The 123,412-nt window shown below is 41.2% G+C and overlaps 4 protein-coding genes and 1 long non-coding RNA gene across 13 annotated transcripts; 1 reads left to right on the top strand and 4 right to left on the bottom strand.

Moving 5' to 3' along the window:
• The first annotated feature begins 2,061 nt into the window (after window positions 1-2,061).
• Window positions 2,062-68,758, top strand: fbn2b (fibrillin 2b). 5 transcript variants are annotated; one of them, XM_046048641.1, is made up of 65 exons: window positions 2,062-2,144; window positions 5,735-6,054; window positions 13,551-13,633; window positions 13,813-13,914; window positions 20,672-20,767; window positions 21,468-21,563; window positions 30,172-30,369; window positions 34,508-34,633; window positions 40,085-40,210; window positions 43,940-44,092; window positions 45,263-45,532; window positions 45,665-45,808; window positions 46,074-46,193; window positions 46,408-46,533; window positions 46,624-46,746; window positions 47,550-47,825; window positions 47,975-48,028; window positions 48,118-48,243; window positions 48,763-48,888; window positions 49,156-49,275; window positions 50,364-50,501; window positions 50,653-50,703; window positions 50,914-51,039; window positions 51,172-51,399; window positions 51,495-51,620; window positions 51,724-51,852; window positions 52,058-52,183; window positions 52,448-52,573; window positions 52,779-52,901; window positions 52,987-53,112; window positions 53,368-53,493; window positions 53,801-53,923; window positions 54,073-54,195; window positions 54,306-54,431; window positions 54,526-54,648; window positions 55,024-55,146; window positions 55,561-55,722; window positions 55,903-55,971; window positions 56,152-56,277; window positions 56,406-56,531; window positions 56,702-56,851; window positions 56,951-57,022; window positions 57,120-57,245; window positions 57,894-58,019; window positions 58,830-58,955; window positions 59,121-59,237; window positions 59,610-59,738; window positions 59,870-59,989; window positions 60,176-60,301; window positions 60,511-60,663; window positions 60,808-60,873; window positions 60,966-61,091; window positions 61,504-61,623; window positions 61,734-61,856; window positions 61,987-62,118; window positions 62,248-62,373; window positions 62,480-62,686; window positions 62,970-63,095; window positions 63,294-63,416; window positions 63,706-63,822; window positions 63,912-64,040; window positions 64,271-64,390; window positions 65,041-65,272; window positions 65,459-65,612; window positions 65,799-68,758. In XM_046048641.1, the coding sequence occupies exons 2-65, from the start codon at window positions 5,876-5,878 to the stop codon at window positions 66,174-66,176; spliced, it is 8,694 nt and encodes a 2,897-aa protein (XP_045904597.1). In that variant the 5' UTR covers window positions 2,062-2,144; window positions 5,735-5,875; the 3' UTR covers window positions 66,177-68,758. The 5 variants fall into 5 exon arrangements, with proteins under 5 accessions (XP_045904597.1, XP_045904598.1, XP_045904599.1 ...); XM_046048642.1 differs by lacking the exons at window positions 2,062-2,144; window positions 5,735-6,054 and adding an exon at window positions 7,996-8,179; XM_046048644.1 differs by lacking the exons at window positions 2,062-2,144; window positions 5,735-6,054 and adding an exon at window positions 13,431-13,447.
• LOC123970562 lies at window positions 50,889-52,143 on the bottom strand. Its single transcript, XR_006825008.1, has 3 exons — window positions 51,957-52,143; window positions 51,770-51,826; window positions 50,889-51,617 (listed from the first exon to the last, which is right to left on the bottom strand). It is a non-coding gene; the product is annotated as an uncharacterized LOC123970562 (long non-coding RNA).
• A 76-nt stretch (window positions 68,759-68,834) lies between the features above and the next one.
• Window positions 68,835-83,194, bottom strand: LOC123970561 (cortexin-1-like). The gene is made up of 2 exons (XM_046048646.1): window positions 83,063-83,194; window positions 68,835-71,671 (listed from the first exon to the last, which is right to left on the bottom strand). The coding sequence occupies exon 2, from the start codon at window positions 70,432-70,434 to the stop codon at window positions 70,054-70,056; it is 381 nt and encodes a 126-aa protein (XP_045904602.1). The 5' UTR covers window positions 70,435-71,671; window positions 83,063-83,194; the 3' UTR covers window positions 68,835-70,053.
• A 19,635-nt stretch (window positions 83,195-102,829) lies between these two features.
• On the bottom strand, window positions 102,830-112,844 carry timm44 (translocase of inner mitochondrial membrane 44 homolog (yeast)). Of its 2 annotated transcripts, none has more exons than XM_046050373.1 (13): window positions 112,757-112,844; window positions 112,194-112,298; window positions 111,219-111,422; window positions 111,030-111,110; window positions 110,760-110,909; window positions 110,297-110,433; window positions 109,912-109,997; window positions 108,474-108,566; window positions 107,745-107,869; window positions 107,232-107,282; window positions 106,971-107,060; window positions 105,539-105,649; window positions 102,830-104,689 (listed from the first exon to the last, which is right to left on the bottom strand). In XM_046050373.1, exons 1-13 carry the CDS (start codon window positions 112,802-112,804, stop codon window positions 104,570-104,572), a joined length of 1,401 nt encoding a protein of 466 aa, XP_045906329.1. In that variant the 5' UTR covers window positions 112,805-112,844; the 3' UTR covers window positions 102,830-104,569. The 2 variants fall into 2 exon arrangements, with proteins under 2 accessions (XP_045906329.1, XP_045906330.1); XM_046050374.1 differs by lacking the exon at window positions 112,757-112,844 and adding an exon at window positions 112,603-112,728.
• A 230-nt stretch (window positions 112,845-113,074) lies between these two features.
• Window positions 113,075-120,760, bottom strand: hnrnpm (heterogeneous nuclear ribonucleoprotein M). Of its 4 annotated transcripts, none has more exons than XM_046049797.1 (16): window positions 120,489-120,760; window positions 119,467-119,648; window positions 117,784-117,836; window positions 117,071-117,078; window positions 116,857-116,950; window positions 116,510-116,755; window positions 116,103-116,256; window positions 115,940-115,989; window positions 115,804-115,861; window positions 115,238-115,348; window positions 115,080-115,151; window positions 114,673-114,741; window positions 114,484-114,585; window positions 113,787-114,370; window positions 113,643-113,694; window positions 113,075-113,539 (listed from the first exon to the last, which is right to left on the bottom strand). In XM_046049797.1, the coding sequence occupies exons 1-16, from the start codon at window positions 120,578-120,580 to the stop codon at window positions 113,376-113,378; spliced, it is 2,091 nt and encodes a 696-aa protein (XP_045905753.1). In that variant the 5' UTR covers window positions 120,581-120,760; the 3' UTR covers window positions 113,075-113,375. The 4 variants fall into 4 exon arrangements, with proteins under 4 accessions (XP_045905753.1, XP_045905754.1, XP_045905755.1 ...); XM_046049798.1 differs by having other exon boundaries at window positions 115,083-115,151; XM_046049799.1 differs by lacking the exon at window positions 115,080-115,151.
• Window positions 120,761-123,412: the final 2,652 nt, after the last annotated feature.

Raw genomic sequence — 123,412 nt, 5'->3', positions numbered from 1 at the left:
ACACACACACACACACACACACACACACACACACACACAAAAATGAGCTTGAAACTCCTTAAGGGTCTAATTCTTTGTTCCCATCTATCCCAGTCTTTGTTGGTGTCAGTATGAGACTGTAAGACTCCCTAAGAACTTCTGTAGCAAATCACCCTGCACGACTCTGCTGCATGCTGAAGGCTGCATGTTCCCCATTAGAATGAATCGCTGTGTTCAATCGGATTAAGTGAGAGGGGGTACAAACGTGCAGCCGTTTGTGTACTGATGTGTGTGTTTGTGTATGGAAGTGTGCATGTCCATCTGTGACCATGGTCAAGAGGAGAATGTAGCAATGGTAAAAATCTGATTGAATGGGAATTTCCCTGGTTAGTTTCACTGTTGTTTCTATCATGTGGTAGTAGCAAAGCTGAACAGTCATTTATAAATGAACAAAATAAGGAAATGCTCATGTTTTCAAGTAAAATTTAAATACATCCCATGATAATTAAAAGTGGTTTTACATCATCTCTCATTCAGTTTGCAGAAATAAAAAGCATATGCACATGGTTGTAATTACCCAACTTTGTTAATCTTGAAAACTGGCCCAAGACGATACAACCAAACATGTCAGCCCTTTCAGGCTCACCAGAGGATATTGGAGAAAATAAATAAGATCATAGCCAGGTAGCCTTCAGGTCTGAATAATACCCTATTGTGTAAAAAAGTATTTACGACCCTTACAAAGCCTGTGTGTGGGTGAACAGACAGAGGAGACGATTCGAGTGACGCTGTCCCAGGCAAACACTGACGCTGCTTCGAAAGAGGTTTCCAGTGATAAACAAGGTCTCTCCACTCTGATAACCAGTGGTTCTTTAGAGGTCCTTTGAGAGCTTAACGGTGTCCATGACTGTGAAGAACTACTTGAACTTTCAAATGCTTTGCTTCAGTTTGCAGATTCATAAGTTTTTCCCATCAAATTGTGATATTTGGAGGGTTTAACTGTTAGTTGATCAAAGTAACTGTGACATGTAAGCTTGAAACCACATTATCCTTTGTGGTAATATCAGTGATGGACAACAGGAATACAAATTCCCTCATCTTGTGGAAAGCACAACAGGGATTAAAGGTTGTTTCACATGAGATATGTGCAGATGTTTATGCTTTTGATAGGAACACTGTAGGGTAAAAAAAAACAGCATCAAAACAGCTCTGGTAATTAAGTGATACTTGGATCAAAATTTCACATGTTCCGTAACAAAGTCAAGCCAAAAGAGTCTCCTTTGAAGAACTACGTTGAACTGTTTTTATTGAGAGTGGAGGAATCAGCGCAGTAGGTAGAAACATTTGAGATGTGCTCAGCTGTCCTTGCCAATACCACCCAGATGGCCACTCTCAATGTTAACTTCCTATCAGCACTTATGGCAACAAAGCACAAGGATGTGTCAATCACAAGCACCAGTGGGCTGAGGCAGTAAATAGCAGGATTATTTGAATAGCAGGCGTACATTTGACACACTGCAACAGAGTAACGTGCCCTTCATGCTTTGCTGTGAACTTCATTTTTAAATTGACTATGATCTGTAATAGAACACTGTCGAGCTAGAGGCTGTGAAAATAGACATTTTGCTAAATAACCATAAAATATATAAACTAATAACAGTCTATATAATACGTTTACTTATTTCCTGCAACTACAATCACAAACCACCTCCTTGCCTCTCAATGAGAGTCATCATATTGATCTGTCATTGCTGGATCATTTTCCACAGGCTGATGTCAATGCGAATGCTGCTTAGCAATCATCAAAGATCATTTTCTTAGGTGAGACTCTTATCTCTTCACTGAGGTAGTCTAAAGGAGTGGGTTTTTTGCAAAGTGATGATAGTGAAGCCATGATGGCAGTGTGAAGTTATAGCTGCTTGGCCCCTGTTATAACAACTCTAGGAGTCTTGAGGAATGTGGGTTTGTCCTGCAGTCCGTTACTACCCCCTCTCTCTCTCTGTTTCTGCCTCACCCTGTGTCCCCTCCCCTCTCCCAAACAGGGCATTTCCCTAACTTTTTTCTCTTTCTCACAAGACTATAGTTCAATATTCCATTCTGGGGCACATATCCTGTCTGAAATTCTGACTCTGGACTCCTCGACGCCAAGGCACTTCGGTTGCAAGGTATTGTGTGCATTAGTGATCTGTTGACTGTAGCACAATCCAGTTATCAATGGCTTTGATTGTGACTATTGTTTAAGAAGCCCGTTGTTTCACGGGGGATTATCTCCTTATGCATAGATGGTGTTAAATCACAAGATTAAGATGCAGAAATGTGGATAAAAAGTTTAACGTGTTCCTAAGAGGGGGATAGTCGTAAGTTTCACTGTTTTACCGGCTTTTTGAGAAACTACATGGGGAAAAAAACCCGACACGGCTTGTCACGTTTTACAATTTGATTGCTCGCGCTGTTTGAGTTTTCATACTTTGGGATAAGTTTTCCTGGCAAGTGAAGTGGAATAAAAAAGCGTTCTAATATATTTCCCCCCTCTGGGATTAACTTGTGTTTCACCGAGGAGGAGCTGATGTTGCGTTTTTCTCCATTCATAAAGTCCCAGTGACATGCAGAGCTCGCTTCAGTGCTGCAGTATTGTGAAAAAACGTATTAGCTTTTAAATAAACTTGCAACAGTGGCTGTTTCATACTTTTCAAGTATAGCAAATGGAATCTTTTGTAGCTATAGCCTATCTTTTGTGGACTTTTGTGTCGCAATAGTGCATTTTCAGTAAACCTGTCTAATTGTATTGTTTTGCATCTCTCAGTATTCACTTATGAATGTGTAATTATGCTGTGATGTTTTACTTCTCAAATCACAGTGCGATTCCCATAAAATATTTTGTCATAGAGTCAGACTTAAAAATTATTCTTAGATGATTAATTGATAGGCTAATGCAGGTTGGATGCTTCACCTGCGTTATTTTGACAGCACTGCAGGAGAAGTGCTTAGCAGAGATCCCACTCGTTGGGACCAATTGATCAGGCATTTCTTTTGTTCGACATTGATCCCGCCTCCATTCACTTCTCATAGGGAAGCAGCTAAAGCGAACTTTTTTTGCCCCGCTTGAATGGAAAAATCATTAATTTTTTAAGTAGGCCTACTCAGGTCTTGAGAAGCTTAATAAGCCTACCTATGGAGTATCTACTAATGGTTTGCCATTGGAGTTATAATAGGCCACCATAAAGTGTGTGCCTGGCATAAAGGCTATGCCGGCACACACATTTTAATAGCCTACTTTTGTGTGCTCCTCAAAAATGAAAAATATGAAATATGGAATAATTCTATGCTATTAGGCTATGTTAACATTAGTATCTCTTACTTCCATCTCTTCCTGTCTAGTCCCTGTCTTGGCAACCGCTTCTCTCTCTCTCTCTCTCTCTCTCTCTCTCTCTCTCTCTCTCTCTCTCAATCTGTTTTTTCTCTGCATACTTGAGTGAGTTCACTGCTCATCTATCTCTTATCTTCCATTAAAATTAATTTCAGTCAGCGGGATGTGCGGGACCATATTTATTTTCTTCTCCTTGTCCAGCCCAGATATAGGCCTAAAATGTGGTTGAGGGCTGGGTCTGCTGAGGTTATGTACCAGGGACCCCCAGTTCACTCTTAAACCTATATAATGTCTATAATGAGGTGGAGACGAGAAAATAAACCTTATCGCTGTCCAATTCAGTTGGACGTTTTTCAATTTAATGTACCCTAATACAGTTAGGACAGGCTTGTAAGACTATATAGGCAGTGTATGGGGTTAGCGAATCCAAAATAATTTGATTAAGAAATCCAGACTCCATAACTCACATAATGATCAATAAGGGGAGTAATTTAATTTTGTGTCTTTATATTGATAAGTAGGATAATTGGTCTTTGTTAAAAATTACATACTCCATTCTTCTCTCTGATTGTGATATGTTTGATGGAGACAGAACATTTGAAGTTGATGGATCCTCTTTACCTCACCATTTAACTTAAACCTACCCCCAGTCTGTCTCTCTGGCTCCCTCTAGGCACAAGGCTATGATTTAAGGTAGGGATTTCCAACCTTTTTCGCCTGTGACCCTTTAAATCGAAGCAATGCAAATTTATGATCTCTTGTCATAGTCTGAATATATGAGGTGAGAGTGATATTTCCCTCTTACACTTTTTTATGTAAATAGTCCAAAGGACCTAAAGAGGAATACATACGCAGTTTTTCACAATAGAAAGCAAAGTTAAGAGAAAAATTTATTTTTTTTGGCATCTCATTGTTTGGGAACCACAGATTTAGGAAAAAACTGGATGGATGGAGGCTTGAAAATAAGAAACCTGATGCACAGCCATTATGCTTGAGACATTGCAGTTGTGTTGCAGTACAGAAATGTGGAGGCTTCTTCTGCTGTGGTTCACAGGGCAATAAAAATCTCACTCTTTATACGTGTTTCAATGTATAAAGGCTTCTTTGATTTTTTATTTTATAATAACAAGAATAAGTATTATGCAAGAATCCTTTTTAACAGCCCCTTTCATTAATATTCAACAGGGCTGGATCTTTGACACTCAGCATGTCTCTCTAATCAGTTTATGACTTTTCTCTCTGTAGTCTGTAGTCGTACATACAGTATTTGGTGTCTGTGGAGTGATAAACCACTTATGAGGCTGCTTTGAAGTTCAGTATATCGAAACCAGATTGCTGGAAGTCAGGGTTTAAGTGTCTTTTCTATTTCCTTACACGTTTTTGTCTATTCACTCTTCAACTCATATGTTTTCTATTTTCTCAATATAACCACCAAGCATGTCAAAAACAAAAAAAAATCAAATCAATGGATAATTCCATTGCAAACCATTTTACCGGGGAATGGTACAGTGTCCTGTTTGCAATGTTTTTATGATTGGGTAATTGGTGATTTGAGATGTGGGCAAGGGTAAAACTGATTCTAGTTTGTTTTATCAGTAGCCTACCTCCTGAGGAGTTACTTCTGCAGTTACCAGGATGTGTGCAAAGCTCAACTAAGTAACTAGTTAGGCTAAGTTACACTAACCAGTAAGCTGCCCATCAACCTCAGTCATTTGTAACACACTAACATCAGGTGTTGCATATTGAGAGTGCATGAAAACTATGTACCAAATAAGCAGAGAAGTTTAAATAGTTAGCTAAAAGTAAGTTAGTGCATGAATAGTTAAAATAATGGATAAGCATTCGAAATATTGTAGTTAGTTGTAAATAATGAATAATGCAATGTATAGCTAAAAGTAATGAATAAATAGTTGAAATGGTTAGCTAAAACTAATGGAATAACAGCTGCAGTACTTAACTAGCATTAGCAAAAAGTAATGGATAAATGGTTGAAGAATTATTTGCTAAATGGTTAAAATGTCCAACCTCTACCACTGCAATTAGTAACTTACAAACACAAACTTGACCAAAACAACTTAAAACTGGTGATTCAACTGTAGGCTATGCAAAAACTTTTGTAACAAGGTCCACATATCGTTAGAGTTAATAACTCTGCTTTATAATCAATTTAAATGCATACATTTAAAACATGGTGGGTGGTGCTTATGAAGGCTACATGAGCTCAACTGACAGGGCTGTGGGGGTCAGTCAAGCAAAAAAGATTGGAAACCACTATGCTAGATGAGCTTATCTACTGTCACCCCTAGTGTAAGTTTGAGAAGCCTCTGTTTTTTTCAAGTGTTTCTTATCTTTCTTTTTCTCTGTTGTCTTCTTTCTTCCTCCGTCCAGCCCTACTCTGGAGCGAACACCAGCACCTGGTTTGGATCCAGATTTAGATCCCTCTGCTCATCCTGGGTCCATACAGTGAACAGTCAGAGAGTGAGTTGTAAAACGAAAGTGCTACGGTTGGAGGGATAGCCAGACCTATCAATGGGATCAGGGAAGCTGGCTCAGGTGCTGCTGGGATGGGCAGCGGTGTGTCTTTCGGCGGTCCATGTGGTTTGTGGTCAAACTGGGGATGGATCGTACCAAGCTAGCCGATTCACCAGCACTGTGGACCAGAAAGAGGTGCAGCGGGTTCGACGCCGTGGCCAGGAGACACTGAGAGGGTAGGGATGAGAATCTGTGTGTGTCACTGTCTTTGGCAAATCCCAAATGAGCAGCAGTATTGATTTTATTCATGTTATACTGTAGAAGCATTCATAACAAGATAAATGAAGAAAATTGCATCAAGTTTGTTTTTGCATTCACAACTCAGAACATTTGTAGCTGTATTTGGAGAAGGTTTAAAATATAAATGGTTTTCTCCTCTCTGCTTTCCTGGCAGCGCTCTTTCAACTGCTGTGCTTTCTGGGCCAAGGCCAAGCTCGTCTTATACCAAATTATGCTGCTGAATACTACCACATTGTTTTCTCAAAAACAGCACATGTTCGACCTTAACAGCATGCTTGCCACACTGAAATCTCTTAAGTGTATTTACAGCAAATTGATGTTTTCATGGGAAAAGGAGGGAAAAGCAGCTTTCTATACATCTCATGAGGGGATGATGAGTGAAAAACATGACCCAAATTCCCCAGAGTGCATTAGTTAAACTGGAGAAAGTAGTTTAGGACTGCTGTGGGGAGATTGTTGGCCCCAGTGTTTTAAGTTGAGGCAGCCAACAGGGGAAATTGTGTGTGGGGGTACATATGAACATACATTTATGCATGTGTATGTTTTTTAAAGGTGTTGTTCATTTAAGTGTCTGTATGTGGGGAGTATTCAGTGAAATGAAGTACAGGGATCACATCACCTCTCACCAGCTGCAACCCCCCCACCTCTTCCCTGTCCCTTCTCTCTCTTGCATTCCAACTCTTTCACTTTGTTACCTAAACACCATGAATATGTGTGTTTGATGTGTGTCTATTTTCACTCCATATTTCGCCACTTCTTGAAAAACAAAGGATGTTTTGTTGGGGCCCATTTTCAGTGTCTGCATCAGTTATTCCAATCAGACTCCCATCTGTCCCAGCTTATGGTTCCCCCAGTGCCAAGCCACAGGAAATGAGGTATTCGTATCACCCGAGGGGGGTATGAAAAGGGGCATTTGTTTCACTGCTGTAGGTGACAAAGCAGAAGAAGGAATAACAAAGGGCAGGAAAAGTCTAAGAGAAAGAGAGTTTACGAGGAAATGGAAGAGAAGGTGAAGAAGAAATTGGGAGCGATGGTGAGAGAGATAACAAACAAATAACTAAAATGTGAATTTTATTCAGGTGTGGCTTATTAATATGACAGGCTAAAGCTCAAATAATGTCATACAACTAGTGTTTTCACTAAAAACATATCCAATGACGGCTCCTGCTGCGTAATAAAAGTAGATTTGTCTGCCTTGTTGCTCTTTTGGCTAACATGGAAGGCATTTGTCCATGTTTAATAAGAAAATGGGCCTCCCTTTGCATGTAGACATAATTTTAAAGGAGACGTTTTATACCAAAGTTTGAGCGAGCATGGTAGTCCTTCAACATTTCTACTCTTACGTCCAGTGTACTGTTTACAGCCCCCAGGACATCAATTGTCATTGGCATTGAACTCAAAACATTAAATGTATGATCTAGCTGGACAATAATTTGTCTAAGAGACAGTAAGCAGCCAAAGGAGAGAGTCAACAAACCAGGAGGCCTTGCACAATAGCATATTATTCCTGTTGAATAGTGTGCCATTTCATGAGAACATGTAACAAAATCCTGCTGACTTTTTCCATTACACTGTTAAGTTCTGGAAAGACTACTGTGTTAGGAATGAAATGCTCATGTATTGATAGTTTTATGTACCATAGTAAATAGGTAATGAGATTACACAGCATCTTTGAAACTTAGGGTATGTTAGGGCTAAAAAGCTCTGTTTGCACGGTGGGCTTCAGGCCAGTATGAGTACAACAAACCAGAGTTATTTGACAAAATGTTCGACATCTATTTGATTTTTTGTATGTATGGATTTCTGGGTGTTGCCTGGTAACTGTAACTTGAATTATTCCAAAACATTAAAGCACCTTCCAGTTGCAGTGGCAGGCTGGCCAACGCAAATATGCCTAATGTGTTAGATTTATTTTCAGTTACTGTTTGAGCGTCATTGGCTGAAAACGATCACAGTTCATCTGAAATCGGGTAAAATTAGTCGCCTACATGTGTGCATGTTTCATCTGACCACCTCTGGACAGAAGCCGTCGGGTGACGAAATCACATTTGTGATGAATGAGTAAGTGATTGACCCTGTGCAGTGGTGGCCAAATGTTTCTTACACAGGAGTTGTTGAATTTTTACTACAACTCATTCACCCCAACAAAACTATGGGCTTGTGTCGTACCGTGATGCTTTTGTCAAAGATTTGCAGCAGTTGAAGTGGACTGTAACTCTGTATGGGTTTCACAGATTCTCTGTGTGGGAGGTAGTTTAATGATAGTCATTATGCTGGCCTTGGGCTGGAGTGCAGTGTTTATTTGCTGGCTAAAACTCCATATCCCCTGGTCTGTCTCTGGTAGCGCTGGGTCTGATGCTGACTGACTCTGATTTATTGGCTCCCACTGCAACCTGGCATCAGTCCACTCAAGGGCGGTATCTGATCAGACCTTAGGCTGGCTGGCCTGCTTTACTCAATGGGTGATTGACCGTCTGGTTGGTAGAATGAGAAGAGGAAAGTGTGAGGCAGAGACTGAGAGTTTTTGCTTGTGATTTCAAACATACTACCAACTAAAACAATTGAATATTTATAGTTTAATAAGATCTCTTGTATGTTCAAGTTGAAGAATCCAGCCAATTGTCTTATTTGTTTTTTTTTTTTTGCAGCCACTCACTTTATTAACTTAGCCGAGATTGGCCCAGCTATACCCAGCTCTGCTGAAGATAGATGCCTGGCTAACTTGGCTAATTTGTCAGCCCCAAAGCAGAGAGTTACGTTCAGCCATTCAAGTCCCTTTCAGGATAATGTCACTACCACCCTGATGGCCTGGATGGGGTCCTCGATTTACTGCCTTGGCTTATGCCTAACTTTAAGGAGAATAAAATAATTTCCCTTTCCCCGTTTACCTCAAAGTCTTCTGAGGAGTGAGGAAGGAAAACAGCTCGAGAAAAGAATTTATATTTGGGATGAGTGAACAATTGCCAGTTTCCATTTCTGTTTTATGTGCATTAGGTTCCATTTCAGGTTTTTATGTGTCTGCACTTTATGCTTACTATATGTGAAGTCTAAGACTCAGCTGTAAAGGAAGGATTATCTGGGACAGCTGATTGGCATGGGGTTGGTTAATAATGTGGTTTCTACTTAATGTCAGACTGTATAAAAAGATACAGCCATCACTTTATGTCCCACATTTGACATCTCTGCACACAATAAAAAAAATACATACACACATTTTGCATTCACACACATAAAAGCATTGAATGAACGTATTTATGTGCATAGCTGTATTTGATTTACAACTACCTCTGCTAAACGACACGTGATTAAAGCTGATCACAAACAATATTAACTTTGCCACAAATCACTTGAGTAAAGAAAGATCATGAGTAATGGCATTTATTTTTATTCAAACAGAACAATAAACAAATATCCCCTCTGGGGTTTGTGTGGTAGACCACAGTTTCAGTTATTGTGCTATACAACTGTATCGCCTCATCACAACACACACCACAATAGTATTAAGTGATTTACTGTAGGTTTTCTAAGTTTCTCTGTTACGCTTACACAGTCATTCCCACTTTATAATTTAATTCTGCTAAACAATGACTACACTTACCTTTGATACTTTTGTACATTTTACCACTAATGTTTACTTTGACTTAAATAAAACTGAAAAACAAAACTTTTAAGTATCTCTAATTGTTCTGAGTAACTCGTCCACCACTGATTAATATCCATCTGCATTATCACCATCTATAGTTGGATCATTTTCTAGTCTTTTAACATCCCAACACCTAAATCTGATAGGTGAGCAACAAGCCCAGGTGTTACTAGAGGCAGCAATATGTGAGAGTTTTGCCGAGGGGGGTCAGATACCAGGCAGATGACCTTTGGCCTATGACCAGAACACTGACACACACATACACATACATGGACCCCTGACCTGGGGCCCTAGCAACTGTGAACTTCTGGTCTGGGTCTTTATGGCAACAGACTTTCTGTAGTCACTTTCCGTGCCTGCCCGGTGCTGCCTTTCCCTGTAGGTCAGCGGAGGCTGGATGCTCTGAACTACCCTAACCTTTGACCCTGTGGATTCCTGCATGAGAAGAGGACCCTCAGGCTACAGCCTCATAACTTTTCTGCAGATTCTGCCTAATTTTATAGCTCTTTGCTAACCACAAAAACGGAAATACTTTAAAACAGAAGAAAATCAACAAGAGCTCCAACCAATTAATCAACTAATTGCTTCAACTCTAAAATTGATTAATTGAGTTTCTTGATATGGTAATATAAGCAGATTGTGATACCATAAGTAAAATGTAGTTTTATATGTTTGTGGTTATTATAGTTATTCAATGTCCGCAAATCTCCGTGAAACTGCCTTCCCCTTCAACTTTGAACTCTGACTGCAGTATCCTTTTTCCCTTCATTCTTCATATTTCCCCTTGGATGAGGTGGCAGCCATTTTCCTTTTATTCCTATTAGTGGCAGTTAATGAGCGATTCACGGCCCGGGAGGCAACTTCAAAGGCAGCAACATGGCCGCAGAAGAGTTAATCTCCTTTAGATTGAGCCCTGAGAACAGTAGGACATTTCAATATTGAGGAAAACCCCCGCGGCGTAATCTCCTTTTTTTATGGCTGTCTTTCATTCTGTTTTACTTCAGTTCATCCTCTAAAGCCTCCTGTATGTGATAGTAGACCAGGCATTGACCTGGAGGAAAGACTGAGAGAGAGACAGAGAGAGATAGAGATAGAGAGAGAGAGAGAGAAAGGGAGAGAGAGGAAGAATAACAAACCAGAGCACCACAGGGTCAGACCATAATCCTTCAAATATTGACATCCCCAAGGTCTGTAACAGTACAAAATATTTAACACTTTGTGGAGAAATAGATCGGGGAAGAAGTTCACTGCTCACTAAGTGTTGGAATGCTGATTGCTCTATGCATTTCTGAAGTTTTTTCGAAGCTCTCTTTGGTTAGTGTGTTTGCCCCAGAAATTCAACCCCCGCCAAGAGTCTGACCTCTTCTTGCTTGTGCTGCTTTCTCCTTTGTTTCCATATCTCTGTTTTCCGCTCCCACTCCCCCACTTCCTCATCTTCTCAACATAAACTTGTTTTGCTTTCCCTCCCACTGATCCCCTGTTCCTTTCCCACCGTCCTGTCTTCTCTCCTCCTAACTCTTTCTTCACACTTTCTCTCTAAAAACCAACCTTACGTTTTAGTTTCTGTGAATCCCCTAAAGAATCCGCAGCCCTAGTCTTTTTCCCCCCATTCCTTTTTTATTTACATCTTCCTTCTTTGTCTGACTACTAATTCTACCTACAGAAATATCTCTCATCTGCCTGCCCACCTGTTTGTCTGTCTCTCTATCTCCCTGTGCCATCTGGTAATGTGTTTGGAGGTGTGCTCTGCTCTCCATCAATCAGAGATTCAAACCCCAGCTGTCATTTCCCTGGTGACAGCCTGGGGTTACAGATACTGTCTGGTGAGGAGGAGAAGAAGGTCATCTGTTTCACGCAGGAGGAATCAGAGCTAACACTTAATTTCCCACTTAAATTCTGGTCTTCTAATCTAATCTAAAAGCTGTACATTCCTGTTCTCTTGGCTAACAAAACTACTTTTAGTGTCATGTGTCATGTTGATTTTTTAAGTTTTAGCTGTCTGCCTGTATGTCCTTTGGATTCACTGCAGCAGTTAAACGATTAATCAATTAGCCAATCCACAGAAAATGTATTGACAAAAATGTGATAGGAAGTTAATTTTTTAAAGGATTAGTTGGACTAGTAGGATTAGTATTTGGGAAATACACTACGGGACTAGTAACTTCTTTCTGCCCGACACATAAATCCCTGTGAAACACTAAATGTAGCAATTATTGAGTTTCGGAGGTGCTGCTAGGTGGATTGTAGAAAGAGCCAGGCTATCTATTTCTCCATTTCCAGTCTTTATGCTAAGTGAAGCTAACTGACTTATACATATTTATTGTGCAGACAGAGATTGGTATTAATCTTCAATATCAAGTTTTCCCTTCTGCGGCTCTGGAGGGAGGTCTGCAAAGTTTAAAAAAAAATAGCCTTGATGATGTTATGATGTCATCAAAGGGCCTTCAGTTAGGCTTGAGATAGAAAAAAATTAAGTTATGAATTGAGTTTGAGAAATGAGGGCATTTAACAGGCATGAATGGAAGATGCTAATGAGTTGCGTCATGGGTAATGTCACACTCAAGACTAACAGTCAGTATATCTCAGCCTCCGCAGTACCAGTTTTGACCTGTCTTCTTTAAATCTGTCTCTTGCAAGTCTCCCAACTTTATCGCAGTAAAATACTAAACACAAGTCCTTGGTCACTGTCAAAAAACACTGGGTACTCTAGCGTTGCTTTAAACAGTCGTAAATTATGTCCTAGAGGCAAAAACTGTCTTGACTGAAGAGATTTGATCCAAATGACTTTACCATGAGCATCTGGATCAGGCTATATCCCAATTTACCAAACTGTGGTCTCTTAATTCTTAGTCATGCCATCAGCAAATGCAAGCAACTAACCACCAACACAGATGACCACAGATATACCCGTCATTATACGCGTTGAAAGGTCAATAAGGATATCATTAGTACCACCACATTGTTGGAATCCCTCCAGCTTGTTAGCTTTATGGGTGTTTCACTTAAGTGCACCCACTGACTCACGCACACTTCCTTATAGAACAGCGATTTGGGTTTTGGGATTGATGCGTGTTGGTTTTTTTACTCCATTTCTAAATAAACTGAGTTATAAGTAGGCGTGTAATTATTCACGGAAGATAAAAACTCTTCGCATTAGCTTATAGGGAAACTGCAGACCTCAGTCCCACTGCATGTTTGTGTGTGTGCTTGTGTGCTTGTGCGCGTGTGAGCAGAGGCCGGTTGACTCTAGATGTGGTTTAGCCATCTCCTCGGAAGAAAACGTTGTGGCTAACCTGTCAGTCCAATCAATGGCTCCGTAAGCTGTAATGACTCTTACATCTGTCAGACAGGGTCAAAGTTCACTGCAGGCACTCCGCCGGTAAGAATCAGAGCTGAGTGAGCGGCAGTTATGCAGAGCAGCAGTGGATATTTGCCAGAGAGCAGGACAGCCAGGCATGGAATTTGGGAGAAAGGACGATTTTATACATCCTGTCCTTGCAAGTTTAATTTTAGCCTAGAATGAAAACAAAATGCTTCTCCTCGTGTTGTAGATCCCTCGCATTTCCTTCTCCACCTACCCTGATTGAAAGTACCTCCATCTATCACTCAAGGAGGCTTTGTATCAAAGTTTGCTTTGTTTAGTCTGAAAGGAGAGGTCAGGTCAGCTCATAAAATAACTCATAACTGTGTGTATTTGTTTAGTGGTTTTATTATAATATATATTAACATGTTTGGGAGGTCTGCGTGAGTAGTGAGTTTGTTTGATTTTCCTTTTTTTGTCTCTGTCAGGCCCAATGTGTGTGGCTCTCGCTTCCATTCATACTGCTGTCCGGGCTGGAAGACTCTGCCGGGAGGGAACCAGTGTATTGTTCGTAAGTTCCTCCATCCTTGAATCCTCTTTAATACGGTACTACAAATCCCAGTGGATAGCATAACAGAAAGGCATAGGATAATTCTGTTTATGTCTCATGCACAGTGTGGCTGAAGACATACAAAATGAATGAACCAATTAAATTCACTCTCCTCCTCCTCTTCCTCTTCCTCTCCCCAGCAATTTGCAGGAATTCATGTGGCGATGGCTTCTGTTCCAGACCCAACATTTGTACCTGTTCAAGTGGTCAGCTCTCTCCCAGCTGTGGAGCAGGAGTAGGAGGTCAGTAACAATGTCACTCATCACACCCATACGGTAACTGCAGCATCATCAAACATCAAGCGCCATCATAAGGTGGTAACAGAGGAGCAGGAGAACAGCTATTTAGCTGCATTCGAGCCATTAAAGAGGTGGTATTATGCTTTTTGGCTTTTCCCCTCTCCTTTATTGAGTTATATTACTTTTTGTACATGTAATAGGTTTGCAAAGTGAAAAAGCCCAAAGTCTAGCCCAAAGGGAGTTCCCATCTCCCACAAAAAACCCTGCTCTCAACCACTTGAAAACAGCTCGTTTGTAGTCCAGCTGCTTTCTTTTCATCCCTGTGATGTCACAGGGATGAAAGCTAAATGCGCCTCATATAACAGTAACAAAAAATTGTTACTGTGATGTAGAGACAGAACTCAGTTATAACTTTATTGATGAAAGATACTTTTTTTTACGGATTAATAAGTCACCACTCTGAAACTCTTGCTCCAGTCCATGTTGCCAAGCTGGTCGGCAACATGTAGCCTACAGCTAAAATTGAAGCTGTTTACGGGCTTCTCGCTGACCCGCCCTTCTCTGCTTCTGATTGGCTATTACCAGCTTTTCGCTGACCTGCCCTTCTCTGCTTCTGATTGGCTAGTAGACCTTAACTAGGAACTGCGCATGTGCAATTCCCAACAAAGATCATTTAGAGACAAGATGTATCACTCAGGGTAAAAAGAGGAGCTGCAGCAATGTGCAGTATTAAAAAAAAAAAAAGGTGTTTTTTGAAAATTAAACCATGTAAACCTGTTCTGGTACAACCTCTAAATAAGATTTTGAACATGAAAATGAGCATAACACCTCTTTACATTCCATTCATCTGACAGTTTAATCCAAACATCATCAGAAGCAACTTGGGGTTCAGTGTCTTACTCAAGAACACTTTGGGGATCAAACCACCAACCCTTATTCGATTAGTTGATCAAAGTAACGATTTAGGGAACTCATTTATCGTTGAATGTAATTTTTCACAGTCCCCAGTTCCAGCTTCTACAATTGTATTTGCAGATTTTATACATCTTATTTGATTGTAAACTTTATATTTTTTAAATTCTACTATCAGGGATGCTTGCAGAACAAACTTATTTGGAGAGTTAGATTAGAAGATCAATACCGCTCTCGTATATACCAACTGATTCCAGCCAAGAAATAGTCCAGCACATATCCCTTCGTACTGTTAAAATGGTGAACTGTAGTTTTTAAGCTTTGGTTTTCTAAGGATTAATGGACAAATGGGATTTAAACTACTGATAAAAGGATATTGCCTGTTACACTGAGCAGTGTCAGTTCCCACTCATCCAATTGCTCAGCTATTTTCCAAATGTAATGGTTCCACTTTTCTCTCATGGGAGCCAGAATAGTACCGTATCAGTGTAATAGTGGTGTATTGAGTCCCAGGCCTGCGCTGAAGCTTGCAGGTCACAGGGTTTGTCAGGATTAAAGTTGAGAGTCTGGCTGCCCCAGCTCAGTCTGCTGGGCTTAGACACAGACCACTCAGGATGTGTGTGTGTTTGGAATGGAGCGAGGTGTTTTACTGCACACGCAGAGTGTGTGAAATCAAGTTTGTCTTACTGAGATTAGTGCAGTTTGTGCAGGGTTTAAATATGAAGTTAATATGTGCCGGACATGCAGAAAACATTGTCGTTAAGCAGCACTTTGGGAGCATGCAAAGTATGTGTCGATGTGTGTATTAAGTAGCGTGCAGTGTTTTCAGCTTCACTGCTTTAGTCGGCCAAAGTCAGCTCGTCAGTTACGCCTGGCCCCTGCCAGGCCCTTTTGCACATGCTCACATTCCATTAGGCCTGCGAACACACACATTTTTCTCTTGCACAACTGCACACACTGACAGACACGTATATATACAGTCATGCTCTTATACAGTAAAACGTACTCACACACATCACACAACTACACACAGTGAGCATCAGTTGGCTGTGACCCAGAGGTGTAAAACAGGATCTGTTTCAGCCATAAGTAAGAATGACCCTTAGAGGAAGGGCATGGAGGGTGCGGTAGAGAAAAACAGCCTCTGACCTGTATGGCAGGATACGCATAGATCTCCCGCAAAGTCACTGCTTTGGCAAGAGCTATGAAGTCATGTTCCTGAGGGGCAGGAATAGCCAGAGAAAGTGAAGTGATAAATTAGAGGGAGCGCTTAGCAGAGCTGGACCGAACTAGGTGTCAAACTCTGCGATTCTCAGCTTTCCTCAGCAAGGATTTATGGTGGCTTTTTTACAGGTTTACAGGCAGTGGAGAGGCAAGAAAGGAAGCTATGGATATATTGTATGGTCTGAATAATCAGAGACAGCTTTATTGTTCATGATAAGTAAACGTGAAATATATTTCAGTGTACTGTTTAGAGTCTATCACTGCAAAAGACCTCCATTTGGCAGCCTTTGTGAAGGTCAGAGATCAAACAGCTTTATGACCTGAGAAAAACATACACCCATCAGTGAATGCTGTATGCTGTAACCATGTAGAGGCCATACTTGGTAAAAGTTTGCCGTCTCTTCCATCAATGATTGGTCCCAAACATGAAGCTATATCTCTGTTAATTTCCTCACTGTAGCTGCTCCCGAACTCTACTGTGTCTAAATTACTGTTATATTTGGGTAAGATTCCAATTGTCTTTGCTCCATTTTTAGGCTATATTTTATTATAAAGCTTTGTTTTGATTTAAATTCCAAGAGAGCCATACTCCCTGTTTTAGGTGTGTTTAGCATATTATTAACTTGGAAAACTGTTTTCGCAGCATTATCTGTCTCAGAGGCTTTAGGGCACGCCAAGGGAAGGCAAACAATCCACATCGTGGTTCTTGTCTCCCCAAATGTGCTAACTCCCAAATTCAGCTTTTGGAGAGAGTCCACCATTTAACAGGATAATTCAGTGCAGTTGCAAATTGCAGCTCTATGTAGATTCATTTGGAAACGCCAATTTCCTTTGCCTTAATTATACAGCCTAATTGTAGCACCCTGGTTTGTAGGTTATAGATAGCATCTTTATGTCTCACATCTTGCCTGTGGAATGCAGATGTTTAAATAAAACAGCAACACATTTGAGACCTTCTACATGTAATCCACATGCCTGTGTTGTTGTTATGTCCACACGGAAGGTTGTCTATGACTCTCCCTGGAATTTCTGCTGTTTGAACAATACAAGCATGTGTTTCTGTGGATAGCCTAGCAGACCTTTAGAAAAGACACATGTCCAGGATTGGTTAAGTAAAATCTTTGTGAAGCTGAGGTGGCGCAGTCACTGCAACGAGTCCCAGTCACAGATAACCTGGAGTTACATGTCAGTTCCCAGACACCAAGGGTTCATGCTGTAAGTCAGCCTTGTAATAAACCCACGGACGTTTTAGGGCAGAACAGCTGTACTGAGGATCGTATAAGGTAATCTTTATAACCTTGTCTTCCCATAACCATAATTACGAAATCATTACAACAGACGTTCTTGCTCTAATGCTGAGAGCCAGCTGTGTTTAGACTGACAGGCTTCCATTGGCTATTGACTAGGTGCACTTTTCAGACCTGGGGAAGCTGAGAGAGTCCTTTTAATTAGAAGCCATGCTCTGTCATTTTAGGTATGAGGTATGTAAGCAAATAAATTGGTCTAATTTACCAAGTACAATGACGATATGTGTGAGGGACAGAGTTTACTATGTGAGTTTCCTTAAATGTTAAGATATTCTATTTGACTCAGCCTGCTATGACAGCATCTCATGCAGCTTTCTGTTTCACTACGGTGCCTATCCATGCTGAAACTAGGGCTAACTTGTCACTGGTCACTCGGGTGTGTGTAAATCAGGACAAAACACAGCTATAAAGCTCCTCAGTTTTACATCAGACACAGATGTCCGCACACACACACACACACACACACACACACACACACTCAACACACAAACACACTCAACACACAAGCCTGGACTTCCTGTGTTTCGCAGCCTCTCGTAAAAAACACCCAGATGTGAGCAGCTCACCGACGACACTACCAGAATACAGAGGTGCATTGTCGTGCCGCAAAGCTACACCCAACTCCTTATGCTCAACGTCTGGAAGACACACACACACACACACACACACACACACACACACACACACAAACACACGCACACACACGCACATCCCCCCACCCTGTTGCACTACACGTGTAGCTTTCCAGGCACGGGTCATTGGGCAGACCATCTCTCTCCACCTGCGGGGGATGATGTGCCATGTGGAGGGGGGAGGAGGAGGGAAAAAGTTAACCAGTGAGATCATCTCCTTCTGTCTCCAAATGTGCTTGTTTGCCTCCCTCTCCCCTCCTCCTCCTTCTCCCATCTAGTTTATGTCACAGAAACAACACATGACTCTAACAGATTTTCTGTGACTACATCTCTCGAGCACCTGTCCCATCATCCTCTGATCCTGAGGGCAGGGAGTTCAGTGACTATAAGTGGAGAGAGAGACTCTTGCTGCAACGTCTCCTGTCCTACCAGCCAAACATCTTTCCCCATATGTTCTTGACCTAACACTTTGCGTGGGGTGGGGGTACTTTTTGTAAAATGGAAGCGTTACCCAAGTTGCCCTCAGCTTTGTGGGAGTTTGCGTTGCTGCACGCTGGAACAGTTATTTCCATGGTTTGTTCCATGGTAGGGAAAAGTAAAATCACTCACTGCAGTCATTATTCATGTTAAACATCACATCTCCAGTTGTTGGCCTTGAATGAAGAAAGAGAGTCAATAGAGTGTACAGTGTTAACCTCATGTCTTGAATGGGGCTGAGGATGAAACCTGAAAGGAAGACCTCACCCGTCTCCCATGAGAGTGAATGAGAAGAAGGGAGAGAAAGAGAGACAACACATTAGTACACTGACCTATAAACCCGGCCTGCCCGAGAGTCCCAAACTATTTGCTTTAATTTATCACCACATGTTGCCATGTGACACAATCCAGACAAAAAGCAGTTTCTGCCAAATCTGTACATAGTCTGCCAAGTGTAACACATGAGAAAGTTCACTGGAATTCCTTCTAAACTTTAGATGCATTAAGTATATGGAACGAATGAACACTTTGTTGACAGTTTCAGCGAATTAGACCTCTGCCTTGCCTTTACTGAAACTACACACAGGCCCACATCCAAGATTCGTGCTATTGTGCTTTGACTCATGTAACTGAAGTCTGTCCTGTGTAAATTGCCAGTAAGGCAGGCGTGGGTGATTACAATGAAAAGCTACCTAGAGTATATTCACTCATCATGACTCACACAAGTCGTATTTAGTGTGTTTGGTTACAGTCAGAAGAAGTGGGTGGATTATAGTGGCTGAAATGCCTCCTGTTGGCAAGTGTGCAAACTCAGAAAGTCTCATTAGACAAACTCAGCAACGGGGAAGCGCAGTCATTTCCCCTCTGCTCCACAGCTCTGCATGCCAGAAATTTTAAAGAAAGAAAGAGACATAAACAGACACATGGAGAGAGAGAGAAAGAAAGAGGGGGGGGGAGGAAATTAATGTTCAACTTGCGATTTAGATATAGATGGAGGAGCATGAAAGGCACTGAGGGAATAGACAAAAGTGAAGGAAGGAAGAAAAATAAAGGCACAGGCAGGACAATAAAATATCCTCTTGAGCCAGGATGAAAGAAAGAAGAGGATGCAAGGAAATATTTAGAGGATACAGTTTTCTAACATCCAGCACTGTAGGTGTTCGGTAAAGGCTGGCTCAGCAGAAAGCTGCCTGTCTGCCAGGAAGACCAATTAGTTTCCCTTATGAAAGCTGCTGCTACGTGTTTGGGCTGTCAGATTGACCCTCTCACAGTCTGGTATAGCAGTCTGCCAGCCATAATACTTATACCACAACAGCACTTCTAGTTTGTTACTCCCACACATTCTCTTACTTCGCTCCTCTGTGCATCCTGTTTGGATTTTATTTTGCCATTGTACCTTACTTCTCCGCCCCTCTCGCTCTTAGCCCCCTTACCCAGTTTCCCTCTCCTCTCAGCAAATTCCTGACTTACTGACTGACTGACTGACTGTAGTATACAGCTGGCTCGACTTATTGCCTATCCCCAGTCTGCTTGATTAGCTTTGGTTTTGTGGCCTAGGGGCCTTTGAGCCTTGTCTCTTCATCTAAAGCTGCCAAAGAAACACCAGCATTGTGCAAACCCAACTGAAGTGGAAAAATCCTCTTAATGTGTTAAAGTGGCCATGTTTTTTTCAGGTGTTTGAAAACAACTCTTCAGATCAGATTAGATTCAACTTTATAGTTGAGTACAATTAATGAAATGCAGTTGCGCTCATATGTACATAGACATGTACATAAATACACACATAAATATACTACAGGTCAGATACAGGTCAGAGAATATGTGTTGGTATGTGAGAACATAAATAATGCAGTGAGAACATAAATGGTGCAGATAAAAGTGTCTTTTTGATTGGGTAACAATATAATGAAGCAATCTAATCAGTCGATCCATTAATGCTAATTTCTTAAAAGTTTAGGTTTGGTTGATAATACCAGTAAAAAAAATTTGAATGAAACCTTATTAATAAAGTAGTAATTGACTCAAAACATATGTTCAAAGTTCCTGGTCTTATTTATTTTGTGGTAACGCTTATGATATTTTATGAAACGAGGGATGTGAAGATCATTTTTGAAGTTTATCTGTTCACACATGCCTTTCCATCTTTTTTCATGCCCTCCCCACTCATCATCCCACCCTATCACCCCTTCTCTTTCCTCTATCTTACAGTTCAGTCCTGCAACGTCAGGTGTATGAATGGAGGCAGCTGCACAGAGGACTCGTGCTCATGCCCGAAGGGCTACACAGGCAGCCACTGTGGACAGCGTGAGTGAAAACTGTACAGCCAGCACACCGGGGTATTAATAGGGGGTAGTTCCACTGTGTCACCTGCTAGAGTATACTGTATAGTTATAAGGACCAAATGTCTTCAGAAAGAGACAAAGTAGATGAAAATTCTGCAAATTGACCTCATTTTGATAGACTTGCACCATAGTTCTGCCTTTAAATTTGCTCAAATGTATGCAGCAGGTGTAGAAAGTTTTAGGATTAGGACTTATTAAGACTATTCTAACTTTTGAACTTGGCTAATTAGTCATTAATGGTCCAGCCTTTACTTGCTGCATGGCCAATCAGAAAACCAGTACACTGTATACTTTGAGTTATATTGCCAAATATATGGTCGAACAATTCTGTTGTTAAAAACAAAAACAAGTTGTACTGTTGATGATTTTTAAGGCTTGCAATCGGGTTTATTTTTGGGTTAGAGTTTAAAGTGAGGCATGAAGTGGATAGAGTTGGAGTTATTGGCAAAAGAATTTATGTCATCAATGGAAATCCTCAGAGATGTTTGTAGTTTCAAACACATAATACATTATGTGTTTATGTGTTGGTTATACAAGTGATTAAAATGTGAAGTCATCTGAAACTTTATGAAAGATCTGCGTTTGTATATCTGTGAGAGAGAAAGAATGTGCTAAATGTGTAATTCTCTATGAATCACTCTCTTTTCCTCTGTCTCCTCTAGCTGTGTGTGAGAATGGCTGCCAGAACGGTGGGCGCTGCATCGGGCCCAACAGATGTGCCTGTGTCTACGGTTTCACTGGCCCGCAGTGCGAAAGAGGTGAGAGCTCATCCTCCTTTCTATGTTGATACAGTACTTTATGATTCTCCACTGTCCTCCTTTCAGCTTAGTTTGTATAGAAATGATAGAGGCCTGCTGGTACTAGTCCTTACTTGGTATTATAGTAGGAAAACCAAATGATTCTGATACTTTCCCACTTTTTCTAACTATTCATTTTCACAACCTGAGTCTTATTTGGTATTAATTCATCACATAAGTTGGAACGATGTTATACTCACTAACTTCATTGCTGAGATTTGAGAATATGGTAACATCCAAAAGGGCAAAGAAATTATGACAGGTCAGATGATCAGCAAATTTGTTAACAAAACCCACAGTTAAGAAACCCATTAAACTGTTTTTTTGATTTCGCAGACCAACTTACTAGTACCTTTCACCTACGATATGTAACATAGTTGGGCGCACACACATTTTGTTCCTTTGTAATGAAAACTCACTGTTTTCACCTCCAAATATGTGGCTCATGTGGCTAAAGTGAGCATTTGTGTACAGTTATCATAACTGATGAATAATAATGACCAAACTCCATTGTGTGCCTTGACTAAAATAGCTTGGGAGTCAACTGAGCCAGAGCCTGATTGGCTAGGACATGGAAGCCCAGTACCCAGATTGGAGGGGTGGACCATGGTGCCTTTTATCAATAGGTTCCCTACCCACACACATACTCTTGTTTTAAGGAATATATCAAATCAGGAAGGCTTTGATGTGGCCGTGCAGTCTTCAGTGTTGTTCCTATCAGACCAGACATCCTCTGTTAGTTCATTTCTTCAGTGATTGGTGAGAATTCAGGGCCTTCTAACGTGGATGACTTCATACAGTTTGCTCAGACAGATAGTGGGTGTTTGTCTGCTGAGCTTTGAACAGAAGCCTGAGGTCTGTGTGTGTGTGGTGGGAAGTGATGGCAGGGTGTTGAAAGTAGGTGGTACTGTCCCATAGCACATGAAAAAAAACCTGAATTAATGGCTGTACTTAATTTCACCTCAGTTAATTTCACCTCAATTTCACCTCAGTTCACCTTTCAGAGAAGAAGAGGTACCTTAACACCTTCAGATAATCTCTTTCACCAAACTCACTTTTCTGTGACCCTCACCTGCCACCTCCATCCTCTTCCCCTGCTGTTCCCTACACAAATAACAAGTTCATGGCCTGTAATTTCACTCACCTCATTCATCTCAGCCTTAATTCTGCATATTCCTGCTTCTCTCTCTCTCTCTCTCTCTCTTCTCTCTCTCTCTCTCTCTCTATCTATCACCAGTATTCTTTTGTGTGTTCGCTTGTATTCTTCCCGCTGTTTTTCACTGAAGCTACCACTTTCTATTATTTTTATGATCTTCCTCTCATTCTCCCTACCTCATCTTATTTATCCATGAAACTCTTGTTTTCATGGAAAATACAACATTTTGGGGGATGAGTTTGTCTGAGGGAGCCTTAAAGACATCTGGCAATAAATACCCACCACCCCACCCCACCCAACACCCCACCAGGAGTGACAGAATAGACTTTCTTTGTGGAGTGATCATAGACATTTCCTGATGAGGAGTGGAGCAAGATAGGGAGAGGAGCGAGAGAGAAAAAGATAGAGGGGAGGAGGGAGGAAGAAAGGAGGGACTAGCTGAAAATAAAAATGGTCTCCCCAGCTGTGTACACAAAGCCTGGTGGAGGGGAGTACAAACACTCCATGTTGGGGGAGACTGCTGGACCGGCAGGTATTCACAGGGGAAACACTTATAAATCTTTGTTTGTGTGTGTTTTTGGTGCCAAATATCCTTCAGAGAGAGAGAGAGACAGAGACAGAGACAGAGGGAAATGGAAACATTTGTCTTTCAGCTTGTCCAAAAACAGCTTAGAAGAATTGTTAGAGCACTGTCCAAAAAAAATCTAAATTCTGAGACTACATATCCTCTGAGATATTCAATAATTTTGACGATAAATGACCAGTAAATTTATTTAATAAAGTGTTTGGACCATCCATGGTGTAATCTCTCGAGCTCCTACGGCTCTATCGTATAGTGTGGTTTGAGTCCATGAGTCAGTAGATTTACAGTGTGATTCAGGGAGGAGACAGCTGATTAATTCTAACTAAGTAGGCAGTGAAAGTCAACCAGTTTGGGTGAACTGGGTGTGCACGATGGAGTCATGGGAAACCCCTGCATGTTTGTGTGTCTGGGGTGTGTGTGTACATGAGGCTGCGCATTTTCAGTGTGTGTGTGTTTATGTGTGTGACTGAGGATCGCTGACTTAAGGTTAGCATGAGGGAGGATTAGAGTTAGTCATTCCTCTTTATTCAAAAAAGATTCCCACCATGCGCAACAGCTATGTGTGTGTCACCATTATATTTGTACTATATGTGTGCATGCATGGATACCTATGTCCATACCTACGGGAGTTTGTTTTAGCCATGCTAGTGATGTGCCTGTCTTTCGGATGATCCACCACTTTGGTTCAGACGGAAATAGCTCAAAAACTATTGGATAGATTGTCATGATATTTGGTATAGATGTTCATGTTCCTCAGAGGGTGAATTCTAAGGATTTTAGTGATCCTCTCACTTTTCCTCCAGGGCCACCAGAAGGTTAAGATTTTCCCTTATCCAGGGAACTATCTCAACATCTACAAAATGGATTGGCACAGAAGTTTGTACACATTTATATGGTTCTTAGATGAGGAGTTCTACTGACTTTGGTGAACCGCTGACTTTTCCTCTAGTGCCACCATGAGATTGCCACTTTAAGTGGTTTAAAGTGAATTGTCTCAACTTTCATTTCCCCTTCAGCAAATGGTTGCAAAACTAATGACATTCCCATCAGCCTCAGCTGTGCTTTGTGTTCAGTACTTGGCTAATCTTACCATGCTAACCCGCCAAACTAAGATGATGACCATGGTAAACATAAGTATGTAACCGTTGATGTTAGCATTTAGCTCACAGCACTGCAGTGCCTATGTACAGCCTCACAGAGCTGCTAGCATGGCTGTAGACTCGTAGTCTATATGCAACATTATGTGTGTGCATCGCTCGCCCCCAAAGAGTGCCCCAACGCACTTGTTAATGCACTTGTGTTAATGTATGTTTTCATATCAGTTCACCTGCATGTACACTAACAGGGAGTAGTGTCGGTGTGTCTGCAGAGCTTTGGCCCATTTAAGCTGACTCTTTTCCAGCACTGCTCAGTCCAGTCTATCTCAATATACCTATACAGCGTCTGTGGTCAGTCCCAGTCCCAGCCTGTGGCCCAGTACAGAGCAAATAAACCAATAATCGCAGAGGAGCAATTTTGCCCCCCAGCAGGTGGTAAAGTCAAGGGCATTTTGAGGTGCTGGAAGCATAAGCAAAGTTGTGCTATTTCTGCTCTATTGACTCTGGATAAGAGTGGACAGAACATGGCTGGACAGGATGGCTGTGCTGTTGAATGGGTGGGACTCAGGGGCAGGCACAGGTCACTCTGTGGAAAAATTCCCAATGACAATTTATTTTGAGTCAGCCAGTTCGGAGCCATGCTAAATTTGATTTAAAGCTAGTCTGTAAATTATATACTAATGCATGACGTTGCCTCATAATGGAGACCCCATATGTGTGTTTTCCATATGCAGAAATTTCTGTTGCAAGACACAAAATGAACCCTATCAATCTGCAAAGGAGCAAATATTAACTTAGAGTCAAAAGAACTGGCAAAGAGTGTTTTAAAATTCTAAAAAACACTATATTTTTGCTTCATCCAGATAAGATGTATGATTATATGCTCTGAATTACATCGTCATGTTATGTATTTAGTGTAATTAGGAACGTCACATTTCACTAGCTGTTTTTAGTGTCTGCTTTTCAAGGAGGCACTAAATTTTGACGATGCATCTCATAAACAAAAAGTTGAGGAAATTATTCACCAGGGACCCAGGCCAACTTTAGAGACTCTGGTTTGTTCAAATCAATATTTGAGTGGCCTCACAGGATGACGATGAAGTTTGTCTTTGATCTTTGATCCAGGCTGATGAAAAATGGGTCGATTTACTCTTTCTGCAGTACAAAGACTTCCCCCTCACTGAATAAGTAACATGTCCCATGAGTGGGAGTTGTTGATGGAGTCTGGAGCCCACTTGCCCGACAGTGTTTTTGCCTGGCGGTGTCTGCATTCAATAGAGTCTGCATTATTGTTCCACTGCTGGACAGTATTGTGACGGGAAGTTTCCCAAAGAGACGAAAATAACTGTACAAGTCACGATCGTTTTAACAGTACAATAGGTGAAATATAAAAAAACAATGATGGAGGAATGAATTGGTGCCACAAGATATGAAGTCACTGTTCCAACAAGTGTAGATGTGCATCGTTATTATGTTAAAAATGCCTTATAAAAACCATTTGTAATGTGTGTAGATTTTTCCAAGTAGTCATGTGTGTTCTGTACAGTACAGTAAACCCCACACACAGCAGTTAACTTGAGACTTCAAACTTTCAGATCTTGGTAGATTGCTGAGGGCTTATCTTTCCAACTGCCATTCTCCCATAGTTGTTATCCCCTGTTTGTGTGTGTGTGTGTGTGTGTGTGTGTGTGTGTGTGTGTGTGTGTGTGTGTGTGTGTGTGTGTGTGTGTTTGTGCTGTGTGAAACAGTTAGTCACGTTTGGGTGGCTGTTTTTGGTGTGGAAGAATTGAAAGGCGCAGAGTCCCTGAGGAATGATTAGGGATAAAGGAAAAGAGTGATTTTAAGCACTTGTTGATAAGGGCACAGATAAGACTAACAGAGACTGCTATGGTTGGCTATAATGACGATAAACCTCCACACGGACAGGCACACACACACACACACACACACATATGCACACACAAACAAACAAGCCCGCACATTTGAATCATTTATTTATATCCAGATCAGCAGAAGGACACATGGACACAAACAATGCAATGCAATCAGAAATTCCACAAGACGCGCCAGACATGTGCTCAGTCTGCACACACCAACCAAACATGAACACACACACATGCACATGCACAGAGGATAATTAGAACATTGCTCCAGTTTTTCAACAGGTGAGTAACAGCATGACGTTTAGGCTCAGAGTAAATCTTCCAGCTGTATAAAGTCTAGAGAGGACATCCGGTTTGAAAACACGCACACACACACCCATACCCAGAGGCGAGTGTGTATGTATATATGTGTTCTCTTTATTCATTTGACTTGTTGACCTCCTGTCAGAGGAATGTATGTATAAATGATGATAGCTTTATTTTCATGTGATCAACTCATATTTCAAGTGTCTTATCTTCCCAGAGCTCCCCTCCTGGGAGTTTTATAAATACTTCAGCCATTATTAATGAATCTGAAATGAGATTTTTCCTCTTCTTGTGTGCCATTTCTCTTTGCCTGTCTTCTCTGTCTAGGTCAATGTCCCTGTCCCATCTCCCCAATCCCACAGCTGGACAGGGTTGATGGGAAAATGTTTTCAAGAAGGCTTTGAGTTCTAGACAGGATTAAACATTTTCTCACCTCAGCCTTTACAGTATTTTCTCTTCCTCTAATCCAACTTCCATCAGAGCAAAGACTAATAGACTTTGATGACTGATCACGTTTTTCTGCAATACCAGATTCTTATGTGATTTGGTTCATTACAAAAACATCATGACATGTGAACGGTCAGAACCTGTTAACATTGCCTGATACGACTGTCTGGCTAATTTATGTGGACTGATCTAGGTGAAAGGTTACAAGTGCATCCTTGACGGATCCGTGGCTTTAAGCTAATTCTTGGCTGGGTTACAACTGGCAGCGATTTCTGGAAACTTTTATTAGTGCTGATGTTTATGAAATGAAAGTCTTATAAACTTGTAAAAATGAGAAGACAACATTATGTCTAACACAAAGTTAACACATTCTCATTATCGGAGGAAAAGGACTTATTCATTGTGATGTAAGCTGGTTTTGAGCACAGAGATTATGAATGAAACTGGAGACGTCTGGATAAGAGACAGAGGTTGCTAACAGTGGATTTAGGAGTGGATAGAGGATAGAGAGGAGGATCTGGTGAATGTTTTTGATTTACTGAGCAATTTGAACACTAATTAGACAAAATTACTTCAGAATGTTGTCAGCAGGACTGAGTCAGGATGTTGGATTGCTTTGTTGTACTAACCTGCGCCCATGCTTGAATGTATGTGCCCACTGAATTTACGTGCTTAATATACAGATGTGTATACCACAGAAACAAAAGCCTGACCACATGGAGGACACACATTGATTGGGACACTGTGAGACACAGCCTTTCTTCACTGTTTGTTATTTGGTGCTTTAAAGAAAGCTGTGATTGCTGCTCCAGTCTTTTGTTTGGCTCAACGCTGCAGCTTGGGCAGATGCTGTTTTCCTTCAGGCATGTGTATTTACACAGACAAGTATATGCATTCTTGTGTGTACATGCGTATGTATGAGAGAGAGAAGTGTTTGAGAAAGCATGTGTATGCATTTATATTTAACATGCATCCACTGTTGAACTTGGCTGCTGTGTGCAACTGTCTAGTGCTGCTGGATGATCCGAGCGTGGGAGAGGCCAGTCTCCTTTAGGATGGGATGCTGTAGATTTTTTTTTTTAATCAAAGGATGGAGGGTTGAACCATTCATTATTTTTTTGTCCTTTGGTTTTCCTTCTTACTTTTTTCATCTTTACTGTCCTTTTGAGCTTTTTTCAGTTTCATTTGTTAATCAAGTAGTCCCAAAACAAGACTAACTGTCCTGACTAACAGCCCTGGTTTGGGTATGTTAATGGGCTTTGCTGACAATAGGAAAAATATAAAAATAATGGCAGTCTTATTTTTTAAGCTTAGTCAAGTATTAAATGTAAATTTGTAGCAGAGTAAGCAGGGAGTGTTTTACTTCTTTCTGCATTTGTGTACAGGTGTGTATACAGATAATTTTTTGCATCAGAGCTGTGCCATCCAGGCATCCCAAACCCTAACTCTCATGGAGATCAAAGATCATGGCAGGCAAGGAGAGAGTAGAAGGCAAACAGACAGGAAGAGAAATGAAGACAGATGGACGAAAGGGAGAACTGGCGCGAGCCCCAACCTGCATGCTCAGTTTGACCTACTTTACTTTCCTCTCTCTTTCTTTTTTTCTTTCTTTCTGGTGTCTCCTACTCTTTGCCCCATTCTCTGTGATCTCCTTTCATAGCACAAGGAACCAATAAGTCTAAAGAGGGACTCCCACCAGACACCATGGCTGATTCCTATCTTTCCATCTCATTTTGTCCTTTTAGAGCTGAGCAGGCCTCTCTCTTTCTCCGAATGGCTAGCCATGCAGTTTGTCTTTCATCTCCACTGTGACAATCTAACAGTTGACTTTTTTAATGAAGGCTATATTAAGATGGGCGCCACTGCAGAGAACTTAATAAGTGTTTCTCCCACAAGGGAAGCCATCGTTAGGCTGTGATTGAAAAGACGAACACGGTATTGCTGAAATGGCTTCAGCATGAGGTCATTGTGCCTGATTTGTGAAGTGCATTTAACAAGATTATGCCACAGTTTCACTGGCAAACAGCAGCACAGCAAGGAGACAAGGTGATCAGATAGGGACATTTTGTTGTCATATTGTGTTTGCTGGGTGTGTATTTACTTCCCTTAATCTTCACTGTTACCATCCTTTCCCGAACGATAGAAGGTGGTATTTGAACACATCTGTCTGACTTCCATGAGACATTTGTGTTACTTGTTTTGTGTTATTGGCAACATGTGTTGTGTTACTGCGTATGTGTTTTTTCAAAGTCACACAAAAGCGCATTGTCCCAAAGATGACATAGATACGCATTAAAATGTCACATCCATGGGGTAATTCACGGGGTGATTGTTATTGACGACCATGCTGCCATTAGCTGGTTGTACTGTCATGTTGATAGAAACAGAAACCACCACTGTTCACCCCACCACCAACTCCTTGTTAAGGTACAGGAATGTGTTTCAGTATGTCAATCCAAAGGGTAAACTTATTATATCACAGAGACACAATACATCGCGGTCAATCCAATCCTATTGCAAAGTTCCTGCTGAAAGAAACAGTGGCTGTGTATTTCAATCTGAGCAGGTTTAATGCTGCCCAAGATGCCCAGAATCACGTGCTCTAATGTGATCCCTTATGTTGCTACCAACTCTCATATTTTTCATCTTAAGTCCTGGTAAAGCCTGCTACTTTTAAATGCTACACTTTGTTAGCCGATTGATGATCCAGAAACACTTGAAACAATTAAACTGTGAGACTTGTGTTTATAGATACAGTGAGTCATGTCCCTAAAATCATCCTCTAATGCTGTTTCCACATCCATTCGTCCATTTGTTGTTTGAGAGAAATTAAGAAAGAAAGATAGAAAGATAGATAGAAATAAAGCAAAGAAAGAGAAAAAGAAGAAGAAAAAGAAAGATAGAAAGAAAGTCACTGACTCAGTTAGTGAGATATTACAGGAAATATGCCTTCTCCATAAAGAAGAAATTTCTCAGCTATTAGCACATAATCTGGTTTCATTCAATGCTGCACCAGATGTTTTCGAGTTTTATAATTTAATCAATCAAATGTTCAGTCACTAACTATGAATGATTCTTCTTCTCTGTCCCTCCACAGACTACAGGACTGGGCCGTGTTTCACTCAGGTGAACAACCAGATGTGTCAAGGCCAACTCAGTGGAATTGTCTGCACTAAAACCCTCTGCTGCGCTACCATTGGTCGAGCGTGGGGCCACCCTTGTGAGCAGTGCCCTGCCCAGCCACACCCCTGCAGGCGAGGCTTCATCCCCAACATCCGCACTGGGGCCTGCCAAGGTCAGATTGGAGTACATACGAAAATCTCTCTCTCTCTCTCTCTCTCTCTCTCTCTCTTTCTTGTGCACACACCTGGCAGGTTTTCTTTTTGACGGTGATGACCAGTCTGAACAAACACGATCACCGCACTAAACAGTGTAGCCTTTACTTTATCCTTCATCATCTCAGCTGCAATTCCTACTCACAACATCCTTGAGATAGTGCTAACAACACAGAGGGTGTTTACATGTACACAGTAAGCCGCAGGGTTTGGAGGGTTACTTTAAAATTGTAATCTGGTACAATTACTTGTTTAAAAATGTAATCAGTAATGTAATCCAAATACCACAAAATAAAAGTAATGTAATCTGATAACTTTTAGTTACCTTAAAACTTAATAATAGCCCGGGCTTTTCTTTGCTAAAATCACTGAATTGACCCTGCCTTTATATGGGACAGGCCTTTAATTCTTTTTTGCACAAAACTGAAACTACTATGAAACAGTTTATTTATTTCAAACAGAATAATACTTATGTAAAAATTATCAAATAATATCAAATATAGTAACCTCACGAAAACAACATCATGGTGCAGGATGAGAGAAGTTAGCAGACAGAGAGCGATGGACTTCACATGACAGGATTCACAACTTGGATACATTTTTCTGAAAAGCTGTTTGTTTTTTTTTGATGGGTGGACCCTTACAGACTAAAGGAATATAAATAATCAAGGAAGGGACACATTCGGACTTAACGAGCGCTTCAAAGTTAACGTGAGTCAGCACTTTTTCCCCTTTTCCTCTCTTATAGCCATGCAGGTTACACCAGTAAATCTAGAAGAATTAGATTTTGGGTATTGTTGTTTCCGTTAAATGAACTTAACAGTGGTATTGTGGAGAATCTAACCGATCTAATGATGTTCAGCATGTCCATGTTGACATATTGTTCATACGTTTAAACATTAATATTTGTATTAATGATCTAAGCAGCTTAGAAGCAGCTAAAGCGGGCGACCCCACGGGGTTTAAGAGGTTTTATACATCCAAAGAACTTAAAACCAGACCAGGCGTTTAATTAAGGTAGGCGTTTATTCGTCAAAATGTGTTCCCACACCAGGCCAGTACAGGAGGTAGGCGGCTATTTGGGACTCGGTTATTACTTGAAGTTTTACGGTACTTTTGGATTTCTTCAATGCCAAATAGGCAAATGAAGACAAGGGAAGTATCAATGATGTGTTTTCTGCTCAGTGTATTTTTTGAGAAACATAAATCTCCTATTCCCAAAATCCATATTTAAATGTTTTTTTATATATGCTTTACACTGTCACCACTATGGCAGTATCTCGCCCATCAATGACAAAAACATTGTTTTGTAGGTATTCTTGATGATATTTAAGTTTGTCATTTGGAAAACCATTTTACAATTACATTCTGCACTTGTATGTATTAATTTAGCATTCAATGAAAAAAATATGAAGCTGCTGAAGCATATTGGGACCGGGCCCCACTGATTACAAAAATAACTTTCTTCACATATTCTGGTGAAAACTGGATCATTTTTGATGAAGAAATATTAGAAATATGGAGAAAATATTTTTCTAGTTGTCTCTCTGATGTCCCCCGGCTGCTCTGCCTCAACTATGTGAGTTTCCTGATGAACAGATAGCTTTACTTGTTGCTGAAATTAGTTAACAAGCTAACTAGCTGCTGTTTTTAGCTCAGTTGGCTGTGCAACCACTGGTCAAATTCGTTTACTCTGCCCGTACTGGGTGCAAAAACTGTAAACAGTGAACAGCTTCAGATGTATTAATTTGTCTCACAATCTCAGTGATTATCAGCATGTTCCAACTGCCACATCAGTCTTTCTTAAGTCAAAATGTCCTGCCGCTGAATGATGTCAGATTAATGTGCACATATTTGGAAATTACATTACATATTTAGCTGACACTTTTATCCAAAGCGACTTGCAATTGCTATTTTATGTCAAAGGTCGCACACCTCTGGAGCAAATAGGGGTTATGTGTTTTGCTCAGGGACACATGGTGGGTGTCACAGTGGGGAGTTGAACCCTGGTCTCTCACACCAAAGGTATGTACCTTATCCACTGCTCCATCACCACCCCAAATGCAAAGATACTTACAGCATTCATGATTTTATACACAGTATTTACTCACAAAAATCACCCTTTAACCATTCTTTAACAGATATAGTACAGGTATAACAGAATCAAACAGCTCTGGCTCGGCGTGTCTAAAAGAGAGAGATATGGACATTATAAGAGAGAAATTGAGGGTAAATATGAACTGAGATTGACCTTCTTTCATCAACATTCCTGCTGCTGGTGTCCCAGACCCCCTCAGTCCAAGCCAAGACTCTATTGGCATGCCTCTCTAATAACCTATGGCCCTGACCAGACTAAGCAATAAGACTGCATCAATATACGACACATGTGGAGGTCGTGTCCCTTGTTAAATGAGTCCAGCCAGGATCTTTGTTACCTCAATCCAGCTATTCTCACATGGACACATCCCGCACCACCCTGGGCAGATTGTGATGGTTGATGTCTAGCTGAATCCGTCACAGAGGGAGGCTGTGTTTTTGTCTGAAGTATTTTTGTGCTGGTGCTCATAGCACCTGGCATCACTTCAACAGTATCAGAGCTAAGGACATTAACTTCATGTAGTAATGCTGGAAAGGTGAGGTTGCATGTAAAAATCAGTCCAGCGAGTTAAATAATAAACAAATGAAGTTTAAAAAAAAATGGCTATTCAGTCTGTTTATCCAGCTAGTATGTCAAGGTTTCTGGCTCTGTTTTTGTGCAGACACAAAGCTACCAGTGGTGTATAAACAGTCACTTTGATATTTATTTTTGTCAGAAGTTTATTAAGCAGTTTATTTTTAACATTTGTTCAGGGAAACATTTTACAAACTACATTCATTCATAACTGTTATGTGTTTGTTACTTGACTATAACACATGCAGGGCCATGAAGAAAGTAGTTAGGTACAATAGATAGTGGCTAGAAAATATACTGTATGTACCAACAGTTATTGATGTACATGCGCCTGACAAAGTCTTCCGTAAGCTGTAGTAATACCACAATCTGTCCAGCAAGAGGGTTATTTGAAAAGGTAATACATCTGGGATCAATGATTGGGTTGTATTAACTCCACAACTTCCTTTCTTTTGGAAGAGGTTGCCAGGTTGCTCATATGTTAGAGGTTTGTCAATGTGAGACCATCATTCATCTCTCTGTGACTCACAGACGCTATGCTCTTGCTCTCTTTTTCACTGTCTGTTTGTGCTTCTACCTCTCTCTGAATCTGTTTCTGTCTTTTTTCTCTCTCTCTCTCTCTCTCTCTCTCTCTCTCACACACACACACACACACACACACACACCAAAGATGCATAATTACCAGAGAGCCTAGAGAGATGTCTTGCTGGCAGCAGAATAAAGCACACTTGACCATGAATCCAAATGCAAAGATTGCACTCCAGGCTCCACATCAGGCTGTTGGCTGCTAGATTCTTTCTTTCTTTCTCATTTAACGCAGGCTGTTTTTGTTTGTATAGCTCCACATTCACAGTGCCGGGACTGTGCTTATTGACTGTCACTGAGGTGAATATGAACCCACTGTGTGTGTGTCTCTGCGAGTATTCAATGTTTCTTACAAGGACCCGCTCACTGACAAATCCCCAATAATGGTAAAAGTGACTCACTGAATTCTGGGAAACATGTACATTTAAAAAGCTATTTCCTGTTCAAATAAGAGCTGGAGTAGGTCTTTCTGGAAGTGGGCTTAGACATCACGGCCAGCGCCAAGTTACTACTCATTTCTACCTCATTCTCTTTGCAAACAATTAAATAGAAGAACGAAGAACAGTGTTTTAACAACAGAAGATGTGCCAGAATCTTGCTCTTAAACATGCTTTGAACCATAGTTAACTGATTTAAACTTTGTATTTTTATATTATGCACATTGATTGAATTTAGTCTGGGTGCTTTTTTGCAGTTTTTGGTGCACACCACAAAATTGTTGGGGAAACAAACATGGGACGCGCCATCTCTTAAGCCATTGCTCTGCAGATGCCAGTAATTATTACCTGTGTTCTTATCTGCCTCTTCTCACCAAATTCTGTCTTTATTTCTCCTCCTCTCAGATGTGGATGAGTGCCAGGCAGTGCCGGGTCTTTGTGCCGGTGGTAACTGCATCAACACTGTGGGATCCTACGAGTGTAAATGTCCCGCCGGCCACCGTCAGAGTGAAACCAGTCACAAATGTGAAGGTGAGTCTGAGTAATGGATTTAACACATAGAAAGACAACAAAACAGTATCATGGTCATCACATTAAAAATATAATGCCATCAGATCTGTATATCCCTGGTCAGTAAACAGACAGTGAGGATTAGCGGCCATCTTTGATGTGCTGCCATTGTAGTTTAAATTGCCAGATGATGAGTGACTGGGGAAATATTAATAAGGTAGATAAAGTAGCCCAGCTTGAGTTGGGTTTCAAACACACTTCTTACAAGAAAGAGGTAGGAGGCGGAGAAGCACGCAGGGAGACAAGTTCCCTTTGTGCTAAACATCTGTCCTGCTGAAGTATCCTTGAATAAGACATTGATTTCCTGCTGGCTTCACGGTTGCTGATCGGTAGCTGATACCCTGCGTCTGTATAGAGAAAAAGAGGAATGAGAACTACACTCTGTATGAATTAGTTTTACATTACTATAGGTTGTAGCAGTGAATGGAACCGTCACACAAATTCCTTAGCTGAAACTATCATTTGGTCACTAATGATTGTACAAACTATTTCAGTCTGTAAAACATAATAAGAATGCCTATGTTTTTTTTCAAAGTAAAATTTTGTATGTAAAGATTTTGTAGTCTGACCCTAAAAAAAGCACTGAATTCATCAACATGAAGCAAAGAAAACCACACTACAAACTTTATTATAAACTGAGATAACTGAGCTAACTACATAACTACAAGCTGATTTTAAAAAAAATGTAATAATCGACAAAGCATCGCAAAATATATCAACTTTATTTAAATGCAGAGTATTTGAGATTGTTAACTTATCGCCAATCCAAAATAATTCAGTGGTACTTGAGACTGAATGAGATTTTGTTGAGTTAATGGTGAGACCGTCATGGGCTGTGCACTGTGATCTTACTACTTAATACTTATGATCACTGTGGGTTTACTGGGATCAGTTCACAAATCTCTACAGGCGTTTTAAAAAGTGACAACATGTTCAGAGTTAAAGATGTCTGGACATGTGCACATGAACACACACACACACACACACACACACACACACACACATGCACGAGTGGATTCATGTTACAATGTGTTGATTGGGTGGAATTTAAACAATGCCCAGGCTAAACGATCTGATAGTTAGCCAGACAGGGGCTGTCTCTGTTGGACTGAAGCCGGTGTGTTTTTAGTCTTTAGGGAGGATTACAGAAAGCTCTTGAACCTTCCAGCCAGATGACATCTATTCTACTGAGCAAGACCAAAGCTGAGCTGGCTATCCTATCATATATCAGTGCATGCATTGTTGTGTAAATTCTCCTTTTATTAACTTGTAGAATGGCTAAGACCTGCACCAGGCACAGGAAGAATAAAACTGTTCACATGTACTGAAAACTAGCGTCTCCACCTTTAGATTCATGAGAAGCAATTACCATGACTCACAAAAAAAGTGATTGATGTTGCAGTAAATGAAGGAGGAAACAGAGGAGGATGACTTCACTAAATCCACCAGAGTCCCAATTTCAATTGCGGTTTTAACGCCGCCAGCGGTTCAGGACTAACAGTAAGGAGGGAATGAGCGTGTCCAGAGAGATGCAAAGCACTGCTCAAAGACATTTGGGTGTGGATGTTACATTCCAGCTGGTACCAAAGAGCACAGGGTACCGGGGCGATGGTACTCTGGGCGATATTACTGATTGAAAGATATTTTCAGTCAGTAATTTAACTCCGAAACCCGCCGATGTTGTTGCTCCGAGTCTAAGCGGGCGCCATCTTGATTATTACGCAATACCTGCAAGCTGCCTGCCTGCTGTGGTCTTTTTCTGCAGACAGGAAACATGCCGCTTGAGGACATAAGGTGTTCTTTGCCATTTTGTGGCCGATATATAGACATGCAAGGTATCAAATGAAAGGTCTGCTCAAGCCGGATCGATTGATACCCCCCTTCTCAATCTACAGGCCTGTAAAGCATGGGTGTGCTTTTGGTGACAAGAATGTTGATGAATACTCCTGTTTTTATCAATATTTCAATGTTTTGTCATTTGGAAATTGGTTGTATGGACTGAAAAAGTATTTTAAAGATATCTATCAATAAAAGTCAGCATTTTAACAATAAATATTGACAAAATATGGAAATTCGCCTGGTATATTTGAAAATGTTGTATGATAACTGTTGTATTTTAGTTTATTTTCATCAGATTTACAGTTACAATTGCATTTTAGGTGTATTAGAAGATATTCAGTTGCATTAAAAGCTTCCTTAGGATGGTTTTGATGGTTTATTGCATTAAAATATAGCTTTTTGTACTAGGCTAGAATAAAAATATTAGATTTTTTCTTTATTGCATCTCCATGTAGTCTGTAGTAAAATAAATATTTTAATACACAATGGATTTATATTCCTTAGTTTCTGAGTTTTCAAAGGAGACCAGAATTATGCATCTAGGCCAAATGGTTGAGGAGTTATTCCTGATTCATTTTGGGTATGTAATTTTAGGCATTTTTTCTGGAAAAAGGGGCCTGTTTAAACTACACAGGACTCAAGGACACTGTGACAAGGAAGTAGCTCAGGTTTATAAAGTCCTGTAACCTTTCTACAACCTCTCCGGTCACCAAATGTTTCTAGTTACATTCCTTCACTATGGTAAAGAATACCGGCTATTAATGATTATGTGGTGACTGATGAGATAAAGGGAGAGAGGGGTAAAAACAGCTGGTTCCTAGAGAACCTGCGGGTTACTCAGGGGCAAGAACTCTGCCTGTTTTAACCACTTTATATCTAGGGTTAGCTTTATTTTCTAAAGCAAAGGTGATCACAGCAGGACCAAAGCTGCAACTAATGATTCTTTTCATCATTGATTAATCTCTCAGTTACTTTAAATAGTAAATTAATTTAAGTGAATTAGTTAAATTAACACGTTAAATCTATTAAATGTCAGAAAAGTAAAAAAGGTCCCATAATCAATGATGGGATAAGACATTTTTATTTTATCTGAGATATAAACTAGTCAAAAGCAGCAAATCGTCATATTTTTAATGCTGGAACAAACAAAAGGTCAAAGTTTTTGCTTGAAAAAATACTTGATTATCTAGTTATTGTTGATTGACTAGCATAGTGATCTAGTGAGCATTACACAGGACAATAAGACTTTTTAGCTGAAACAGCAAGCTCTTCATTATAATGTCTCCAGGTCAAAAGTTACATTTGTAAATAAGTTACTCAATTCAACAAATTGATCTTTAAAAATTAAAACAGATCTTTTGAATTTAATATGTTTGTTATTTGTCGTTCTGTTTTTCCGTTGAAAAATGAACTGATCTCAGCTCTGGTGTTGTTAACATTAATCATGCATTTCCTTCATTTGACCCATGCAAAATGAGACGAGAAAGAGCTCAGTGTTTATAAAGATTGTAAAACAAAAGAACACTTGTGACATGTATCTGAAGTCATGGATCGGCAGGAAACACGTGTTTAGTGAAATCTCACAATCAGACCAGGTCCTTTGGGGAAGGTTTTTATTGAAATGCCGTTCTAGTGAATGCACAAACAGCCTCACTTAGAGCTTTCACAGGGAAATTAGTGAGGTTTTGGAGCAGTTAAGATGAGCTGCACTTAAGATGGTTGTCTGATTGTTTTGGGCACAACAAGGCACCTGGTTTTATGGTGTACTTTTAGTTTAGACTGTGTTTAAAAGTCTCTCCCTTTCCCCCTCCTCCTCCTGTTTCTGTCTTTTCTGCTTCTCCTTCCATTTTCCTTCCATAAATACAGTAATTTGGCTTAAAACCAGCTGTTAGTCCTGAACAAAGAGACACTTACGGCATCTGGGAGACTTTCTCATTACACACACGGACCTCCCCGTTGTGTCGATTCTCATGCACTCATGTTGTACAAATACAGACAGTTTCACGCATAAGTGTTTAGATTAGATGAAATAATGGAAACTGGCTAAATTACACAGATACTTCTAAAATGTCCACGCATCGATGATGTTATAGATATGCACACACAGCTACACACGGCAGATTTGATGGCTCAGTTGTAGATATTTATCCAGGTGACACACATTTCCTTCCAAACACACAGTCAGTCCCACAGCGCTACGTCTGTGTGGAGCGTAATGTCTGGCATGCTGTTGCTGCTGCTGACACAAGGTTTATTTGGCTGGGTTTTTACAGCCTCACCTAGGCTTTCTGCCGCTGCTGTCAGACAGGAGTCAGCAGGGGAAGAACAGTCTCTTAGCTTTCCACGGCAGGCGTTGCTACGCACATCCACACTTAGACGCAGACACATACACACAGAAAGACTCTTTACTCCTAGATAGACATTCACTAACACACCCTACACCTTTCCATCTAAACATGTAGGGCACACACATTACCACACTCACCTCTTCTGTATTTATGCTGTAATTATGCCCCGCAGTGGTGTTGTAATTACGTATGCGTAGAAATAAGCGTGACACATCATTAAAACCCAATACCTTCTGGAACTTCACTTTGGGTTCCCCTTGTCATAGAGCAGTGAGGCCCCGTCTCAACAAATAATACAACTTAATGCCATCATAAAGCGAACCACACCAAGGTGGGCCCTGCCAAGTACCATGCCCAGGTACTCTCAGACATCGTACACATTTCTGAGTCAAACTGTGGCACGTTTGAATATGGTCAGCTTATTCCCTCTAACCTGTGGAGTTTAGTTTCTTTTAGTACGGCCATTTCTTTCAATTAAGTTGCCATTTGTAGACTGGGAACAATTGTAGATACCACATTTGCACATATAATCAAGCCAAATGCTGAGCTATATACATTTATACTGCATGGGTTTCTTATGACTGGAATAAGTTCCCTGCTCATATATTTGATTTCTGTCCACATTTTGGGTTCTCATAAGATTTCTTTGTTGTCTACTGTTATTGTAAAACCAGTTGTGTGTGTTTTCAGGAATGCTGTCACGGATTATTGTCTCTTCATAGCCTGTCATAGTTGTAATTGTCTCTTTCGTATTTGTAGCTGTAAGTGAGTCTTTTGTTTGATTTATGTGTAATTTGATTGGTCATTGTGTTGTGAGAGAGGTTAACCTGATACAAAATACATCTTTTATTCTATTTTATATACTATAAAATACATATTTTAGGATTGGTTGGCGTTGAACTTCACAGTTAATACTGTTGGATTGTCATTTACACATCATAGCTCACAAGTGAGTTTTTGACTGAACAGAACACACCAGAAGTGAAGCAATTCCACTTTGGTAGACTGCGGATCCAGTTGGTTTGCTTAATTTTTCCTCTGGGAGAAACTGTTGCTCCAGTGCAATAAACTTTTATTGCAGCGTGCTACTGCATCTTTCCAAAACAAAACAAAACAGAACTAAAATGTTCTGAGCTGGCGTGAGGCGTACTTGACAAATATGTCCCGTGATGTGATGAACAGAGTTATATGTGAATGCAACTGTATGTTTGTGTGTGTGATTTAGATATTGACGAATGCAGCACCATCCCTGGTGTGTGCGATGGAGGCGAATGCACCAACACTGCTGGAAGCTACGTCTGCACCTGCCCACGGGGCTACGCCTCCAGCACAGATGGCTCCAGATGTGTGGGTGAGTCTCACACACATACACATTTCCAACATTTTTCTCTCTCATTTGTGCATTTCCTAGCCCCCTGGCTAGCTAAAAGCTTTACATCTGGCCGGTTACTTCGCTCTCTCCCTCACTGCTTCAAGTGTGTGGAGTTCTGATGAGTCAAGCTGGCCTACAAACCTGTGGTCACCATGTGCAGACAAACACACTTGCACGCACTATTTGGCCTTGACAACATTAATCTTCTCAAATGTTAGTGCCCCTCTGACTCATTTACACACACACTGACACCCATTCAGTGCATACTTCACTGACATGTCCCATGAAACACTACCAGGTGTTAATGTATTCCTGCAATTCTCACCCCTCGTGGCAGCCACACTGAAACACAACCATGTGTTACTATATTATTTCAAGATTTAGCCCCAAAATGGACCGTAACTGATGCAATTGTCTGTTTCCCACTATCAGCGTCCAGCCCAACCAGCCCAACCTTCCTCCAATAAAAGCTCCTGTAACAAAGTAAAACCTCTGGATTGCTGTAATTGAAAATACTTGTTTCCACCCAGGTATTTTCTAGCTTTTTATTTTGGAATAAGTCTGAGATGAAATGGGAAATGGAGATGGGTCAAAAACACCAAGAAGATCAATTCTCAGAGTTACACCACATTCCGCACCAATCTGGGAAAATCTTTTGACGGGAAAGGGCCTACAAAATTGGAAGCACACTATTATTCTACGTTGAAACATTAAATGTTACCTTTACTGGAACTCAGGTACCTAGCACAAACCATGAAAGATTGCCCCAGAAATGAGGAGGAAGAGGTGACGGAATGGGTTGTTTTTTCGAAAACAAACAGATGAAGCTGTGTGTGTGTGTGTGTGTGTGTGTGTGTGTGTGTGTGCGCGCGTGTGTGTGAGTGCTTGTGTGTGTGTGTGTGTGGGAGAAAGTGGATTGCACATTGACACATTGCTCCAATTACCCTAACCCATCTGTCTGCCTTTATGTGAATCCATATTTTTCTTTTCCCCCGTTTCTTCTCCTTTGCCCCTGAAGAGATATGTTATTCTCTCTACGCATTTTTCTGTCTTTCTTTTAAGTGTGGATCACACCAAAGCTCATTCTCTCAGCTAACACTTCATTGAGTTACAGGGGAAAGTCTCTCTGTTTAGTCTGAAACTATTCACGTTTCCTTCTCAGTTTGGATCTTCTCTCTTGTTCCGTCTCCTCTGGCTGTTATGTTTTCTTCTTTTGAACCATTCTCGCACTTTTATACTCTTTATCTATCTTAACGTTTCCTCCTTGGACCTTTTTTCCTGCCATCCTCTGACATCTGGACACTGTACCTCGACTCCTTTAGTTGTGGTTGTCAGTTGCTCTTCTGCAACCTGCTGAAGGGAAAGAGAAAAAAGAGACAGCAAATAAAACAGGTGCCAGACACAACTCTCATATATCCGTCCTCTGTCTCTGTCTCACTTCCAAAAAACACTAGAATGGGAAGACACAGATAGGTAAACCCACACAAAACCAGACTCTTTATCTATATAAAGAGAGATATTCCAAACCAGTGATCCAAAGTCACACTTAGACACAAACTTGGGCTTAGAAAGACAGATATCATAAACTCTGCTTGTTTAATCTTCACGACACACACACTTTGATTAAATTTCCCGTACTGTCTGATCTCTTTGCCTTTTTTGTGGTGACTACAAGAGAGTAAATTGCTTTTATAAGGCTGATTTCTCGCTTGCTCGCCTTCATGTTTAGGAAGCAGGATATATAGTTCTGGTCTGGAGGCAATACTATGTAGGTACTAGGTGTAGTGTTTTTTGGGATGTACTGTACCGTTGTGAAGTAAGCCACTGGGAGCTGTTGGGGGGCCTGACAGTAATCATAGCCTAATGCCCTGTCACATAGTGGATGCTTGGGGAAAAAAAAGACCTGTCCAGTCAGCCAGTCTGAAAAAAAAATCACCAAATGAAAGCATATGCTTGTGTAGTGGAGAAACACTAGCGAGCAAACCACGGTCTGGATCCAATTTAAGTCATCATCATCCTCATCAGCAAACCCCGATCCCCTGACCCTCCCCCCTTCGCTCCCCCTCTCCTCCTCCCGGCCTCCAGCTCGGGCATTCCTGTGGGATGTTTTTTAGTTTGCGTGCATTTGTGTACATTTATGCGCACATGTACCTATGTGTGCAAGCATATGTATGTGTGTTTATGCATGTTTGGTGTGGATGTGTATGGGAATGCATATCTGTTTGTGTAACTGCATGAAAATGTGTGTGCGTACTGTACAGTATGTGCTCCCAGACACAGCGCAGCCCCTCATGTTCTATCTAATTGGCAAGAATTGCTCCACATGGAACTGATTAATTCCAGACTGCTGGCTCATTAGTGAGTTAATCGACTTGTGCTGCCCCCCCCCCCCATTCTGCTTTTCATTTTTCTCCCCCTTTTTTCTGTAGAAGCTGTAGATTCCCTCTTGTGTAGTTGTTCTCTTTAAAAAATAATACACTGGCATTATCTTCCTCTCACTCTAGCCTTTTCTCTTCTCTTGGTATTTTCCTTTAATACCTAGAAACCCTGTGTCTTCTTCTCCATTTACTCCTTGCACACACTCTTTTAACCCCAGCCCTCTCTCCTGCCCTATTGACCCTGACCTGGAAAACTTTAACAAATAAGGGGGTCTTATTTCATATCTTATCATATTTTTGGAGGCCCGCAGTTACTCGAGACCCCAGGCAACCTTTTCCATTGCCAGCCCATAAAGAAGCTTCCTCCCTAGCCACGAGGCCAGCCTTCTGGCTCACAGCACTGCTGTTTTGAAAGCGGCGATTACCTGTAACCTTTTCCCACATATAATGCAGCGTCAGTGGTGGAAAAAGTACTTAATTTGTTACCTGAAGTCCTGCATTTAAAGAGTAACTTAACACAGCCATCTGTAGTTGAAAGATTGTTGTACCTCTGTCTATCTTTCTGATGGGAGTTGTTTGGTGTACTCTGTTGCACATGTAACATCACCTAATAGTGATGTGTACTGACACACCCTACACTACAGCAAGATGAGAAGTTAAACCACTGGAGGTCAGCAAAAACAAGAAATCTAAACTTCTCTTAAGATGAGATTTCATTTGGATAGTGTAGCAAAATATTTCATTTTAAATGACTCATTTTGTGAAAGTCTTTGTTCAGTTATTATACATTACCTGTCAGATTTTTTTTTAGGGTTTAACACTTACATACATATTTTGTCTATGTACTACCTTATCATACAAAATCAGTAATAACATTTGCCATATTGATGTAGTGACATAAAGTGTACAAACATTATCTGTAAAATGTAGTGACAGAAAAGTTGAAATGGTCACAAATACCTCAAACATCATATTCAAGATCTTATGAGAAAGTACTGTGTCATATTCCAGCTCTGCATATTAATGTGTGCCTTTATATGTCCATACAGTAGTAGGAAGTTACAAGTTTTAGTGAATTACACAGTTTCACTTCAACTTTAACTTTGTCATCCCTGAAGGGAGGTATTTCTCTCACATCCAGGAGAAACATAGAACTCAAGAAAACTTGAACATAAGAAAAAAACCCATAACAAAATACATGAAATATTCATTAATCACATGTCCCTTTAAAAAAAAATTGATTTCAGTTTTGGTGACCTTTTGAGCTTAGACTTATGTTGCTGCCATGCGCGATTGTCTAATTGTGTTAATGGGTCTCCTCTTCCTTCAGATCAGCGTATGGGCACCTGTTTCTCTGCTCTGGCTAATGGCCGCTGTGCTGCAGAACTGAATGGTCAGTACACCAAGATGCAGTGTTGCTGCGACACAGGACGCTGCTGGGCTTTGGGACAGATCCCTGAGATGTGCCCTGTCAGGGGGTCTGGTGAGTACACACAAAAACAAGATACACATAACAGAGGATACATGCAATTCCCACGTATCAGTTGTTGACAACCACATATGGTCCTAACAACATCTACGCCAGCTGATGGATATGAGCTTAAAATGGACCATCCGTCAGCTTCTTCCTCTGCTGACAAAAAAATGGCAATCTCCAAAATAGATTGTCTATGATTTGGCATGAGCACAGACAGCAATTAAAGTCATGACAGCACAAATGTTTCACAAGGCAAATGAGTTAAACACAGTAATATTAAACTAGACAAGACTGATGCCGTTAGAGAGAGACTGAGTTTGTGTGTGTGACACACAAGAGGAAAGAACTTTCACTCAAACTGATGAGCATGATGTCATGAGCACAAACACAGAGAAAGATGGAAAAGATTTGTTTGAAGATAATGACCCATCATCTCCTCAGTCAAGCTGGAATTCAAAAAACTCCTCTGCGTGAGACTGTGTGATCCGTAACTGATCTGTTACTGATCTGCTTTCACTGGCACCGCCAAAATAAGACGTACGTGTGTCTGATTTATTGCGACTGACAAACTAAGTGAAAAACATGCTTACATACAAGCGTACAGTACAATGCTGTACATGTATATTGTACACACATAGACAAATACATACACAAATACATACATACAGTACCTGCATACATTCATTCATACACAAACATACAATTAAATGATACACTAGTCTTACTGTAACTACATGCCAAAGCAAAGCAGAATAGGTCAAGTGGCATGCAAATTTCTCACTTTAGTTCTTGGTCAGGCTTTGCTCCAGTCAAAGCATATCTGAAACCAGTAAAATTGCACAGTTAGACTGTCAATTTTATAACAAATGTATACAAAAGAACATCAAAATGTATTGCATTATTATTAAGTACAGTGGCTTTTGTGAATTATCCAATTCCAGGAAAACAGTGAGAAATTTCACATGTAAATACTGTAGGAATTCAAGTGAGGGTGATCCAGAGTGCTTTTGAGTCAGAATTACTGTCCACCTAAACTGTTTAAACACAAAACCTTTGTTGGTACAACTTGAGAGCTGATTAATATATTCTTTCTCAATTCCATCTGGATGGTAACGAAGGAAGCACGACCTTTAGTAGACTGCATCCACTGACTTGTGATCTCTGTCTCTCTTATAGACGAGTTCAGGCGTCTGTGTATTGTGGGTGTTCCCCAAGGACACGGTTTCCCTCATGGTTACCCCAATGGACACTTCCCAAACAACAATGGCAACGGGTACGGCTATGGACACAAGTTCCCAAGTGTGCCTAATGGTAATGGTAATGGGGGCATCGGTGGTAACGGAGGAGGTGGAGGAGGAAGCTTTGGAGGGAATGGTGGGAGCTTTGGAGGAAACGGAGGAAGCTTTGGAGGCAACGGAGGAGGACTTCAGACCCACAAACATATAGGTGAGTCGCTCTGCGGATCTGAATAAGTCTGTTAAATAGCACCAGATAAAAGGGCAAATTTTTAGACTTGGAAAATGATCTGGATAAGATGCGTTACTGTGTTTTGTTAATGTGTCTGTTGTGTATTCTCAGGCACAGTTTCTGTAAACGACACCATTGACGTGTGCAAACATTTCACCAACCTGTGTCTGAATGGACGCTGCACTCCCACACCCACAAGCTACCGCTGCGAGTGCAACATGGGCTACAAACAGGATGTTCGTGGGGAGTGTATTGGTAAGAAACGTACTCACACACTGAATACTGTACAAGTGTTCTGTCAGTTCTCAATAACCTCCCTGTGCCATACATGCAGACACAGTGACTAGGTGACACTGCACTGCCATCTTCTGCTGATTTAAGGAACTTAATACAAGTGTAGGTTGATGCTTGCAGGAGAAATCTGCTTAAATGTGAATTGTGTTCTTTGTGTTCAATATTGCAGTCCATTCAGTAGTGATAGGTCATGTTTTTGTTGTTTGCTTAATTTTCCATTCTCCAGATGTGGATGAATGTGTGAGTAATCCATGTATCAATGGAGATTGTGTCAACACACAAGGATCGTACCACTGCAAGTGCCATGAGGGCTACCAGGGAACCCCTACCAAACAAGCCTGCATTGGTATGTCTGACTGTGCTGTCAAACTATATTACTGTAACAATTCCCCACGCTGTTTCTTTGATATAAATTTTGTATAAATGCATCACTAAAGCAATTTAAACCAATTTCCCCAACGCTTTGGTGCTTTAGTTTATTATGACTGGTGGTTAAAATACAATAAACTAAGCCACATCCATTTTCCCTCATCCTCCTCTGCTTGCGCTCCTCTCTTTAGATATTGATGAGTGTATTGTGAATGGAGTGATGTGTCGCAACGGCCGTTGTGTCAACACGGAGGGAAGCTTTCAGTGTATCTGCAATGCTGGCTTTGAGCTCACTCCTGATGGGAAGAACTGCATTGGTGAGGAGCCAACACAATAACAGCTCAACTTGACATAAACGTTCACCATTATAAACTTGACCTGAATTCTCCTCTTGTCCCCCCCTCCAGATCACGACGAGTGTGCCACCACCAACATGTGTCTGAATGGCATGTGCATCAATGAGGACGGCAGTTTTAAGTGTATCTGCAAGCCCGGCTTTGCTTTAGCACCTAATGGACGCTACTGCACCGGTATGAATGATTTATTAAGTACAAACAGAAACCTCAAACCTTCTGCCAAACAGGCGGCTTTATAACAGTGTTGACAGATTTGGTGTTCTTTGAAATGCTGCAGATCCCTTTCTTTGAATCCAACAGTTTTGTCTTAGAAGTAGGACTTTTTGAAACATCCCCAATGTGCAGAGTCTAGAAATAGATAGAGGGATAGATGAATTTGTGAGTCTCTGCCTGGAAGCTTCATGAGTAGCTGCCGTCAAAATTGCAGTCAAACCATAACACAGACACAGCACATGTAATAATAATAATTGCCTTTATTGTCATTGCATATAACAACGAAAGGCAATTGTTATTATTATTACATGATAATAATAATTTCCTTTCACATGTACATGTGTATATCCCGAACACAACACATATCAACCTGGATAATGTTAACTCCCCATGACCAGATTCTTCATCAAGATCTTTGTGTTTTCTGTGGTGTCTATTCAAAATTGTATGTCGTGTAAAACATCAACAATCCCAAGGAACTCATTTTATTTATGGCTGTTATTGTTTTTCATGACTTACTGTAGCAGTGAGATCAGTAAAAATGTAATTCTATGAAAACACTGACTTGCATTATCCAAGATGGTTCAAATGTGGTTTTATAGACAATTTCTTGTAGCTACTGTATGTGTATGTGAAATAATACCATTAGATTGTTTTTTTATAGGAATCTCATATAATTTACGTATTTACTGTATTTACTAATTAATTTAGCTCATAAATAAACTGACATATGATGTATACACCGTGTGCCCTCTCTTCATCAGATATTGATGAGTGTCAGACACCTGGCATTTGTATGAACGGACGCTGTATCAACTCTGAGGGCTCCTTCCGCTGTGAGTGCCCTCCAGGCCTGGCTATTGATGTAGATGGGAGAGTGTGTGTGGACACACACATGAGGACCACCTGTTACGGTTCCATAAAGATGGGGACATGCTCGAGGCCATTCCCTGGTGCAGTGACCAAGTCTGAGTGCTGCTGTGCCAATCCTGAACATGGCTTCGGAGAGCCTTGCCATCCCTGTCCCTCCCGAAACTCAGGTAAAATCTTTGACTTGCTTTGTACTGTTTATTTGAATTCTTAGAAATCTTGGTTCATTTTGTTAAAATTGCAGAAAAAAAGAAAGCAAAGAAACATGAATATCAGTCTCATCTAATGTGTTTTCCCCTCCTAATCATATATCTTTCAGCTGAGTTCCAGGCTGTATGTAGCAGTGGTATTGGCATTACAGCTGATGGCAGAGGTGAGCATGTTGTTCATGAATGTGAATGTTTCCCCTGCACTGTTTAGAAACACACGTATCGTTGTTTATATACATAATTCCTCTTCTAGACATCAATGAGTGTGCCCTGGACCCGGACATTTGTCAGAACGGCATGTGTGAGAACCTGAGAGGAAGCTACCGCTGCATCTGTAACATTGGATACGAGTCTGACTCTAGCGGCAAAATCTGTGTTGGTGAGTCAGAGTGGAGTGGATTATTTTCATGTTTTTAATGTCAGATTTAAAAGAAACAGTACATCCGTAGCTAGTTACAAAGTTGGCTATGTTTCTGTCTTAAAGTGAATCCACCTTTGTGTTAATAGCGGCCACCATGGCCACAAGTTAAAAATGACAGGACAAAGGTAAATGTTAAGACATGGTGTAACAGTAGTAAACTCAGAGTTGAGTCATCAAATGGTACAGCAAAGTCTCTCTAAAGTTTGCCCACATTAGCCACTACAAGCTGCTGGTCAAACCAGACCAAGGCTGTGGCATCAACAATGTACTGAATTTAGGAAGTGTGTTTTTATTTCTTAGTAATTCAACTTTTCTTACATGAGAGAATGTGATATTTCCTCTGTCTAACATAGTCTCACTTTAAAAGACAATTCTGACAGTTTGCATCCGTCTAATTAGAAATGTCAGAAACGTCAAATTACTGATTTCTATTTTCTGAATATTTGCTCACCATTGCCTTCTCTCGCCGCCCTGCAGACATCAATGAGTGTCTGGTGAACCGCCTGCTTTGTGACAACGGTCTGTGCAGAAACACTCCCGGCTCCTACACCTGCTCCTGTCCTAAAGGATTTGTCTTCAAACCCGACTCAGAGACCTGCGAGGGTGAGCACTCAGACACACACACATTCTTTCTGACTCACAAGTTTGTGCTGCCTCACATCCACATGTGTTGTGTCGTTTTTACCAACAATCAAGGTCATTATGAGGCGGCATTATTACCAGATGTGTTGCATTTAGTTTCCAGTAAACATGTGGCTCATGGAAAGAAAACACACACATTGTGTTTGAAACTGCCAAGTGGTGATGACGAACCATTTGAATCTGCCTCTCAGCCCTGACCTCAGGTGTGTGTGTTTGCACATGTTTCAGATATCAACGAATGCGAGTCCAACCCGTGCATCAATGGAGCGTGTCGCAACGTGGCCGGGTCCTTCAGCTGCGAGTGCACACATGGCAGCAAGCTAGACTCCACCAACACCATCTGCGTGGGTAAGACATCTGTCCTCCCCAAATGCCTGACGCAAGTTAGAGCAGCACCACAGGGTCCTAGAAACAGCTTGTGTGAGACAACGATTACACACTGAGGCATGAGTGTCAATGGGAGATGTTTAGTGCAAGAGTCTTTTTGTCTAATCATTGTAATCTAGGTTTATTCCACTTTTATAAACAAAGGCTGAGGTGGTTCAGGTTTCCAGGAGCTATCCAGAGACATTAGCATCCTCAGATGTTGAGTAAAATGGCACACACAGATCATTTATTGGATAAATACTTGCATGCATGGCCTTGGTTCACATGGAGATTTCTTTACTTCATAGAGATCTGCCGCAGATTCAAAATGACATGTGGTATGTAAGACTCTCTGCTGAGGTTAAATATTCCACTTGTTTGGAGGTTTGTTACTTTTGGGAAATCATTCTGAGAAAGCAACATGCTAATACAGAATACAGATGTTATTGTAACTGGATGGGAAAATGAGTCATTAAATAAATACTCATACAAACTGCATGAGCTGGCTCTGTCAGAGGTCTACAAATTCCCCTGGTTCATTTCTGTTTTCTGTTTTAGAGCCCATCACTCAGCAGGGGAAGAAAGGGAAAGTAAATTGTGGTTTTGTGTTTGGATGGCCTTGTGGTTTTTGGTGAAAAGGTGTCGCTGTTAGACTGTACACTCTTTCAGTTTATTAGCATGCAAACACATTATATGTAATGATGCATGGGCTTAACCCATCTCAGCTTGTAGCCAAGACACATGTTTTAAGGCATTAAGGAGATTTGAGGTGACATGTTGATTGTTTTTGTGGCATATTTTGTTAGCATGGTTAAAGGTACCCTGTGGAGGTACTAGTGGTGCTGTGGAGTAATGTTTTGAAGAGAAGATAACTGTTTTGTTTGTATCTTGTGCTCGACTAGCACACACACAAGGAAAATTCAATATTGATGTTTTATGAAGAAGGAGCTTAATTCAACACATTTGTTAGGCCTGAAGGATACACACCAATGAATGTTAACTGTGTTTACAAGACAACCCCACAGATTATCTATAATCAAGTCTTCCGTGTTGTTACTTTGGCTCCACAGACAGTATGAAGAGTACGTGCTGGCTGACGATACAAGACAGCCGCTGCGAGGTCAACATCAATGGAGCCACACTGAAGTCTGAGTGCTGCTCCACACTGGGAGCCGCCTGGGGCAGCCCCTGTGATCCCTGCGAGATCGGTCAGTTCACACTCACAGACGCTGCAAATATTTTGAGCCAGTGTTTAATGTTTCTAATTCTGAGCTTTTAAATGCTAAAAAAAGGTTTCAGTAGTCCTCCACACTTGAGGTCTAGGAATGTATGCATCTCAATCTTGTCATGTCTCCTCAGACACTGCCTGCTCTCGAGGGTTTGCTCGTATGAAGGGTCTTGTCTGTGAAGGTAAGAACATATGATTGAAGTTAATGAACGGTGACAAACCTGCAGCGCTCCCTTCATCCAACATCAAAGCCCATGAAATCATTTGATCTTTCTGTCCTTGTAATGTGCCTTAATGTTCTCCCTGTAGATCTCCTTTGATAAAAAAAATGTGTGCATGTTTGTGTGTTTCACCTTGTAATCACGGTTCTTGTAATCTCCTGCTCCCTGTAGACATTAATGAGTGCGAGGTGTTCCCTGGGGTGTGTACAAATGGACGGTGTGTGAACACCCAGGGCTCTTTCCGTTGTGAGTGTGCTGAGGGTCTCACCCTGGACAGTACTGAACGCACATGTGTGGGTAAGAGGACTGCACAATAAAGAAATGAGACGTCACATCCAATGAAACTGTTATTTCCAGCAGCTATCAGGTTACTGCACTATTAGGTCAAAATTCAGAAAAAGAGGTGACTTTGTTTTTGAACTTTTCTAGATATGCGTAGTGAGCAGTGCTACATGAAGTGGCACGAGGATGAGTGTGGCCAGCCACTGCCAGGCAGATACCGTGTGGACATGTGCTGCTGTTCAGTGGGTGCTGCCTGGGGTATCGACTGTGAGGAGTGCCCTAAAACAGGCACACCTGAGTACAGAGCCATTTGTCCCAGAGGGCCCGGCTTCGCCAACAGAGGAGATATACTGACTGGCAGGCCGTTCTACAAAGGTACCAAGATCTAGCAACTGACTGAATGTGGACGTTTTTAACCAAAAATGTATATCTTTGTGATATAGATTTAAATGGTCTGTCTTTCTCCCCAGATGTAAATGAGTGTAAAGTGTTCCAGGGTCTTTGTACTCATGGAAATTGCCGAAACACCATCGGCAGTTTCAAGTGTCGCTGCAACAACGGCTTCGCTCTGACCGCAGAAGAGAGGAACTGCACTGGTATGAGAGAGAGAGAGTCTGATTTATTTAACATGAATGAAACATTTCTATCACAATTAGTAAGCAGTTATTGAGTGTCCTTTTTGATGTCTCTGTGTTTCAGACATTGATGAGTGCCGCATCTCCCCGGACTTGTGTGGTCACGGTACCTGTGTCAACACACCTGGTAGCTTTGAGTGTGAATGTTTCGAGGGCTACGAGAGTGGCTTCATGATGATGAAGAATTGCATGGGTATGTTGGAAACAAATTCGCACACACAATTACACAATTTTCAAATGATACACTGTTTGAATTCATTTTCACAATGAAACAGTCCAGATTGGCAGATCACCTACTCTTTCCATTACTTCCATGTTGTTTTTAATAAATCCATTACTGCTGTTTCTCCTTTCTTCCCTCTTCATTCCTCCTTCCCTTGCTTCCTCTCTGCTGACAGACATTGACGAGTGTGAGAGAAACCCCCTGTTGTGTCGTGGAGGAACCTGCCTGAACACAGAAGGGAGTTATGAATGTGAATGTCCCACCGGACACTCGCTCAGCAACGATGGATCTGCCTGTGAAGGTGGATCATACATCATACAGCACACACACATAATGCATTCACATTCACTCACTTGGTGTTATATATCATACTTAACACATTCAGATGTATTTTAAAAGCTAGTGCACCTCAGTCAAGTCCTGAATAACTAGCTTCACACGTTTAATCTTTCTGTTTCTGTAAACTAATGTTATGATTGTTATACATTATTACCTTTACGTACAAAAAACTACATTGTATAATTATAATTCCGAATTCTCTATACTTGTTTGCCTGTCCTGTCAGATGTGAATGAGTGCCAGCTGAGTGACAACTTGTGCAAGCATGGCCAGTGTGTCAACATGCCGGGAACCTACCAGTGCTCCTGTGACACCGGTTACCAGGCCACACCGGACCGACAGGGCTGTGTTGGTGAGTGGAACAAACTTTATCCAAAACATTTGCACCAGCATTGTATAGTTAGGACATTAAATTAATTGATCTTTTTGCATTTTTACCTGTAATTACCTGTAATTTTTCCTACATTACCTGTAATTCTACAGGACTTGTCTGTGCATGTAATTCTACTTGCATGAGACCTAGATGCCTAATCTGTAATTGTGACCTTTCTTTGCAGATATTGATGAATGTACCATTATGAACGGAGGCTGTGAAACTCACTGTACCAACTCAGAGGGCAGCTATGAGTGCAGCTGTAGTGAGGGCTATGCTCTGATGCCTGACCTCAGGACCTGTGCAGGTAATAAAACACAGCACATGTTCAGTATGTCTGTGTTTCACACTACCTATACCACCCTGAAATGGATTTCTGCTTTTTCCGTTAGATATTGACGAGTGTGAGGAGACTCCAGACATCTGTGATGGAGGCCAGTGTACCAACATTCCTGGGGAATACCGCTGTCTGTGTTACGATGGCTTCATGGCTTCTATGGACATGAGGACGTGTATCGGTGAGAGGAAAAACAATGCTTAGAATTTGAACGTAACTTGGCAAACACATGCTGCATGCTGTAAATGTTATATCAGCTCTTACTCTCCCGTGTATTTGTTAACTACTTTTCCTGTCTGCCACATGAATACATTCATTCAGCCTCTCTGACCTGATCTGTGGCACTTTCTCTGTCAGTCTCATTTGCTGTCACTCTAATCTCACAAGACCCAAACATTCACATATTATCGGTGTCTGCACATCCCTGTCTGCCCAGATGTGAACGAGTGTGACTTGAACCCAAACATCTGTCTCCACGGCGACTGCGAGAACACCAAAGGCTCCTTCATATGCCACTGTCAGCTAGGATACTTTGTCAAGAAGGGATCCACGGGCTGCACAGGTACACAAGCATTCACACACACGAGGGGCTGGGCTGTCACTGAATGGCATCTGGGCATCTGTGTGTCCATATCTGAGTTGAGCGCCGAGACAGTTCACTCATGCATAAAGAAGTTACAAGTCTCTGATTTTTAAAATGATGATTTATTCATGACTCACTAATTAAAGAATTAAAAAGTATCTGCCAAGCAAAAAACAAAAATTTTGCAAGCCATTAATATGGGCACATTTTACTAACACTGCAGTACAAAAATGTATGTTTCTGACTGTAGAGAGAAAGTGGCTAATTGATCTCCGTATCTCTCCAGATGTTGATGAGTGTGAGATTGGGGCTCATAACTGCGACATGCACGCTGCCTGCATCAACGTGCCTGGAAGCTTTAAATGTCGTTGTCGAGATGGCTGGGTGGGAGACGGCATCAAGTGTGTGGGTGAGTACATATTCAGAATATAATGGCTGTAATGTGGTTTGGAGTAACTTGCCATGCCTTGGAGACCAGCTGTACCCAAGAATTTTATATTTTTTGACTGTTTTGATTGAGTTTCACCATCATCACACTTTTTTTCTCTCTTCGTGCAGATCAGGATGAGTGCTCTGCAGAGGACCATAACTGCAACCCCAATGCAGACTGCGTCAACACGCCAGGATCCTACAGGTGTACTTGCAAGGAGGGCTTCAATGGAGACGGATTTTCATGCTCAGGTAAGACTGCTCAAACTTTCAAAATAAATCCTTATTGAATACTAGCTACTGTGTGCACAATGAGCTTCATGCACAGTAAGTTTAAAATGAGCTTGTCCCTTCTGTTTCAGACATGGATGAGTGTGCAGACAACGTGAACCTGTGTGAGAACGGCCAGTGTCTAAATGCTCCTGGTGGCTACCGCTGCGAGTGTGAGATGGGCTTCACTCCTACAGAAGACAGCAAGGCCTGTCAAGGTGCTGCACTCTGTCACATTTTATTCTCTTCTTTTCACTGTTCTTGGTTCACTCAGGCCTAACATTTTCTCTCTCTCTGTCGCCTTTGCCACAGACATCGATGAGTGTAATTTCCAGAACATCTGTGTGTTTGGAACGTGCCAAAACCTTCCAGGGATGTTCCGCTGTGTGTGCGATGATGGTTACGAACTGGATCGCAGCGGAGGAAACTGCACTGGTCAGTACAGCACTTCTGTAGCTCTAAGTTCAGACACAGATCAGACTCAAATAGTTTGGCTGAGTTTTCTTAACAATAACTGTAGCCTTCATTCATGCATTGTATTACCATTCATAATTCTTTGACCAAAGACATCCCAGATATGCAAAGCCATCCATTTTCTTCCTTTATTTCTCAGTCTTTGTACAGTTTCCCTACAAATCACCCTCAGTTAGTTTGTGACAGAAACAAGATTTTTCAATGTTCAATTCAATGTTGGTTTCTGTACTTAACAGCAGCATATAACCTAATATAAAATAACATAAAAATTCCTACATGTCAAAAAGGTGTTCTGATGTGTGCTGCTGAGCTTGTGTGTGCCACTGTGTACTGCAGACATCAACGAGTGTGCGGACCCTGTGAACTGCATCAATGGGCTATGTGTGAACACTCCAGGGAGCTACCTGTGTAACTGCCCCACTGACTTTGAGCTCAACCCCACTGGAGTGGGCTGTGTGGGTGAGTGTGCTGCCAGGTCTATATATCTATGACAAGGCTGAAATAAGGCAAACCAGGTTTTAATGAAAACATGTTGTTTTCCATTAGGCAAGCAGGAAAAAACAAACAAAAGAATATTAATAAATACACAAAATGCACAAAGATAATTAGAAATTAAGTGTAACAATCTTCCTTCTCACATGTGTTTAAAATCAGGTCAGTGGTGTGGCAGTTAAGGCCTTATGAAGCGAATGTATTTTTTAAAATATGAGAACATAGTGACAAGATGCAGCATCCCTCAGCAGCGATGACAGATCACTTAAAAAGATTGAATTGCATATTAGCCTAACCACACTTTATTTCATTCACACACTCACACTGTTGCGTGAAAGTGAAGATTCCACGTTTTTATGAGTGAATATGTGTCTTTCTTAGATACCCGTGTTGGCAACTGCTTCCTTGACATCCTTGCACGTGGTGATGGAGGAATCTCCTGCAGTGCGGAGATTGGAGTGGGCGTGACTCGAGCTTCATGTTGCTGCTCTCTGGGAGGAGCCTGGGGAAACCCCTGTGAACTCTGCCCCGCCGCCAACTCCAGTATGCAACCAATCAATTACTTTGAATATTTACTGGAAAAATGCGCATCCACGTGTCATAGATAAAACATAAAGACTTGTTGGTAAATGTATGTCATAGCAAAAGTTATTTATTACTGACTGTTTTTTCCGATTAGGAAATGAAAACTCACACTAACTTGCTGTATGTCTGTGTCTGTAGCGGAATATAAGACTCTTTGTCCAGGAGGAGAGGGATTCAGACCCAACCCCATCACTGTCATCCTGGAAGGTAATGCATCCAGCTTTCTCTGTTTTTCAGTGCCGTACATAAATAACAACAGCAACTGCACCAGCCGCGACAGGTGTAGCAGCAAAACATTAAACTACGCCAGAATTCTTTAATGCAATTTAACATAAAATCAACACATTAGTGAAATCTATGGATGTAACTATTTGAATTATTCTCTAGATATTGATGAGTGCCAGGAGCTGCCAGGTCTCTGCCAGGGTGGAAACTGCATTAACACCTTTGGTAGTTTCCAGTGTGAGTGTCCAGCAGGCTACTATCTCAATGAGGAGACTCGCATCTGTGAGGGTAAGAGAAAGAGAAATTACAGTGAATTAGTTTATGTAATAAAACTGTATTGACAGAAAAAAATGTGGCAACAACATAACAATCTGCTTTCACGTCATATTTTTTTGTCATTATATCTTTACATGCAGATATCGACGAGTGCACAACTCACATTGGGATCTGTGGACCTGGTACCTGCTACAACACTCTCGGCAACTACACCTGTGTGTGTCCCCCTGAATACATGCAGGTCAATGGAGGAAACAATTGTATGGGTGAGTGGGAGAGACCTCTCTCGGACTGACAAGAAAATATTTACTCTCAACATATTGTCTAAAAATAAACTTTAAAAAAAAGTAAATCATGGTTTGAAATGGAAAATTATAAGTGCTAGCTGTCAGCTTTGGGATTTAAAGGATCAACTTTCTTCCTCTTTGTAATGCAGACATGAGGAAGAGTGTGTGTTATCGTAACTTCAATGATACATGTGAGAACGAGCTGTCCTTCAACATGACCAAGAAGATGTGTTGCTGTGCCTACAATGTGGGGAAAGCCTGGAACAAGCCGTGTGAGGCCTGTCCAACTCCTGCTACCAGTGAGTGTCAATAAATACACTGAAGCATACTATTACAACATCACTGTATGAGTAGATTTTATTACTGTAACTAAATGGCTCCTTTCCTGTCTGCTTCAGCTGAGTACCAGTTACTGTGTGGTAACCAGGCTCCTGGCTTCATCATTGACATCCACACCGGCAAGCCAATTGGTAAGGTCATTACAAGGTCAACAATGGTGCAGAATAGTAAAAAACTGGTACAAGGTGCAGTTTACATTATAACATTATGCGTTGTTGTTTTGTGGAGATATTGATGAGTGCAGGGAGATCCCTGGCATCTGTGCCAATGGGGTGTGTATCAACCAGATCGGGAGCTTCCGCTGTGAATGTCCAATGGGCTTCAGCTACAACAACATACTGCTCATCTGTGAAGGTACAACTCAGGCCTCACATAACGTTTTCTTCATTCTTCTTAATGTGTCTTTTGCAACGAGGGAAGATAACGGCAACGACCCGTGATTTGAAAACCACATTCACCTGTTATAAGACAATGTGCACTTGGTGGTGTTTTTGTTTCCTGTCTTTCTCTCTCTCTCTACACACACAAATAAGCACACACACACACACACACACACACACACACACACACACACACATAAATACACTCACTCACTGGCTTTCACCTCCCCACACTGTCTCCTATTTTGACCCTGCTGCTGAATCATTGCTTGCTTATGCGTTCTTAATACATTATAGAGTATATACTTAACTACACTTACCTCCATTTCTGCACACCCATACAGTCACACACACACACGCACACACACAAACACATAAATACACTCACTCACTGGCCAAGAGGCACTTTTATAAGCAGTTCAGTCAGTGGAGTTAATGCTGCCTTTCCCCACTTAAGTTATGCCCTTGTAAAGACAAGTATAATGGCTCTGAATGGTTGCACCTGCCTAGACCTTCAATCATCCAGAACCTGGCAGCGACCGTCTGTACCAGAGCCAAAATGGAGCTGTTATGGAGCTAGCGATTGATGTCTACTGTTTCTCTCTTTCCTCCTCCTGTGTAGATATTGATGAGTGCAACAGTGGGGACAACCTGTGCCAACGTAACGCCAACTGTATCAACATTCCAGGCAGCTACCGCTGCGAGTGCTCGCCAGGCTTCAAACTGTCCCCTAGCGGGGCCTGTGTGGGTGAGTCCAGCCTTAGCAGGGATTCTCATCTTAAAATTCCAGGGAAGTGGACAGAAAGACTGATTGTTGTGGTGAATGAGGAAAATGTAAAACATGGACATCCATTGTTGTTGGGGGAAATATATTGTAATGTGCATTTACGGGACTGTGGAAAATCTGCTGAGGTATGTTTAGGCCTACCAGACCTAAACACTAGTTTAAACAGTAGTTTAGGCCTGGTTTGGTTTCGGTTTTATCATTAAAAATCTACACATAACACATATGTCCAAATACCACACAAAACAAAAGCAAAGACACAAGTTCAGTCTAACGTGGGACTTGGACATGTAAGAACAAATTAAATAAAACAGAACATTATAAATAGCATACAACACACACAAAGTGTTCTGCATTAGATCGAAGCATGACTCATGGTATGTACTGTATATAAGGGGGGATTCCTGCAAATAATGGGCAATAAATAAATAAGTAAATAAATTGTAAATAAGTTAGTCTTTCGACAGAAAATGTATCAATAGTAGTAGTAGTAATAGTAATAGTAGTTTTGATAATCAAATTATTGTTTAATTCATTAATAAAAGAAAATTTGATGGTCCCAGTTTCGAAAATGTGTGGGCAAAACAAGCCATTTGAAGATTTAATTTGGGCTCTGGGAAATCATGATGGGCATTTATAAGATTTAATGACATTTTGAAGGCTAAGAGTTCTAAGAGTTCATCTAAAAATAATCAACAGATTGTTGTTGTAATGTACAATTGTTAGCTGCAGCCCTTAACATATAAATATTTTTCATTCCTTTTTCTTTTTCAGACCGTAATGAGTGCCAGGAGATTCCTAATGTGTGCAGCCACGGAGAGTGTATTGACACGCAGGGAAGCTATCGCTGTCTCTGCCACAACGGCTTCAAGGCTACTGCTGACCAGACCATGTGCATGGGTGAGAAGCACAATCTAAAACTGTACTAATACACACAACACTGTGTTGCACGTAATCCTGCAGAGCAAGTCAATAGTAAGTAGCCACATAATGCACACTTATTGTAGGTGAATTATTTTCCTGTCTCACGCACTCTAAATCTTGTTCTTTCTGCGTGCATTTTAGACATCGATGAATGTGACAGACAGCCGTGTGGTAATGGTACTTGTAAAAACACAGTGGGATCCTACAACTGCCTCTGCTTCCCCGGCTTCGAGCTCACACACAACAATGACTGCATGGGTAAGGCTCATTTACTGCTCTGTTCTGCAAAGGTCTCCAGCAGTTAGTGTTTTCTGTTAAAGGTCAAAGTCTTGACACAGGTTTAGATGTTATTTTATTAAAGATTACACCTTTGAATTCCAATAAAAGCAGGCTGCCCTTTTCTGTAGCATTACATTTGGCAAGATATGAAATAAAATCAAGACATAAAAGTTGACTGTGCTTTCTTTGGCTTTATGAGGAAATATATCAGACTAGTATTTTCAATCTTTGAACTTTGGCGGTGTAACAAAGACAATTAAACACAAGCCAGCTTTTTCAGAAACTCTTGAAGCCAGGAAATACATGACTTAATTCAAAAGAGTCCTAATCCTTTCCATGTTTACCTTACAGACATAGATGAGTGCAGTGCCCTCCAGGGCCAAGTGTGTAGGAATGGACAGTGCATCAATGGACTTGGTTCCTTCCAGTGTCTCTGCCATGAGGGTTATGAGAATACTCCGGATGGGAAGAACTGTGTCGGTAAGTCAGTGATGAAATATACAAGAAAAAGTAAGAGCGTATTTACAGACCTTCATACAGTACAGTTTGTCTAACATACACAGATATAAACATTCATTTTCTGATTTATACATTGTCCCATTTTTTCACAGATATCAATGAGTGTGTGAGTCTGCCTGGCACCTGCTCTCCGGGAACTTGTCAGAATCTGGATGGATCTTTCAGATGTATCTGCCCTATTGGCTATGAGGTGAAAAATGACCAGTGTATAGGTAAGGCACAAACACACACCCCCACAGACACACATACAGGAAACACTTAAGTAAAGACAAGTACAATGTTTCACACGCACTCGAACCAGCAACCAAGCCATCTGCTCTGACACACACTCACAAATATACCAACTGTCTTCTCACCTTTATTCCTCCTGCCTGCCTTCTTTTACACTCAATTCTCAGATATCAACGAGTGTGAAGTGGAGCCCAACATCTGCCAGTTTGGCAGCTGCACCAACACCCCTGGCAGCTTCCAATGCACATGCCAGCCGGGCTTTGTGCTGTCTGACAACAAACGGCGCTGCTACGGTGAGAGAGGCTGTTAGTTAACAGTAGGCCACCTCCGACAGTGTTGATGATCTTGAATGAATAGGGTAGCAATCTAAAATATTTTATCTCCCATACTAAGGTGTTGGAGGAGGGTTTTTTATGTGTGTGTCCCGTGAATGACAGTGCGGTTACTTACCATCTGCAGTAAAAAAGAAGATTTAGTGGATCTTTATTTTTTCTTATGGCAGATACCAGAGAGAGCTTCTGTTTCACCAAATTTGAGGCAGGAAAATGCTCCGTCCCCAAATATTCCAACACCACCAAGGCTAAGTGCTGCTGCAGCAAGATGCCAGGCGAGGGCTGGGGACTTCCCTGTGAGCTGTGCCCACGAGAGAGCGAGGGTGTGTGACACGCACACACACACACACACACACACAACACACACACACACACACACACACACATTTACGTTAATTAAGACATACACATGCACAAAAATATCTGTAAGATAATGAAGCTTACCTTTTTTTTTGGTGTGTCTCCAGCTGCTTTTGACACTCTGTGTCCCTATGGCCACGGAGTTCTGCATGGACCAGGTGATGCTCGTGAAGGTGAGTGTTAAGACGTAGGTATAACCCTTAAATTTAGAGGCCTTGGTCTTGTATATATTAAAAAACTACTAATTTTCTCTTGCTTTCTCTAGATATGAATGAATGTCTGGATAACCCAGGCATATGCCAGAATGGTATATGCATCAACACAGATGGTTCTTTCCGCTGTGAATGCCCCTTTGGATACAACTTGGATTACACTGGTGTCAACTGTGTTGGTGAGATGGCTTCTGAAATTAAAGATAACAATCTGCAAGATTATCTTATAATTAATGCTTTATTTCAAAGAGGATGTAATCTATCACTCATACTAGCCCTGTAATCACAGAGAAAAACTGAGGATTTATCATGAAACAGTTGAGCAGACCAAGAAAAATCAATGGCAGCAGGATTTATTTTAGGAACTTTGACCTGTGGGATCTTTATAGCCATGTCTCAGAATATATAACTAGTCAACCAGGTTGGATGTTATTTCATCAGAGTTCAGCTTTTCCCTGCATTACAGCCTGATCTATTTCTGGACTAACATTTAAGCTGCTAATGAGCGCTTTTAAAATCTCAGGAGTGGTATAAATGTTTCATTGGTTTTAATTGTCTCCTCCATCTATCGCCACTCTCTGTCTCCTTCAGACACTGACGAGTGCTCCATAGGAAACCCATGTGGAAATGGAACCTGCACCAATGTGGTGGGAGGTTTCGAGTGTTCATGCCAGGAGGGCTTCGAACCTGGACCCATGATGACCTGTGAAGGTCAGTCATTTACACAGTGACACTACTATGCATTTTCACAGGTACTCTTATTTTCTGCATCATTTAAAATAAAGTAAATTAAACTAACTTGTCTCTATTCTTAACTCCAGACATCAATGAGTGCTCTCAGAATCCTCTGCTGTGTGCCTTCCGGTGTGTTAACACCTTTGGTTCCTATGAGTGTATGTGTCCTGCTGGCTATGTGCTACGAGATGACCAACGCATGTGTAGAGGTGAGAGGACACAACAGGTTTACTGTCACTTTTTTCTGTCATCTCTGATTTATCAGTACTTTTCTATAACACCACTGAAACAGGATTTAATAGTTTTACCTGTTGGCCATCTCTTATTGTCCCTCACCAGACCAGGACGAGTGTTCCGAGGGTCTCGACGACTGTGACTCCAAGGGTATGACCTGCAAGAACCTGATCGGTACCTTCATGTGTATCTGTCCTCCTGGCATGCAGCGCAGGCCAGATGGAGATGGCTGCATGGGTGAGTGAAAATGTTTCAGCATATGTGAGAGATTCGCCTCAGTCTTAACCCAATTTCTGTAGATGTTACTGGAATTATCTGGCTCTTCATTCTCTTCACCCTCCCATCCTTTGCTCTATACACTGGCAGACCTGAACGAGTGCCGTGCCAAGCCTGGCATCTGTAAGAACGGCCGCTGTGTCAACACAGTGGGAAGCTACCGCTGCGAGTGCAATGACGGTTTCGATCCGAGCTCCACTGGAACAGAATGTATTGGTAAGATCTTGTTTTAAATTCAGTTGAAGAACCAAAAGTCCTCTAGTTTTTCTTCCATCTCTAACCACGAACACTCGTCATGTCTACCCGTCATCTTTTCCTTCAGACAACCGAAAGGGCTACTGTTACACAGAGGTTTTGCAGACGATGTGCCAGCAGTCATCCACTAGCAGGAGCAGTGTGACTAAGTCTGAGTGCTGCTGCAACATGGGCCGAGGCTGGGGGTCACAGTGTGAGCTCTGCCCACTGCCCGGCACCGTACAGTACAAGAAGATGTGCCCACTTGGACCTGGCTACACCACAGACGGTAGAGGTGAGTAGCACAATATTAAGTATGATAGCAAACACATTAACAAAACCACCAATTTATTTCTCTTTTTTAAATTTAATTAAATTGAAATATTTAAAAGTAAAACACAAAAACTAAATAAATAGAATTCAAATTTTGGGAAAGACACCAAGCAAGATGAGGTACATCAAGTTCTCACACATAAAAAGTGCTGTCCATAAAGAAGCTTAATAAGACTGGGAGCTCTCTGTGTGTTTGAGTATATGTCTAATCCACATCCCTTTCTGAAATGTCTCTGTACTTCCAGACATCAACGAGTGCCAGGTGATGCCAGATCTGTGCCGGAACGGTCAGTGCATCAACACCATCGGATCCTTCCGCTGTCACTGTAATGTGGGTTACAAAACTGACTTCACCGCAACGTCCTGTGTTGGTATGGCTGATCTCTCCTGCTAATGCTCTCTCTTGTTATCTGTCAGTTTGGTTGCAAATATGTATTGGTTTTATAGATGCTGACTGTTGTTGCACGATTTTAGCATGTTATTGAGAACGCTGGTATCAGCCTGCAAACATTTCCCACAGCATCCCTGCTGCCCCATATTCCTTATTTTCCCCCGTCTGTACTTTTCAGACATGGATGAGTGCGCTCTGTCTCCGAAGCCCTGTAACTTCCTGTGTAAAAACACAGAGGGCAGCTACCTCTGCTCCTGCCCCAGAGGATACAACCTACAGCCAGACGGAAAGACTTGCAAAGGTAGATGGACTCTTGATTTGTTTGTTTGTGGGTTATTTTACAGCTTCATAAAAACCATTAGATTATATTTAATGACCTTTTTGATCGTTAACCATATCAGTGGTATTGTTACCCTCAACACGCCAGCAGTTTGGGTTCTGTTTATTATTATTATTTTCACTATTATATGTTACAGATGAAATATTGCCCTCATCTAATTTTTATGCACAAGCTTAATGGCTTTGAGGCGTCATCGCTCTTTGTAATTTGGTTTTGATGAGCGTTAAGTGCTTTCTTATTTCTCTCTTAGATCTGGATGAATGTTCGACTAAGCAGCATAACTGCCAGTTCCTCTGTGTCAACACCATTGGAGGCTTCACCTGCAAGTGTCCTCCGGGCTTCACACAACACCAGACTGCCTGTATCGGTGAGTACAACACATGAGTATCAAGGAAGAACAAAAAATAGGCATTTTTCTTAAATAACATCTCAATAATGTGTTTCCTCTCTTTGCAGACAACAATGAGTGTGCCGCTCAGAACAGTGTGTGTGGTTCCCGGGCCTCTTGCGTCAACACGCCTGGTAGCTTCAACTGTGAATGCTCTAAAGGTTTCTCGTTGGACACCACAGGCGTGGAGTGTGAGGGTGAGCCGACACAGAAACATTTGCATTTAGTTAAATATAGTTTAGAGGGCCAGGTCTCTCACACAGGGTCCTTTTTAAATTCCCAAATCATGTAAGCATGGAAAGAGTTCCGCTTGGGTGTTTGTGATCAAGGTTGTTGAAATGGGGAAGAAAATACTGGTTGCAGTGATCTGCACTAGTGTCACTACTGAAAATGAGAAATAAAAAGCCTTTATTTTCATTTTCCTCAGATGTGGATGAGTGTGGCAGTAACCACCGCTGTCAGCATGGCTGTCAGAACATGCTGGGAGGTTACCGCTGCGGCTGTCCTCAGGGCTACGTGCAGCACTACCAGTGGAACCAGTGCGTGGGTGAGTGACACCGACTGTCTGTGACAGTAATGAACATCAAAGGCACCAGTACACAGTTGTAAAGAGAACCTGGGGAATTATATTATAAGACTGCAACAATATGTTAAGCTAATCTTTGTGTAAAAAATCGCTGATTCATGTAAGCAGAAATGTAGTATTACTTCAAACAATTTTGCAATCACATTTCTCCTTTAATTACTAGTTTTTAGGAAAATTCCATGCTATTGTGGGATCAGTGTCAAAATCATTCTTCATCAGATTTTATTTGACACTAAAATAACCATTTAGATTTACTGTTTTACAGAAAGATATTTTTGTTATTGAGTTTGTCACTGAGTGATATGAAAAATAGATATCAGGATGATCATATCATGTTAGTATAAAACAATTTGAAATTATTCTTAAAAATATAACGATAACTGAAACTCCTCTGAGGTGCTGTGCATAAGAATATGAAACTTGTTTTAGAAGTAATTTACTCCTTGAATTTTGATGAAAAAATCTCATAAGTCATAATAATGATCATATGATGATATTGGCAGTAATGCTGAGTTATTATCTATCCCCATTAAAATAAGTTGCTACTAGGCGTGTACTGTATCATCTCCTAACACACTCATCTTCTCATTTTCTGTCTCTTACCTCGGCAGATGAAAACGAGTGTCAGTCAGCGACAGTGTGTGGCTCCGCCTCCTGCTACAACACGCTGGGCAGCTTCAAGTGTGTGTGTCCCTCTGGCTTTGACTTTGAGCAGGCCGCTGGTGGCTGCCAAGATGTGAATGAGTGTAGCACCGGCAGCAACCCCTGTATCTACGGCTGCTCCAACACAGATGGAGGCTACCTTTGTGGCTGTCCTGGAGGTTTCTACAGAGCCGGACAAGGGTGAGGGAACACAAATTAAAGATTAGTTTTAGCAACTGGTGTTTCTCAAGTGGAAAGTGGTGTCTGTAGATATTTTTTGCATAAAACATTTGAGCAGTTTTCAATGGCTGGGAGCGTTACCTATGAATTTGAAACTAGTTTTCATTCTTACTTAACATATTAAACTCACTTCTTGTTTCCATCCAGTCACTGTATAACAGGCTCAGGTTTGCCAAGCCAGTTTGCTGAGGGTGAGGAGGATGACAGCCTGTCTCCTGAGGCCTGCTACGAGTGTAAGATCAATGGTGGCGGAAAGAAGGGACGACAGAAACGCAATGCTGATGAAAATGAGCTCAACCAGGTTCGTGCGTTGACAAACAGCTTCACAATGCTTGTTTTAGTTCCTGCCAGTTTGAGGGTCAGGGCTCGGTGACTTTTTTAAATTATTCAGAATCAGTATGCTCTGAAATTAGTCTGTTGAGGTCTATATTTGAGTGTGTGAAGTTTCTGATTCCCCTCCCTCCCTCTGTCCTTGTCCTCACTGTAGGACACAAACATGAGTATGGCCAGCATGGACACCCAGGACTCCATCTTCATGAATCTATCTCGGCCCTTGCTGCTCAACAAGGAGCCTCTTCTAGAGCTTCTGCCTGCCCTGCAGCCCCTGGAGAATCATGTACGCTATGTCATCACCCATGGCAACACTAATGAACACTTCCGTCTGCTTGAACGCCGTGATGGAAAGAGTGTGCTCCGGTTTGGCAAGAGGCCGCCTCCACCGGGATCCTACCGACTAGAGATCGCCAGCCTGCGGCTGTTTGGGCCCCGAAGACTACACCAGCTGGAGGAGCAGCACGACAGTGACTACCTACAAGGGGAAATAGGAGACGCCCTGCGCATCAAGCTCCACATCCTCCTGCACTGAGCACAGAGTGCGCTCACAATTCTGTCCTGGACTGATTCTAAAGCCTTTGAGTTTTAACCTGCCCTTTTATCAATAACTTCTCCCCTCCAGCTCCCTCGTGCAGGACCATCCCCACCAACAGGGGGTAATTAAGGGCTGTGAAAGACTGAGTCAATCAGCCCAACTCTACCACCACTTTGTTACTGTTTATGTTATTATGTGTTCATGTTTTGTGTTTAAAAAAGAAAAATCCTGGCTACACTTCCTCTTGCGCCCCTCCACTTGTACCTGACCCAGCACTCATTCTCCACTGAGAGAGCCAGTGGAGGAGATGGCAGAGAGGTACCCTAGTGCTTGGACCAAAGCCCCCTAAAAAAGACAAAAATGGCAGACAGATGGTTCACAAGTCCATGAAGCGCTTTTGACAAGCAATCAAGAAATTACCACAAAAGTTTTTTATTAGAAATTAAGTGCTGAGAGTGGCCAAAACTGTCTTTATGCAAAATGTATGGGAGTATTTAAATCACAGTGTAGGATCTAAAGTGATGTCATTTTTTTTAGTGTTATAAAGAAGTAATAGGAAGGCTGAAGATAAGGGGGTTAGGTGCCATCATGGTGGTCCAAGGGCTTTCTCACCTCTCTGTGATCTTGGTAAAAACACAACACTGGGGAACAAGGTTTGTCACATCCGCCCCTCTCAGTATTGTAGTGTGTCATTTAATGTATTTGTGCTGTTTGAATAATGTTAACACAAAGGACTGCAACATTTACACAGCATTTCAGGTTCTTTAGTCCACATGTCTGTTTTATGGCTGGACACCAACCAATTTTCAGACAAGAAAACAGCAAGCTGTGTTCTGGTCTGATATGACTGACTTTTGTCCTGCCTGCAGGCAGCGGCAAGCGGGAATTAGCGTGTTTGCGTGTGTGTGCTGTCATGTTTGGTTACCTCAGTACTTCTCAGCGAGTATGGACACCATGCTGTGATGCTGACTTTAAAACAAAAGAGGGTGCTAGTGTTGCTCAGCATCCATCATGAGCAGGGAACACACCAGTTACTAGCTCGTAGACTTAAAAGAAGATAGATCAAGTCACTTTTGTATGTATCCTTGTAGGGATTAAGGCTTCAGGTGCACTGATTCCCTTGTCAGCTGTCAGAGGCTTGTAGCGTCTCGTGGTTCTGCATTTTTTCAAACTCCTTAACATAAATGCTTCAGCAGAATAGAGCTGCGTCTGACAGTCGGTGTTGAGGGGGCTGAACTTGACAATAGGCGGACGTTATCTGACTTCTTTGACTTTACTGTGAGCTTGATGTCTGAGGTCTGAGCCTCGTTTACAACACAAGGAGACACACAGCTGAATACAGCAACAGTCTCAAAGGTACATGACATGTTAACATTACCTAAGCTGTAACTAAGGGTAGTGCTTTATAGTGTAAGGGCACGCACAGGTGAACACAAAACCTCACAAAAAAACAAATATCTGTCGGGTCATCTTTCATTTTTAATGATTTTTTTTTCTCTCAAAGAGAAAAAGGGTGCTAGATAATACCATCTCTTACGCTGTACAAACAAGTGCAGTCTTGAATCTAGATTGCAAAAGTGACCTTTTTTTTGCTACGATTTTTTGTTGTTGTGTATGTCTGTCTTTTGTATTGTGTCAGTGCTGAAAAAACAATATTATCAAACTTGCTTCTTGAAAATTAAATTGTATATTTTTAAGTGAAATGTAGATGTTTTTTTTTAATGTCAGGGCTGCCAAATCAAATACTCACAGTGAACCCAAGATTGAAGGCCTTTAGTGCTGTTGACTATGCTTTGTTGAGGAAAAAACAGAAGCAAAAAGCAAATGCAGCATTGTATTTGTTGACTGTATTGTTTGGAACCACTGTCACCAGCCAATTGCAAAAATAAATTAACACACATAAGAAATAAAGATAATTAACATTCCCATCATCTATTATCTCATACAAGCTTACACTGTCTGTACCATGCCATAGGGATCAGTGCAAACTTGACCATCTCCAGCATGAATCTATGGTGCTAAAAGATCATCTTTTTCTCTTAACAGTCAAGGTTGCTGCACTGTCCCACAGCCTAGGCAATGTTTATAATATATAACTATTTTCTAACCTGGGAAACTTTGTATACTTTGTATCTTTATTGTCAGTTTGTAATTTTCCTTTTATTTGCCACTATGTTTTAAAAAAAAAGGCAGTGTCTTCCGTGTGCTTACTGTATCTCAGCTTCAATGTCAAACTTGAAACAATACTGTCGCCATCTGCTTGCATTGAAATATGTGCTTTATACTTTATACTTTAGAGAATAAGGAGACTGTTTCAGTTGCTGCTGAAGTTTCAGTTGAAAGCTAAAATGACAATCATCCAGTCACACCACATCTACTAGCTGACGATCAATAAATCAATCAGCCATCAAAGAACATCTTTTAATATCCTGAATGATCATCATTTTTGTTTAAAAACAAAAACCAAAGATTCCTGACACCAAATGGAAGTCTGTAAAATTAGAGTGATTCAAATAATATTGTAAACTTTTGTCCAGTGACATTATTGGCAATAAAGTATTGTGGGTTATATTTTTAAAGTCTTGTGTCCTGAGTTTTTCTTTTATGCTTGTGTGCAAACGTCCGTGGCTAACAAAAGCAACAAAAGGTAACAAATAAGTAGCAATCATTTTATTTCATTTCCAGCATGAATAATGTGGACTTTCCACACAGCCCATCTATCAGTGGAAAGTAGGAAGAATAATTGAGGAAGAAAATCCTTTTTTTATTTTCATTGATTCAACCCAGTGTATCAAAAACAAAGCAGATAGCCAGAAAAATATTTAATTAAAAAACACACCAAAAAAGCAAAGCTACCTGCTTTGCCTCCTTCTAAAACGTGGCTGCATGACTACCTCAAAAGTCCACAGTCTGAAGATTGATACAGTAAGAGGAGAAGGACAGAAAGATAGCAAAAAGGTGACTCCCAAACTTGAGTCAGGAATAGAAAAATAAAGCTTTCTTTTGCCTAAAGGTTGCTGCTTCATAACCACACTTGTCAGGCTGACTAAAGCAAAGGACACAACCAGTGAACGTAAACACTACTTGCAGTAATAAATGATTATATAGTTTCAATATGGCTTCTCAGTTATAGACACAGTAACACACAAAACATACACGGACAAACTTTTATGGAGACACAAACTACCTGCTTGGGACTTCAAAAGCATCTGAAACTACAGTGCTGCTCGAGGATCAGTGTCCAAAATCTAAAATAAATTTGAGGATTTGTGCTCCTTGACCAGCACTTTAACACTTGGAGGTTTAACAACGGCCATTGGTTCATTAAAGGGGCATCTGCTTTTGCGTAAACTCCTTCATTTAAGTTCTGCTTGTGTTCTGCATGTCGAAGCGTGCTCATCAGAAATGTAGCTTTGAGGTTAGAAGCAATGTCGTGAGTGAATGTGGTCTTCCCAAAGTCATATTGTGTTTTCATACTGACAAGCTCTGGAGTTTGGAAAACCTAGCCCTAAAGTGATGTTGTGATGTGGTAGCTTGTTCAACTAGTACAGTAGGTCAGATTAAGGCAGAAGTGCAGCTCATTATTTCTGTCCTTCAAGGTCCAACATGGCTTACAGGGATTCCAGTTGTCTGTCTGTTGTTGAACCAGACTTGTTATGGTTACATTGCATCCTGCAGCCTCATATTTACAGCAGCACACAGGCTGAAATATGTGATATAAACTGGGCATACTTCAACGAACCCCCTTATACTGCATTCACAATATTATATATTGATGCAGTCCATTTCCACATCTTAATTAGTCAGTGCTCTTAATGATTCTGCCTATATGCAATGAAATAATCCCCTTTTCACCCCCTTGTTACACATCACCCTACACCAGTGCATAATCAAACTGGCCCCTCTCCAACCCCTCCTTGTGGTCAGTCCAGGATGATGCAGGCATGCGGCTGTAGGGGTCCAGCAGGATCCTGAAGCACCTGACCAGCAGGAAGACCAGGAAGAGCATGAGGAGGCCTACGAAGGCCAAGGCAGTGCGCTGCTCATTGTCCACCCCAATCAAGGTCAGAGGGGGGCTGCTGCTGCCACCGCCAGGGCTGCTGGGGATTGAGGAGCTGGCCGGGGACAGCAGCAACTCGTAATCAAGTGTGGGCACATTGTTCATCCTCCACGAGGCCCGAAGGCAGGGCTTACACACTGAATGGATGGGTGGTGTATTGGGAGGAGGTATGGAGAAAGAAGGGAAGGTGTTCATGAGGTGTGGTGCAGAAGGAAAGGCCAAAATGGAGTTTGATTACAAGGCTTAATAAGAAGGCAGCTTACACGTTTTATATTGCAGACCCTGTTTGTTGGGTGAACGGCATGTGACCTAAAGAAGAAGTTAGGTAGCCTGAGTTAGCAGGTAATTAACAAGTAATAGCTGCAGAGCACTCGCCAGGTGAGAGAGTGTGATGTATTTGTCCAAGATAAGTGTGTATTCCGATCAGGGCAGGAATCATCTTCCTCTGCTGGCCAGTTTATTTAGTGAAATGTAGGTCAGTCAAGGTGACATGACCCAAAAAGGCCTGGCCCTAATCTGTTCTGACAATGTGACAGACACACATGCACACACACACACACACACACACACACACACACACACACACACACACACTTTTCAATTAATATGGACTATGCTTTAGTGTCACGTGTTTTGAGGAACTAACTAAACAGTGTAATGAGGCTCTATGGCTTTCTTATTTGAGTAGCCGACCCTCAGGCGGTAATGTTTTTAGAGTATTTATCAGGGCCACTCTGCCACATCAGCTCTCTCATTCTCACTCTCAGTCAGAGCAGACAGGATGCGACACTGCCTCCTGCTAATGCAAACACAGAAACACGTGTCCAGATCGCAGTCAAGGTCAGTGTTCTCTGTGGGAGTTAATAGTGCACAGATGTACTTCCAACACCCAATTGGGTATAGCTGTCTTAAGAGTGTGAGCCAGTCTGTGTGTTACAAACACAAGGCTATTTAAAGCATCTGCAGAGGCCAGCAACAGCAGGTGTGTGTCTGTGTGCACACGTGTGGGTGTTTTTGTGTGTGGCTAATTAGATCAGGAGGTCAGTGGATCAATGGCATATAAAACAGAGCATCACCTCTGCTGATATTGCCTGCTAGATATTTTCCCTTTTGCTCACAGGAGTGTGATAAGTGGGTCAGAGCTGTCAAGTGTTCAAATAAGTTGGGATGATCTTTTGACAAGCAGAGCTGCAGGGAGCAGTAGAGAATGAGTTTGAAAGTTCTGAGAGGGTGAGTTTGTAGTTATTAAACTGCCATTAACAAAAAATGACTTCATCCAGTTTGATCTTCTGTCTATTGAATGCAGAATCTGTTCATCGTGCTGTTCCAACCGTCTTCAGCAGACTTGACAGAGGGTCGTTACCAGACGTGACGTCATCAGATGTTCCTGGTTTAAGCCGAGCAACCGGTGCAGCTCCTTTTAACTCGCCACCTGAAAGAAAAAGATTAGGAGAACATTGAGATAGTTGTCCAAAAATGGCACTAATAAAGCTCTTATGACGACGTTTAATGTGCACAATATAACATCAGTGCGCAGTGAAATTCCCTATAATAAAACTAAAGGCATTGCACAACTTTTCCATTAGGACTGATTATTTCTAATGTGAACCATAAGGAGAAGATTAAGTCATTCCTTCCTCATTTCATCATACGATTGTGATTATTACCACCCTTTGCTCCATAAGTAACAGAGACAGTGACATCAGCCATCTGTGGGGAGAACACAGCATCAGCATCCCCTATAGTGACACTCAATTAGTAAGCTGATTATGGTGTCATTACGGCCACATTAGCAGTAATGAATGCATTATTAAAAACACTGATACACACATTATAGCACCCTCATTCGTCAGCGCACTGTTACTGTGGGTATTTTGTTCACTTGTTGACCCCCTTCATTCATTTGCTCACATGATGGAGGGACAAAGTGTTGTACAGCCTCATTAATAATCAAAAATCACATCTCCTGTGGCGGACCAAATTTCAAATCATTGAGGAAACATGATATGCAAACCATTTTTACCTGCTCGCCCATCTGAATAGAGTAGTGACTGGGCTATTTGCTTAGACAAACGTGATACGGAGAGATATGCAGAGCACTTTGTGTGTGTGTGGAAAGATGCTTAAGAGAGACAAAGACAAGAGGACGAAGGGGGTAGAGAAAGAGGAGAGAGAGAGATGGTTGGTAACAGGAAGAGACACTAACAGAAAGTGCTTTTAAATTTTAGGTTAATGTATTAAGGGGCGAAAATGGACAGAAGTGCAGAGATTGAGTTAAATTTGAATTTCTGATAAATTTACAGCAATGACTTGGTTATTATCGAGAGGTACAAAGAAAGACAGACGACGATGAAAATAGGAATGTCGGATAGACATAAAACACAGGAAGATGAAAAGAAAATTATTCAGATTGATAGAGGACATAAAGATGGATGAACAGAGAGGAAGTTCCTGTGGTGAACGGGCAGCAGTACAGAGGAGAGAGGAGAGGTTTGCTGGCACTAACCGGACTGACTTTCCTCTGCATGACCATGGCAAAATGCCTTTTTCATATACTCACTCTCTCTGTGTCTTTCTCTCTGTCGCTTTCAGTTCAAAGGTTTTCTATCTGCTACTTCATCAGCCAGTGTCTCCAGGGTGGTTGGTGCACCATACTCAGGCTGGCAGTAGAATGACACACCTGGGAGGTGGCACTCACACTGAGAATAAATGCGCACTTCTGTGTGTGCACAAATAGACCTGCTGTGTGTGTGTGTGTGTGTGTGTGTGTGTGTGTGTGTTCTAGCTTGTCACTGCCTCTGACTGATGTGAGTTGCAAAAACAGGTGAACCTTGAAACTCTTTTCAAGGACATTTTTATATAATTATTTATATTGATAGTTTTTAAACCACGCTTATACAATTTTTTAAGGCTTTTAGGGATAGTGTTTTTCAGCAGTTACTATTTTTTAGGTTGTTACATGCATTAAAGGGAGATAAGTGATTCTGCAGAGGGATTGTTGATATTTGAACTCAACTGTCAAACAAACACACCCCTCCCTTTAGTGATATTAGTCATATAACTTCTGTTTAGACTCTTCAGACCTTTTCCTCTTTTGCTGTTTCCTGGCCATCTCTCCTTCTTAAAACTGCCTGGAGTACAGCATGTTTGACTGTGCCAGTGTATAGAACTCTCTCTGCCACTGGTCCTATGCACCTGCACTAACACCACCTGTTGCGGATTGGCTGGAACAATGTTGTGTGGCAAGGTCCACACCACTTTCTTTGTTTTCCATTTACAGAGCCAGTGCTGTGTAGAAAAAAAATGATAATTTTTTCAGAGCACACACAAAACAGAGAGGTAGCATACTGTGAGGGAATATTCACTGAATCCCTTATTATTTAAGAAGAATGTTCTAATTGTTAAGTGTTTATTAGGTTTGTTTAAGATGAGCCTTTGTGAAACTGAAAATGTCAGCCTTTACCAGCAGGACAATGAGTCCCAGGAGTTAGAGCTGTGTATCACTCCAAATTGCGCTATATTTTCAGTAAGGAAGGTGAACATGTATTTAATTTACCAAAATATGCCCACTTTAATGTATCTATCTATCACACAAAACCTTTGCTTTGCATACTTCATGAACCAATAAGAATGATAATGGAAACTCTCTATCACTAACAGGTGCTACAAAACTAACGAAAGAGTCAGAAAAAAGTAATTCAAACACTGTCTTTAAAACTGAAGCGGCAAATACGTGAAACCATTTGTAAGGGCTTTAGAATTATCAAAGTCATAATTTGTCAAAACAAGACTAAAGACGAACAATTCAATACTTGAGGTTCAATTCCAAACCTTGCCCAGGACAGATGGTCCCCCCCCCCCCATAATTATTTAGTGGCAGCATTCCTCCATTATCTCTCCCAATCTCATCACTAAGTTAGAGGATGATAAATAGACTGAAGGAGAGGGGGAATGGGCTTAAAGACGAGAAAGAAAAAGCATTTGTTCCCTTTGGAATAGTGAAATTTATCACATTATACAATAACAGGTACACCATTACTTCTTAGTTATGAACAGCTATTTAAGTGCTAAGATGGCAAAAATGCTGTATTTTCTGCCTTTTGCAGCAAGCCTTTGTAGAGTCAGTGGTCAGACAGTTCAGTCATGGGCTCCCAAGGTGTGTGTGTGTGTGTGTGTGTGTGTGTGTGTGTGTGTGTGTGTGTGTGTGTGAATAAGTCATTGGAAGGTAGAGGGAGGACAGACAGAGATTGCTCAGCTTATTTTCCTCCTCGTTAAGTCTCACTCCTACCATCACCCTCCATCATCCTCATGCGCACACACACACACACACACACACACACACAGCCGTCCATCAGCCTCGTCTCGCTCGACTCGCATTAGTTCTCGCCCACTCCATTTCTCCTCAAAGCACCCCAAAGACCCCTGAAATAAAGGGAAGCAAAGCGGACACTCGTCAGTCTTCAATGAAAAGACCTTAAATGGATACCTCTTTCACACACGCATACATTCATTCATATTAAAAAACACACAATGGAATAAATGCATAGAGATAAAAGTAGGCATACTTATGTTCATTACGTACACGCAATATATAGACAGAGATTCACTTAAACACAGAACACACACACACAAAAACGACACATCTTTCATCACTTTCTCACAAAGTAATTGGTCAAGCTAACGTTGACAGAACTCATCACGGGGTAAATGAAATGAAGAGAGCTGAAAATAATTTAGTTACCTCTCAGGTGACCACGGTATCACCTTTTCCTTTCTCTATCCACCTCCCACTATCCCCACCCCCCCAACCACCCACATACACATTTTCAGTGCTTGGCACTCTTAAATCTACAATCAAGTTTTACACTTTATTTTAACTGACCATATTTGGCAATTATAAGCAGTATAAACAATTAATAACTGGTTGATAAAACTCTATAATGTAGTTGTAAGCAGGTAAAAGGAAATTTTAAGCCTGTAATTGTTGCAATTACATTTGTGTAATTTGTATACATCCCTTTTTCTATTTAAGTAGCATTTGTTATTTACGCTTTTATTTTGAAGTCACTTACAAGTTTCGTTGGGCTGCTCTCGCGTGAGTTGTTCTGTTGCTCAATATCGACAGGCAGCAGAGAGCATGGACATGTGTGCGTTCCTTTTTATATACAGTCTATGATGTGTTCTGGTGAAAAAACTTATGCTAGCTAAAGCAGACTTTGATGTGAGCGGTTTTAAGTTTACCTCCGAAGACTGAAAGACTTCCCTTTCTTCGTAGCATGCAGCCAACGAGGTATTTTGTTTTGTCCATCTGCATTTCACTTTGGTAAATGTTATTCCACATGCTGTGCATGTTATTGTTTATGTTAAGCTAACATCGTTTCTATATTTTCTCGTCGATGTTATTTTATTAGTTTTCACAGTGGATTTGGAGCGAGGACTTCAATAAACCAGTAGTAAGAAAACCTCTTGTGTCTGTCTGTGCTTAGTGGGAATTACAAAGCGCTTATTAAGTATTTGTCAGCAATTAGTTATAACTTCTCCTACGAAGACATATTCTATATTATTACAACGCACTGTATCATTTGTTGACATATACATTTATAACATTTATATTTAATACTTATATCTGCTTACACCTACATTATAGTGTGTTATAAAACGTTTGTTTCATCTTTATACACTGCTTAGGCAAGCAAAGTTTATGTACTTCACTTCAAGTTGAACTTTATTTGACATTTTCCAGTTCTGATCATATTTGACACCAGAGCTGCATTTTGGTAAAAAGAGCAAATCTTTGGTGCCACATTAATAATTTCTGTGCGATGGAAGGTTGTTTTTTCTGTTGCTGTCCCAAGTTATGATTGACATTTTCTTTGCCACGTGCTCTCACTCTTTGTCCTGCTGTTTGTCTCTTGTCTGCTCTCTCTCATCTTGCATGCACCAACACAAATACCCCGAGACACACACATTCCACATCAAAACAAGGACAAGCATGATCTTTTCAGCAGGAAAACCACAGACCACCACTGCTTCTTTAAGCACACACACCAAGCCAGCATCCACAGGGTCCAGTGCAAAGACAGCCTTGATTTGTCATTATTTATAGCCTGGGTAAAGCCACTTTCTAAAAGTAATTAGACTTTCGAAACAATGAGAGAGAGACAGAGACAGAGACAGAGAGGGGGGGGGGGGGTAAATGCTCCCAGTTTTAGCCACAAACTGCTGGGAATTGGATTAACCCTTTCCAATTTGATGCTTATAAAGATAAAGTGGACCTGAAGAAAATGCATGAAATCCACAAGCTTAGATGGGTATCCTCCTTCACATCACTATAAAAGTAACACACATTGTGTCAAATGGTGGACGGCCGCAGAGAGAATGTATTGATACCATCCACCATTAAGCCTTATTGATATCTTTTTGCTGTGATTCGTTGGTGTTTGTCTGGGCTCATTTGTCACCTCAGGGACCTAATGCCTGCCGTGGGTCTGTGGCTAATGAGGACAATGGGGACTTCACCTTGAGCTGCGTTCTCCAAACACCAACTTTATCTAACTTCAACATGTGAAGCTTAACCTTTTATAATACATCTTGTAAAGGAAGGGATTCACACACACACACGCACGCACACGCACACACACACACACAAATTTGTGTGTACATATGCACACCCAATTTACCAGACCAAAACATGACCATCATGAGGTATTTTTAGCACCTGAGAGAAACAAAGTGTCTGTGGAGTGGTTTCTCTTTACACTTGGCCAGCAGTTCGACTCACGACCAGCCAGGTCCTCAGATAGCCCCCGTCATAATTAGGCTGGCAGACACTCAGTAGCTACGGTAATGGTGATAAAGTTAGGCAATTAAATATTCTGCTGTTCCAACACAGCCAGCCATTCTGCTCTCCGTACACACTTGCTTATGTACAAAAAGAAGGTGTGTATTTGTGTGTGAGAGGCAGATATAAAGACACACTGAGGGAGAGAGCGTCCTGTTCTTTCACTGAGTGTTCATGCAAATGAGAAGGCAGTGCTGTGAGAGTGGAAAGTACCCAAGACTGCTGACCTTTTAAAACAATACACTTTATATTGATGTATTCTTCAAGAACCTGTCTATTGTCATAAACACGTGTACTTTCGCACTGCTCACTCCTCATCAGTTTGAAGTATGGACTGCATTGCCGGGTGTTTCTGAGGAGAAAAAATGGTCCACAACTGTCGGAAACTGTTCACATCAGCTTGCAGAGAAACTTATATTGTAGTGAACCAGGACAAATGAACAAGGGATGGAGATATAGAGAGAAAGACAAATGGAGTTGTACACAGATGAAAGAGCAAAGGGGAAAAAAACACGCCCTTTGTGATTCTCAATGCAGCTGAGCAATTCCATCTTCCAAGCTGCCTACAATCTATCATTTTATCACCAGTCAGGATGAACACCCAGTCTATTTTCTTTATCAGCATATTTAGGGTTTTCAAGGTCATTCCTGCATCAATATTTAAAGTATTCAAGATACTAAATCAGTATTCATTTTGTACAAGACGAGCTTTCTGTTTTACTTTAATACAATAAGGCCAGATTTAGATACAGCTGCTAAGCAGAAAGTCTCCTCTGATTGGGTCTTCTGCTGCATGGTGGACTGCACGATTCTCCCCAAAAAATGCCAAGCAGGATCAGAGCTCCAGGCAGCCCAATCTCTCTAATCAGGTCCGTCCTCTCTCTTGGATGTTTGTGTCACTCTCCCTAACTGCCTGAATCACATGCGTGTCTGACTGCCACCAGGGAGCACCCTGAGGGAGTCAACTCTGCATCTCTGTGGAGTAAAAGGGCTGGATGTTGGACGTCCTGCTGCTGATCAGGACTGCTAAAACTTCTCTCCAATGAGCCAATAGAAATTTTAGGGATGCTCCAGAATCAGCTTTAATAACAATAAACAACAACAAAATGTCTATACACAGAAACTCAAACTGCAACAGGGATACAAATAGTGCAAAGAGAGCTGGAATGCATACTGTATTGTAATGTAACTTTATATACACATACATACATACAGTAGGTAGTTTGTGTACAGTATCTTCATGTATACACACCTACTAATGTGAATGCTTTGTAAATTCCAGTATTTTAAACTACATTCTCTGAGGTATAAGACAGCCTACAGCATGTTCTGCTCATTTGTGCATATCTAAGATATCCAGAGCCCCTTTACGCATTCCATAAACTGCCATTTTCATAAAAAACATGGCTCAAGATATCCAAAAAGAAATCTGCTGTTGGAATATAAACAATCATCCTGAGTGTTGATTTTTACAAACATTTTCCAGCTTTATATTTGTGCTGATAAACTAAGAAAAATTGTTTTAATTTCTCAATTCATTTTATGTTACCTAAATGTTGTAATAATTTCTATGATTCACAGGCACACAAGACGTGACATAAAAATCACAGGTTTGAAATTCTTTCTGTGCATCACATCAGAAGCTGAAAGGATGTTTATTTGAGACCTAAGAATATCACACATCTAGTCATAACTGTGTCTGCTGCACTCTGTTCAATAAAGCGGCAAAAAATAGTAACGGCAATAAAAATATAATAAAAAAGCCTAAATGCACACACCCACAGAGCGAACCTATTTGTGAATTTTATTGCACCCAGTCATGATTCTCTAAGCTCTCAATGTGATTTTTCTTTTTCCTGTTATGAAGCGCCTCAGGGGCTTACTCTAAGGCAAGAGAGTCCCGAAACATATTTGTCGCTTCCAGCCATCTAACTCACTGATGCTGGCATGCTGACAGGCAGCAAAGGAAGCCACCTTTCTCTGCTGTTCACCGCCACCACCTTAATCAGCTCTGACATATCTGACCATCATTTCCATCAATCGCTTGCAATGCTCACCCCCTCCTTTCATTTGCTACCCTTTCTCCAAATATCCCCACTGCCCCCCACCTCAGACAGGGGAAATAAACGCCATCCCAATCATATCCACCTAAATCCTACATTTAATTCATAAATTACAGGCATGAAATATTCACACAATGATGAGGATGAAGGGAGACCGGTCAACAAGAGGCGTCAGGTCAGGAATGAGTGGATGAATGTGAGGATGAGTGTTCAAAAAAGAGAGAACGAAAATTTTTATGTAAATGACTATTGAGAAAAAAGGGCAATGGAGAGGACAGAAAGTGGGTGTAAGTGAGAATGAGAGCAGCTGACGAGGCCAATCTAACCCTGCTGTATAATTCATATTGAAAGACCCCCTGCTGCTGTCACAGTGGTGAACAGCACAACACACCGCCAGGAAAGACCTGGCAGTGAGGTGAGAGGATGTCAGAAGAAGGATGAGGTAAGAGAAGAAAGAGAACAGGCAAAAGGGAAGTTGCGACAGAGCGAGAGAAAGTGTCAAAGCATGGAGGAAAAGGTGGAGAGCAGAACGGTAATCCCTATGATTCACGTCTGCTGCTACCCGGGGAGCACAGGGGGTTGGGTGGCATCAATCAGACACATTTGGAGGTAAGAGGAAGAGAAAAAAGAGGGGGATTCGTGGAGGTGTGTGTGGGGGAAAATATGGAGATGTCAGCACTCTTTAAGTCAGAGGACAGCACTTTCCTTCCATCAGGCTGCCAGTCTGTCAAGTCCTCGGGGACAGAGCAGAGCCTGTGCCAGCCAGTCAACCGGCCCACGATGAAGGCCATATATATTACATGCCCTGCCCACACAACACTTGCTCAAAACCGAGGTCGCAGGGCTTAGAGTCAGCATTAAAAAAAGTCAGACACTTTGCTGCAGGCGGTGTAAAAGGAAATGACCTGAGACGTCAGAACAACCACCAGCCAGGAAGTAAAACAATGCTTTTCAGTAAGCGATGCAAAAACACAGATGGCCCACACCCATGAATGTGAAAATACAGTATCAGGGTGCAATGCCCAGTAAATCCAGTCCACCTTATAAGATGCAGAGGAGCTTTAAAGACTCAACAATGGCAAAGTGCTGATTCAAACAGTGAAGCTGAAATAACTTTGTTCAGCAGGGCGCTGCTGAGTGCTCTGATCCACGCTGACAATTGAAGCCAACAGTTGGACTCTTAAGCACGGATTAAACACTGAAGAAAAGTCATCACAAAGACACGGACATATCACCTTGCTGAAGTGAAGGTAGTCTGTTCGGCTGATTTGATTACTCAGTCTACAGCGGAGAGGAGAGGAATGGAGAGGAGGGTGTGTGTGTGTGTGTGTGTGTGTGTGTGTGTGTGTGTTGGGGGGGTGTTTTTAAGCTTCACAGACTGCTCCACCTTCCTGCTTGTTTTGTGTTCATGTGAGAAGGAAGTGGGTCTTTATAGGGCAGCAAATGGGATGTTTATGACCCTATGTGCTATGTTGCCACATTACATACAGCCAAATTGAATCACGCTTAGAGTGACATTGCTATTATTTCAGGGGCAATACACTGAAGTACCACAAAATGCACAGGTGATTTCTTGCTCAAAGCTCCAGTGTGGGAAAGTCATTTTAGCACTGAACCTTACTACAGCATGACATTTAAATAGTGGCTATCAGTACAATGCAGCAAAGACACTTTTACTTCCCCACTCAGCTGCTTTCCAACGAGGCCTGAAAAATGTAAAGCAACCATGTGGGTGAGCAATAGAGAATAAATGATTTAAGATATCAAACCTAATAACAGAGATTGGCAGTAAGACAGTGAGATAGCTGAGTGGAGAACCTTATTCACTAATGTTTCACTCCATGTAATACTGTATATCCTCACAGGGGTATTAGGAGTGCTTTGTGGATAAACCCTCGAAGGTTTTCTCTTTCCTTTCCATCTCTCCTCTCATTACAGGTCGTTACAAGATGACACTGACAACTTCCTGCTGATCAGCGTTACCATTGCGCGCTGTGTATTTATCAGAAGTGGTAAACTGATCTGGTCAATAAAGTAAAGTAGCCACAGAGTACCTACCTGTCTATCTGCCTACCAACCTGTGCGCGTTCTGCTCCTGCACTTATTGCACATGAAAATGCATTTGGAGGAGTGACTTTGGAGGGAGGCCTGAAGAGAGGGGGTGGGACTTCAGTAACCTGCCCTAGCTATAACTGGAAATATACTACATGTCTCCTTTTTGTCTCATTTCTCAATCCATTTCCCCAAACTCCAAAAATCATATTTGGTGTATTTGGAAACTTTATGAGTTTAGAATAAAGTTCTGTTGTTTGAACAATGTTGCAGTGCACAGCATACATTTATAATGAAAGGACCACCAGAGGCTTGTTATGGGGTATTATAGTAAGACACCTACAATTCAGCAAACAGCCTTTATCAGGCCAAAGGCAAAAATAAAAGACAGAATTAATACAAGACAGAATAAAAAGGCAAAAATAAAAGACAGAATTAAGACAGACAAAGTCTGTATTTTGCAGTATTGTTTTCATAAAAGTCATGACGAGAACAAAGCGTGCCGCTACTTAACCTTATTGAAATGTAGCCGTCAGCAGCACAGTATACTTCTGTTAATTTTCATTTAAGCTGAGAGAGTTGACCAGTTCCCCACTTGTGGTATCCCTTACATTTTAATTTGAAATCTCAAACTGGGTCTAAGAACAGCACTGGACCTCTGCCCTCTGCTCAGTGACCTCCATCAGATTCCAGATACCAAAAACTCACATTACTCATTACTGTTAACAAGGCATTGGTTAATTATTCAGCAGTTGTCATTGTAACGTGATAGATACGGCTGGAAGAAGCCAGGACGACTGAGGTGTGTCCAATGCCTGGCACAGATTTCTGAGTCCTGGTGGGTAAATGATAAGGTGTAGGACAGGCCAAAGCCAACACCTCCATGGTCAGGAAGTGGATCAAAATACACAATGACACATAGGAGTTGATTACAGATAGAGTGTAATGCACTGACAATGCACTGCAGATGGAGATTTTTCCTATCAGCGCCAATTGCCAACCTATAAGAGCAAACAAAATTCAAAATACATTACTGAGACAATTTGATTTTTAGTGTGACAGTCCTAAATTAAATTCACAGTTGCTAGCTGTTCAGGATGTACTGTATGCATCTGTGCTATCACACTGAGCTGTGTGGTACTCTATCTCAGCATGATAATTCAATCCACATTTCCTGAAGGTGCCTTGCCCTGAGCTAAAAAGGAAGAAGGAATTCTGTCTTGCCACACAAGCATTGTCATAATAATTTCATGGCACATTGCTCCATGATGTGGTAACCTGGTGGTTTTGTGGTTTCAAATAAATCAAAGTCAGCAGGGTTGGTAAAATGTAAATGTGAAATGTAAAATGTAAAATCTATTTTTGATATTAGCTCCTTAAATCGAGACTATAATCCGGATATCATAATCCTAATAGGATGTCCCTATCCTACTGTTTACATAGGCTACAACGTTTAAATGAATTAAAACAATAAAAAGTGTTCTCCTGGCATTTTTATTTGGACTTTAAAGTTTGTCTCATCAAACACCACCCCCCCAATTGGGCAGTAGGACTCTTATGATCACCTAGTAGGCTAGCGGTTATGACATAAGTTAAACTGACACGGCAGACTGGACTAGATTTGACACAGGTAACACCGGAATCGACGACGAAGCTTTTAACTTACAATACAATATCTAAAATAGCTCTTAAGGACATGCAAATCATTCTCTACTGTATTTCGCATCGCAATCTCTTATCAATAGCATACATGTCCGATGCTGATTTATCTTAATGTAATTGTGGTGTTAATTGTGCTGATTTTTAAACATAACAGGCATTTCAAGCGGTGTGCATTATATCGCCCCGAATAACCTATTGCACAAACCTGATAAGGTGTCCCGTACTTGTGTCCGCGGTGTCCGAACAGCTGCAGCCTCAAACTTTGGGATGCGCTCGTCTCTTCTCCTTCTCGTGATAGTCCTCCTCCTCCTCCGCTGCTACTGCTGCTGAGTGTCGCTTTGCTGGGAGACACGAGGGGAGGCAGGCAGAGGCTCTTAAAGCTCCCCACCCACTCCGGCCTCCCCCAGGGCGCATAGCCAATCACAAAGGTTGCCTTTACACAACAATACATAAAGAAATCATACATAACACAACCGCCTATAGTCAACAAACTGTCATCTGCACTTGGCCGCGTGTGCCCTGATGGGAAACAACTATGGAAACCCTTTGGTAAATTTTGCAGGATCTTAAACAATTGTTACCACGGTTTAGAACCACGCTCGGTTAGGTTAATAAAAAACAAACAATTTGAAAGACTAAAAGTGGGCTACTTCTCATCCTCTGGGGTCTTTCTCCCTTCTTTATTCCACTCTATCGTCATTCCTCTCCACAATTCATTCCTCCCTCCGTTTCTTAAATTGCTCTATTCTCCCAGCATGCTCCATTCTCTTCCTCATCCGTGTCCATGTGAGGGAACCAGCGGCATCTGTGCAATTTTTGCCGTCTGCTTCCATCCCTCCATCCCACAGCCACGTGCCACTGGTGCTGGTCGCCTCACCTGTGTGTCTCTGGTAGAGAGGCCAAGGGCTCAAGTGTCTTTGAAGGTGGGAATTGGGAGCATGAAAGCAGACAGGTCCTACGTGTGGAGAGGCCTTAATTAGATTCATTGCTGTAGTTCCTTTGGTCCTAGAGACTCACCTCCACAGTACTTAGGTAATTGATGAGGGAGTTTTGCCAACCTGCTTCCTGTAACTATTTTTTTGCCAAGAAACTTATTTGATGCTCCAATTGGAAATATTTGTAGAGCAAATACTTACTAACTTACCTAACTATTACCAAACCACTGCACCCACTGTGGTTCATCTGCAACTGACACAAGGGCAGAATCTGAATATGTAAACGATAAAAGCAAACCAACCCAAGCTGAGTTTGATGACTTTTTGTATTCTCCAACGTACATTTCCTCTGTATAATCTCAGTGTAGGACGAACATGTTAGTGAATGTCAGATATTCCCCGCTGGTTCATCTGATGATGGTTAGAGTGTGTGGTGCAGTGATGGTGAGTGCTCAAACCTTTGACAGCGGGACGCACGTCTATTATCACTGTGCTAATTCTAATTAAAGCAATTTTCTCTTGGAACAAAATGGCTGCTGCACATTAGAGGCTGAAAATGTCCAAGCATTTTAAACTGCATACAAGTGTGTATTCGTTCATCCCCTGTGGAGTGTCTGTGTGGGTGTGTGCAAGTACATTACGGATGTGGAGTGTGTCACTTTCCCAAGTGTGTTTCTTCAAATGTGTGTATATGTGGCGTGTAGGAGGCTGTGAATGGAGCTAGAAAGCCCATACCTGGCGTGTTGACTAAAATCTCCCGGCATGTTAACCTGAAAGGGATATGTGTATGAATAATGCTCCTGTATGCAAGTTAAACATTCATCTTTTCTGGTTGTGTGTGTGTGTTGTCTGGGTCTGTGTGTGGGTGGAGGGGCAGGTGGCCATGACTAATCAATAAGCCTGATAATGAGATCTGAGGGGTGTCATTATGGTGGCCCCTCCGGCGTAGAACGCCTCCTCTTCCGTAAAGAGCATTGTTGTCTCCTCTCCTCCGAGCAAACCAGCACCTCATTAACCTTTTGAGCCAACACAACATCAGGCAGACGCCATTTACTTTTCCCCAACATATTCGAGTTGTTTCTCTCATGATTGAGCATATAAACCTTTTTTCTCTCTTTGAACATAGACAGTAATTTCTCAAATGGTCTGTGGTGTGTTTTAGCAGCAATTTGGAGGTTTTTCATAAGGTTGAACGTTTCTTCAACTTTGCGCTGTATGAAATGCTACAGTGACGAATCAAACAAAGTCTGTGAGGAGGTTTCAGCAGCATCATTTACTTGCTGTATTCATCAGTTTGGAGTGTAAAATCCTTTCTAATACACCATCTGTTAATGCAACCAAATAAAGTGACCCCTGTCCTGCTGACTGACAAACCTCATGACATGACATGAGTGGAAATTACTTTCTGAAAATATCCCACAATAACTCAAGCATTCCGACCCATCGTCTCATCAAAATAAACCTCACACAATCTCATAAAGCTTTTATTCACAGTAGAAACTCAATTAGGCATTACATCATATGTAGACACATTTTTACAGTGAGCAGCTGTAATGACAAAGTACAGTATCTCATAATAGTGAGTACACCTCTCACATATTTGTAAATATTTGATTATATCTTTTCATGTGACCACACTGATGAAATGACACTTTGCGGCAATGTAAAGTAGTGAGTGTTTTTGCTGTCCCCTCAAAATAACACATCACACAGCCACAATGTCTAAACCGCTGGCAACAAAAGTGAGTACAGCCCTAAGTGAAAATATCCAAATTGGGCCCAATAAGCCATTTTTCCTCCCCGGTGTCATGTGACTCACTGTTACAAGGTCTCAGGTGTGAATGGGGAGCAGGTGTGTTAAATTTGGTGTTATTGCACACTCCCTCATACTCTGCACTGGATGAACATGGCACCTCATGGCAAAGTGCTCTCTTAAGGATCTGAAAAAAGAATTGTTGCTCTAGATAAAGATGGTCTAGGCTATAAGAAGATTGCCAAGACCCTGAAAATGAGCTGCAGCACGGTGGCCAAGACCATACAGCGGATCAACAGGACAGGTTCCACTCAGAACAGGCCTCACCATTGTCGACCAAAGAAGTTGAGTGCACGTGTTCAGCATCATTTCCAGAGATTGTCTTTGGGAAATAGACGTATGAGTGCTGCCAGCATTGCTGCAGAGGTTGAAGGGGTGGGGGTCAGCCTGTCAGTGCTCAGACCATACGCTGCACACTTCATCAAATTGGTCTGCATGGCTGTCGTCCCAGAAGGAAGCCTCTTCTGAAGATGATGCACAAGAAAGCCTGCAAACATTTTGCTGAAGACAAATGGACTAAAGACATGGATTACTGGAACCATGTCCTGTGGTCTGATGAGACCAAGATCAACATATTTGGTTCAGATGGTGTCAAGCGTGTGTGGTGGCTACCAGGTAAGGAGTACAAAGACAAGTGTGTCTTGCCTACAGTCAAGCATGGAGGTGGGACTGTCATGTTCTGGGGCTGCATGAGTGCTGCAGGCACTGGGGAGCTTCAGTTCATTGAGTGAACCATGAATGCCAACATACACTGTCACATACTAGAGCAGAGCATGATCTCCTCCATTTGGAGACTGGGCTGCAGGTCAGTATTCCAACATGATAATGACCGCAAACACTCTTCCAAGACGACCACTGCCTTGCTAAAGAAGTTGAGGGTAAAGGTGATGGACTGGCCAAGAATGTCTCCAGCCCTAAACCCTATTGAGCATCTGTGGGGCATCCTTAAACAGAAGGTAGAGGAGCACAAGGTCTCTAACATCCACCAGCTCCGTGATGTCGTCATGGAGGAGTGGAAGAGGACTCCAGTGTCAACCTGTGAAGCTCTGGTGAACTCCATGCCCAAGAAGGTTAAAGCAGTGCTGGCAAATAATGATGGCCACACAAAATATTGACACTTTGGGCCCAATTTGTACATTTTCACTTAGGGTAGTACTCACTTTTGTTGCCAGTGGTTTAGACATTAATGGCTATGTGATGTGTTATTTTGAGGGGACAGCGAATTTACAATGTTATACAAGTTGCACACTCACTACTTTACATTGTAGCAAAGTGTCATTTCTTCAGTGTTGTCAAATGAAAAGATATAATCTAATATTTACAAAAAGGTCAGGGGTGAGGTGTACTCACTTTTGTGAGATACTGTATGTTTGAGGACGGATTTTATGCCAAGCGTGACAGTGTTCTCCTCCTCCCTAAAGTCAGCTGTCCCTCATGGCAGTAATCCCTTCCATGTTGAACACCAGCACATGGATTATCACAATAATATGCAAAGAAAACTGTGGCCGCTGTTTTCAAAGTGAAAAAGTGAACAGGGTGTCTGAAAGTCATTAAAACCTCTGGGAATCAGAGCTGTTTTGTAGCCCGTGACCTTTAGAGCCATGTCATTTCCCTTGTGGTGTGTTAGTAAGTGTGTGTGTGTGTGTGTGTGCGCACTTTACTGTAGGGGTTTGTCTGATTGAGTGGTACAGAGGAACCTTGCTAAATTGAGCGTAGAGGGAGAGTCCGGAAACCAGAAGGACACAAGTTCGGTCCCCTGAAAGAGACACTGTGATTGCAACAGCAGCCATGTGTGCTACTAAAGTGCTGTTGAGCAAGATGCTTAGCCGCTTTATGCCCACCCATCTTGAGCTGTTGAATGAGAGCATCCACTAAATGCACAAATGTAAATGAAATTAAACACAGATGCTTTACTGGCTGAAACACAATGCTGGATAAGCACATTTTCACAGCATGCACGGGCACGTTCTCTGAACAAGCAAAGGATTAGACGTCTAATTACATGTGGCCACCAACATGGAATTTCAAACAATTTTACACAGCAAATTTCATAATTTACAGAAAATTCCATTTCCTGTGCTCATTTTGTTTAACCCATCAAGAATCAGCATTTGGAGAAATGACTGTCTGAATGTGTGTGTATACATGTGTCTTTGTGTGTCCTCTGCTGTTGGGGCTACTGAGGGCAGGGGCTACATTTCCCCAGCGGTTTCGCACAGCCTGCAGGGGAGGTGATTATTCCCCCCCCAGTCGTGGTTATGGAGAAACATTCATCATGCAGTTACACCCTGGATCGTCCCAGTGCCACCATCATGCAAGATCACACACCCTCCCCGTTCCTGACACACACATACATACAACTTCACCTATCAGTTCCCAACCAGCTCCTTCACGCTGATCCACACTTCACGGTCCATTTGATATTCTACTTCTTACTTTAAAGTGTCCAGCCAGTTAGCTCCACGTGTGTGTGTGTGTGTATGTGTGTGTGTGTGTGTGTGTCTGTGTGTGTGTGTGTGTGTGTGTGTGTGTGTGTGTGTGTGTGTGTGTGTGTGTGTGTGTATGTGTGTATGTGTGTGTAGTGCAACGCCAACCTTGTGGCTCAGAATAACTAGGAAACTCGACAGTTGTAAACACAGTAGTTTGATTGTACAGTTACTGAAGGAGGTGTCGCAAAAATTATTATTATTATAATGTTGTATATTACAATTTGTGGTTTGGATTTTGTGCACCACATAAAGCCCATTTCCTCCATTGTGTTTAAACGTAGAGATTTTACATTGTAGGGCTCTCAATGAACGGAGAGAGATATCGCCTTTTTTAGTACGTGCTTTCTTCTTCCTTGTCAAAACCTAGTGCCTAGTGCTAAAGGAGCCCTGAGCCACTAGCCTCAAGCTGAGATGAGGAGCGGGCTACAGAGGTCTGGTAACATCACTTCTTTCTAACTTCACACCTCCAGATAGTCTTCAGTCTTCAACCCCAAGTGACATCAGGATATTTACATAGCTATTGAGGATATTTATGAGATTTCACATAGCTCCCTCTGGAGCCAGAGAAGGCTTTATACAACTTTATTCACATATGCAGCAGTGCTCCCCAAGTCCTGTAAATAGACTTTGATTTGTACAATCTGTGGAGTTCACCTTGAAATGTAGATCAGTACCTTGAGCTGTCCATCACTCCCCATTCACCCATGATGGCAACATTTGTTTTTAATGAGACATTAGCTCCAACTTTGACCTTGTTCAAAAGGTCAGTGCATTGTGAGGATTTGTTTTCTGTCACCAGAGAGAGTGTGGTGTGTTTAAATGGATTGTCTTAGTTATTCATAAGAGCTTTAATAATGCATGGATGCTGAACATTAGTAAACAGTCCCTGGTAGAGTGAGAAAACAAGTTCCCGGTGAAAGACTTTTTATCTGCGTGATATGATTTTGGGCCTGGGAACATATATTACTCCAAAACTTAAGAAACTTGATTGATGACCATTTGATATAGATTACGTGTAAAGCTGTAAAGGTCTGATCACGCTGAAGAAATAGACAGTGATTGGAGGAGTTTGTCAGACCATGCTGCCAAAATCATTTTGTACTGCTACTCGTGGTGTAATTTTCCTTCTCGGAGAACAAGAGTGAGAGGATGGGAGGGAGAGATGGAGGGATTGAGAGGTGGGGGGAACTGAATTAAATTAAAATGAGAGGACACTTGGTTCAGATAACAGAGTTTGATGGAGCCAGTTGACTGATGATGCACCGTTTCAAATTGTCTCCACGCGATTAGCATCGCCAGAGGATTAATTCTGGTTACATTTAAAGTGATTGATCATTTCTATAAATTAATGAAACAAATAATAAATATATTAATAATGAATGAAGGATAAGCCTTGCCAGAAAGGCAACCAGCCATGCTTCTGCAATGCATCACTTTCAAATTTGTCATTTGCATTTTTTACAAGATATGCTTACACAAATTTTCCTGTAACTCTTTTCAACAATTTTTTTTATGGGGACTCGCTCAGTACACCCAAGTCGATGAGGCCCGTTCAACACTTCACTTCTCCACTTCAAAGCCAATAAGTCAATACCATCCCTCTACCTGGGATTAAATAGAAGGGGCCGGGATCAATATCCTTTGATCCATCAGACACTATTAGATATTGAAGCTTAAATGCCACGCAGAGTTACTCCTACACCAACAAAGATATCAGGTTTTGATCAGCTGGGTTATTGAGCCCTTCTGTGAATTGGTCGATGGATGCCCGCTGACACTGGAGTGGAGTATTCCCCAGCCATGGAGAGAGCGATTAGTAAGAAAATTACATGCTCAGGTCTGCTCCAGCATCGCATCACCATCAGTGCTGCTATGCATCCAGCCTGCATGAAACATGTCCACTCATCACACTGACAGCAGTGAAAAAGCAATTACTGGACTGAGCTTGGGATGACAGCTAACTAATGAAAATGGAAGTTTCGGTGTAATTGTGACCATTTTCAAAAATTAAGTAATGGTGGAGAGAAGATCAGGAATAATGGCAAAATAATTTACTATGCTAATTATGGAATTGACAATGTAATTTACATTTACTCATTTGGCAGATGCTTTTATCCAAAGTGACTTACATTTGAGGACCAACATACAAGCATCAATAAAGCATCAATACAGTAAGAGATCTACAGTGACAATGGATACAAGTAAGAGCAGCAAATAAATACTAGTAAGACCTATTAGCGTGTACGGCATCAATGGGGTAAATACCTAGGGATAGAAGTAAGAGTTAACAGACAGTCTGACTCAATTTTGCCTGCAGTGATTCATGTCAGGAGGGAACTCTACTATTCACAGGGGAAAGACCATACGTAGTGTGGAATGGGTCTGGTAGGCACCCAGTGGTATTTAGTGACAATGTGATGTCTTCAAATGATTTACAGCAAGAGAGAGACAAAAGCACAGCAACAAATGAGATTATTTGTGTTAATTAATGAGCTTTAGAGTTTCGGGTAGACAGGTTTTGATGCTTTTTGACAAAGTCAAGCAACCTGTTTCCAGTCTTTATGTTAAGATTAGCTAACCACCAGCTGGCTGTAGCTTTATATTTAGTGTACAAACATGAGTGGTATCATTCTCATCTCACAATAAACCAGAAAGCCAGTCCTTCCAGGATTTCGCAGGCCTTTTTAGTGATTCCTGCGGTCTAAAATGCCAGATTTTGCGACAGCTTTTCTAAAAAATTGTGATGAAAGTTGCGATGTTTTCTTTGCAATGAAATTGCAAGAATAAGTGAAAACTGCAAAGGTAGATGTAATTTTTTTGACTTTAGAATAATAGTTAGGCCTAAACCTAACCTTAACCATGCATATTTAAACCAGCTTACATTGATTATTTCAGCGCTTACAGCTGACCGGGATGCCACAGCCTGTGTGATTTGTTTTGTCTGACGTCCTCCATGTGTTTCGGCCACTCTCCGCGTATGTTTTGTGGCGGCAAAGTGTTTGTCAATAGATGATTTCCTTTTATGTTCGACCACAATACTGCATGATTTGCAAAACAGTTTACTCCCGCTTTGGTAAAGACGAGCCCGACACTGTTTTTCATGGCAGATTTATTTTTTGTCCGCAAATGTAAAACGTTCATATCACTCATGTCTTGTGACACGTCCTGCTTCTTGAAAACAAGGACATGACAAGTTGACATATGACAGCGTTTTGTGGGAAACGGTTAAATTTGCGAAAAAGTTTCCATGATTGGTCAAAATTGACCAAAAACAGTTGCGCTAAATTCAGGGGGATTTGCTGAATTTGTGTTAGGCCTAATAGTTGCGATCGCGGCATCGCGAAATCCTGGAGGGACTGGAAACCTTCCCCAAATGTTAAAATATTCCTTTAAGAAACTACTGGTATAGTTAAACATTATAATCTTGACATTGGTAGTTTTTATTTAGCAGGGATACTGTATCGGATTCCAATTAAAATTCAACTTGACTTATAATTCTCTAAATAGTTTGTTAACATCTTGTAGTGCATGTAGCTACTGTTGGAGCATTGCAGAAATTTGGAATAAAAAGTTTCAGGAAGGAGAGTGGAAGCTGTTAAAATCTGTATCAAACATTAGCTTCAGTGTGAAGTGGCCATGGCCCGTCTTCAGGTGAGTTGAAAGAATGAAAAACCTATATTTATGCAAAAAACAGGCAAAGACAACTATATAAAAACTGTTCTTTTCTGATACATCAACTGTTAAGTTTGTCAATTCTAGCTTGAATTGATTTAGAAACATTTTGGTGGCATCTCATGTTTAGTTGAGTTAAATTCTACCAGAGGGTAAACGTTACCTAAGGAAAGCTGTGAATGAGAGGCAGTCATTCAGAGATTTATGGGTCATGGGTAAAATCTGAATATTGCCTTTGGGAGCACACCTGAACTGTGTGAAATGAAGCAAGTGCACAAGAACATTTCTGCTGAGACTAAGAAGCATGCACACACCAGACAATGTGCTGGGTCCTAAAGAGGACTCATTAAAAATTTAAAATTGCTTCTGCTTTCTTCATTAGTCACTAGTAATGGAAGGTAGAGGAGAAAGGCTGGCTAGATTTGATAGTTTTTTCTGGGATTTAATTTCCTTCCATTCCATATTTTATCAAAAGCCCTCTCCCCAACTTTCTTGATTCTCCCCCTTCTACCTTCTTCTCGTCCTTTCCGAGTGTCTTCTGTCTGCTCTCCATCACACAATCTAACTTTAATATGCTTTACTGAGGAATATAGGTCATTCATCACACTGTGGCAAGGCCCAGGACACTGCCATGCTGCACATTTCATAGACCAGTAAGCCTCAGCAGTAGCATGGGCCAGCTATAGAGTTGCTAATGCCTCTATTTATTCCGCCAGGCGGGCCTGGTACAATTCGTCACTCTAGGCCCGACAACCCTGACTCTGTGTCACGCCTTTTATGGAGCCATGAGCTGCTCCTTAGTAAACATCTCTCTAGTCACCTGACTGGCCTTTGTAAGGATAGATGGATGGGTAGATGGATGAAGAGAGAGAGAAAAAAATGAAAAATGATGTGTGGGTGCAAGAGAGAGTTGGAGAAAGAAGTAAGGAAGTATAACTGATGGAAATAGATGCAACAAATAAACTGGTCTCGTCCTTAACTTTCAGGAGTCCGCAAATTTCTTTAGCCACACACATGGGTCTAGCCTCTATGGTAATATCTCAACAACTATTGGATGGATTGCCATGGAATTTGGTACAGACATTCATGGTCCCAGAAGATGAATGCTAATGACTTTGGTGATCCTCTGACTTCTGCTTTGGTGCCATCATGAGGTTCATATTTGTAGTTTTGAGTGAAATTTCTCGATAATTACTGGCTGGATTGCTGTGAAATTTGGCTCAGATGTTTATGTTCCCCTGAGAATAAACTGTAATAACATTGGTGATCACCTGACTTTTTATCTAGCGCCATCATTAAGTCAAATTTTCATTGGTCCAATGCTTTTGTTTGTGACCAAACACGTGCAAAACTATGCTGTCTCTTTAAGGCTCCCCCTCTCAAAGCCCACTGTCTTCTGATTGGCCAAGACCTGAAGCATGTTACCAGGGGCGAGTTCAATCTCAAAACATTTTGCACCGGTTTGCAATATTTTCGGATTGAATGACATGTTTCCTTGCAACGTTCTGCAACGGTCTTTGTATGTTTTCTTCTATTTGGTGGGCGTGTCCCAGGTGTTACCCAATCAGTTGCATCAAGTTTGTAAACACAACGGTGTTAAAAGGCAGGAAAATGCAGTGCGCTTGCGTACACAACAGGATGTTCAGGGAACCACTGTTTCCTAAAATTTGCTACATTTTGTTGGCACTGAAATCACCTCAGGCTGTTGTTGCCGCTGAGCGGTGTCAGTGCCAAATCCATACCGCCTGCCAGATCTGTTCAGCACATGCACAAAAATGATTCTGTCAGTCGAAAAAGGTTACTTCAAATCTGCCTATTCAAAATGATCCAACTAAATCTTTCAAATCAAGATAACAAAATGTTTTTTAATCATTGGAGATTAAACTGTGATGTAATAGGAATATACTTAAGATATGAAAAACCTTAATCAATAGTACATTTTTAATTTCTAATAATGACAACAATCTAACAAAGTTGGAACACAAAGGTGGCTAACCCTAGCTGACGGCCGATGTGCACAGCTGTAGGGTTAGCCGGTTGGCATGCATACAATCGCTGACTTCGGTTTAGGCACTGTGATGAGGCTGTGATGGTTAGGGTAAGGATAAGGAGCTTTGGGAAGTAGTCAACGCCTTTTATACTGACATAGCTAGCTGCCTAGCTAGATACTAGCGCTTCCAGTCTATACGGGGTGTCATACACAGACACGCCCGGTGGCGTCTCATAAGCACGTCGAAGGGTACCTTTTGCATCGAATACTATGATCAAATAACAGCCGTTCTGAAAGCGTCAGTATTTGACGCCCTGAGATGAGAACAGACAACAACACACGAGTAATTATCCAGCAGGCAGCACAGATTTGGTCCCTACAAGCGGTACATAAAAGATGGAGCAAATGACCATATATGGAATACCGGCTCCATCTAGCTCCATGTGGTGTAGAACGGAGCCGTTGGTAGAAAAAGCAATTCAAAACAGAACGTTTAGAACAGGAGTAAATCTGAGGTTTTGGTTCACAGGGATTTCTTTTAAATACTTTAACCTCATTATTTGAAGCTTTGGCCATGTTTAACATGAACATCTAACATTGTAACATTGTAGATATATGTAGATGTCATGAAATATGGAAAAGCATAATAGGTTTCCTTTAACATGCTGACATTAGCATTTAGCTCAGAGTTAAAATACACATTTGATTTAACTTAATCTCAGTATTACCTACTGGTGCCAAAAGATAAAACACAGGTCTCCATATTGATGTGACTCAAAGGGACAGGACCCCAAACTCATAGAAGTATAAACATTCACAAGTAATTTGAAGAGTCCTTGCTACTGGCCAAAAGTAGGGTGTGGAGGATCACTGGGAAATTGGAGTCTGGGGGGGAAATTAACTCATATTATCAAATACCATTCACGCATTGCTTTTAAATGACTGCAATTATTCTTTGAAGCATGATTAGCCTGTGGAGGATTCTCATGAGAAAAGTGTGGTGGATTAACTCTGTCAGTTTGACACTTGTGTAATTTGACAGGGGATTGCAAGAAAACATTGCCAGCTGAGGAACATACAAGTTACAGTATAGCAGTGTGACTTATGCTGTGAGGTTCTGCAGGCTAATTTCATAATCTTCAATCAATACATTGAGTGATTAAAGTTAATAACAAACAGTTATGCAATAAAGAAAGCATTTGAAAAAAGAACAGCACTTTGGGCTAATTAGCAGTGCTGAACCGTGATTTATCACAGGTCATCCAAGTCCCAATCCTCACATAATCTAACATCACTAATCCTTAATGAGAAGACCTGTGCTGTTTAAGGATTGCTGATAATTTGTGCAAAGTGGACATGTTGAACATATTGATTTAGATTAAAAATTAACCAAACATGTGAATTCTCTCTCTTTATGAACATCTCACATAGCTGAAGAGAACTGCATGAAGGAGCATCAAACTGCACGTACACATCTGCCAATTCTCAGTGCACTGTGTCATGTATAGGGTTCAGTCGCATTGTTTGATGTTGATCTTCAGCTTTTCATTCCTTCTTGTAGTATGCACTCTCCTTTTCCCACTTTTCTTCACTCACGCTCCACCTTCTATCTCCAGTAATAAATCACCTTAGCTGTCTGTCTCTCTGACCCTGACCTTGATAACTATTGATGAGCTGCCCAAACTCTTTATTCACAACCTCATCTACCTGTCATGCTGACACAAACTAGGCTAGCAGTTAGCAGGAGAGTGAAGAAAGGGACACATACATAGACATTAGCAATAACTTCTATTTATACTCCTACGGATTAGAGCTCTGTGTCCTGGATTGACCTCTGACAGTCAGATGATTAGCTGTTTGTAATTCCTCTTATGCAAATGCAAACTTTTAACGTGCTAAAGTTTTCCCAGCCCCCTAGCCCCCATGACTGATAGACATGGTAACAGTGTGGAAAGTAAATCTAACCGGTCCTCCATCATCATTACAGTTACCAATAGGCTGTGGGAGGCTAGCAGACTAGCAAGGCAGTACCTGTACTCCAGCTGTCCTTTGGCCTCAACCCTTTATTCCTATAGATTAGCTGTTGCCAGAGGTGAGGCGATCTATCACAGCGTCTACCCACAGGGCCCATGAAAAACAGGGTATAAAGGAAAACATATTTGATTCATGATATACTCACTGAAAATTAGTCATTTTATTATGTTCCTTGTAAATTCTGGCTTACACATGTCTTTTCTTCTCTTGTCCACTTGTTGATCGGTCCTTTGTCTCCACACACTTTAATTAGAATCCTATGATAAACTGCCCTCTGTGTTGTCTGCACTGTGTGTGTCAGAAGTTGATGGCCGTGTTTGACGATCCTCCAGACAACTTATGAAGCTGTGTGCATCTGGCTAGGAGAGCAGCCTGTATTTACAGCCACGCTGTGTTCCTCTGCTCGTCTACTGAAATTCTTCCTGCAGAGGCTGATATGGGGACCCAGGCCACTAAATCTTATGACAAATCAGACCTCTGAACAGGAACAGTAAACACAGCCGGCTGGAGGGAGGACAGAGACACTGGCTGATCAATAGAAACAGAATTTGCTTCCATTGTTTTTCCTCCTCTCAGCAGAATCGCCATTCTAATAAAGAATCTGTTCCCTGCAATTAGGAAGGGCTTGCTGGATGGTGTGCTGGGTGGACAGGGGATTAGATTTAGAAAAAGAGGATGAGGGGGAGGAAGAGAGAGGTGATAATGGAATTGAAATAATTAGAAACTGGCTAATGCATGAGATTCAAAAGGATGGGAAAGAAATAAAAAAATAACCCAGGAAGAAAAGATTCTGGCATTAGTGGGGCGGACTGTGTTCTGTGAAAGCAGCAGCAATCATCATATGGTAACTTCCCTTAGATGCAGGACATGTACATACAGAGAAAAATGTAACCTACATTTATGCATTTAACATTATATGTATAGTTTACATTGTACAGTATATGTATTGTATAAAGTGGTGCCTATACACACAGTTGTACTTCTACATACATGGATGACATTCAATTAAATAAAAGGAAAAGTCAGATTAAATTGAACGGAACCTTTGCTGAATGTTTAACTACTAGCACCATAGGCTTATTATTTCAAATGAGAGATTTGATTATTTTGACTGCTTTAGTAACATAGCTTTCAATGGATTTTATAGAAGAAAGTTAATTTGGTCTTCATTACTCTTAATTTGAAAGAAGTCGTGATACTGGTGGTTGTGGGGAAGCAACATACAGTGCACTACACATACAGTTAATTGGGTTAATAAAACAACATGCTGATTAGCTGACTGATTTCAGTTTAGTTGAATTCAAAATATATGAAGCCAGAAAGAGCTGCATTTCTTTTTAACTGAGCAAGAGAGAGTGAGAGCAACAGAGATTTGCTTCTGCCAATAGGCCCTATGCCTTGATATTTGCAGAATATGCAGATTTGGTGATTAACTCATCTGGAACTTTTCTGAATAATGTGAAATATTTTTTTAGGGGGGGGGGGGGGGGCATATACATGGGAGAGTTGCCCCTGGTTGGCCAGCTGCATGGCTGTTACCTTCTTTCAACATCACTTAAGGCAATTGGTCCGAATTTGTGCAGTTCCCTCTGTAACCAGAAAAGGCTTTCCACAACTTTTTTTCACACATGCAGTAGTTATTCCCCTGACTTTAATGTGTAAGATCTGTGTAGTCTCCCTTTAATTGAAAATGTAATTGAAAGTAACCGAGGGACAGACAGAGACAGAATGAAAGGAAAAACCATTGTACATTGAGCAAACTGAAGAGAATGCGTAAGAAAGAGGAGTCTGTTTCATGACCAGGGGTAACCAGTCTGTGCCTACGTGTGTCAGCCAGCCTGAATGTGTATTTATCAACACCAACGCATGCAGACACACAGAGCTGTGTCTGACACAGCCATACTGTAAGAGCCATCTTCTCACGTTTCTTCCGTAATGTTGGGCCTGGGAGTTCCAGCACGTCCAAGTCCTGCTGGTCTCTGGACGTGCATGGTTGGGTGAGACTGGGGGCTTGTTAGAGTGCTCTCACTGCCTATTACCGCTGAACAGGCACACCTGACCTTCCATAAATTTGCTGCCTGCTTTGCCACTCATTTACAATGCTGAACAAGTTCTGCCTTTCTGCCTGTCAGTCCTTCTACATCATCTCCCTTTCTGTCTCTCTCTTTCTCACTGACCACTTCCTCCCTCTCATTTTTATTAAAGGTAAAGAGATTTTTTTTTTCATAACACATGTACAGAGATTTCTCCCTCTCTCTGTTTGATATCACTGTCTTATCTTATGGGACTGGAGCAATATATGAAAATGAGATAAGGATATATTGACCGCTGACTTTCATAGGAAGACACAAAACTCCCCAATATTAGATCCCGAACACTGTTAGAGTTGCAATAACAAGGGGAGCTTTATGAAAAGATGAAGCGGATAACCTTTAAAAGAAAAATGTGATTTTAATGTGAGGCAATATCCCCAAACAAAAACCTCAAAGATCTATTATTGAATTGTCCTCGGCCATAGGTATATAAGCTACTTCACGTTTTTTCAATCATCTTTGTTCAATCATCCCCGCAAAGAAGATTTTTACATACATATATGAAAGTAAAGGAAAAGGCAAAAATTGTTTATGGTGCATGCGGCACTGAAAATGACATTCTAAAAAATCTACAGGAACATCTTCTCCCAGAATCAGTGTCCCTGTTGGTAAGGATAATTCACAGACCTTGCTGTCGGCAGTTTTGATAGAGACTATTTCTAAAGAGACAAGAAGAAATCTGGGTACCACTTTCTATGAAGGTCATCGCTATAATGATATAATGTGTCCATAAGACATTATAACAGTTGTTACTAAAGTGTATTCATAACGAGGCAGAGTCGATGGTTATAATGTGTTATGGAACATGGTCGGAGATTCTTGCCGCACATTGATATAAACTGGTATTACTATTAGTTATAAAACATTAAATCAAAAGGTCATAATACGTTATGAACTTTGCTATAGCGCCTAATGCATGTTTGTAAGTGATTATAACAACTCTTATAATGTCTTATGGACGCATTATATCGTGTTATAAATATATGCATAAGTCATTATAGCAATGACCTTCATAGAAAGTGTTAGCAAAATCTGTTCCACAAAAATACCTAAATTTTTTCTCAATAAAAATCCTCAGATTAAAACAACATATACAAAGAAACAAGACAAGGGGCAAGGGGTCGACAAAGACAGGTTGGAACCCACTGAAATAGAGGTAAGTGGGTTAACCAATCATTTTATTGTCTTTTTTCCAGACAGAACTGTCAACTTGTTACGCTCCATTACCATCTTCAACTCTGTGACACGGGCAGATTCAAAGGTGTGGATCCAGGCAAATCATTTTATATAATAATTACATGCATTTAACAATTCATAAATATTATTTCTGTAACAGAAGAGGTGTGGACTAAGCAAAGGTAGCAGCATCCAGTGAGAAGGGATGGAAAGTGATTTTGAACGTGTGCTGAAATCCTGTGGGCGTTAGCAGGTTTCCTGGGCACTGTGATGTTGTGCCTGGTCTGGAGAGACACACACACACACCTAAAGACTACAGAGAAATAGTAAGACATGTGCCTCACAGAATAATTCAATCCCCCAGGCTCTTATTTCCAGTTTCTACCCAGGACAAGAAGGAATCCCACCAGTGCTCGAGTGAGCTCCCTGAAAAACCAGTCCTGCATAATCCCTCTCTCCACTGGGACGCCCTCCTGACATTTCCCCACATTGTTGTCTGACCGCCTGTATGAATGTGAGTGTGAGTGTGCACTTTCCTGTTTGCCCATGAACTGACATGTTGGCACAGTGCCCCACTACACTGGTGAATCTGGGTCAGAATGAGCAACCGTACGCATGTACACGCAGCCAGACTTTGGTGACCTTCTAGCTCTTTCCAAAGGACTGTGCATCGGACTCATCAGAGAGTTGTTGTAGCAGCCAGTGCTTAACTTCACATTAAGTAAGAACAATGTCATGTTGCATTAAGCCCATCTGAAAACATCTCATGCATACATTTTTACTTTGTCCTAATACAGAAAGATGTGGATTGTTGCCTGTGACCATATTGCTTCTACAATTTGACATAATCAGATACAGCAAAAGCTGCGATTAACATGTTTAGTTTTTTTCAACAGAAAATCTATTAAAATAAATAATAATATGGAGGGAGGACTAGAGAAAAAGACGATGCTGGTTAAATTGTCCTTATGGAGACTGGGTGCTAAGGAAGTTCAAGGACAGCGTAGTTAATGGAGCACTGGACAGATGACAGGGAAGAAAGGAAATGAGGCGGATGTTAAAGAAAAAGACGGTTGCCAGGCAAGGACACTCGACATGAATGAGTGAATACCACAGTCAGTTACTTAAATGGTACCCCTCGTGTTTTGTATCTTCTACTGTCTGTTTTTGTTCGGTTGCTAAATTAATTAAAAACAAAGCACCAGAAACCATGTTTTATGATGCTATTGTCACTCAACGTGTTAGTCCTGCGGCTGCCAACCTGGATCCTGGGCGTCAACGGCATGACAACACTCACCCGTCAAGTGAGAGAGTCTATGTGACACTTCCGCCCTACTTCTTTGGGACTTAACCCAGCAACACTTCATGTGAGAGTAGCCCCTGGTTGGCCAGCTGCGTGGCTGCGAGCTTCTTTTCCCTTCAGACAGTGACGTTTGTGTTCTGTATGTGTGAGTCAGAGGAAAATACCCCTGTTGAGTTCACTTGGCAAAACTGTTACCATTACTACCCATATGTACGTGTGTGTCCTTGCCACTCGTGCAGTCAGCATTAAGCACTTTGTGAACAAATGTTTGAGTGAATGTACTCCTGTCCAAGGACCAAATGTCATTAGTCAGTAAGATGAGGTAAACCTCCAAAGAAAGGACATTTAGGCTAGTAAGAAGAGGTTACTTCTGGCATTAGTTTAAGGGAAGTGACTACAGTAGGTTTATAAAGGTTAGGCTTTAGAATTAGTGTTAAGGTTGGGTTTAAATCTGGTTTATTTGGGAGGTTGGCGGTTAAAAAGACCATACTAGTTTGTTAGTTTGCATATTTCTCATTAAGATATACTTTATGTGAATACCAAATGTTTTCCATTCCATAAATTTACAGTTGAGATTGATTCCCTACTTTTCAGGCATCCACTCAGCCTGCAGGGACTTTTTGTGAAATCACATTTTCATCACGTCTTAACACTGTTGATTTTCTTGTTAAGGCATTTGTATGTCTCGGGTACACCAACTTCTCCTTGAGCATTAAAGGAGCAACCTTTCAAAGGCTTTTTTTTTCAGAATACAGGTTTAGCTACCTTTGTGTCTTGCAGGTTTCATTTCCTGACATATCCAACTTATCAACGTGCAATGACTTGCAGCATCCAGCTTCTAATGTCTCAGGAGTGAGTGTTTAAATGCACCAACAAGAAATACTGTTACTATACAGTATCTTTAACAAAAGCTAAAGAAACTAAATATTTAACGCAATAGTTAAGTAAAGACTATTGCAAACTATTCACACCGATAGTGTCATGATCTTGTCTTGAGTTTATCGGTGTTTGCATTATTTTGGCCGTATCTCCTCTGTGTTCTGTATTTTGATTCTTGTTTCTGGGTTTTGGTTCTTGATTCTGAAGTTTTGGTTTTGTGTCTGCATTTTAGTCCTGTCATTTGGTCTGTTTAGTTTAGTTCTCTGTGTGTTTTATTTATTGGTCATATCGGTATCTGTTATTTAGTCTGTGTTTTGGTTCCATGTCTTTGTGGATTTTTGTGTTGGTTCTCATTCTGTTTTCTCGTCTTACTTCTTAGTCCTGCGTTTTAGTTCTGTGTTTGCATTATTTTAGCTTTGTCTGCTCTGTGTTCTGTTCAATCCTAGTTCAGTCTGTTTTCCCTGTTGGTTGTAGTTTATTTGTGATATGTCTGCTTGTGTTCTGGATTAGTTTGTTATTCTGATCTGCTACGTCTGTTCTGTCTGTTCCCCCAGTAATCCCTCTGCCTGCCGGTCTGCCTGTTTCTCCTGTTGGTCTCTCTGCCTGCCTGTTTGTCTGTGTGCTTGATTGTTCTGATTGCCTGTCACCTGTGTTGTTCCCTCCCAGCAGTTAACCCTCTGTATTGCCTGCGTTTCCCTCAGTCTTTGTCCGGTCATCATAGCTTGTCATGCCCTGCCTGTTTGTTCCGTGGATTTTGGATTGTACCCTTTCTGGATTTTCTGTTGGATCGCCTTGTTTGTTTGGACTGTGATAAATTTGGATTTCTTTGGACTCAGCCACTCAAGTTGTAAGTGTGCTCGCTTTTTGTTTGCTTTAAAATAAATAATTGAAATGTACCTGCCAGGATCCGTGTCCTGCATTTGGGTCCACCAACCTTTCCAACCACACTGATCGTGACAGCTAGAGATGAAATGTAGATCAATCTATAATCAAATCAGTGTAAAGACTGTAGTGCAAACTCACGAATGTGCATCAGATGTTCTCCCCACCAGTGAATACCTGTGTTGAGAGCTGTGTGTGAGTTGTGGGGGAGCATCCTGAGCGATGAGTGGTACATTGGGGAGCTGCAATCTCAGCACATCTCAGCAACACAGAGAATCCATCATCCAGGACAGCCATGGAACAGGGGAGCTGCTGAGCCACATGTGCAGGCTGACATGCAGTACAGTACACATGAGGGAATAAACACGCAAGCTTGTTCATAAGCCACAGCCTACCCTCTCAACCAAGACTGCTGTAATCAATTGTGCTGTGTGCGAGCAGCCTAGTCCAAATTAATGCAACACTGCATGCGGCTCTGTATCCGGCCATCTGTAATGAGCTGTCCGACTGCTGCCATGGACGATGAACAGCCACTGTAGTGTGATCGCACCCTTTCATCTGCACCCTGTACCCAAAAGCAACTAAGACACATTGTAAGTGAAGCACGTGTCCTAAACGAAGCACAGACTCTCCAGAGGATCCAGCCCTGTGTTTGGCAGGACATTATAAAACAGACCAAAATAAGTGCACAAAGGAGTTTATCAGGTTGATTGCAATTCAGACATTTTAATTGAGGTGGTGACATCTTACAGAGTAGAAATGGGCAAAATGCAGAGCAGGGAAAATGCAGCTATATGGTATTCTGTTGGCTTGACAAAAAAAGGCTCAATGTGATGCAGCTGTATCTGCAATCTACATTCTGTGACCTTATTGGAACTATTGTCTCCAACAAATCGGAGGTAAACGGGTTACCAAACCAAATGAACACCGTAAAATCTGTATATTAGATAAGATTTTAATGAGGTGTCATTGTCCTTGTTAGGGTCCAAATGACTTGTCGATGGAACTATTTACACTTAAGGTGTCGCAGTGAAATACATTTGTCCACAAAACCACCAGAGGATTTTCAAAGATATTCAAGACCGTGTGCAGTGGCGACCTCTATCCTCATCATCCTGGACATGTGACAACCGATTTGGGAGATTAGTAGTGAGATTTGGTGAAATGTGTGCCATTTAGCATTTGCAACGTCCATCGTTTTATATGTCCAGGAGAGGAGGTTTAAGTTCTGGTGTGTAGGGCAAACGACATGGCACATTGAACACAAGCAGCAGTGACTTATAACCCTCCGCAACACTGAAGTTTGTTATCTGAAGAAAACTGCATGATGACACGTAGTGTTAATGTCAGGAATGAAAGCGGAAGGTACAATGAAGTTTTAATCTAATTTGGTCTGGGTAAGAGATGATCTTAGTGTTTCCTGTGTATCCCCCAAACCAAGAAAGCGGTCAAAATGATCATGTTCACTACAATCTGGTTTACAGAGACAGTTAAATTTCACTCAAAGCAAATGAGTGCCCTAGCCCTGCTCTGGGAAACTGTAAAAATTCTCTCAGAAGTAGCATTTTTCCCAAAGGAAATATAGCAAACACTGAAATCCCACTTGAGGATTTAATTAAAAAAAATAATTAGCTACTGCCCTAGAAGGAATCACATGACAACCTCCAGCTCAGAAGAAAAGCTTAACCATTTGCAGGGTAGAAGGTAAAAAATATTTGTTCCTTTCAAAAATGTCTGCTAGTGTGAAAAACAGGGGTCATCTTTATTTTTCATAATAAATATAGACTTTCACTCTCACAGTTTAACAACTATATTGGACAATTATTGTACAAAAAAGAATCCAGGAAGGTAGTGATTGGCCACAACACCACCAACCACCAAGATAACAACGCCTCAGAGAGGAAGAGAGAGTATAAGGGACTGATGGGATAGATTATTGAGATACTGACACCAACCTGAAGTTCAGGGACTCAGTAACAAATCTGTTCCTTGGATTTTCTTTTCTCATTCATTATAAAAGTTCAGCCTAAGTTAAGTAAATTCATGTATTCCTTAAACGCTAACAATGGTTGCCCTGCACTATACAGTTTTAAAAAAGGACAGTCACACAGGCATTGCAGAAAGTATTGTTGTTGGTACTCTACCACCCCCTGGTGTGAGCCAGAGGAATTGTTAGAAATAACTCATTGGGGGCATTCAAAGAAAATCCAGGGATTGCTGTGACTGAACCCAAAGCCACTGTAGAAAAAAGAAAAGTGAAGCATTGTTTATTAACACTACTCCAGAATGTTCCTGTTGTGAAGTGAGCCCATGTCCCACTTGTCTTTCCGTCATCCATTCCACATGCCTTCCTCTCACCCACTTTCGTTCTGAGCCAGCTCCAGGGCCTATTCAGGTACAGTATGTTCTCTCCTGGGTTTAGAGGTTTTGTGCATATCAAAGAGTCTTAGAGGATCTGTTCAGTGCTTGAGGCAGAAATGTCAAGTAGTCTCCAGGCAGCATATGGGTTGAGCTCCTCCTGGTCACGACACAGAGCCCACACGTACATCATCCGGAGCACTTTATCCTGCAGGGAGAAAAACAGGTTAAGAACACTTACTCTTAACTGCTGAATTCTTCTTAATCACTGTAAAGCAGGAAGGACATATACACACTTACAAACTATATACACACACACACAGCTTTGTGATTATGTTAGCCTGGTGTGAGCCATGTTAGGTTTTAGATATTTGTCTCTCTGAGAACACGTACAGACTACGAGCCAGTGAGAATAATTTCAACCGCTACCCAGAGTGGTCACACACATTATTTTTGAATTCGATGTGCCCATTCAATACCCAAATGTCCCATTTGTCTCTAACACCAAGAAAGTTTGAAAGGGGAAAAAGATTTAAAAGTCTGTGACCAAATGAGGAGTAACTGTGAGAAGCTGGGTGTAGGAGACACTGTAGTCCATAAGGGCAGAGTCTGTCATTTGATGTCCAGACATTTGGATTCAGCTGATAAAACACAGAAGAACAGTACATCCACCATTAATCCTCAGTAGTCTTTTAATCTGAAGACTGGGCAAATGCCAACTGCACGCTTCTGAGTGGATACCAATTACAGGTGTCCCTGAGGAACCCTGAGTGGATAGCACGGCTGATTTACAACCAAAACAGCATTAGCCTTTGTCATGGGTGTAAATGAACAGAAGCAATGCCCAAATAGTAAAAAGTGGTCGGTGCCTCGTTTATAAGGAAGTTTAGACACATTTGTGATTATGACAAAATGCTAGCTAAAGCTTTATTTCTATAACATTACACAGTTCAAATATCACATAATGTCCATTTGTTGTGATATAGAAGCACTTTACTTTTATCATATAGCAGATTCTAGCGAATCAAAGACCTTTTTCTTAGCATGTGTAACTTACAGGGTCTCCCTCCACCACCTCTCCTTTGGTGTTTCGGATCACCATGACCAACTGAGCCTGGAAGGTGATAATCAGCACTGGACCCTGGTCCATTATCTTCCCCATGGCCAACTGGAGAAGAGGATACATTGAAACAAAACATGATCTATTAGATAGCATTTAAGTATTAAAGATGTTTATCATAGCTCAAGAGATATTTAAAAATACATAAGTTATGGTTGATAGAGACAAAACTGCTGCAAGAACTTAAATACAGTCTGAGAATAGTACCAGCAAAACACAAAATACAGAAAAATAAAAAATGAACAAACTGGTTACACTTGCTTGTGACTTTTCATGACGTTTGACAAAACTGACCTTTGCCTGACTTGATTATATACTTTACCATATCACCATATACACTCTTACCACAATCTTTTCAAATCAAAACAATAGTTGTGCATTAAAAAGGCTTCTAACAGGCTGTCTGTTAGTTTTGTTGATATTCTCTTATAACAGGTGCCATGTCAATAAAAAAAAGAGATGAAAGTATCACAAGTCTATTAATGTGAGCGGGTAGGAAGGGGGGTGTGGGCTATCTGACAGGCGGTGTGACAAGGTTAAATAAATAAAAATTTTTTTAAAAAGCTGGTGCAATCCTGTAAAACTGACGCGGTTGTGCTTGTCTCACACACCTGCCTGCCCGCAGCCAGAGTTGAACTATCTTCTGCATGATGTACAAAGTTGAAAAGAGACTGATCCTTATTATTTGTGAGTTTCGTGAATTAAAAGTCAGAATAAGATGTACCCACAATGACCTACGCCGTCCACAGGGGCAGCTGTGGCTCAGGGGATAGATGGAGCGGTTGTCCACTTATCAGAAGGTTGATGGTTTCATCCCACATCTGCATTTCGAAGTGTCCTTGGGCAAGATACTGAACCCCAAAAATTGTGCGAATGTATATGAATGAGTTAATTTCTGTTTCTGGTGGGCAGCTGGCAATTTAGTCTCTGCTTATCAGCATGTGAATGGGGTGAATCTGATGTAGTCACTTGTAAACTTACTAACTGAACTAATTTGAAAGTTTGTTACATTATTTAGTTATAGACTTACAATACAGTTGTATCCGCAGGGATACAGCAGTGCACATTAGCCGTTGCCATGGTTGCACCCAATTTTGGCCTGGTATTTACCGGCACAACTCTTGGCTGCCTGTCTGTTCACATGCGGAGCACAGTGAGACCCTGCGGATCCAAATGAGTGTGCAGGCAGAGCATCACCCCACATCTTAAAAGGCCTTTTCACTTATTTATGACAACGTATGTTAACTCAGGTGTATTGTAAACTTTATTTAGAATTAGATTTAGTAAAACCTTGGAGTTTCGTGAAGTACCAGCTGTCAAAGAGTGATAATTAATCTTGTTCAGTGGAGTGTAATATTTAGTAACTTACATCAATATTGTCAATGTCCAGGATCTTAGAGTGGAACTTCAGTCCCATGGCCTTGGCTTGCTGAATTGGGTGTGCCAGCTGGCTGTATGTCTACACGCCCGATATGGAGAAAAAAAAAAGACAAGATAACATTGTGACCAAACATTTTATGAAGAGCTACGTAACCAAAGGAGATACATGCACCAATATGCTAACTACAGTCTTTCCATATCAATAACAAAAGAAACCCATGATATCTGCTGTGTGTGAGAAAGGTCGTACCGCTTCATAACACCAGTCCTTCAGTACATCCAGCTCCCCTCTGATCATTGCCTGCATGGGAACAGAGCAAACACCATTAGTAAATCAAACTTTGGTTGCCAGTTTCACAGTATATCAAGTTATGAAAATTGACGGTCATCATACTGTCCATTTGCTTATCTGAGGTATTGAATACTGCCCTATTAGTGTTATTTAAAAAAAAAAGTTTCATGTCTGTCAGGACATAATATTTTGTTGAAGTATAATAAAGTTTTTGTGTAATACCATTTACCGTGAAACTGATTTTCTAACACACTTTTAATACTGAGAACATTTCATACCACTGCAACCATAGACAAGACCTAATCACAGAGGTTTTTATTTATATATAATTAGTAGAAATTAGAATAGAACGTTGCATAAAAAATATCTTCAGAAACATCATTTGTCCTAACTAATCTACAGTACATAAAACTCAAATGGATTAAAGGATTTAATAAAACAGACCAGCTGTATGTCTGTTGTCCAACATACCTCCAGTATATTGGGGATGATATCTTGTTCACACTGCTTGAGGAAAGAATCTTTGTCAAAGGATGGGTCTGCCTTCAAAATCTCTGTCAGTACTTCAGACATCTCTGTCTTCGAAAACAGCCCACCTAGATGCACATGAACACATAAGACAGGAAACACTTATACCAGATGAAGAAAAATGCACTGTAACAGCAGGATTGTGAGGGATAAATTTAAGAATTAATTCTGCTACCAAAGAAAACCCAAGCATTGTAGTGACTGAACAAAGCCAGTGTAGCAAAGAGAAGCAAAGAGATAATGAACAGTAGAACAGACTGTTGGAAATGATTAGATCAGGGACATATTGTGGCTAAGTAGTTACATGTGACAAAAACAAAATGTTTGCTTGTTGTAATGTGTATTTTTCTGAGGTAAACATGCATGTCTTACTAAAGCTTCATAATACATACCATTTACTTTCGCTTACCAGTTCTGTCTTGACTAGATAAAATTGCTAAATACAGTCTGTTCTCATTTAGTAATGTAGTTATAATGAAAACTATCTGGCTTTAGGAAAAGATTAAAAGAAAAGCACGACTGAGAAATACTGTATATATGATATGAATCTTTTCTGAATTTATACATACCTATAGATACCCGAAGTACACATAACCTTTGTATATTCTCTGTTATAGCTTGATTAGTACTCTCAGTATGATGAATTCAGACTACTGGCCAGAGGCCTCTCACCTATGATATCAGTCATCTTTTCAGTGACAGCACGAGATGCTCTAATGAGGGCGTTGTCACTCTCATCATACTTCATCTTCATCTCGAAGAACCCTGCGGTGAGCGTAAGAATGAGTTTTATGAGAGACAGTTTAAGTTGAAACCTGAAACTTCTATCAACTCCACACGGGAAAAAATAAGAATTCTCTTGGATCAGCAAATCCTTTCAAATTTATAGTTTAAGTTAATATACAGAGATTAAAGATAATTTCCTGTCAGAAATATGAAATCCCACAGGACCTGCTGGTTAGACAATGTGAGGAATGAAAAGGCTAAAAACTGAGGCTCAGCAAAAGGCTGCTGTGAATTGCTGCTGGGTGATTGATGAATCATTGTAGAATTCCAATACATGTCCTGATAAATAAACATACACTCGCCCCTCTTCAGTTCACTCACTCACACACACACTCACACACACAATTCAGATATATTTAGCAGGATTTGGTGCAAAACATTCCCACTGGATACCTTCACCCCTGCAGCAAGCAATATCAAATGTACTGGAGTTCAAGATCCAGGGTAGTGTCTGAGTTTCATGCCCTTCTGAATCTGGCATCTAGCAACGGCAGTATTCTACTGAACTGAATAATCCTTTAAACTGAACATATACCATGTAATGCCACTAAACAGCCACAATGGAGAGCTGCAGGTTTTATACTGTGTAGGTCACTGTGTAGGCACATATTGTACACATATATCCACTGGAGATATTATTTTGCTGGCTGAAATCAGCCAAACATTTAATCTGCCATAGATTCAGCCTACTATAGAAGACTGATGTATTGGTTCACCGCCCAATCGTAGTTTTTAGGATAGAGTAAAACTTACTGATGCTGCAACAATAGCTATGAAAATCTCCATACTTATGCCTACTACTACTACTCGCAAATTTGTTGACCTCACCAATGTTGTTTCCCTAATGTTTAATGTATAATGTAGAGTGAATCAGCACAGTAATGTTCAGCACTATTCTATTAACTGGCTCTTTCAGTAATGTTTATTAATGGAGACCCAAAGGCTTGAAGGTTTGTAAAGTGTTCCAAGTCATTCAGGCCCAGGCACAAATTTATCTTACTAAGACAATTTTGCTACAGATTAATTTATCTCACCAGAGTTGTGAAAAGCCCCAATAGCAGCAGCACATACAGGACAGCCTGAATGACATGGGACTCCAAAAATGCAACTAGACCCACCATGTTGTTTAACTTTATGACTACTCAGCAGCAGTTAAATAGGTCATCCATTTATGACTCTTTTCCCACACAAAAATTACACACTTTTTTAAAGCCTCTGGTTTGACCTGGACTCCACATCACTTACATACAAAAGAAAATTGCTGGTACACAAATAACAAGCCATGGATGCAAAGACGGACAGAAAGATGTCAGTTAGTTCTTACTGTTGAAGACCACATTGTTGTCTTTGAAGTCCTTCCACTGCTGGTACCATTTTGAGTCTTTGTGGAGCACCACACCCATAGCTTCCCTGGATAATACACAGAGTAAAGCTTCAAACAGTTGGCAGAGGGAAACGAGGTGTCCCTGTTGACTTGCTGCACTCATGCTGACTGTCACATTTAATCATATTACCTGAAAGTAAAGCACTGCAGTATTTACAGCAAGAACAATTTACTAAAAGTAAAGGAAATGTTGGGAACACTACCACAGTTTGGCTCAGAGATTTTATTTCCTGTATTTTTAATAACAATAATTAGACTGGTTTACCCTGATACTGAGAGGCGTTCCCCTCTCAGTATCAGGGCAAACCAGAGGGCACTCACGTACTCGTTAGCTTCGAAGACCTTGCTGTCATCCCCTGGACCCTTGGAGGAGAACTCACTCCTCTTCCTGAGTCTGGCAGGAGGCCGATAAGGGCCAGTGTGACCCAGGTCACCAATCTCTTTCTTCACACTCTCCATACCCTGAAAACAGATGAGGAGGTAGCAGACAAGAAAACAACAAATGAGTTCCAGTATTCCCGTTTATAATTTTCATGACTCTTTTTTTTTTATTTCTAAATGTACATTACTATTTCCATACCACTATCTTTAACTTTGAGTAGTTTCTAGTTTCTAGATTTGTAGTAACAATCACATCTCAGTCCTGCCTTACTAAAAATAGCTGAAGCTTATGTTTATGTGTATGTATCTGTTCTTTATTTAAAATAAACAAAAACCAATGAATGCACTTTAACTTTTGGTTTAAAAAAAAAGGAAACATATCTGCACCATACACAGCAACTCCATACCTGTGATATTGCTCTGAATGCACCAGTCTTCCCCAACTTTTCTCCACCCTTAGAGACAGACTCTGCTGACGTCTTAGCAGTCTTGGCTGCTTCCTCCATTCCCTCCTTGATTTTCTTCCCAAATTCTGTACGACTCACCTCCTCTAGCCCCTGTCCACACACACAGACACACACAACTTGTAAGGGTGGATGGATCAACTGGAACAACATATCTATCATATGACAATCAAGAGAAAGGCTGCATCTGAGAGAGATACCTATCACATTTACCTCTTTAACTGACTCAGAGATGTTTCCCAACGTCTTCTTGAGAACCTCAGAGGTCTTCACTGTTTCAGACTCTATAGTTTTCTGGGGAAGAAAAAACACTGGTAAAAATGCATTGGAACTTTTAGACTTAACACTTAGTTTTTTTCATATTAGCATGGATAGAAATTCTGTGTGTGGCCAAATACTAACATATTTCCTTCGGGCTTGTTTCAGTGCTTCCGACTCCTCAAGTTTTTTGGCCTCTTCTCTGAACTTCTTGATGTTTTCTTTCATTTCCTTGTTCTTGTTCAGCTCCTGCTTCAGGTTGTCCAGAAACTCCCCCAGGAAACCTTTTCTGCCACCGCCCCTCTCCCCTGACAAATACCGTACTTGCAGAAGGGGTGACTGAAGCACCTTGTTGGTATGAATACAAAAACAACACGTACGATTAATTTACTCCAAGCGTGTCTGGAGCAGTTTGATTAAACACACATTATTCAAATCTGCAGGAAAGGTGTACCCCACTGCTCAGAACTTTAGTTAGGAAACAAGTATGAAAACTTTCAAAATCAACAGGAGTAAAACTTTATTTAGCACCTTTTTAAACACAGATTACAAAGTGCTGTGCATAATATCAAGCATAAACAAAAAAACCAAAAAGGTTCAGTGCAGTATAATACAACACTCCTGCAATAAATCCTTACATTGTGAGGGTTATAATGTTCTAAATCAGTGAGGGTAGACTCAATAACAGAAACACTATACAGTTCAACAGCACCACAAAATACATCTTCCAATATTACCACACAGCTGAATAATTCCCTCACTAAAACTATTTCAAAGACTGGACATTATAACTTCATGGCTGCAAGATATATTGGAGGACTGTTGCATCAGACTGCATTAGTCTTAGCCAGATGTTCATATTAACTGGCAACTTAGTGTGTATTCATTTTGCTAGGTTACAACAATACATAAAGTACATAAAGCAACTATAGGTCTGTATTTATGATTTGTATAAATAAAAATGCAGTGAGGTTTCTTGGGGTTGAGAGCATAATCCAACATAACAGGAAACCTATGCACAGAGGAAACCAGATAGTGACACGTAGTCTGCCAAATACAGCTTCAGAATATCCAGAAAGAGGCAATGGCAGTAACACAGCGTAATTCAGCTGTTCTTACCTGTGAAGTGCATGTGAGGAGCCCATGTATCCTGTAAATGTTGGGTCTGTTGTGAAGTAGCAGGGAAGAGGTTGGAAATGCCACAAAGCCTCTTTTTACACATATCTGAAGACAGACATACAAAATCAAGCTCAAACTAGAGACGCTGGAGATCAACGCTTCACAGTTGGACGTGATAAATCATTAACACGAAACCTATATTTAGGTACAACACCGGCGTAAAATTATGACAATGACATGCCAGTAAAAGAAAGTAATGCGTTTATAATCGATAGGCAGACATGCATATTGAAAAGCTTGAACATGCAGCTACACACCAATGTTTACATTTTATTTAAAGAAAGACTTGTCCTGAGCTTCGGAGTTCAAACACCGGCTGGACAACTTAATGTTCAAAGAGCTAACTTACCTAGCTAACGCTACATTAGCAGCTTCCTCAGAATAAGACTCTTGACACTCACGATCCGCGGTGAACTGGCAGTTCAAAAATACCCTTTAAATTTCTCCCCTTATTTCCTGGTGTTTAAATGCTCATATTCAACACAAAAGTCTCAACCACTCACCTGGTAACACTGACACAAGGGGGTCGCCATCTTGAATGTAAAGCCCATGACCTTCTTCCGGTTGTGACTTTCCGTATCCAAGTAGGAGGGTCCAATTGTCTCAGAGCTCGTGCGACACCTCCAAAGACTACCCCCCCCCCCCATATTGTTAAAACTGGCATCATTTAACTACATGCACCGTTACACAGCATCAATAACAGTAAAACGTTCATTAAATACTTTCATTATGCAAACTAACCTAACCAATCACAAGAAAGCTACAAGTTAATAAGGACTGGTCACTAATGATGGGTAATACAATCACACAAACAATTCAAAAAGGATTTCAAATATTGGGGTTTATTTATCAAAACACCTTATAGAACAAAGGCAATGACAGGTGAAGCACAACAGAAAAATTTTAAAATTTGGTCTAAAAAAAAAAAAAAAAAAAAAGTAAAAATTTAAGCAAGAACTAAAACACTTTCACAAATTACTAACTAAAATAACATTTCACCATTACAAATACCTAAGAAACCAAGTGAATGAGTATAATATGACTATGCAGAAGGGCAATTCAGATCATACAGAGGGCCTGAACAGTGACTAAATTAAATGTCAGAGGTTACAGACAAATAACTTATGCATTCCTATCAATCCTAACGTCAATCTCTCGTCCATTCAGCCGATAGCCATTCATGGTCCGGCAGGCACGCTCTGCAGTTTCCGGGTTGTCGAAACGAACCACACCACAGCCCTTGGACTTGCCGTTCTCCATCTTTATATCAGCGTACTGGACCATGCCTGCAGAGGGATGACAGAGGGGAAAAGGGCCAATGTTAGAAGCCATCCTAATGTAAAATAGCAAGCTACTGTTGATTTTATATTTACAAACTGCGACTCTTACCACATGTATTGAAGGTATCCTTCAGCATCTTCCAGGTGAAGTCAAATGGCAGCTGAAAAGCAAAATCCATTCAAAATTCATTATCATATTTGAGACAATGATGATCAAATTAATTAAGCCACCACACTGTAGACAAAGACTTACATTTCTGACAAAGATCTGGCATCCCTTCCTCACGTTGCCTCCCCCAGTTCCAGGCCCTCCAGCTCCTCCAAAGGAGTTCCCACCAAATCCACGATCCAACTCAGCAGAGCGATCAAACTGACCACCAACACCTCCAGTCCCCATCCGATCCATCCCAGAGCTCATGCGGTCGAGGCCACCGGTGGGGAAGCGGTCCAGCCCTCCAGCGGAGCCTATGCGGTCGAAGCCGCTGGCCATTCTGTCAAGCCCAGTGTTGCCCATGCGATCCATTCCCATTGGGGAGCCAAAATCCATGCCAGAACCCATGCGATCCAAACCAGACGGGCCTAAACGGTCAAACCCAGCTGGGCCGAGGCGGTCCATGCTGGAGCTCATACGGTCCAAGCCAGGTCCAAGCCTGTCCATACTGGGCCCCAGCCGGTCCATCCCCGAGCCCATCCGGTCAAACCCAGAACCCAGCCTGTCCAGGTCAGACACACGGTCCATCCTGTCCATGCCCATCCGGTCCATCCCTCCCATGCGGTCCATGCCGGTTCCCAGGCGGTCCATTCCAGAGTTCATGCGGTCCATACCCAGGGAGTTACCTATAAAGTAAGAGAGCAAACAAGACAAAAAGTTAAATCGATTGCCTAAACTGAAGTGAGCATTAAATCTGATGACTATCAGGGTTTTCAAACAAAATCCTGAGAATACTAACCCATTCCTCTTTCAAAGGAGTCTCCAAAATTATTGCGAGACATGCCCATTTCATTTCGCCCAAACTCCCTGTCAAAAGCGCCACCAATCCCACGGTCCATGTCTGACAATGCAAGAGATGAAACCATTAGAAACTTTAGTAAGTTTCACACTTACTTTACAGTGCTTATGAAGCCTCAAAACATATTACCATTCATTCTGCCCATCCCTGACGAACCAAAACGATCCATGTTGTTCATTCCTCCAAAATTGTCCATTCCTAGAATAGAGAAGTATTAATACCAAAGGGCACAAAAAAAACACAAAATAAAAAAAACACACAGATGGACATGCTGGCTATAGAAATCTGATGCCTTTATGATACATAACCTGGGAGCTTGATATAATTTGCTGTGCTCAAGCCATTAAGCCATTTGGGAGCTAAAATCATCCTGCCAGTGTTTCCCCATAACATGTCAGGGATTTGAAATGGGATTATACTGTTTAAAAGTTTTGAATGTGGTAAGAGGAAATATTCAGTTTGCTTTAAACGTAAATTCATCATTAGAGGTGAATACAGTTAAGGAACCCAGCCACGGTAGAATCTTCAGTACATACCTCCTCCTCCTCCTCCTCCTCCTCCTCCCATACGACCTCCCATGTTGCCAAAGCCACCCATCCCATCCATTCCTACAAGTAAGAGAAATGATAAGCTACTGATTCCACTGGTATCTTTTATTTACTTTTTTTTTTATTAAAACAGTGACATTACTTACCTCCATGGCCCATGTTGCCCATTCCTCCACCACCACCTCCTCTGTTGAGTTGGGCAGCATCGATGGGCTGGCCACCAGGTCCCAGGCCCAAACCAATTCCACTCAGACCACCTGCTCAGAGAAAATGGGTACAGGATTAAAACACTGTCTACACAGGACATTTGTGTCTATAGAAATATTGACTAGAAACATATCTGTAGACAAAGCACTCAAACCATGGAGACCTCTGAAATGGTTGTTCAATACTTAAGTGTTCAGGATGTCACAGAGGCCCCAGTGTCTCTTAACAGACCACCCAGTGTACGTCACATCTGGCAATATTTAAGTGGCTAGCCGTGTCACTGTTATGGGTGATTTTACTCTTCATCCAAAAGAACAAAAACAAAACAAATTCCAGTTCTGCAACAAATTTAAGTAAATTTAACTGGAAAGGATATTCTAACAATCCACAGTGGCCAGTGTCATCTGGTCCTCCAGCAGTGTAGGTGACTAAATACACAGGAGTCACTGAAAAGTATCTATATACATTAGCAGAACATTTATGTTTTGTTTAAGTGTATACTTACGGGGAAGAGCAGCAGCTCTATCAGGTGGTCCAAAATCTTTGGGCAGGGATTTCTCATCCTTAACAAAAGCAATAAACAAGTTCATTCAGACCACATACCATGTGAACCAACTTACAGTGAAGTTTAGGCAACATACCAGTTTGACGTGCATGACTCTGTTGAACAGCAGCTGCCCATTGAACATAGCTGTAAAATCATTAAGGAAAGCGTACCAGACATTTTGAAACAGTGTGATTCTACTGAATTAACATTCGATGCATATGCTTAAATTAGGTATTCCAACATTTTCCAAAGGATACAGACAGCTTGGACAGCTTCAAGGGGCATATCAAATGTTACTGTGCCCATGCCTCTGCTTTTCCCATCCTTGTCCTCTAGAATGTCGGCCCTCACCACCATGCCCGCCATGCCGAATACCTCTTTCAGCTTCTTCCAGCCCACTTTGTAATCAAGCTGTAGGAACAAGGAGCAAATTGAGAAATGGTCAGTTGTTTATCCACAAGCAAGACTACAAAGACAAGTCAGACTAAGAGGTTTCTCACCATGTATGATACAAACAATATTGTTTGATTAAACTGACAGTTGTTCACTTTTTTTTTAAACTAGAGACAATTTCTCAAATGTATTTGCCGCTTCTCTTTTTTCATATTTCTTAATTCCATAGATTTGGGGATTTTTGGATGATAAAAACAGCGGGAAGTCTCACATTAGCCACAAAGACAGTGCTGCCAATCCTGCCAGCCTGCAGACCATGGATGATCTCATTGGGGATGTTGGGGTTGTTCATCAGGCTAGGAGGAATGTTGACCATGGGCCCAGTAGGTCCTGGGCCCATTCGATCCATGTTCATGCGATCCATTCCACCCATTCCTCCCATTCCACCATGGCCTCCTGGAGGCCCTCCAACTGGAGCCTTGTTGATTTCTCTCTGAGCAATCACACCATCGGGGTCCTAACAAAAAGCATGAAAATATGACTCAGGAAAAACCCACCCCTGATATTTTGGTCTCTTTGCTGCCTTTTGTTATTCTGGTCATTCTTGCTGTAGCCTACCTCTTTCACTTTTAGGGGTCGTCCATTGAGGTTATGCTTGTTGACCTTCTCCACTGCTTTCTTCATTAGTTCCTCAGTCCTAAACTCAACAACACTGACAGAAATATAGACCGTACATCCTGTGAGAGCAAGCAACAAAACAGGATTTCCACGTTTGGTCAATCTGAGAAGCAGTGACACAAACAATTTGAAACGATAAAAAAGACAGACTTACGCACAACCCTTTGTTGATTGAAGACAGAACAGGCCACACCAAGAAGAGTAAACAATAATTTAAATTAGGAAAAGCAATGGTTATCACACGTTTTATTTGACACAATTAAGCAGAAAATTGAAAATTTCATGCACAATAAAAAGTACAGCCCTGGCCACAACTCTGTGCTTCCAAATACAATGTTAACATCTCATGTTTTTTTAACGAGTCACTAACACAACGCAGTCAAGTCTGGTGAATAATTAAGAGATTATTCCAACATCCCAAGGGCAGAAAATCCACAGGTGAGATAGGATTCCCCACTACTAAGACATTGGAGGGAACTTTTCCAGTAAAGCAGTTCTACGGAATGAGTTCTATTTAACAAACCATCTAACATCCTTGTAACAACCTCTTGCAGACTAGACCCCTTTAGTTCATGAGGAGCAAATCCAGCAACCAAAGGGACATTTTCGGCTACTGCAACCCCACAGGATTGGCTACAAAGAAAGCTGAAGTCCTGTTATAAGAACATCAACCCTCAGGATGACCTCAAGTCAGTGCCACAGACGACACCAAATAAAACATGCCTCCAGCATGTCACCATCTCACACACACTCCACCAGGTTTCTGAATCTGAACAATTCCCAACAGTGAAAATAAAGAAACCAAAGCAGACAAACACAGGTTTGTCTAGGATTATTCATGTTTTATTTGTATGTATTTGCACTTACCCTCGATTTGCCTTCTGCGTCCATTAAGTGTTCCACGTACGTTACCTCACCCACTACAAATCAGATTCCAGAGACGACACACACCAAGGGGAGAGAAGCCGAGAGAACAATGGGGGTTTAGAGGAGAAACACAAGTAGGGCGGCCGGTGACAGTGAGCTCAGACTGCCAGTCCTGAGCCTTCCCCCAGCACCTCAGCAGCAGCACAATATGGTACAGGTCTACAAAAAGCAAGCTTGGGTCTTAAAAAAAAAAAAAAAAATATAGACTTCTTAGCCTGTCCTTGTTGGAATTCTCCCGAAGCACCAAAAGCAATAGACTGAGGACAACAACTGTTGAAATGGCCATCAGCCTTCCTATTTGGATATAATGCAGTGACCACCACCTTCTTCCTGAGGATAATTGACCAAATAATTTCAAGTAGGCAATACCTGTTCGATGCCTCAGCCCATTTCATTGCAAACCTGTGCCTATTTTGTCAAAATGTCGCCATTTTAAAACCTCAGGCTAATGCATCAATACATTCGCCCATCAGCTGAGCCTAAGAAGGAACTTACAGCTAGAAAACTAACCATAATCTTAATGACGTCACACTCTTAAGGGAAAGAAACTTCTCTAACTGCAAACATTTGTCAAAGTGGACTTGTTCCTGAAATGCACAATATCATAATTTTGATTCAGCGTCGACCAGTCACGCCTTCGTTCCAGATCACGGGTCTGTACAACGAATCAGTGATCAAACCTCTAAAGACAAGGACAGAGCATAAGAAGTTGCTTCATTTTGTAGACCTGTACCCCAAAGACATCCCCAACGCATAGCTGTGTTTGGCACAACATGGAGATCTGCTGAGAAAACATTTGGCTTGTCAATGTCACACCTAAAAAAGAAAATGCAATTTAACTCCACAGTCAGTTGTCATGACACCAATACCAGGCACTCCTTCTCAAAAAGGATTGTACCCTTCTAAACACATGTTTTAACTTCAAGTAAATGCCATTTTAATGCATTACTTATGATACATCGCTTTCCAATACCCCATAACTACACGTACTTTCTCATGAGTAACAGCACATGTAAATCCATATTGTACATTTCATAGAGAACTTTAGGCTAATCCCTGCTGAAATTCAAAAGTTGCTGCATCACAAATGATATCGTTTGACATGTCTCCAGAAGATTTATTTATAAAATTATAAGGCTCAGGCTTTACCGTTACATGTTGCAGCTTGTTCATTGTCTCTATGCAAAATCATTACAGCAATGTACTGTATATTTTTTCATGCATTTCTTGGGGAAAAGCATCTCATTATGCCACTCATGATCCCAAGCCATTTGGATTTTCACATTAGTGGACCAGCTTTACACATGTACAACCTCCACTTCACAAACCACAAAAGGTTTTAGTAATCTCGATGGAGATTAAATGTTCAGTCTAACGTCCAGGTTCACAGCACTTGTGCAAGTCTGTAGCAAATCCTTAGTTAACGGACAAATAAGAGGGACCTCGCCCAAAACCCTTGTTCCAAATAACTCCCACAAGATCTCAAGCAACATTGTACAACTAAGGTCCGTGCACAAATTCCCAAAAGCCCCTCAGAGCTGCAGTGGTCAAACAAAGTGACCTAGGATGCTGCATCATTTTGTCATGTCCAAAGCTGACGGGGTCAATCCCTTAAAACCTTACCTTTTTCTTTCATCAGGTCTTTCAGGGCTTGCCATTTCACATCATATGGGATGTTGCTGACAAAAACTCTGTATCTCTTGTTCGCATTTCCATAGGGTTCGTAGCGCCCGCCTCCACCTCTCTTCTGGGGCCTCTCCTTCCTGCTGGAATTGGGTTCATGCTTGACTTTTCCATTCACTTCTCTGTGAAGAATTAAGTTAATACAGTGAGTAAAAAAACCCCACACCATTTACACAAGCACACAGCTTTTACAGATGACTGCAGAAATATACAGAATTACACATAAGAGCTAAGTGTATAATTACTTAACACATTTTCTAGTAATACTATAACCTACTAAACAAAACAAAAAACAACACAGGCCACACCATTTTGACTATACTTGTGGCCATTGCTCCTTTAGTAGGGCCTAAATGAGGCTAACGTTACTGTCGGAACTAAATCCATTAGCGGGACAAAAAGGACTAGGCTTCTCAGTGATTAAAAATACAGTTAGTCATATTGTAAAACAGGTACAAATTTAGAGAGTTACGATAGTTTAAAACTAATTATAGTCTGCAATGGTTTGCCATCAAGACGATTATCGTTACGCTGAAGCCGCATGGTAACGTTAAGGTTGCTCTCAAAATGGGCTTGTATTAACGTTACATTGAATGTACGTCACATCATTTTAATTATTATATCTAAAATCAAATTGCAAACGAATAGAAAATGAAAATCACGAACTTTTTAAGAAGTAACGTTAGCTGTGTGAAACTACTATATATTACGTAAACTGGATGGGTTCTCCCTTACATAGACGGGTCCCAAACACACGACACCTAACAATAAAAAAACGCATATAAACATGAAACTTCACCACATGTTGAGCGTTAAAATATGTTATTAACTCATGATATAACTACGGGAACCTTTTTTCGTTAAAAATGGACTACGCAATACATTCGCGTGGATTAGAATAGTTTCGGGCTAACTAGCTAGCTAGAAAGCGCCAACAAAGAAACCCTGATGAATGGACTTACCCCTGCTGCTGCGGCTGCGGCGGCTGCGGCTGCTGCGGCGGCTGTTGCTGGCCTACAGCCTCGGTAGTATTTTCGGCCTGCTCGTTGGACATCTTGCGTAGTTTAGTGTCTTGCTAAATTAAACGGTGTTATCGCAAACTATCTTTGTTGATATTAACGACTCAAGCGCCTTTAAAAGTAATCTTAATGGAACATAAGAGTTAGCTTGATGACTTCGCCAAACACGTCTACGACACCAGCTACAGAAGATGGCGACGGGCGCAGTCTGAGCTAGGACGCAAGGAATGCTGGGAATTTTAAAACCAAGTCTACATCCGGTGTTTACTTTCAAAAGTAAAGGCACAGGAGGAGTTCTGCATGCCCGCCGAGATTCGCATGCAATATGCAGAGAAAAGAGATGGATGCAAATCTCGGCAGGTAGCCTACATCATCAGTTCTGCATCCACCTGCTAAGGTCCTTTTTAGACCACATTTTTCTGAATGTCAAGGAATGCTACTTCTACTCAGTGTAATACAATATTGATGACTCTAAACGTTCATAAAATATATGCTTTGAATCATTCCCCATTTATGAACCCCACAAAAAATATTAAAACGTTTTTAAACAGCAGGCTAGTTGGCGATTCATGCAATTCTTGGCGGGGATGCAGAAAAAATAAACATAAAATTAAATTATTTTAAAAAGAAATTGTGTCAAATGAAAATGTAGACTATTTGGTTCAGGTTGTTAATAGCTTTTGTACTACCTTTTTTTTTTTTTTACTTTTTGAACATCTTGTGCACATTGTTTTGTAACTAACAAGAAAACTGCAATTGTTTAAACATGAGCTTGTTGTGTCAAAATAACCATATTTTAGTTTGTGTAAATAACAGTAGCATAAAAATAACAACCGAATGATGGGCTGCAGTCCAAGGAAGAACAAATACCTTTTGAAACTCATATGTTATCCAATGGTGCCAGCGTAGGACTTACACAGACTTAATTGCTCAGGAGACCATAGTTAGCATGTTTTCAATTTGATGCCCTGCCTTTTTGGATCCTGTATGATGACCTGGTAAGGAATCAGATTGCTCACACATCTAGGATGTATACTGGTTCAAGGTAGATTTACTTGCCATTCTACAACACAAGGCTGCACAAAGAAAATAAATTTATCAAAATTAATTAAAGTCAGAATCAGTATCAGGTTTATTGCCAAGTAGTCATATACAAGGAATGTGCCTTGGTGTAGTGGTACAACAATACGCTTCAATAAACTTCAATCAAGTCAAGAAGCATAAATATAAAACAACATGAAAAATACTTTTTAATAAAAGTATTATGTGACTCTTATTTAAATTAATGAAAGAGCTGTACAGTTTTGTGCAGGGATGTGTAAAATATTGACCAGGGAATGTGCAAAGGTTCACAGTATAAAGAATATTTGTGCTGCTCATATAACGCATTGAGTCAGATGCGTAAACTAGTTAATAGAAATGGGGGAGTGGGGGACACAAGCTACAGTCTTTCCTGCACACCTCAGGGTCTTAGGGTTAACAAGGACCTGCAGATTGCAGCCGATCACCTTCTCTGTTCAACTAATGATATGCTGCAGTCTGTCCTTGTCCCCAGAAGTGGCAGCACCATACCAGATGGTGAGGATTTGGTGAGGAAAAACCCATTGATGGTGGTGCACCATCATTGTCTTTGGCAGGTTGGACTTCTTCAGCTGCTGCAGGAAGTACATCCTCTGCTGGGCTATTTTTGAGAGGGAGCTGATGTTCAATCGCAAGAGCGTCGAGCTCCATGTAATTCTGACTGCACCAAATGGTCCATCTCCCACCTGTACTAATCCCCATAAGAGATGAATTAATGAGGGTGGTGTCATCCGCAGACTTCAGCAGCTTGACAGACTAATGACTGAAGGTGCAGCTGTTGGTGTACAGGGAGAACAGTAGAGGGCAAAGGATGCGGTCTTAGTGGAGTCCGTGCTGATGGTCCAGGAGTCAGAGACATATTTCCCCAGCCTCACATGCTGCCTCCTGTCGGACAGGAAGTAGCAAAAGCTAGGAGAAATTGTCCTGCAGTAGAGCCAGGATGATAGCTGAAGTTCACAAAAAGGATCCTGCTGATGAGTCCAGGTGCTGAAAGATGAAATGGAAAGCCATGTTCACTGCATCAACTACAGACCTGTTAGCTCTGTAGGCAAACTGCAGCGGGTCTAGGAGGTGGTCAGTAATGGATTTGAGGTGGGACAGCATAAAGCTTGATTTATACTCCTGTGTAGCCATGCATTTATACTTTATGCTCGGAGGCATTGCGAGGCTACCCAGCCAACCAATCACAGAGTTTACGGTCCGCGTCGACTCGACGTGTAGTTACATTTTTGAGGAGGTGCACGTCAGGCTACACCGTAGGTGACAGCGTAGGGTAGGGGGCTACGCAGAGGCTACGCCATCAATTTGACGCAGAAGTATAAATTGCACTTTAAGCGTAAGCTACGCAGGAGTATAAGTCAAGCTTGAGGCGCTCAAAAGACTTCATCCTACCACAGAGGTCAGGGTTACTGGTCTGTAGTCATTAAGTCCAGTGGTCCTTGTTTTTTAGGGGGACAGGGATGATGGGAGGACTTGAAGGAAACTTGATCGTGGCATGTCTCCAGTGAGCTGTTGAAGATGCAAACACTGAAGCTGATCGCTGCAAAGCTGCAGGGTGGATGGAGAGAATCTTGCCCAGCTGCTTTGCAGAGATCTTAAAAAGCCTGTTAACGTCCCTCTCCAGGATGGAGAGTCATCATTGTGGTAGGGAGGGGGGGAGCCTCTGAGGAGAGTAGTTGTGAAAAGGACCCCTGCTGAGGCTGAGATGTCCTACATCAGCTTCTGTGATGACACATGTATACCAACACACACCAGGGGGTGTTATAATAATGACAAACCCTGGTTTA

Source organism: Micropterus dolomieu, linkage group LG05 (genome assembly GCF_021292245.1).
Source record: "Micropterus dolomieu isolate WLL.071019.BEF.003 ecotype Adirondacks linkage group LG05, ASM2129224v1, whole genome shotgun sequence".
Lineage (NCBI taxonomy): Eukaryota > Metazoa > Chordata > Actinopteri > Centrarchiformes > Centrarchidae > Micropterus > Micropterus dolomieu.
The sequence above is the reverse complement of the archived record's forward strand: the minus strand, read 5'-3'. Positions and strand labels throughout refer to the sequence as shown.

Coding starts and splice junctions, on each gene's coding strand:
- fbn2b (XM_046048641.1), top strand. CDS start 5,876: ATGGGATCAGGGAAGCTGGCTCAGGTGCTGCTGGGATGGGCAGCGGTG. Junction 53,494..53,800: donor GGGATCCACGGGCTGCACAG/GTACACAAGCAT, acceptor GTATCTCTCCAG/ATGTTGATGAGTGTGAGATT. Junction 58,956..59,120: donor TGACCAGACCATGTGCATGG/GTGAGAAGCACA, acceptor CGTGCATTTTAG/ACATCGATGAATGTGACAGA.
- LOC123970561 (XM_046048646.1), bottom strand. CDS start 70,434: ATGAACACCTTCCCTTCTTTCTCCATACCTCCTCCCAATACACCACCC.
- timm44 (XM_046050373.1), bottom strand. CDS start 112,804: ATGGGCTTTACATTCAAGATGGCGACCCCCTTGTGTCAGTGTTACCAG. Junction 109,998..110,296: donor AAGGTCTTCGAAGCTAACGA/GTACGTGAGTGC, acceptor TGTATTATCCAG/GGAAGCTATGGGTGTGGTGC. Junction 108,567..109,911: donor CAACAATGTGGTCTTCAACA/GTAAGAACTAAC, acceptor CGCTCACCGCAG/GGTTCTTCGAGATGAAGATG.
- hnrnpm (XM_046049797.1), bottom strand. CDS start 120,580: ATGTCCAACGAGCAGGCCGAAAATACTACCGAGGCTGTAGGCCAGCAA. Junction 115,152..115,237: donor GGGCAACATGGGCCATGGAG/GTAAGTAATGTC, acceptor TCTTACTTGTAG/GAATGGATGGGATGGGTGGC. Junction 113,695..113,786: donor GCCAGATCTTTGTCAGAAAT/GTAAGTCTTTGT, acceptor TTTGCTTTTCAG/CTGCCATTTGACTTCACCTG.